Source organism: Uloborus diversus, chromosome 9 (assembly GCF_026930045.1).
Source record: "Uloborus diversus isolate 005 chromosome 9, Udiv.v.3.1, whole genome shotgun sequence".
Taxonomy (NCBI): Eukaryota; Metazoa; Arthropoda; class Arachnida; order Araneae; family Uloboridae; genus Uloborus; species Uloborus diversus.
Window position 1 is genome coordinate 139,647,864 of NC_072739.1, and position 139,329 is coordinate 139,787,192.

General features: G+C 32.9%; 3 protein-coding genes across 3 annotated transcripts in view; 2 read left to right on the plus strand and 1 right to left on the minus strand.

Moving 5' to 3' along the window:
- The window catches only part of LOC129230532 (heterogeneous nuclear ribonucleoprotein A1, A2/B1 homolog), an 8,322-nt gene extending 3,625 nt beyond the window's left edge, over positions 1-4,697 (plus strand). The window contains exons 3-4 of the mRNA XM_054864936.1: positions 1,943-2,234; positions 4,675-4,697. Of these exons, the coding sequence (XP_054720911.1) occupies positions 1,943-2,234; positions 4,675-4,697 (315 nt within the window). The remainder of the gene's footprint in view (positions 1-1,942; positions 2,235-4,674) is intronic.
- Positions 4,698-27,798: 23,101 nt separating this feature from the next.
- Positions 27,799-48,605, minus strand: LOC129229372 (prefoldin subunit 4-like). The gene is made up of 5 exons (XM_054863665.1): positions 48,540-48,605; positions 40,499-40,603; positions 32,824-32,893; positions 30,973-31,169; positions 27,799-27,931 (listed from the first exon to the last, which is right to left on the minus strand). Exons 1-4 carry the CDS (start codon positions 48,567-48,569, stop codon positions 30,976-30,978), a joined length of 399 nt encoding a protein of 132 aa, XP_054719640.1. The 5' UTR covers positions 48,570-48,605; the 3' UTR covers positions 27,799-27,931; positions 30,973-30,975.
- Positions 48,606-48,816: 211 nt separating this feature from the next.
- Positions 48,817-120,508, plus strand: LOC129229507 (uncharacterized transmembrane protein DDB_G0289901-like). Its single transcript, XM_054863825.1, has 14 exons — positions 48,817-48,868; positions 64,518-64,582; positions 67,222-67,361; positions 73,907-74,006; positions 78,010-78,122; positions 87,060-87,215; positions 88,029-88,145; positions 93,782-93,904; positions 95,702-95,830; positions 102,016-102,184; positions 109,766-109,924; positions 113,799-115,249; positions 116,829-116,967; positions 118,664-120,508. Exons 2-14 carry the CDS (start codon positions 64,531-64,533, stop codon positions 118,906-118,908), a joined length of 3,093 nt encoding a protein of 1,030 aa, XP_054719800.1. The 5' UTR covers positions 48,817-48,868; positions 64,518-64,530; the 3' UTR covers positions 118,909-120,508.
- Positions 120,509-139,329: the final 18,821 nt, after the last annotated feature.

The window sequence follows — 139,329 nt, forward strand, 5'->3', positions numbered from 1 at the left end:
GAAAATGTCCATGACCTTTCATGGAAAACTGATGTGGAAGTTCTGACAAGGCATTCTTTCCACCAACAGTGGTGATATGTGAAAGAATGGATGACAGCCTCCGCGAATGCACTAGATAAGCAAAGACGAGGAGGTTATTTCTCTTTGGCTAATATCTAATCATCACAAGTTGACGTGTGAAAACTCTAAAACTGAGAATACGTACAAAAAATGTACGTTTCCGAGATGTACTAGAAAAAATGATGATTATTTCAGTTAGTCTTGAAATGGTTTGTTTGTAGTAGTTTTCGTGTGCATGGAGTTTTAGATCGTATCAAAAGTCCAGGTGATTACGCTCGCCAGCTTCGGGACCTCTTGACTCCAGAAAAGAGCTCTTAGATGGTCTTTAAATGGCATCGTTCTCAATATCTAATTGGTTTGTTGACTTCAAGCACGGCCCCACAAGACGACGCTGACGCTTAACGGGTCTTGACAATTTATGACTTTTATGTGTCAAACCGATGCAACTATGATCCGCTCATGCATCCACCAATCAATGTTAACGTTTCAAAGTTTTTATTTTTGATTATACGTCACCCATTTTGACTGCAAGAGGCGCTGAACAGAACCCCTGCATCCATCAGTCAATAGCAACATAATGGAAACGGGGGTTCCGTGTAGCGCCCTCTTTGCTGCCATACATTTCAGCGATTGTCACGGCCTATAAGAATTAAGTGGGACCATGCTTCAAGCAATGAAATTCATAATTACTGTTATTCGTTTTTAACACGCTTTTATTAGCTTCACCTGTATGTATGTATGTATCTTGTAACGGAATCTTGCAGCTCAAATTTCGCCCACTTCCTGCGATCGGATTCTTTTGAAATTTGGCGCGCGACCTCAGACCCGATGACAATGCAATATTCTATAACCAAATTAATTAATTAACTTTTTAATTGTTAATTTCCTTCAATTTTAATCAATATTTTGGCATAAATCCAACAATGTGAAAAAGGAAAAACTTAAAAAAATACATTCAAAAATGCTCGCAAAAATTATTTAAAAATATCTACAAAAACCTTTAATTTTTCTGCATCAGACAAAATTTGTTCCAATGTTCCAAGTTAATTAGAACATGGAATATAATTGTTTTTAGCTAATTTCATGCCAAAATATAGGTGAGCCTTCAATTGGAAATTCATTGCTGATCAGACCACTGTTGAACAAAACTTTTATTCAAATGCCTCTCAAATTTTCAAATATAATTTCCGCAAACATACATCGATGACTCACAGTAGCTTCCCATCGGGGTGCCCTTGTCTTAACTTTTAGATATTCCCTTGCACGTGTTTCATAAATAATTTCGTCAAATTAAGTCCCAACTAAGACTTTTACAAAAAGAAGTAATTGCAATTTTGCCTGATAATTATCCAACATAAGAATAAAAAACAGAAAAACAAAATAATAGTTTAAAAAACTAAAAAAACACGCTTTCATAGCAAAATGAACCAAAAAGTAAAAAACAACCTTTGGATGATAGTAGTTGACCAATCACTTAATTTTAATGTAATACAAAAAAAGCGTGGGGGGGGGGGTCTTGAATTTCTTCCATTTGTTGTCCAAGCAAAAATGTAAATAGACAGCACCCCACGGTTTTTATTATTTTTCACTTTTTAGTTCATTTTGCTACGAAAGCCTGTTTTTTTTAGTTTCTTAAACTATTTTGCTTTTCACTACAGTTAAAGTGTTTTTCACCAGGCCAACTGATCAGCCAAATTGACATTAGAACGGAGTTAGTTTAATGAAAGCTTTGAAAATGTACATAATTTTGTGCGCGTACAATTTAGTTATATATGGTGTCTTCATAAAATTTATTTTCTTTAATCGAAGGTCTCTCCTTCCCCTATTAAATAGTAATGCAACTATTCTCTACAGAACTGCAAAATTCATTTATCTGCCGCAGGTGACGGTGAAGAGAGCTGTCCCTAAAGAATGCTTCCAGGAGTTCGACGGCCTCCTGACAGTGAACCGTCTCTTCGTGGGAGGACTCAAACCAGAAATGGACGAAAGGACATTGAAGGAGCATTTCTCCAGCTTCGGTCTTGTCCGCAAGGTGGAACTCATGGTGGATCGACGAACGAACACACCCCGTGGATTCGCTTTCGTCGAGTTCGAAGACTACGACCCTGTCGACAAAGTGATGCTTCATGGGACGACGCACGCCATCAAGGGACAAGACGTTACCGTCGGAAAAGGTAATCGTGACATTTTCGGGTCAAGATTCCACGGTAATCATGCGCGGAGCCACATCAATGGGGTTGTTTCCATCAGTCAAAAGCACTTCTTTTGACTGATGGCAAGAAAAAAAAAAGAAAAAGAATTAAAAAAAAAACATTTTGCGGGGAAAATTTTTAATTTTCAAAACGTTTAATTTTTAACTATTTTTTTTTAAATGTCCGATTTTTCTTTATGACGCCACACGTGATGAACTTTGGCGTGTACTCCACTAGCGCGTTGAATGCTGACGCTTGCTGTCTACCGCGTTTCCAGCTAATTATAGTTCAGAAGAGAATGAAATATTGCTCTCTGCGCTTGCTATAAACCATATCGTTGCCAGTACATGTGAGTAAAAAGGCGAATTAAATATTGCGCTCTGCGCTAATGGCATCAGTGAATAGCATTTCATCACTTGGATTTTATGTGTAGAAGTGTAAAAAATAAAATTGAATCTGCGCACCGATTAAAATATTTTTTTTTTTTTTTAATATTTGTCAAAATAATTAAAAAGTGATCAGATCCTATGTTTTTAAGCATGGTCTTTCAGAAAAAAAAAATACTTTTAAAATTTCGGAAACGACCCTATTGTTGCACAAAAAGCCTTTATAAGGACTCCCAATGAGTTAGATCTTTGTGCCGTTGCATGACTTTATAACTTGGACTCACTTCTATATAATGCAATTAAATTTTGGAGGTTTCCAGAAACAAATTACAGTATACTCTCGCTTATAAGTGGTGTTTCACTCTTTCGCAAAAAAAAAAAAAAAAAAAAAAAAAAAAAAAAAATTTTTTTTTCAACAATAATAAACTCGACGTAGGTAAAAGCACTCATTTTAAATTAACAAGTGAAAAATCTGTTTGTAGACATTCATATTTCTTTCTCACCTTCTCACCTGCCCCTTTCAATGATATCAAACCTTCCAAGGTCACCGAAACCTGGTGAAACATATTTACACTACAAACTGAATTTTAAATAAAAACTACTTACTACTTTAGATCTACACTACTTAAGCACGAAACGAGTGACCAAGCTAGTTTTATTCGAACGAAACCTCTTCCCCAATCGGTAAAACCTAACTTGCTATGTTTCAATTGATCTGTCTGCTCGTGCATGTGTATAATCCGGTTGCAATAATGAAAAACCCTTGCTTTGCTTTTACATACTTTTTTTTTTCCATGCACACTGTTATCGTTTCTATCTAGGGTCTGGTGGGGTAAAGTGGACATAAAATCCTATGTTTTCAACTTAGGTGAATAATAAATACAATAAATTCTTTAAACACTTTTACTTTTTTTGTTTTTATTTTACATTGCAATATTAAAGAACACGATACATTGAATTTTAGGAAAATGAATATAGATTAAAGTAGTTTTATAACACTTTCTTTTCCCTTTGTATTTATGACCACTTTACCCCATGTGGAGGGGAAAAGTGGTCATAGCATGGGGTAAAGTAGTCATAGTAAAAAATAGATGCAAAACTATTCTAAACATCCTTAATATTTGTATCTTTCGGTTATTTTTATAGTTACAAGCATATGCACAAGCATATGTGTGTATACACGAGTATATACGTGCAGTGTAAACATTAGTAAACACGTTCATATATGAGTAAATACGTGTATACATCAGATACATGCATGCACGTGCCTACTCATACGTGTATACACGATTATATAAGCATGTCTACGTGATTACCTACAAGAGTGTATACGTGTCTACACGAGTATATACGTGTCACGTGTATATACGAGTAAATACGCGTATAAACGAACATAATATGCGTGTATGCACTTGTATCTCGAGTATATACGTGCATACCTGAGTACATACGTGTACAGTAGGCGTATACACGCACATATAAGTGTACATACACACATATACGGGTATACACGAAGTAGTTCGTGGATACATGAAGTGCATGTTTGGTACGTGTCTACTTACAAATATATACTGTGAAGCACGAATATATACGCATATATACGTGTAAACTTGGCTCTTGGGCAAAAATCTAAGGGGTGTGGGAGGGGAGGATAAGAAGCAAAGAATTATAAGGAATTTACGTTCGTTGACGCGCTACATGCACACAAAGCCAGAAACTGATGGATGCGAAACAAATCACAAATTTGTTACAGAAAGATGATTTTACCCAACATTTTAGTTTTCAAGAAATATTTAGTGCAGTTGGTAAAAGTTACGGCCTGTAGTAGCTCTAAATACATGCATAGCAACAAAGGCGCAGCGACTGAAGAAAGTTTTTCAAAAGTCTCATTATTGCAACCGAGAGTGCTTTGTGATTGTTACACACATGTATTACAGCTACAGGCCGCAAAATTCATCAAAACTTTCCTGAGACCTAAATTGTTTGGTAAAATTGTGTTTGTGTAATAAATTTGTGACCTGTTTTGCATCCTTTAGGTTCTGGCTTTACGTGCATGTAGTGCGTCAGCATTGTGTTTGTGACCATATGTTCCTTAAGAAACTTACTTCTTATCATCTCCTCAAACACCTTTTAATAATTTGCCCAAATGTTTAAACTCTGTATACTTCTATATCATATGTTTGTGTGTATACTTGTATATCATATGTTTGTGTGTAAGTATCTACTCGAGTACGTACGCGTATATACGTGTCTACCTGAGTATATAAGTGCTTATATGTATACTAGTATAAGCGATTATAGACATTTATAGTCGAATTTATATCTGTATAGATTAAAAATACTTGCAGATACCCATATATGTATTTATTGGTTCCTTTTTTGTGAATACGTCTATATTTTTTGCCTACACGAGTATATGCGTATGCATTAGCATATACTCGTATATTTAACCCCGTTTACTGTAAAAACAATACACATTAAGTGAAATTAGTATTTAATTTATATCTGCCTTATACTTAACGATTAAGTGACATTAGAACAACTATATTTGTTAGGCCTAATATTATGACCACTTTACCCCATCTTACTTAAATTGTTCTAAAAAATTATCTAAAATAGATTCAGCTAACTGCTAATGAGTAAGAGTTCTTGAGACACGAAGGAAGCTTCCTACGCAGTCAATCTGTTCATAAAACAAAATTTCTCAAGGAAGTTAGAAGAGGTGTTTAGATTTGAAAAAAAAATCATATTCACACAAAATATATTTTTTTTACCAAATAAAATTTCGTCAGTTGTAAAATTTTCTATTTACAATGTAGTTTCTAACTGCCCTATTCTATAATAAAATTTTCATATTCATTGGAACATTTATTTCCAAGCTATAGCTATTTATTTGACGAATGACCACTTTACCCCATTGACCACTTTCCCCCACCAGACTCTATAGTTTAAATGCATGGAAGTGTAATTGATTTTTAAAGCTATTGCATACAATATTAGCTTTTTTTTTTTAAGTTTATTTGATGGATTATCTGCAGGATTCGCATATCCGCGGTTACTGTGCCACCGTATTCTGCGGATAATCGGGAGTTTAAATTTTAAATAGTTTTTTTTCGCTCATAGCACATGTTCTTAATAAATCTAGCGCAATGAAACAAAGATCTAACATATTTGGAGCCTTTGTAAGGTTTTTTGTGCAACGATTGTTACATCTTTTAAAATGGAATAGCTCAAATGAGGCAGTGAGAAGCAAAGGGATGTATGTGGCAAAACTTAAAAATTTGGAGATAACCGGTACACATGGTAGGTGAACTTCTCCTCTGTCTTGGGGCAAGAGAAGGTACTAGTAGCTCTGGTAGTTGCTGCTATACAGCATGATTCAGAAAAAAAATTCAATGAAAGCCTACGTAGGGGCTAATCTTTAAACGCGTTTTACTCAAAACTTGAAAATGCTCACTTGCATCCCTTTGCTTATCACTGCCTCAAATGTAGAATGAATACGCCCCGACACTGGATTTTGTTTTCCTTTTACTTTGGCAGTAACATAAAATTATCACTCGCGTAGTCACCATGCTTCATGCTTGCCCGTCGTTCTTTGATTTTGCATTTTAAAGACTTTTGTAATGTTGTTTAATATTACTGGCAGAATACTTTACATATCAATGGAACCATGTATGCTGTTTATTAACTTAGCAGATGACGTTACATTTTAATGAAATTTTAAATATGTTAATTACATTACCGAACACCAAAAAGGCATTCGGCACAAAAATAGTCATTTTACCTATCGAAACACGAAAATCACCATAAAAAGTTGAGATTAGTTCTCCTTTTTAAGATACAGAGCCAACTGGGGTAACGAAATCTCAATAATGTTCTTTATTTTCTCTGGCATATAAAAGGGTCCATGGACTTGGCTGCCTTTTAGACTTCGATCCCTAGATGAGATAAAAAATCTCACTACATAAAAAGCACAAATGAACTTTAAAAAAAAAATAATTTCAGGGACATTAATGCCCTAAATTAGCCTCTAGTAGATCCACCCATTTCTGCTTTCACTTATACTCATTCTGCGGGGAATAATGATTTTTTGTAAAAGCAGAGAACAAAGATGGTTTACCAATACCTTAGAGGGAAATTCCAAAGATATGTTAAAGCTTAGGTTAAGGGGAGAATTTTTAACGGCACATCAAATATGTACAATTTTGAAGATTACTGTTTTAGGTAAAATTTTTGGAGAGGAAGAGAAAAATACCTTGGAAGCCTTTAAGGTGATATTACAAGCATTTCTAAGCAGCAGAGACGCCAAAACTAAAAACAGTAGGTCAAATAACTCCTACAGAAGTTCTGTGACCATTGATGCAATTTAGGTGTCTGGAGAAACTCCATTTCCATCACTTCGTCCTGGATATTTTGCCTAATAACTGTGGAGCTGTGAGCAATGAGCATGGGAAAGGTTTCACCAAGCTATCTCTGCAATGGATTGCAGATATTAGAATCATTGAGCTGAATATATGCTCATCAAATATTGCTGGACTATTGGTCCTTTGACATACATGTACAAGACTTAAGATTAAGCAAATCATTTAGCGACATCCTCAAGTCTCTAAGTGGTCTAGCTGCTAAGATAGAAGCCAAAGTAAGCCTCCGAATTTTCTCGATATACATAGCAAGTACATGAAAAGTGATCGATAAACATTGTTTTATGAAACAGAACCTATTTAATTACATTTATAGCATAAAATTTATTATTTTACTTTTAAATTTAGCTTCACATCAACAGGTGGTTGCTATGAATATTCCTCCAGGGGGTCTCTGTGTATCTTGAAAACTAGAGCTTATAAAAATGATAAAAAAGAGATTTACATATTCGTTTTTTTCGACTCAAAATTAGTATGAATTGATTATTAAAAAATAGGATGCGGATTCCCCCCCCCCTTTTTTTGTTGCCTAGTGTTACTTGGTTGATGCTGATTATTTTATATATTAAAGTAGCGATACCCGCACTGCTTGGCCCGTTGTAAAACATCAAAAGGTCATTTGTTTCGCCTGTGTATTTACAGTTAGAGTCTACTATGTGTTAAATATTATGTCCAAATAAGGCTACCCTAAGATTCAAAACCTAGACCGAATATCACACTCTTTTATGATTGAATTGCTCGAGCTTTTGCAGTCATCAGAAGACTCATAAACACTGACAAAAAAAAAAAATAAAACAAGGAAAATTTAAGTTTCAATTATGCTTTTCAGCAGTTTTAGCAAAGAAGCAATTTGGTCTTATTTTTTATACATAGGCTCTGATAAGGGAAACTCTGGGCAAGGATAATTTCACGCAGAATTGAAGACAAAAACTTCAAAAAGTACTATCAAACTAAAACGAATTGAAAGAGTCTTTAATATCAATAAATATAAAACCACATTTGATAACCTCAAAAACATTAAGAAAAATTCTACGTTTACTTCTATGAAAAAGAGTAAGATCAATTGTGACATTCGGGGCAACTGATAATTCGTTAATTTCCTGTATAATTATTATTTTTTACTCATGTTTACAATTCGTGCATATATATGCAGCATATGCAGCACATGATCATAATCTCTGCTCGATACTTTGGTGTCATATTATAAAGACACCAGAGTGCTATTTAGGCCTACCACGGTCTAAACGGCCAATAACCTACTTTTCTAAGTTGTCAAATAACAGGAAAAAATGACGACACAAGGTGACATTTATCTATGTGAATTTGTCAACTACATAAATTAGGTTACAAGAACAATAAACAACTTTTTTTTAAATACAAGTTACCTACAATGAACCATGTAGAAGCAAATCTTACAGCAAAATAAGATCAGGTAGTTTTTAGTTATCTTCTGTAATAACTTTTGCTATTTTTTTCTAGTTATTAAAAACAACTTGTTGATAATGCTTTATCATTACCCAGTTAGGATTTATGATGATGTGACGATGAAGTCACGATCTAGCGAACTTTTACTATGCTACAGCAAAAAATGGGGCTGGGGGGGGGACAAAAAATGGGATGGCATTATTGGTCTATTTGACCTTATTTGGCAAACCTACCTACCAAACAAGTATGTTAATAACTTATTTGCTGTTTTCTCCTTTGACAGCTAAATCCCGCTTAGAAATGGAGCTAATACGTCATCGCACACAAGTTCCAAGTTTCGGTTTACCATCATCCCAAATGCGCCGCTGGAGCGAGCGGCACTTGAGTGTTCCCCCTCCCTATGGGGCCCCCTTCCTAGGACGAACTTCGCTGGACAGTCTGGACTGCCCTTTCCACACTGAAGTTCGGAGGCGTGGTCGATTCTTCTGAAGATGCTGCAGAAAGCTGACTATCAAAATTTGATGGCAAAAAAGTCCATTTCAATCAAGAAAATATAGCAATAAATTTATTTTTACACACTATTTGTATTTTTTTTTTTTTTTCAAATCTTCAAGCATGCTAACAAATCTACCAACATAGTAAGTTCTCAATCTTAGGTTGGATCATGGACCTTATAGAACTTGACACTGCAAGCGGGCAGAGTCGATAAAACACAAAAATGTCACGTGACCAGGACCGTAAGAACCAACTAAAAATTGTTGCTTTAGAAGGCCAAAATAAGAAAAATAGTCACCAGATGCAGAAAATAGCTTCTGCAATGGTCTCTCCCTTTTATAAATAGCACTTATGTTATATCAATTGACATAAATGCTATACTTCAGTAAGATAACTTAAAATGTAAGTGTTATTTACAGTAACTTGACCATTTAAAGTAGAATTACTTTAAAAGGCAAGAGATAATGTCTCAACTTTAACAGAAGTAAAGGAAATGAATATGAAAATAGAGGAATAGAGGACAAAGTAAAATGGCGACATATTAACTCTGCTTTTAATGCTACCAATCTGGTAATATTCCAATTACGTTTTTTTAGTAGCACATGTAATATACCAGACACGTATATTGCATGTAATTCTGCCTTAACCCTGGTTTAGGGGCATGTAGTCTATTCCAATCAGGAAAATGTCATACTGTCATTTTTTGTCGTAAGTCGAAAGTAATTTTTGCTATTATAAAATTCTTGTTATTAACATTTTAAATACTAATGGAGACCAAATAACATTTGGTGCAGTATTTACATATTTAATATTAAGTTCATTCTTATATTTAAATATTTTGTACAATTAATCAGGTGCACGGCAGGGCAAAGCAAAATAGTGCATTTTGTTTACTTAGTCAATCATTTATTGAATCAATTACATCCCTTCATTTAATGATTCACCTATTTTCTTATTCATTCATCATTTTATTCACTCATTTACTTTTTTATACAGTAAAACCCTTCTAAAGTGTACACTAATGGAACAAACATTCTTGTCCGTAACAGAGGAGTGTCCGCAAAAGAGGGATTTTATAACTTTGTTTATTTTAATTCATTCATTTTTTACTTTCAACTTAAATATCTTTATAATATACACCTTAATTTCTCCATAACTTGTTTATTTACTAGTTTCTATAAATATGTATATACAGGGTGTTTGGTTTTAACTCGCAAGACCTTTATTTTCGCAACCGTTACTTCTAGATATATACTTTCAATTTCAAAAAAGTGCAAAATCAGATGCAGAGTATATTGAAAGTTTGAAGTGAAAATAAACATAAGTTAAAAAGTACAAAATTTTTACACTGGCCCCAGGTCCCTTAAATTACATTTAGGGAAATTTTCTCCACTGAAAAATAATTCCAACACAAACAGTTTGAAATTAGTACGACCAATAATCCCCGAGATATGAAACGCAGCGTTTAGTGACTTACACCACCTTTCACTCGCTGTCAATAACACCCTTTGGGGTAAAATATACCGGTTAACAAGTGTTGAAAAATATGTGTGCATAGAGTGTGGTTTTTCAAATTGTTCGAGGTTTTGCAATGTGTTTTTGCGAATCACGGCATAACATTTGCATTTATTTTTGTATAGCAATGAAAAATATAAATACCTTGTTTTTCTTACTTTGACAACCTGTCATTCTTTTGAAAGTGCGATAAGTTCTAATCTCCTCTTCTGCATGGTCCCTTAAAATTTTGAACTGGAATATCTCCTTGAGTTTTAGTCACACAGTTGTCAAGTTTTTTGTGTCAGTATTAGTTTTCAATGGGGTGATTATTTCTCTAAATATTAGTTAGAGGACCTGGGGCCCGTGCAAAAAGTTAAAATTTTGTATTTTTTGACTCATTTTTATTTTTGCTTCAAACTTTCAACACCTTAACTCTGCATCTGATTTTGAACATTTTTGCAACTGAAAGACTAACGGTTGCGAAAATAAAGGTCTTGCAGGTTAAAACCGAACAGCCTGTATATATAGTAATAATAAACACTATTTTAGCAGGCTATGTTACATCAAGTTGCGTTTCTAAACCTTAACAAATGCACTAATAACTGCAAACTTTTGGATTCATTATTGCCACAAAATTTTACACTCTGTCATATCCTTTTTTTGAGTTCAACACAATGAAAATAACTTGCTATGGCTTCAGTTTTAATCCTCCTCCAAATGCACTTTACACAGCTGATCGCATCCAAAACATCAATAGCTTTGAGCAAGTTGCTACTAGTTTTAGAGTTTTTCGTCTTGTTGATTTAATACGTTAAATCTAGCATATTTTTAATGCATAAAATTTCAGCGTCCATAAGTTGACAATTCAACGTTGTGTTTGCAAACAAGAAGATAGTCACATTGATCTATTAAAAAAACAACATGCCTTCTTCTAAAGCAAACATTTTATTCAAAATCAAAAGCCGATCTGACATAATACTGGTTCACTGGTTGTCATCCCTCCAGGGTCTTCAATTTGAATGCCAGTCAACTGGTAAATGCTTTAAATCCAGACCTTTAAAGCATTGGAGTCTGAATGACAAAAGGTTTCAATTTCATGCTATTTTATGGCGCTCATAAAAGTCGTCAAACATCTTTAGAAAATTTCTACCCAGAGCAGCTTTCTGTAAGTTAAGACATATAGTTGATCCTGTCGAACTTTATAAAAAACTGTGTTTCCTCAACTTAATGAATGCAACAAACTTTCCAATGTTTAATTACTTTATTCCCGAAATTTATTTCGTTATTCCGAAATCCAGTTGTCCACAAAAAAGGAAAGATCCATGTAAATGGCTTCCAAAATATTGTCCATATTTGAGGTTGTCCGTAGTAGGGAGGTTTCTAATACGTTAGGCTCAAGGCCATACAGTTGGGAAATTAAAAACTGTGCATAAAAGGGGTGTCCAGAGCCGTGTTCAAGGGGAGGGTTTTAGGGGTTAAACCTCCCATTGAGAAAAAAACAATGAATAATGAAGTCTGTGCTAATTCTATATTAGCTACCAGTTTGTTTGGCACTCTTGGCTTCCTTAAGAGATTCTCCATCTCCAGCTCAGTCACTTTCCTATGCCCTGCTGGTGAGTGCTAAAGCACGAAACTGCAGTCCTCGGCTGGAAATGACTGAGCTGGCGGTGTATTTCATGTATACTAATATTGTTCACACTATTTAATACTTTCCCATCGCTAATATTTTTCTGAATTGCAGATTTCCCAATCCCCTCTGATGACATTTGAAAAATTTAAACGATCACGGAAAAAAAAATTAGTTCAAGGAAGTGTTAGATACTGATCCAGCAGAAAAAAAGGGAGGGGGGGGGAATCGAGAGAAACAGGGGAATGATTACTTTGTTTACTAATAGTTGTTTTTCTTTTGTCAAAAAAGTAAAATTTACTTGATTTTGGGAAAGGATATATCTTCAAATCTTTTCCCTTGGATACGTCTTTGGTGTTGGAGGAATTTGTCGTTTCACATATCAGAAGAATGTTTCTATGCGGAACAGCAATTGTTTGGTATAAATTTTATATTTTTATTAAATCCCTGTTTAATATTATTTGGTGAAAAAAAATTAAGAAAAAAAGAAACCAGCATTAGGTGGCCTAAAAAGATTATATCTGAACTTTTCCCACCTTTTACAAAATGTTGAACAGTACCAAAAAAAAAAAAAAAATCTTTTTAAAAAAACAAAATATTTTTTAAAAAGAAGTCCAGTTATCGAACTTAAATGAACTATTCAAGAAGCTTAGTTAGTTTTCCTTTGACAATGTAAGTCATAAAGGAAAAATAGTTTGAACCCCTCCCTTATGGAAATCCTGGACACTTGCCTGGGGGTGTCCATTAGGAGGGCGTTTACAATAGATCTTTAAAGATCTATGGGACTTACTGTACATTAATTTATTATTTCAATATCTATTTATTCATTCATTTTTATCGATAAAAATGTTTTTATTAATCAAATAGAACAAATTTTATTTTTCACTTTGCCCCATGAAAACAAGTGAAAATTTTCCACTTTCCTTTTTGAAAGTACTAATTTACTGAAAAAAAAAATTAAATACATTGTTCTTTCAGTATGTAACGTAGTTTTCAAATTGTTTATTTTGAAAAAAGGTAAGTAATCTCAACTATTTCATTTTGATTTACATTCTCCTACTACAAGAAAACCACTTTTTATTAATTTTTATTCATTTCTGACATTGGATAAAATAAGCAAACAAAGAGCAACGTAGAAATACCTGTATTTGAGAAATGACAGGAAAAAGGTAGCAGAGCGTATTCAAATGTTACGGCAAAAAAAAAAAAAAAAAAACACACACACACACACACACAACGATTAAAAAAATACATAAAGAAATCAAGAAGAACGAGGAATCAAAAATGAGAAGTCTTGAGATGAGAATTAATTGCAGAAAAGCTAGTCATCTGAATTTGAAAAGAGTAGTAAACCAATGCAACTTCGCCTTCCTCAGCAAGTTAATGGAAATAATCAAAAAGCATGCTCTTCCAAGTAGTGCGAGGAAAAAACATGTTTTTATATGTTATGCTAAATAATAATAATATCGGAATTACTGTGGCATTAATGAAAAAAAAATCCAGGAAGAAGCCCACTTGAAAAAACAATCCTTGCAATGGGTTTTGTTTTTGTAAAAAATATTACATTTCTTGATAGTTTTCTGGAAAAAAAAGTTCAGCTTGTGTGATTAAAAAAAAAAAGGTGTGTTGTAAAGACCCAAGAAAGAAGTAAAACTTTTATCTTTTCTTTTTTATTCTAAACTGCCATTTCACCGTTATGTTTTCTCTCATGCTAAGCTCTTGTTCTTTCTGCGCCTGACTTAGGCACATTTACAACTTGACTGTATATTTTAATGAAGAAAATAGATTATAAGTAGTGAGGAAACTAAGAATTACTCAAAATCCGCTTTTTAATTGTTGCCAAAAACAACAAAAAAATAATAGTAATAATAAAGTTAATTTTGGTGATAAAAGTGAACAAACTAAATTCAAAACTAAGTCTTAGCAATGTAGATGTACAAAGATATGCTTGCTTAAGTCTTGAAATTAAATTGTTTATTTTATTAACCAAAACTAAATTTACATACACAATCATTTTTCATTATTTTTGGCAACAGTTTAAAACAACTACGTCACTTCCGTCACACGAAAAAGGTTGGGGATCAGAAATTCAAAGCTATTGCATAAAAAGTTTCACTTCAAAACAGAGGAGAAAAAAATAAATTTTGCACAAATCCAATAAAAAAGCATTTATTTAATCTATGTTGAAAATTTGTTCATGGAGGTGTTAATTTTAATACAAATTATCAGTGCTTACTTATTTATTAATATTTAGACACATAACGGTCTAAAAAACTAAACGAGTCTTCACTGTGACGAACGTAATTTCAGAGTTACGTTAGCCACGGTTATGTTAGTCACACGTCATATTTTGAAGAAATATTCATATCTGACACATTATAACAAAAATGAGTATTATTCGGCATGAAAAATAAAGTTAAGGAATGAAACTAACGCATTGCACTATTTACAATAATATCTACGTAAACTTTAAAGAAATGGAGAGTTGAATTTCTCTCATGTTGCAAACTGAAGGTTGCAAACAAAAATGTTATGTTCGTCACACTATAGCAGCGGTTCCCAACCTTTTCCCTCTTGCGAACCCCTTCCAAACTCCAAAAGAAGTCAGTGAACTCCTTGGGTACTAGGTAATAAGTAACAAGCAAAAAAAAAAAAGTACGACACACACATAACCAATAAAATTTGAGAGATTTTTTTTAGTTCGATGCTGTTCCATGGTTTATAACAAGAACGAAAACATAATTGTAAAATATAGAATGACAACTATTGCTACGAACTAAAATAATCACTAAAAAATAAATGTAAAACAAATTCGCCAAAAAATAAACACATTGATTATTCTGTTTTGAGCTTCAATTAAATTAGAAAATTTCTTGAAAATGGAATATTTGTGGAACAAATAGGTTCAAAAAGGTTGGCTGAAATTTTTCAGACACAAGAGTACATTTATCAATAGTATCACTAAATTAGAAGTCAATTAAAGAATGATTTTTGAAATACCTATCAGGGAATGATCTCAGATTAACTAAATGATTTTTTTTACAGTAAAATGAGAAAGATCTCTAGGTTTAAGTGTTCTTGAAAAGAACTACGAGCCTAGCTGTTTGATAAATATATACTACATACATAAATCGTTTGATTATTGAAGAATTTTCTTGTAATTATGCTATAGGTGCGGAGTAAAATGCGTATATTGAAAATAATAAGATTCATCTATTTTTAATATACACATTTACTCTTATTTTTTAAACAAAAGATAATTTTTAACAAAACAACTATTTTCAGGCTCACTTACTACAAGAGAAATTTTCTACACAAATTTCAAATTCCTTTTTAATATACTACATAGCTCAAATTAAGTTGCATGGTTAAATTCCGTTGATTTTTTTCCCAACTTTCACCCATGAAAATTTTCTATAACAAATAATTTTTCATATTTCCTGTGATATTTTTGGGTTGCTAGCTATTCTTTCCCTTTTTCGACAATAAAGCTTGAAGTAAATATTGTAGTCTATGTAGTGTGAAAATTATAGCAACTTAAAACTGCGTAATCTCACTTCTATGTATTTTTTACTCAACACAAGAAAAAAGGGATAGCTCTTTGCTGGACTCAAATGGGAAAGAAACTAAACATGAAAATAATTTTAGACTCTCGCATGTGCTCCATGTAATGTTTTCATCAAGTTTAATCAAAGTTTCCGATAAAACACTTCTGAGGAAATGAACGCTTTCAAATTCCTTCATCTGCGGACATTGTATTCATACGTAGAGCTGTTTCAGCATGGCTTCAGGACTATCATTCTCAATGGAAGCGTTAAAACCGGCACTTTGCAATGACAGACTAATTTATTGAAATGTAAAATATGTCAGGACGTATGCAAATATTTCCATGCTAAGAGTATCGAATGCGCGAGAGACAAATGAATAAAAAAAAGCAAAATTTGCTTGAAACCGCTTGAACATGAAACTTCCTCAGATACAGGCATGTTAAAACACCGCTGCACAGTGGAGTATTTGACTGAAAATCCTGGCCAAAACTAGTTTGAAATTTTCACTCTTCTGAATGCGACACCCTTGTGCGCTGTACGGCTAAGCTATTCCACTTACACACACGAAACTTGATATACAAGTTGCCTGAAAGGTCTGATGTTACAATATGAAACTCGATATTTTAAATTTGAATTAGAAAATGAAATATTTAATATTTTATCCACAGTTTAGACTTTTGCATGCTTACGACCGTAAAAACGATCCTAGTAAACGTAGAAAAAAACCAATGCATCACTAGATAGGAAAAATAATTTTCTTCAAGAATATGGTTTGTTTGAAGCTCTAACCTAATTGACCGAATTTCTAGGAATTTACAAAGGGAGGTCACTTTTTCGACTTTTTTCAATTATTCAATCAATGTAAACTAAAATTCCTGCATACAATATTCTAATGATGTTATGGCTCTGAAAATTTTTAAGGAAATAATATAAACATCTTACCTACATTTACAGCGAAAACGGTGAAGTTATGTTGTGTGTTTCACTGATTTATAATGAATGTTTTCGATGAGTTGAAATAAAAATTTTCAATAATTTTCACTCGATCCGAAAGTTGGCTGCTTGCCAATAATGCTTAGACAAGTGATAAGTAAACATGTTTGAAGCGAATGGCTGTTTTACTTTGAAGATATGTAATTAAGCGCACTGTTCAAGGAAAAAAAAGCGGATAAAAAAATCCTAGTATTCTGTACAAAACACTAATTTGAAACCAAAAAAAATAATCAATTTTATTCTTTTCGTTTGGTTTCAATCATTAAAACCCTGAGTTAATCATGCACAAAAAGAATTAAAGACAAGGGTTTCGGGGTTACAAAGAACCTTTTTTCTATTGTAAAAAAAATAAAGAAATGAACTAGGATGTAATAACTGTAAAAACACTCAAAAATGGATATTCAAAAGCTCTTTGTTTTTGAATTGTATATATTGTACTCGTACCTTGAGTCGATCCTTAGTTTTACATAGTGTGATGTGTCCCGATAAAAATTGTACGAACAAAAACTTGGAACTAAAATTTTATATAACTTCAATTTCACAATGAGTAGGTAAAATGTCTTAAATGTGGATAGCTCACTAGCATTAGGAGACAATAACAATTGTCTCCTAACGCTAGCGAGGTGGGGGACGGGGTCTCTTCCCCCTTATGCTACGTATAAGAGTGGAAAGACCCCCTCCCCCGGCACATTATTTGCAGCAATGATCTAAAAAAATATAAATATTTATTTACAGGGTTCATACTCTATTTGGAGAAAAAATTCCATGACTTTTCCAAGACTTTTTCATGAAAATTTTCATGACCTCATTACACGAAGAGAATAGCACTATTTAATCTCAAACTTGGTAATATTTGGAAATGAGCATTAGCAAAACCTTTATATGAATGCCACAGCCTCATTGAAGCACTTACTCATAATGGAAAAAATATAAGTGCACACTTAAAAAACTAAACTATTCTTATTTGTCTTCATCATATAAATTTAAGTAAAGTAAAAATGCGGTGAAGGGAATATGATGATGCTTAAATGTCATATTAAGATATATATTTTTGATATTTTTTTTAAAACAGGCAGAATGATATAGAAATTGACAAAGGTTGAATGAATCATCACTAAGTTTCAATAAATTTGCTTCAAAAGTTAACTTTCAGTGCCAACAGTGCCTTTAATCATCCACGTAACTTGACAGTAGTTTGGTTCTTTAAAGTAAAGCCACATAGTTTAGTTCTTCATGTTTCTAAACCGGATCTTTTTAGAAAAAACCATTCAGTAATGAATCAATCTTCTGATTCAAAAGTATTGTTACAAATTCTGTAAATAGTAATTATTATAGGAACGTAACCTGTAAATAGTTTCCCGTAATGAATATACAACCCCTTTTTCATTCGGCTAAAGTATACGACCCCTATTTTCTTTCTTTTCATTGATAACGGTCTACTACTTTACAGAAGCGTGTGGAATATTTGAGAAATTTCTTTTCGGTGTATTTAAGCCGTTAGCGATGGATAAACAGTTAGTTTCGTTTGATATTTCGAACCGAGAGGATTTTTGCTCTGTTTATAGCGAGGCATTTCGCTGTGTTGTTTTCGTATTTGGAAGTAAATACGTGTGTAAACGTTGAGTTTACGGTGTTGTGTGATAATTGCTTAATTGCTGATGAATAATTTGGCAGTTGTTGAAGATCTTTCCTGTACATAGTGTAAATAAATTTCCTGTGTTTTTATCAAGAACTGTGTCTTCATTTCAAGAAAGTGGAAGTCGCACCGAATCCGTTACAATTTTGGCGCCCAACGTGGGGCTACTTCTGGACTTTCTTGGAGTAAGTGTGACTTTGGACATTATTTTCATAAAGACTTTTTAAATTTGGACTTTGTTTTTATGGTGATTACTCGCGCAATGGATGAACAATTAAAACAACTTCTTGACGCAATCACCTCTGTGAAAAGTGATTTGACTGCAAGTTTTACTGCAAATCAGGAACAATTGAAAAATGAATTAGCGACTAACCAAGAACTGTTAAATAGTGATTTAACTGCTAAAATCACTACAAGTCACGATGAAATGAAAAGTGACCTAACGTCGATGAAAACCATGATGGAGAATCAACTAACCGCCATGGGAGATAAAGTCGATGCCCTGGAAGAAAAATTTGATACTGTGGAAGAGCGCATCGCCAATATGGAAAATAAGTTGGAAGAAGAAGACAAGAAATTGACTTCATTTAAGGAAGAAATAATTAAGGACGTGGAAAGGAGATTGGCGACCGCGGAAAGCAGTTCTGTACAGTTTGGCGCTCCCACATCGGTTGCTCGACCGTCCATTAAACTTGCCACATTTGATGGAAAAAGTTCGTGGCAGGTGTACAAGACCCAATTCATGATAGTGGCGGAAGCGAACGGATGGGACTCTGCTACCAAGGCCTGCCATCTTGCAACATCCCTGAGAGGTGACGCAGCGGGCATTCTCCAGACCCTTCCGGACAGCCAGCGCCTGGATTTCGCCGCCCTCACAGCTGCGTTGGAGCTTCGCTTCGGTGAGAAGTGCCAGAAAGATTTCAGCCGACTCCAGTTGAAGTCCCGTTTCCAGAAAACTGGGGAAACCCTGCAAGAGCTTGCGGCGGACATCGAGAGACTGTCTCATCTTGCTTTTTACGACTGCCCTGCGGATGTTCGAGACAACCTGGCACTCAACTACTACATCGACGGGGTTCGAGATCCGGAAATCCAGAAAGCTCTACGGATGGCGGATGTCAAAGACCTGAATTCTGCCGTTGTGTATGCGATGAGATACGAGGCCGCCCAAGAAGCAACCCGTGTGGATCGCCATCTAATCCGGACTCAGGAAGCTGATGAGTCTGATTCCAGGACGTCCCACCTCGCTGAACTTGAGAGACAACTCGGTGACTTGACAAGACATCTGAGCAGCATAACAGCCCAAAAGAAACAAGAGCAGAAGTGCTGGAAATGCGGTAGTGAAGGACACCTGCGAAGGAGTTGTCCGGCTCGGCAAGCTACGCGAGGGAAGGAAATCACCACCACTAGAGCTCTGCAGATTTCCTCTTCTAGTAGTGGCAGTGATGGACTTTTCATTTACGCACATGTAAATGGGAACCCCTGCAGACTGATTGTTGACACTGGAGCCAATGTGACAATCATTAGGACAGATGTGGCTCGTGAATTTGGATTGAAACTGCTGTGGACATCGCCACGCGTAAGTCTCCAGACTGTGACAGGTGACAAGATCGAGATTGACGGTAAAGTGGACTTGGAAATAGTGTTTGGGAATGCCACCTACCATCATACGGCATTCGTTGCTAACATCACGGACCCCTTCATTCTCGGATTGGACTTTTTGAAGAAATATGACTTCACTCTCGACTTCAAGACTAATGAGCTGCACTCGATGAGAGAAGACATAGCCGTTTTCCCAGCAGAAAGTGATGTAAAATCCGCTCATCAAATAATAGCTCAAACAGATTTATCGATTCCCTCAAGGTCAGAATCATTAATACCTGGCTCCCTTGAAGAAAGCAATAGTTTTCGATTTGGACTCATTGAATACCCTAACCTAAGCAATAACCTAAAAGGAGTGCTGGTAGCATCTACGCTTGTGGACCTTTCCAAGGATGTAATTCCTGTAAGAGTCGCCAACGTGAGTGAAAGGCCAAGGAATATTCGGAAAGGTGAAGTGTTAGCAACTTGTACTCCAGTAAACTGCATCATTAGAAGAATCAATTCCCCCGAGACTGTGTCTTCTGAGTCCTTGACATCGAAGTTAATTGGGAGTGCACCCTTATCGAAGGATCAAAGAACTGCTGCGGAACAATTGGTGGACGACTTCAAGCATCTGTTTTCATCTACATCGGAGGATGTTGGCCGTACGAATTTAACGCAGCATAGGATTTACACTGGAGAACACCCCCCTATTAAACAGCATCCAAGATGACTACCGTTCGCTAAGAAGGAAGAGGTTGAAACCCTCCTGAAAGAGATGAAGGAGAATGATGTAATCGAACCCTCATCCAGTCCTTGGGCCTCTCCCATCGTCTTGGTCCGAAAGAAAGATGGCTCCACCAGATTTTGTGTCGATTACCGACGGCTGAATGAAATCACCAAGAAAGACAGTTACCCTCTTCCACGGATAGACGACACCTTGGACACTCTTTCCGGACACAAGTGGTTTTCGACCCTGGACTTGAAGAGCGGCTACTGGCAGGTTGAGATACACCCTGATGACCGAGAGAAGACAGCGTTTACAACTGGACAAGGCTTATGGCAGTTCAAAGTGATGCCCTTCGGCCTCTGCAATGCACCAGCTACGTTCGAGCGTCTTATGGAGACAGTGTTAAGAGGACTCTCTTACGAATCCTGTCTGGTCTACTTAGACGATATCATCATCGTGGGACGCAGCTTCGAAGAACATCTGGCAAATCTTAGGAAGGTGCTGCAAAAGCTTAAGGAAGCCAATCTGAAGTTAAGCCCGTCCAAATGTAATTTGTTCCGCCGGGAAGTGAACTACCTTGGTCACATCATCTCTTCTGAGGGTGTGCAAACCGATCCAGAGAAGGTATCTGCGGTCAAGAGTTGGAGTCGTCCCGAAAACATCCATCAGCTGCGAAGTTTCCTGGGGCTCTGCACGTACTACAGGAAGTTTGTGAAGGGTTTTTCCAACATTGCACGACCTTTGCATAAACTGACGGAGAGCAAGCAAAAGTTCGAATGGTCCAAAGAATGCGAAGCTGCATTTCTACGACTGAAGGAGGCTTTAACATCAACGCCTATCCTCGCCTATCCTCAGCCTGAAAAATCCTTTATCCTGGACACTGATGCGAGCAAAGAGGGCATCGGAGCTGTTTTATCCCAAGAAATTGACGGAAATGAACATGTCATCGCTTACTGGAGCAAATGCTTATCAAAGTCGGAGCGAAATTACTGCGTCACCAGAAAGGAGTTACTGGCCATAGTGAAAGCTGTAGAACACTTCCATCATTACCTCTACGGCCGAAAATTTCTGCTTCGGACAGATCATGCCTCATTAACTTGGCTTTTGAACTTCAAGAATCCAGAAGGCCAGATAGCCAGATGGATACAGCGGCTCCAGGAATATGACATGGAGATCAAGCATCGAAAAGGGTTATCTCACGGTAATGCTGACGCTTTATCAAGGAGACCCTGTCCTGAAAATCGAGAAACAGTATGGAACGACTAGCCCTACCGCCTATCAGGTGACAGTGACTCCAACATCATCAGAACCTGATCCATGGAGTGATGACCAAGTTCGAAAAGATCAACTTGAGGACCCCGACATAAAACCAATTTTAGAGTTCATGGAAAGTGACAGTCGACGCCCTAGCTGGCAGGACGTTTCCATCTTCAGTCCTGCAACAAAAAGATACTGGGCTTTATGGAACTCACTCCATTTACGGAACGGCGTGCTACACCGGAAATGGGAATCTGACGACGGCAAGACATCTAGGTGGCAGTTACTACTTCCTCGATCCAGGATTTCAGATGTTCTGAAAGAAATACATAGTAGTGCGACTGGAGGACATTTTGGTGTCTTGAAAACTCTCAATAAAGTTTGGGAGCGCTTCTTCTGGAGCAAGGCGAAGGATGACGTGGAGAAGTGGTGCCATTCTTGTGACGCCTGTGCTGCTCGTAAAGGACCGAAGAAGAGAAGCAGAGGGAAGCTACATCTGTACAACGTTGGAGCTCCTTTCGAACGAATTGGGATCGACATCCTGGGTCCTCTACCAAGAACTGCTGATGGGAACAAATACATTCTTGTTTCCATCGACTACTTCACCAAATGGCCGGAAGCATATCCCATTCCAGATCAAGAGGCTACCACCGTAGCAGAGACTCTAGTCCAACATTGGATCTCGAGATACGGAACACCTTTGCAGATTCATTCCGATCAAGGGAGGAATTTCATCTCTGCTGTGTTTAAGGGCCTATGTCAAATTTTCGGAATTGAGAAAACTAGGACAACACCACTACACCCACAATCGGACGGCATGGTGGAGAGATTTAACCGCACAATCCTGAACAATCTCTCACTTATGGTATCCAGAAATCAACAGGATTGGGACAAGAAGCTACCTTTGTTCCTACTGGCCTACCGTAGTGCTGTCCACGAGACTACCGGATTTGCCCCATCTCAGATGCTCTTCGGACGAGAGCTTCGGCTACCTTGTGATCTCGTCTTCGGTCGTCCTCCGGATGCGCCTTCATCACCTGAGGAGTACATCCAGGATCTCCAGGCCCGGTTGGAAGACGTTCATAACTTCGCACGAGAGCGAATCAACATCGCGGCGGAGAAGATGAAGACCCGATACGACACAAGGTCTACTGGACATGAATTCAACGAAGGCGACAAGGTTTGGTTATGGAATCCCATCCGACGGAAAGGTCTTTCACCCAAATTGCAGTCGCATTGGGATGGACCCTACAAAGTCGTTAACCGACTAAATGATGTCGTAGTGAGGATCCAAAAATCACCTAATGCAAAACCTAGGGTTGTACATTATGATCGGTTAGCCCCATACTATGGCCATAGTTCACGAGTATTACGTAAACAACCATGGTTGATAACATAAAAGTTGTAGATAATTTTTGCTTTTAATGTTTAGTAATATTTCTTGTTATTATTGTGTTTTCTGTATCTGTTAGTTATTAATTAATGTGTATATTTGTAAACTTGTGATAGAAGTTTGGCACCCTTTCTGGGGATTGTACTGCCCGGGACGTGCAGTCCTTAGGAAGGGGGCAATGTTACAAATTCTGTAAATAGTAATTATTATAGGAACGTAACCTGTAAATAGTTTCCCGTAATGAATATACAACCCCTTTTTCATTCGGCTAAAGTATACGACCCCTATTTTCTTTCTTTTCATTGATAACGGTCTACTACTTTACAGAAGCGTGTGGAATATTTGAGAAATTTCTTTTCGGTGTATTTAAGCCGTTAGCGATGGATAAACAGTTAGTTTCGTTTGATATTTCGAACCGAGAGGATTTTTGCTCTGTTTATAGCGAGGCATTTCGCTGTGTTGTTTTCGTATTTGGAAGTAAATACGTGTGTAAACGTTGAGTTTACGGTGTTGTGTGATAATTGCTTAATTGCTGATGAATAATTTGGCAGTTGTTGAAGATCTTTCCTGTACATAGTGTAAATAAATTTCCTGTGTTTTTATCAAGAACTGTGTCTTCATTTCAAGAAAGTGGAAGTCGCACCGAATCCGTTACAGTATGTTTGTTTTGTTTACAAATTTGCATAATTTCAAATGCATACAAATTAATAGGTTCAGAAATTCCAGAACACTTTTAATTCCCAACATTGAATGTAGCAGTGGGTCGAATGGATTAGTTTTGTGTGCCCTATGTTGGGCACTACTGTGATAAAGCATTAGAATTTCTCTTTTTCTATATTCTATTGCCTGACTTAAGATCTTTATTTTCTAAAAGATTCAACAAATTAAGATAAACTCTGATAAATTTAATAATAAAGTCCTTACGAGTGATGGAATCGAACTCACATGCAATTCAATTGCTTTTTTTTTTTTTTTTTTGAGTGGGTGTGGCAAAACTAAGAACGTGAAATTTTGTTACTACAAAATATGAAACATAAGAAGTGTTGAAAATAACAGAAAATTAAAAATAAGTGATGTCCAGGCAGTAAAATCACATTACAAAAAACGGCAAGCGGCTGCGACAGAAGTGGATGCAATGAGATTTCGAAATTCAGATTTGATTTTTGGATCATTCCATTTTCCATTTTTAATAGCTTTTATGTCCTATACTGTTAAATCACTCAATTTCAAATGCTCCTTTAACTACAGTTCCTTTCTCTTTGTCCATGACATTTTTCCATGACTTTTCCAGGTCTGAAATTCTGTTATTTTTTTTCCATGACTTTCCAGGATTTCCATGACCCGTACGAACCCTGTATTTATTTTCTCTATAATCTATCTCAATTTTAAGGAAGAGCAAATTTTCTTAGCAAGATCACAAAATAATTTAATTTATTAACTCATTAATGTACATGAGAAAATTAACATAATTGAACACAAGCACATGTTTTAGGGGTGCAATGAATCTCTTTATATTGCATAAAGGTAAGCGTTTCCAAATTAATTAGATGATTCTCATTCCATAGCTTACATCTTTTATACATTGATGAAGCGGTTTCTAGTAACCCTGAAACTCGTGTTTGAAATTTTATTGTTGTTTGTGCGCTCAAATATGTCGATCTTTTCATTCAGTAGTACTTATAACATTTTACAAACTTATTAAATATTTGTAGGTAAATTCAGTTCAAAATCATGACTTGTCACAAAATGAGATCGGACTATGCACTTTTTAAAAAAAAATCATTTAAAAAAAGGGCAGTTGTAGGAGGAAGATTTTTTTTGCTGAAATTAGCACTAGAGACTTTTGCAAAATGCGATGCAACTTTCAAAACAGCCCGACCAAACCTGACACCCATTTAAAAAGCTTTCTCTAGTTATAAATTAAGGCAAAAAGCCTTTAAAAAATCTCACATACCAAGTTTTCTTTGGGTTTTTTTCATAAAAAGAAAATGAAAAGATTTACTTTGATTTATAATTAGCACAAAGCCCTGACATTTCTTTATCCCGTAAAGGTTTGGTTCAATTCCATTCATTTATAAAGCCACAAAAAAATCTACATTGAAACGTAATAATTAAGCTGAAACGTAACAAAAAGCGAAAATTCTTATAGAGATCTCATCTTTTACCGAGGCTATGAGCAATTGTACGTGACTCAAGTTTCCAAAACAGGTGCCAATCGATGCACCAGTTAGTCAACTATCATAGAATAAATTTTCATAAAAATCGGGTAAAATTTGAATTTTGGACTTCTGGCTAGGATTTTCAGTCAAATACTCCACTGTGCGCCATTAAAATATTTTTTTCCCGAATCCCCTGAAAACTTCTTGCGAACACCCCAGGGGTTCGCAAACTACCGGTTGGGAACCGATGCACTATAGTAATTTAGTTTCAAAAACCAATGTATGTGATTTATACTGTGTTTTATTGCATGAATATTACACAGAAGTTATATCTTCCGCAAAACCACAAGTAAATGACTATTAGGCATTTAAAACTCATGTTATACAATTAAACAGAATCTCTGAATGTTACATTCGTCACTATGGAATGACCCGGAATGAATATTTAGTAGTAATTATAATATAGTGCCTTGAAAATTTGCAAAAGGAAGAACTAGTGAACTGGGAAATATTTTCAGATATTTACATCAGGGTTGGCCGAATTGGACCCAATTGGGTTGGACCCAATGGGTTTTTTTGAAAAAACCCATTTAAAAAAAACCCATTATTTAGCCCAATTTTGGGTTTTTTTAAAATTTTCTGAGAAGTTTTTTAAAAAAAATAATTAATTTAAATACTTTTACAATTTAAACTTCTTTTTTATTTGTTCTTCACCACAGACAATGAATGTAAAAAATGAATTTTGAACTTTAATAGTATTTCTTAACTCTTAACGGATTAAAAAAATACTTCAAAGATTTTAAATAAATGTATTCAACTTTTTTTCTTTAACTGGTCACAAAATAACTCAAATTATCTTGACCAAGTCCCGTCACGTCTGATTTTCTCAATATATGTAGATTGTACAGAGGAAACTAATCTAGTTAAAAGGCTTTCATTTGAATTATTTTCTGCTAACCAACACGTTACAAATCGCGAATAAACACAAGGTATATTTTTTAGAAATAAACAGATTTTTCAAATGGTTGATAGAAAACAGAACATGTACAGTATTTTCATTATCTTACGAAAAAGTTAAATATTTCTCACTCTGTACACAAAAATAGAAAAACCACCAACATAAAATTCAAAGAAATGTTTTGATTAAGCTGGAATTCAGTAAAAATTGATTTAAACTACTTGAGGTTCTACAGTAGTTTTGCATAACAAAATGAAATACAATAAAGTAAAAATGCAAAAAAAAAATGTAGTAATTAAAAACGAACAATAGATTTTATCACTCGAGAAGTAACTTTGCCCTAACTGTTGGTAATAATGAAAATTAAAAAAATCAGAAACTTCACCATTCGTGGTTTTTTTTGTCTTTTATACTTTTCTTGTGAAAACGCTGAATTTTAACTAGTTTCCCAGCTTTTTTTACCCGAAGACAATTTTTGCACTTTTGTCCATATACTTGCGCTACAATATGCTATAAGTATCCCACATTTTCCCTAAAAAAAAGACAAAAAAACCCACATTTCTTTTAAAAAACCCAACTTTAGTTGGGTTTTTTTTTTGGGTTTTATTTAAAAAACCCCAAAAAACCCTGGGTCCATGGGCTTTTTTAAAAAAAACCCGGGTTTTTGCCAACCCTGATTTACATAATTATAAGAATTTTTTTAAAGAAAACAAAAGTGAATAAAAGAAATTTACCAGATCAAATTTAGTCAAATTCATTCTGTATTTTAAACCAAAGGGCTGATAAAAATCAAACATAAAACCTATCTTGATCAAGAGGAAATTGTGGATGATCATGTAAATATTGGAAAAGAATTGTCACTCGAAGGGAAATTACATCTAGCTATAAATTAAAAAAAAAAAAAAAAAACACAATAAAAAAGAAACACACACACACAAACATTTTGCATCCAAAACCAGGATGCAAAAGATAAAATTAATTAAAGATGAACGACTAGATGACTTAAGGCAATAAAAGGAGTAGCATCGCACAATATTAACAGCACCACCAACCAGTGTGAATCCGGAAAGAGTTTCAACTGAAGGAAAATTTGTACATTAAAATGAGTTCCACGCTTATTGACAGATGCATTTATTCAACAGATGCATTGTGTTTCTTACAATTATATTATTTTTTAATTATCATACTTCTTCACAGAAAATTTCCATAACTAATGCACTTTTTGCTCAGAATTATGAAATTGGTAACAAAGCAATATGTTTTTGATCCTTTTTTAAGGAATTTCTAACACTGGTGTTTCCACTAACACCTTTATTGGAAATATGGAATACGGAATAGCATTTCTGGACCGGTATTGCAATCAGTACAATTTGAGTGCTTGAATTGTTTATGATTTCACTTTAAGAAAATGACTACAAATGAGAATACATTATCTTTCAAAATGAACCAAAACTAAGTTTAGAAGAGTTTATTTAACAAAAAATGTATATACACTCAGACAAAAGCTCCTTGTTAATAACACAAAATGTAGCAAATAAGTGTTAGCACGCATGGCAGGCATTCTTTGCTTAGCAACCTACAGAAATACAGCAACATAAGAAATATATCTATATAAATAAAACAAATATATATATATATATACAGTAGGCACCGCTTAATATGATCACTTTGGGACAAATACAATTTGATAACAATAACCGAAAAAATTCAAGGAAACACAAAACAATGATTTTTTTTTCAATTAAGGTGCATTTATTTTGGCAACCTCAAATTAAAATCACAATAACTCAACTGAACGCAGTTTTAAAATTATAAATTATTAAATTAATATAATGGAAGTATCTGAATTATAAAAAGTTAAAGCTAAATTATGCTATTTTTAATCACATAGTAATAGGTGAAGTAAAGTATGATCGTTTTCCCTGACATTCGTAAACCAGTTTCAAAGAACATTCTCTCGAGACAATTCTTTAATAGTTTACAAAGTAATGGCAACAATGGAGGTCCTATGCCTGCAACATGTCCAGCGACCTAATTATTTTAGGTGCAAAAGAAAGTTTTCTTACAGCGAGTCTGTGGCCACTGGGAGCGAATTTTCTGTAGCTTCATTTCTAGAAAAATTTTGAATCTGCTATTGAAAACCACAAAATGCTACACAGAAATTTAGTCTCGTCAGGGTTTGCCAATGTTTTTCTGTTAATTGAGGAACAAAAACGGGGAAACAATTGAATGTTTATGAAAAAGTGATAACAATAAAACGAAGACACTGATTACTATATCCGACTTCTTTAACGTGTGTTAACATACAAGTGTTCCGGGACTTCGTAATTCTGATAACATTAAGCGAATGATAACATTAACCGTGATCACATTAAGCGGCGCCTACTGTGTGTGTATATATATATATATATATATATATATATTTGTGTGCATGTTTCCTATACAAATCCACAGTTTTCCTCGGATCTGGACCAAATTTGGCAAGAGGTACTTGGGCACCTGAGAAGAAACATCCCAGGTAGCATTAACTCATCGGATTTTGCTCGGCCGATCATCGACATCCTCCTAAACTCATCGCATTATGCACGCTGATATCGTTGTGATCAGAATCCGAGAACGGTTTTTGATGAGCTGTTTTTTATCGGAAAACTATATCCTTACGATAAAATTTTCCGATGAAAATTTGCCGAGCTGCATTTCGTCGGAAAAAGAGATCGTAATGATCAAATTTTCCGATGAAAATTTGCCGAGCTGCATTTCATCGGGAAAAGAGATCGTAATGATCAAATTTTCCGATGAAATTTGCCGAGCTACATTTCATCGGAAAAAGAGATCGTAACGATCAAATTTTCCGATGAAAATTTGCCAAGCTGCATTTCATCGGAAAAAGAGATCCTAACGATCAAATTTTCCGATGAAAATTTGCCGAGCTACATTTCATCGAAAAAGAGATCGTAACGATCAAATTTTCCGATGAAAATTTGCCGAGTTACATTTCATCTTAAAAAAGTAGGTCGTTTAAATTTTCCGATAAAATTTTCACAACCTAAATTTTTGGAAATCTCCCAACTGTTAAAATAGGGATAAGTTTTATTATTCAAATATCGGACTATTGATCAAACGTAAGGCTATACGGATCAACATTCAGGGTTGAGAATCGGAGGAAAAATGACTGAGACTTTGACTCTGAACTACTGGTGTGACTATTCATTACAATATTTTGAATATCCCCATTACTGCATTTCATTTTTTTCTATTGAAAACATGCTTCGGTGGCTCCTATAAAATTATCTTGATTATTTATCTATTCATTTCTTGTATTAAGTTGAAACTTGTCATGGTATACAGGTGCTGAATACTTCCTTTCGTTAAAAAAAATGTCCGAAGCATACATTTCACTGGCCTTCAGTTAGGTAAATTATGCTGAACAACCATGGATGTTCCTAAATAATATTCAAAGGTTTAACTGCTTCATATTCAAAGGCAGCATTTTTCATTTAAAATTTTGATGAAAAAATACGTTTTGTATATAAGTCATTTTCTTTCTTTCTTTTTTCCTTCTTCACTAATTAAAATTGGCAGCTTCGGTTCGACAGCCTCCCCTGGCGACGGCCCTGGGCAAGCTGGTTCCAGTCCTGGGCAGTTATGCAACAACAAAAAAAAATATATCTTATCGGCTGATGAATTCACCAACATGCAGAAAAACATCTTATTACTCTTAACATGAGTTTGGCTGTGTGTGTGTGTGCTTTTTTTTTCTTTTTTTGTAACTGTTACTTAAGATGATAGTGGACTCAAGTAAAATTTTCCGAAGACGGTTAGAAAATTATCTGAAACTATGACGAAGCTTGCCCCAATTGAAAATTCTTCAAGTAAGCATACAAAAACGTAACATATTTTTGTATATGTTTTAAAAGGTTTTTTTTATTTAAATAATTTATAAGTTTTAGAATGTGTTGTCAGCTCACAATTTTCTGTAACGGCAGCCCAAAATTTTCGGCAATTTCAGATCAAAACCAATCTGCGACTATTTTTTTTGTAATGATTTTCTTGTAAGTCGTTGAGAAATGTACCGGATTATTATGATATTGCCAGATAATTAAGTAGTTTCTTTTCTTTTTTTTTTTTGAAAGGGAAGAAAAAGGGAAAAGAAAAATCATGTTTCTTTTTTCTTTTTGTAGTATTCAATTGTAAAATTCAATGCGGCCCAAACACAAGCAGGCAAATGCCCAGATGCCCGCCGGCCCCATCCGCCCCTGGTAAAACTGATCTAGACACAAAATCTGCTGAAAAGTACTACATGCACACAGAACAAGAATAGAACAGGTGTCAAAAGGAGTCTTCAAAGAGTTTTGGATGTCCGTTAACTTATGGCAAAAAATTAAAAAATGATGCTTACAACTAATATATTTTCAAAATACATGGAAGTAATTTAAATACTCAGATGAATAAACTAGGAATTTAAACTGTCCTAAAATAGTTTTGCCCCATTTGCAATTTTGATAAACAGAGGAAAAGCAGGATTCATAATAGAAACCTCTGAAAGTTAGATCTTGGCCCAGAACAGTTTCACCCCCCCCCCCCAAAAAAAGCGGAAACTTCATTCCTAAAACGCACCTTTCATTCTGGCTCAAGGTTGATGTTGCTTCCAAACTTGGCATAGAGTTGCACCTTGAGGTCTGACATCACTTGGCGGATGGTGTCTCTCTGCTGGCGTAAGGCCTCCATATCCTTGGAGACAGCGTCCTTCTTGGCATCTAACATCTGGTGCGCTTCCTCTGGGCTCACAAACACAAACACGTCTCCCAGCGCTGGTATGTGAGGAAGGAAGTCAAGGACAATATGGGTTCTTCCATTAAGTGAACCATGATTACTACATACAAGCAAACAGGTGCAATTTCCAAAATTAATAATTTAGAGGTAACCAGTACCCCCGTAGCAAACAAATTCTTTAGAAAGTCTGCAGACTACTACTTTGTAGGGGAAAAAAAAAAGAATTAAAATGATTTGTACCATATTTTTTGGGATCCACATATCACTGGTACTGATCCACGGGTAGCATGTACTTGTGGATTTGTACCATATTTTTTTGAGATCCACAGACTCATGGTATTAATCTATAGGAACATCTTATTTTTAATCAGGATGTGTACAGACTTCAGCATAAAAATTCTCCTGCAGGAACTTGAAAGAGTTTAAACTTTTTTTTTTTCATTCAAGTTACTGTAAAAATAAACTGTTCAGTAAATTACTGCCCATTAGCCAGGGCTAAAGCAGAAATAAATGAAACACACCACCAGCTCAGTCATTTCCAGCCAAGGACTGCAGTTTCGTGCTTATTAGCACTCATCAGCCTGGCATAGGAAAGTGACTGAACTGGAGATGGAAAACCTCTTAAGGGAGCCAAGAGTGCCAAACAAACTCGTAGCTAATATAGAATTAGCACAGACCAGACAAGTGATTGAAGCAATGGTTTGGTTCAACTCTCCGAGTTGAACCAAACCATTGCGAACCAAACCACCATAGTGAACCATCACAAAACTACAGTCCTCAGCTGGAAATGACAGAGCTGGTGGTGTATTTCATGTATACAGACTGTTGCCTGATACATACATTATATTTACTTTGACTAAGATAAGATTGTTATATACTGTTGTCATTTAGTGTTCTGGTTTTGCTAAAAAAGTTTTAAGTCTTTTTCCTTGAAAAGAAGTCAAAAATTAGCTAATTGAAATGAATTAGCAAAAGTTAGCTAGTTCATTTCAATTAACTAACTTGAGCGAAATGACTTTTCTAAGCACACATGTCCACACGTTCTTTGTTCATATTCATGACTGATCCTATCAATGAAGCGTAAATGAAAAAAAATCTCAGCATTATGAAAACTTGAACTCAAAATATCTTCTTATGCCTGATCTCCTACTCCAATATTACTCCTATGCAGATTTTAGACCTAAGAATTTTTATAAGAGCAAAAACATTCCCTTCATATAAGAAATGTAAAGAGTTGTTATAATTTTAAGAATTTAACTTTTTTCATTAGAAAAGGAGCAGTAGCTTTTTCAAAATTATGATTAAAAAATACAAGTTAAATAATTAAGTAAAATTATCCCAAATTCTCAGATTTAACTTATTATCTGATTTTTTTTTTTAATTTTTTTTTTTTTTAAATCTTTTTTTTATCTCACTCTGTTGATGATTTTTTTAAAAAAAAAAAAGATCGAAATCCATTAACAGATGGAAAACTTTCCCCACTGCTGGTCCTTTGGGAAACTAATCGAGTAGGTTCTTTTGTATAATCACTTGCTTGAAAGCCTTGCATTTGTTTGCGTCTTGTTTGCTGCATTTAATGCTTTTCTAGAAATGCATTATTGATATAAAAAGGGGCAGAAATGAAATATGCAATTTAATCACTAAGTAGTCAGTGATGTGTAGCTAATATTGTTTCCTCTGGAACGACAAAAGGATATGGTATCTTTTCTTCCTCCTCACACATAAGAAGGTCAGTTTCAGCATCTTCTAAAGCCTCCTGTTCATTCTGTAGATAAAAATTTTGTTAAATATTGAACTAATTTATAGTTGCACATAGTGATGTAAAATACCCGCGTATTTATTTTTAGGGGTAAATACCCAGGGTATATACCCGGGAAAATACCCAAAATGGGGTATTTACCCGGGTATTTATCTAAAAAATTTATATTCAACTAAAATACTTTTCGGTATGTATTCCACTATGTGTATATACAGGGTCTATTCCAAAAGTAATGCAATTTTTTTTTAAAGTAATTTATTGAACAGATTTCCACAAACACTTAAAATTTTTCAAAGTAATGTCCCTTGGGCTTCTGCACATTTCTTCCATTGTTTCTGCCATGACTGGTAAGTGCCCTGAAAGGTGTTTTTTGGGACCTATACTAAAATCTTCGTCACGGCTGATTGGATATCTTCTAGGGATGAAAAATGGATTCATTTCAGGTCTGCCTTAATCCGAGAGAACAAAAATAAGTCTGTCGGTAGCCATGTCAGGACTATAGGATGCGTGGGGACAGAGTTTTCACCTGGTGTTTAGCCAGCAACTCTCAGATTCGCAGCGCGTTATGGCAAGGTGCTTGGGCACAAACTTGCCCAGGGTTCGAAAATATGATATTTTCGAAAAATGCGATATTTTGATATATATCGGATAGTTTGATATATATACTCCGATATTTTCAATTAGCACAAACTAAAGTCTTCAGAATAGTAAATGCATCCACTTTTTTTTCTTGTATTATAATTACAATATGTAGACTTAAATTAAGATTTTTTTCATTATTTATATCTAATATTTCATTTTACATTTCTATCAATTATGATGGAGTTAATTTAGCAATAGCTATTTTACTCATTTTTCTTCTGTTAGCAACTTTTACAGTTATATGGTTCAGAAATAAATAATATGCATTAGTTGGTGCACAGTCATAAGACATTCTCCTTTTTTTCTGAGCAACGTTTAACATTTAATTAGGCACTTTTAATAATTAAAATTGTTACATTACTAATAATTTTATGAATATAAAATACAAGTAAAAAAGGAACTTTATATTACTTTGTCTTATTAATCATGCATTGTTACATCATAAAAATATTATAGTACACTGTAGTGCACAGTTAGTATATAGTACATAACTTTTTGGTTATTTTTAATAATAAATGAACAATATTTCTATGATTAATATACTTTTTAAATTGAAAATACCGTAGTTGAAAAAATAAATATAAAAAAATATCAAAATATCATGATATTTTCGAAATAAATATTGGGTATATATTGTAAATATATCATGATGTATATCGACTGATATATTTCGGCGAACCCTGAACTTGCCTCACACTTTTCTCATCGCTAAATCTTGAGTAATGCGAAATACAGCAGTAGACAACATGTTCAGTTCATTTGCAACCATCTTGATAGTCAATCGAGGGTCAAAGTCTAACAGTTGAGGAACACGAGCCACATTGTTGGTATTGCTGGTTGACGGGCCGCCCAGAGTGTTGTTCACCTTGAACCTCTTCCGGGTCCTCTTTAGAGGTCTTTAACCACCTCAAAACTTGTGAATAGGACAGAGAAGAGTCCCCGTAAGCTTAACGAATCATTTTGTTTGTCTCCTCAACAGATTTTGTTGGTTTAGCAACAAAACATAATCGCATACCATTTTTCCCCTGACCACGGTTGATGCGTAGAGGTTAACATTAACTAACGTCCAGCCACTTCCACAGCTCGGAGAACCCTGAGACAGATTTTCCAGGAAAACCTTAGGGTCCTCCTCACCTAAACCAAGTAGTTTGAATATACTCCGACCAATAAAAGCTGGCCTGGAAAAAACCATTGCATTACTTTCAGAATACACCTTGTATAAACAACCATATACAAAACAATAAATTTTTGCCCAAAAATTGTATTTTGATCACATATTTAAAGAATTATTGTGTGAAACAACTTAGCAATCTGATATGATATTCACATTAAATGTGTTGGATATGCCTAATCAATGTTGATAGCCAAATTTCAGATATAAAAAGCCATTCTACAAAAAGTGAAAAGCTTAACTGGTTATAGAAAAACGCAAACATCTTCTCCAATTATGACATTGAAAAGAAAGATTTTTTGGTTCACACGATATGTTTCTTACACAATTTCATCAAGTCTTTCAATAAAAAATATTCTAAACAGTGTAATACATATGTATGTATCAGTTTTACCAATTATTTCATATTTAGATTTAAAAAAAAAATTCCTATTCACTTTTTGCATTTTTTTTTGTAAAATACCCAGTGTTTGGGTATTTACCCAGGCCTTGGGGTAAATACTCGGGTAAATACCCGAAAAATATTTACCTACCCGCTGGGTATTTACCCTATCCACATCACTAGTTGCACACAAAACAATATACCAATATACACATACTTGCCAACCTTCAAAGGAAAAAAAACAGGAGATTTTACTAGAGGTATATAGGTGGTTCACCATTGACATATCCTCACTACAGAATTATTAAATTATGCTTTTAAATAACATGAATACTAAATTTAAAGTGAAATGGGGATTTTTTGCAGATGTAAGCAAATTGGTAGCAGCAAGAATATTGCAAAGAAAAAACTGAATAAAAGGAGTGAATTTGCTTAAAGTTTCGTACATTCTCCAGTCTCTACCAGAAAAGTAGCTACAAAAATTTAATTACTAAAATCCGAAAAAAAAAGGAAATCAGTATATAATGAAAATACAATATAAAATAAGTAGGTATTGAGTAGCACATGTTAAAATAACTTCAAACATTCAAAATAATTGATATAATTTCAAGATGCAAAAGGATTGAAATCTGCTGCTATTTTTCGGCAAAGCACGTGCTTTGTTAAACATGCAATGTGGAGTGCTTCTAAAAAATTAATCTTTACTTAAATTTTTACTTAATTTTTAATTAAATGAGTTATTAATTGGAAAAATTCTTATTCCCTGACATTGGTAGACTAGAAAAGGGTGACATCTATTGAGAAGAAAGTGAAACTTTTTGATGATTGTAAGAAAAAACTGCAAAAACGGGAGAAAATCATAAAAAACAGGAAATCTGGAGATGGAAGCAAAAAACGGGAGTACGCGTTAAAAAAAGTAGAGTTGGCAAGTATGTAAACAGTGAAATCCCATCAAAACAAACTCCAAGGGACCAATAAAATTTTTTGTTGAAACAGATTATTCATTATAATGGAATCCCCTTAAAACTTTCTTTATTTTTATAAAAGTGTTAATTTTGCAAATCTACACTCTAATATTAAATATGCAACACTTATCTTTACTAACGATCTAAATATAATTAAACACACACCATTTATTCTACAAAAAAAAAAGAGGAAAATATTGAACACTTTTATTTATTGGTCGTTTTCACAAAAATAGTCATTTTCTTTTGTAATTCCATTTTAAAGTGCAGAAGAAATAAGAGAGCAACATCTAGCACTTGTTGTTTTGGTCATTTCCCAGTATACCAGAAAAAAAATTTATAAGAAATTTATTTAATTGTAGCATAAGATACAGTAGACCTTTGTTTTATATGGGGGTTACGTTCCACAGAAATGCCCCATAGATTTAGACTTAATAGTGTAAAAATAAAGGTTAGGTTTCACAGATGTAAAAAATACTTCATTCCACAGATAGATCAATCTAATGCGAACTTTTTCCGATACATATGTACAACCTACATAAAGAAAGATGCGAATTAACTTAGTGTTTACAAAAAAGAGCTGGTTATAACATTCTTTCAGCAGTCTTTTTTTTTTCTCTGTAGTTCCTTGTGGGGCATTCCCACATCCATGATCACTTGCATTATTTCCATGGCTGGATCTTCATTCACTAACAAATTAACAAATCCAAAAGATCATATGAGGCAGTGAGAAACAAAGGGATGTAAGTAGCAAAATTTAAAAAAATAGAAATAACCAGTACAAATGGTAGGTGAACCCCTCCTCTGTCTTGGGATAAGATATAGTACCAGTAGCCCTGGTAGGTTCTGCTGTACAGCATGATTCAGAAAAAAAAAATCAATGTCAGCCTACGTAGAACATTATTTTTAAAGTTGTTTTACTCAAAACTTTAAGTGTCCACTTACATCCCTTTGCTTCTCTCTGCCTCATTTGCCTATATTAACCCATTCGATAATCAGCCCGAAACCCCTTAACGCGCATGCCGCAGATAACGAACGGAGTTGCTTTTTGCTACGTTGTAATAGCGCTTTTCTCCCCATTTTGCTCTCGGGATTTTAATGTTGTTTTTGCTGTTCAGCTTGCATTCGAAAATCGCTTTGCTTTATTAGTTTTTTGGCACTGAATTAAATAGTGCAATAAAATACAAGGTTGCTAATATGTGCTGAAATATTCATTAAATTTACACAGTACATAACGGAAAAATAATAAACAATAGAGGATAGGACGAAAAGCAATTATTTTTATAACACTAATTATTTTATTGATTTATTTTTCTTTTGGCTTTTATCTCAGTATATCATTCTTTTCTTTTTATACACTTAAGAAATCAAAACTGTTAAATGTAAGATGATCTACCTTTCAAAAGGGCTCAACAAAACATTCTTTAAACAATTGACTGATCGATCCCACCTGTGAGCAAGGGGTTTGAATTGACAAAAACGCTTTAACTGTGGGAATGATTTTCTAAGCGGATAAAAAGTATTCTTCGGTGCCTTTTGATACATTGTGACCCTTCAAAACGACCAATAAACACAGAGACATCTCTTTGCTTTCCGGTTCTTTTATCGTAATTGCGATGACTTTTAAATCTCTTCTGAGTGTCCAGATATCAGTTGCTCAAGCGTGGGAAGTATTTTAAAGATAAATGATTACAAAAGATCAAAACTTGCGGCTAATCCCCTATTTCCCTAAAGGATACTTTTGTGCATGCAACTAAAAGCCCCCAGCTGAAAGAGGAATAACAGAGACTGCCTGGGCGGATTCCCTAAGGAGATGTCCCCCTTGGTGTCTTGCGGTCAACTCTTCCACATTATTTTCTTACAACAAAACAGTTTGAATCAGAAAGGAATTTCAAAGCAAGCTTTACTGCTTGTATTTGGGAACATGTCTTCAGAAGAAAAAAAAATAAAATCTTGCTTGAAATCGAGTCGAATTGTTTTTCTTATTTTAAAACATATTTGGATAAATTTTAGTTAGTTTCATAGGATTATTTACTAATTAAGGCAACTTGATTATTGAAAGGAAACCAAATATTTATTTCTATTTTTAAAATCTCATAAATAAAGGCGCAATTAAAACATTGGAGCTATTTTAAAACAATAAATAAAATCTGAAAAAAAAAGGGAGAAAAGGAATGTTTCGTTTCGTATGAGTAAAGCGAAAATAACTCAAGATATTATAATTTCATTTGTACTGTAGTATATATTTTATGTTTTGCATGGTCAACTATTACGTATAATCAATGCGGTCGTCATAATTTTTGTTTGTGAAATTAAAAATATTCAAAACTGTAACACTAAAAAGCCATCAAAGGATGCCGCGAATATAAAAAGTTAAAATTTAAGTTTGAAAATATCACGATTTAAAAATAAATAAATAATAAAAAATAATAATAGTATACAAATAAATAAAAAGCGTAGTAAACACATTATAATTTAAAAAAAACATAATCGTACAAAATTAAGATGTGTAAGATAATTTTTAAAAAATGTTGTGTAAAACAAATTATAAAATTTGAAGATTTTGAACAATTTAGTGAAGGTTTCTTGTGTAAGAAGGTGGATTTTTGATAACAAGAATAAAAAATTCTGTTTATTTGCTTTATTCAGGCATAGAAATATTGTTAAATGTGTAAGGAAATATTTTCACACTTGTTCATCAGGAGTTCAAATGCCAGAATGCTAAGAAACAAAGCTTCCACGAAAAGATAAAAAATACAATGCCTGATTATTCAAAGCATTATACGTGTCCCATTTAGGAGTACTTGAAAGGTTAATATCTTAGTAAAATAAAATAAATTACAACAAGTTTCGTGAAATACTATAAGTTACATCCCTTTTGTCTAAGAAAAGAGCTTGATTACCGCTCCCCTAAAAGCTCCAGAACCCAACAGAGAAGCGCAACAACAGGGTTCTGCCCCTGGAAGGATCGCCGACACATATTCCGTCGAAGCAAAAACAGCTAGAAACGCCGTGACGACACAGGTTCGTCGAAGGCAGTTAGGAACCATTTTCTTGCGACGAGCCTGAATCGGCCGGGGCAGTATTAACACAAACTGCGCGGCCGATCCTGTATCGGCCGGGGCAAAGAATGGGTTAAGAAATGGCTCTAAACTTTCAATGTGAAAGCTTTTGGTTGTGTGTCATCAACAACGGTATCTTCATTGGTTTCAATCTCTTTAGTCACTTTGCATTTAAAAATCTTGCAGGGGGGAGGGCGCACAGAAGTCTATGTACGCTACTGCTAAAATATTACTCAAGCTAACAAAAGGCTGTTGAAAGACAAATAGGCAATTTTACACTCACTTGCAGTACACCAGACAGCATGGTAATCATATCCAAAGACTGCAGTATCATTCTTCTTACAACTTATCAGTCTGGATTAGTGAATAACCAAGCTGGCAGCAAATGACATCTCATTGAAGCTGAGAGTACCAAACAAACTGGTAGATACATGGTATCTGCTACATTTTGAGTTTTGAAATCCATGACATTCCCTGACTTTCCATGACTTCTGCTTCTAACTTTCCATGACACACAAAATGCAATTTTTCCAGAAAAAACATTAATTTTTCCCAAAAATATCAAAACTAGTGTTTAGTGAAAATTAAATCACAACCATCTGATCTATGCTTTGGACATATGTTTCTAAAAATTCAAACTAAAGTGAAATGTAAATAGCTCAGCTACATTTTGTACTAAAAAATAATTTATGTAACAATGACTAGTGATACACATGACACAATTACAGCATTTTAACCTAATTATTTTGCTACCAAGGATATATTTAAAAATCTAAAATTTTTGAAAATATTTTTTACATTGTAAATGAATACATTTGATAATGTGGTCTAAGTATTTTTGTAAAGTCTCATTTTTACAGATTTAATTTAAAGATAAAATAAAGTAAATTTTATGAATGAATTTCCTGAAATTTAGTTTTTAGAGATTTTTTTTCAATGTTCAAATCAAAAAGTAGAATAATAATTAAATATTAAATTTAACCAAAAAGTGTGAACGTAACTATTTAACTTATGCATAGGGCTTTGTACTTCAGAATTTTGTGAAGGGATCATTTTTTAAACTTCAAATTTAGTAAAAGAAGTTTTTAAGTTTAAAATTTTATGAATGATCTGTTCTTGAAGTTTGACATTTAGTGAAAGGCCCAAAAATAGACTCCAATTCCTTTTTAAATATCCTTAGAATCTTGTACTGTGCAACAACAGTTGTCCTTAATCTTGTCGAAAGCATCACGTCTAAGTGATGTTTTACAACATAATTAAAACATTTTACAACTTTTTAAATAAAATATAACAACTTTTTAGAATCAACTTTTTATTTGTGCAGATTCATTTTTCTTTACTCATTTTTAAAGTGTTAAATCATTCAACCTTCAATCAAAAACCCATCACCTCTTTGGCCTTGAGCTCTTCGACTACATCATCCAACCTTGCATTCTGGCAAGCGAACTTGTTAATTTTCTGCTGGTCTTCAAACGACACATGCATTTCAGAATCCTAAGATGTAATACAGAATTAATCCAATTTGAAAGAACATTCAAATATATCTCTCTCTATATATGTATAAGCATAAATGGATGGATGAGGGTGTTTGTGTTATGTTCTCTTCATACAAATCCACAGCTCATGTTGGCTTTTTGCTAAATTTGAACATGAGGTCCTTTGATGCCCAGGAATTCCCATGGGAGGTACTTAGGAATTTAATCCAAAGAGGTCAAAATTTAAATTTCGAGCTATGAATTTGCTTTTTTCTACAAGTTGGACATGATTTTTTAATTTTCTGTTTTCCTTTTAATTAAGCTTTTTAGCTAAACATGTGTCACTTGACACAACTTTTATTTTCGAGGTAGATGGTGCAACACAGATAGTTTAAAGTAAGCAATTCATACTATTAAAATCGTATTTGGTGTTGAAAGAAACAGAAGACCGTGGTGGCCTGATCGGTAAAGCATCAGACTTGTGACTGCAGGGTCCCCAGTTCGATCGAAATGCCAGAAAATTTTCATATCCTTTGCATGGGAAAATTGTTTCTATATATACCGAAAAATCTACATATATCGGAAAAAAATTTTGAAACATTTGAAGATTTTTTCCATTTCAGACTGTTTGTTTCACGAAAAATGAAAGTTAGCGGAAAAAATTAAGTTTACTAAAGGTTGCTACGAAACTTACAAGGAAGCTGAGGTTGAGGGGTGAGTAGATAGGTTGTTGTTCCATTCTGGAGTTCATAAATTCCCTCAAGTTTATTTCAAATCTTGGTTGCAACCAGTAATACAGTAAAATCAGTTTCAAAATATCACTTTTGTCTGTTGATTATCATTCCTAGTCTTTAGCTTCGGTGAAAATCATTCAAACTAAATAGATTGATTTATTACTTTTCTCTCGATTACATAGTCAAACGGAAAATCTGGTCCACCCCGAAAAAAAACTGTCCCAGACAAAATGCCCTTTTGTCCACTTTTTCATTAAACTGAAAGTTTTTAGTTAAAAATTTGAAGTTTGAAAATAATAAATCATTATACAGATTCTTCCTATTCAAGGAATATTTTAATTCAAAAATAGCATACATAAAATAGCATTGCATATATATATATAGATAAGCAATTGATTGTAAAATATTTTTAGTGAAAATGAAAAAAGTAAGATCTGTTGAAGTTTATGTAAGTGTGTATATAAATCAAATGAGTGTTAATAAGTTATAATGCATGTGTTACGTGATTGCGTATAGCAGTACTTGCGTTGTGTGTGCGAAAAGATGTTAAGATGTATTCCTGGTTACAGGAGTGTGAAATGAGTTTAGCTGCATCAATAAAAATATATATATAGTCGAAGCAAAAGATATTTCATTTATTTTAAAACCTTAAATTATATATTGTTAAGGGGTGCACCTCCGAGGACATATAAAAACATTTCACGAGCTCATGGTGAACTCAGACTTATTATCAACTCATCTAGACTAAAATAGGTAATTACGAAACATGAAAAATCAAAATCATCCCCGCAAATAAAATCCCCTGGAGCGTGGATCATCCAGAATCACTAGAAAGTCATGATGGGCGCAGAAGGAGCACTAATCAATCAGATGCGGGGCCACGGAATCGACGTCTGTCTAGTCACCTTTTTTTTTTCACTTTTTTTTCTGCCTGACAAGGCCACAAGCACTATTTCTGTAGGGGGAACTCTTCGCTAGCAGGCATGATGATGGAGCGGGAGTCTCACGTTCAGTCAACAGGGAGCAGAACAAAATGGCCAACAATAGCTAACTGATTCCACTTATTATAATAATTTTGTTGTACATATTTTTCCTAAAATTGCTTATTTAAAATGGGACACAAGGGCAGACCAATAAAAGTATGTATGGAGCAGTGAACTTTTGTAGTTACTTCTTTGTTAGACTAGTGATTTATTTCTCTCAATTTCTACTCCCAGGGCCGATCCTAGGGTCTTGGCCGCCCTCGTGCAAAGCCCTAATGTGCCGCCCCTGAAGAGCAATTTGCATGTTTTGACTAATACTTAACATCCATATAAATCTTTCTTCAAATTTCTGTATCAAGTTCTAATTTAAAAAAACAAAACAAAAGAAGGATGAATTTATGTAAAAAGGATGAAAAGTTTTATAGTAAGAGACTCCTTAGGTGCAATTTATATCTTTGACGAAAGTAATTGATACCAAAATTTACTAGTCATAAAAACCCATTTTATAGTCTGTCTTTGGTGAAGCGTATTTCAGGCATTGTTCGACAATTGGACAAAGAGCATGGTGTGCCCTCGCAAACTATTTTTTGAAACTGACGTCAATTTCAGGCTAGTTTAGGCAGGAAGGGGTTGGTGGCTCTACGGAACTGTTTAAAAACGAAATTTTGAGCTATAGGGATTACATTGGAGAAAAGAGGGATTCGGGATATTTCCCCAAAAGTTCTTCGAAACTGATGACTGAAAAACGCAATTTTAGCTTGTTTTTGAATACGTAAAGGAAAGGGTGGAATTAGGGGCCTCTCTAGAGATGCTAATTCAGACTGTCTTTGGTAGTAATGTTAGAGAATGGATTTCAGAGTTCTCTACCACCGCAAAAATTTCGAAAAAGAAATTCAAAAAATGCCACTAAGCAATTTTTGTTGACGTTAGGAAGGGCTGTCCCAAGAAAAGACATTTTGGATTTTGGAGTCATCATTTTTAGGCTATGTTTGATTAAATTAAGGTAGAAAGGGTGAATAAGAGACTTAATTGGATCCTTAAGATCGGTGGTTCAAAAAGCGAAATTTTCCGTAATTAAAATCCTTAAACGGCAGTTTGAAGCTTTCTTAAGTCTCATCAAGGAAGTCAGGGCATCCTTTTGGTTTTTGGAGCCACACTTAATTTTGTTAAGGGCCCTGTCCTCCTACCTGATCTGAAACCGGGAAGTTCATTCATGATTTTAGCTAGAAAAAATTGCTGTAAAGGGGGAAAATTAAAAATGTTAGTTTGTTGATCATATATGTTTGACTCTCAGGGGAATGGCAATTTTCCATTCCCTCCAGTCTCCATGGCTGTTGAACACAGAATTTGTTGTTTGAAATACTTGTGAGAACATCTTATCAGTACAGTCTTTAAAAAAAAAAAAAAAAAAAATATGCCTTTAATGTTTAGGGTCAATAAAAGCTTGGGGGAAGGGGCTGAGGTTAAGCATTAGTAGCCGTTAGAAGGCACATTTTGATGCTTCAGGGAGGGGGGGGGGATTTCCGTCATTGCCCCTACCCTGTATCCATGCCTGATTACCGCTTCTGCCACAAATTTTGAAACCAAATGAAGCTTGTGTATAAAGAGTTGATATTAATGGATAATGAACCAACACAATGTGCTCTAACATTCCATTTTCTTATTATGCTATGCTGTTGGAAAATCGGCACTTACTTTGATAATTGAACATTTAAAATTCAGCGTATTTATATGACCTACAGTAAGTTACCTTGTGAGAAATTCTTGAGGAATTTTGCTTGATTAAAAGAACTATATGGTGCGACCTGCGGCCGCCCAGGGTTGGCCGGATTGGACCCAACTGGGTTGGACCCAATGGGTTTTTTTGAAAAAACCCATTATTTAGCCCACTTTTGGGTTTTTTTTAAATTTTCTGAGAAGTTTTTAAAAAATTAATTAATTTAAATACTTTCACAATTTAAGCTTCTTTTTTATTTGTTCTTCACCACAGAGATTGGACATAAAAAATGAATTTTTAACTTGAATAGTATTTCTTAACTGTTAACGGCATTAAAAAAATACTGCAAAGAATTTAAATAAATATATTTTACTTTTTTCTTACAGTAAATAACTCAAATTATCTTGACTAAGTCCTGTCACGTCTGATTTTCTCATATTTGTATAATGTACAGAGGAAACTACTCTAGCTAAAAGGCTTTCTTTTGAATTATTTTCTGCAAACCAACACGTCACAAATCTTGAATAAACACAAGGTATATTTTTTAGAAATTAGCAGGTTTTACAAATGGTCGGACAGAAAACAGAATAGGATTTACATTATTTTCATTATGTTACAAAAAAGTTTAATACTTCTTACTCTGTACACAAAAATAGAAAAACAAGCAACATAAAATTCAAAGAAATGTCTTGATTGACCTGGAATTCAGTGAAAAGGGATTTAAACTACTTGAGGTTAGTAGTTTTGCATAACAAAATGAAATACAATAAAGTAAAATGAAAAAAAAAATGTAGTAATTAAAAACGAACAATAGATTTTATCACTCATGGAAACTAAAAAATCTTAAACTTCACCATTCTTAGGTTTCGTTGTCTTTCATACTTTTCTTCAGAAAACGCTGAATTTTCCAGCTTTTTTTTTTCCCCAAGACAATTTTTGTGCTTTGTCCATATACTTATGCTACAATATGCTACAAGTACCCGCATTTTACCTAAAAAAAGACAAAAAACCCACATTTCTTTTAAAAAACCCAGCTTTAGTTGGGTTTTATTTAAAAAAAAACCCAAAAAACCCTGGGTCCATGGGCTTTTTTAAAAAAAACCGGGTTTTTGCCAACCCTGGCGGCCGCCCTTGTGCGGTGCACATGCTGCACACCTGCTAGGATCGGCCCTGTCTACTTTCTATACAGTTGCGTTTTTTTTACACTACGCAGTGCTCATTTTTTAACAACTTTCATCTAATTCTATTCTTGTATAAAATACAAAGTGGATTTCATACACGAAAATTAGCTTAAAATATAATGTTTTAGGAGAAATTAATGATAAACTAAGTCATTTTTACTACAGATTCTATTTTCCGACAATTTGCTGCTTTGATTTATCAGGGGTCTGGCCAGAGCAACAGACCCTTCACAAAAATCCGATAAACCAAAACGGACCTTTCACAAAAATCCGATCAACCAAAACGGACCCTTCACAAACTTCTGGTAAACAAAAACGGATCTTTCACAAATTGTTTATTGAAAGAGCAAATCTCAAATTAAAATAATACAGCATATTTAAAGTTAAATTAGAGGAATCAACTTATACAAAATCAGCTAATTTTGCAAAAGGAAAAAAAAATCGGCACTCTTGTGATGCTCCTGCAAGCCATAAATAATTACTACTGCCAAATAAATATAATGCCTGTTGTTGGTTTCTTTGAAAGTTCTTTGAAAGTCAGTTTGGTTTATAATTTTGCTTGTTTGTTTTATGCAGCGGTGTTGTTGTAAACTTCTTTGGAAAAGCGTCAACATTCTCTGAATAGGCGTAGTAAGCACTTTTCCCCCCACTCATGATTTAATCATCAATAATATACAGCGAAATGAATTTAGAACTACAAAGGATAGTATGGGTGGGGTGGATGTGATCGCTTCAGATAGGGTTACAAAATTTAAACTTATGGCCACTTAGTGTCTGGTGGTGCGATGTTAAACTGTTATTTTGGGAGAAAGTTATATGGGTTTGGTTTTTCGATACTAAAAAGGATAATTAACTTTAAATAAACTTTTATTTACCGTTATTTTTTTCTATAGATGTCTACATTTTGAAAAACGCAATCTTTTTACATCCGATATGAGAATCATATTTTATTCTTTTTTTCAAGCCAACTTCGCTTTATTAGGATGCAAATAAATGAAAAGTCTCTTTTTTTTGTAACAAAGCTTATTTTAAGTTTTCAAAGGGGAATTCCATTTTCTTTTATGAATCAATAATTAAAATGCTGAATCGATGGTTTATTTTTTATTTTATATATTTATTTATTTATTTTTGCTTCAACTGTGTCCAGATATTAATGATATGTTTATCATAGGACTCTAAAATGCAATTCAAAAATAATTTTATCAAAAATATTTATTTTACAAGCTGTTTTTATACTTTTGATTCCTTCACTTTGAGGATTGCAATCTCTTTGCATCCGCTGTGGAAATCTGATTTTTCGAATTTTCGATGTTTAGTACGCTTAGTTAAGAGGTAAACAAATAAAGTATTTTTTTATTTTTGTGAAAGTCACGGAGTTTATAAGGTTTGAACGAAACTCTGTGCTCTTAAACAGTGTCTTGGGTTAAAAAGTTAAATGCTGAACCCCTGCCTAATTTTTTTTCTTACAGTTATTTTAAATACTATACAAAAAACATTTCTAGTATAATTTAACATGATGTAGAATGGTAGATAAATATTGATACTTGAGGAGTGCCCATCTCCCAGGGAGCGATGCCTCCCCCCTCTCTTCAAATACTAGAAAAACACTCAAGAATGATATTCTCAACAGAAAAGAGAGAAAACACTCAACTTTAAGTGTCAATGATGCAGTTTTCCACCATCTTAAGAGTCTAAACTTTCGTTTTTTACAAGAAAACAAAAATTAATTATTTGATTTTTCACAAAAATAATTGATTTTTCACAAAATTATTTTATTTTTCACAAAAAACGGACCCTGTGAAAAATCCTGGACAGACCCCTGTTTATGGAGGTTCAACTGCATTTAAATACGGAACCACATGGCCGGTAAGAAGCACAGTAGAAGTTATATGATTGAACATTATGAGTTTTTGAAAATCCTTTGTTACACATTAATTTCCCGCATTACTTGAACAATCAGCCTTTTTACTACAATTTTAGCTTTCAATTAACAGTTTCACAATATCGTCCCCTCAGAGCAACAGTAAGACATCTTTTCCCAGATATCCTACAATTTCTCTGAGGCGACAATACGCTATGGGATCCTTTGCAAAATTTTAAAAGTATTTTTTTTCTGAAAGAGCATACTTAAAAATGTAGGATTTAACCATTTTTTAAAATAATTTGACAAAGTTTAATATTTTTTAACAATTATTTTAAACAGTGCAATTTTATTTACACTTCTGCATATGACATCACAAATGATGAAATGCCATTCACTGATGCCATTAGCACAGAGCGCAATATTTAATTTGCATCTTTATTAATGTGTACTAGCAATGATATGGTTGATAGCAAGCCTAGAGAGAAATATTTAATTCACTACTGAATTATCATAACCTGGAAACGTGGCTAACAACAAGAATAAGCTTTTTCAATGTGCCAGTGGAAATGTGCCAAAGTACATCATTTGTGAGGCATAAAGACCACACCTTATTCTTAAAATCGGGCAGTTTTAAAAATTAATTACAAATAAAGCGTTTAGGAAACAAAATGTTTTTCTCGCTCCCATGTTATTATTTTTTGCTTATTCTATCGCTTTCAGTGACTAAAACATACTTTTGACAGAAGGAAACAACCCCATTAAGTCTAAATGCACCCAGTATGTTTCTTTATTGTTTCCTTAAAAGTCTAAAACAAAGACAATAAAAAAAGTTGATTGTAAGAGCTGAATCAGTAGAGATGGGGGATATTTCGATAATTGGGAATCCCCCCTAGCGCGGTAGTCTCTTTTTTGGCGTAATTTTATTTTGGTAACCCTGCTGATTTGTAGTAACCCTACGTAAATAGATGTTTCCGATCTCTTTGTTTAGATTTGCAAAGAAAAATACCTCTCGCGCAGGCGCTGGAGCCAAAAATTGACGCCAATGAAGGAAGATCGCCAGATTCCCACTTATCGAAATATCCCCGAAAGGATGCACTTCTGTAAATTTAACTTTGAAACAGGGGGGACCCCTCTTCTCCAAAAAAAAAGAAGAAAAATACCCATAAAGACACCTCCCACCCCTCCTTTCTCAAAATTTCAATGACAGTCTGCGCAATGACCCCCTGGAGGTGGGCAACCATGTTATGTTAAAATGTCACTGCGATAAAACCCTCTTACAGGACAAATGTTATTTTTTTTACATAAACGAGAGAAGAGCATCTGTTTCAAATAAAAGTGTACAAAGCCTATATAATATGAATGAACCGAACTTTGTATACATAAAATCTCATTCTGTCTTTTAAGGAATTTCGAACAATTTCAATACGTATATTTGAAGCCATATTTCTCAAATTCCCATGTAGTTTTTTTACTTACATTAACCGAATCTCTCGAAATGGACGCCATGTTGTTTTGCTGCCGATCAAAAACGATGTTGCCAGATTCTGTAACAATAAAAGATGGCGATTTAGAAACTGAAGATTTAAAAATTCGCATACTCCTCTAAAATGCTCTTTGTCAACGGATAATTTTGTAAATTTTTAGTCTTTATATTGTAAAATTTATTTTTTAGTTGTCTGTCTGTATTGAAATATTAAGTGAAGTTTGAGACTAAAAGATAGTATCAGTTGTGAGTACATTTGGCAACACTTACATGCCGAAAAGCTAAGGTGCCGCGGCAACTACAATCAGGGTACCTTTTTAATGTAAGTATCTATTATTTTGACATTAATCGTTTTTATTAGGTATTTAGACATGTATTTGACACTTTATCAAGTTTTTAAACTGTAGTTTGTCTGAAAAACTTTAAAATTTTTCTTAACTGGCAGAAGAATCTTCGTATCATGACCCTTGTTTCATCCGTCATCATTGTTACTCACTTACTAAATTTAATCGAAAAACTTCAAAAATATTGCCTCCCCACCTGCTTATTGATGCCCATTGACCCATATTTTGCTTAAATAAGGCAGATTCTATCAATTTAAGTTAATACTAATGCCTTATTTCTTCGTATATTTTCGGCGAATGACCCGGCAGTTGCAACCACCTTGTGGATTCAGAGTTCCATATCTACAGCCTTTTTTTTGAGTGTTAGTGACTCGAAAATCTCCCTTTTATCACTTTCGGAGTTTATTATAACAATAGTTATGTAGTGTTTGATATATCTCATAAATGAATCATTAGGCTTCACACCATAAACAGATTTCTTTTATTATTATTTTTTTATCATTTCCCCGCTCTTTTTCTCGATATTTGGTTTAAAAAATGCATAGTGTATTGTAATTTGCTATTATATTATAATGTGAAGTTTCTTTTAAACCTTTTTTATCTGGAGCTATATTAGGTTTTGCTTACAGTCTTTCATCGTAAATTTTTTTCGTTAGTTTATCTTTCTTCATCTAAGGAAATGAATTTGATGAAGTGGGATACTTCGCTTGAAATGTTGTTTTTTTAAAACTATATTTTATTGTAAATGTTTGGTTACTGATACAGTGTTTGCAAGAAGAGCAGCATTTCTAATCTAAGAAATCTTTCGGCTAAATTATTGACTTTGCTCAAATTTTTTGAAAAAATTGCAGACCTTTAGCCATTGAAGAAAAAAAAATTCTGCCTACATTCCCTCTTTTGTGAACGCGAAAATCAGTCCTTGCAATGGTAGCTTAATCTTAAGTTACATGCCAGTTTCTTGAAAAGAATCTTCAGTGAGTACAAATTGATTCAATCAGGGGTGCCTTAATCTGTTGATAAATTATTTTAACAAACATTTATGCCTTTTTTCCAAAAATATTCTACATCATTTGTTCTATTGATAATCTCTTAATAAAATTGTAAGTACTGTTGTGCCCTTTTTGTAGTCAAGCCTCGTAAAATAATAGTTTAAATTCCTCTTTATGTTTTCAGTGTAACATTTTATCACAAAATACAGGCTATAACAAAATTTTTGTCGACTACACCGTAAACTATTTTAGTGTAAAATAACAAGATTAATGTATGTTTTTATACTATTTACATATTTCATTACCATGCTTGCTCTTAAGCAATTCAATTGCATAGTGTCTCTTAATAATTGACATCAATAAAAATTCAGCCACTTAAACAGAGTAGTACTGAAAAAGCTCAGCCAATCAAATTTTAAGAAAACTTTGTTGGGAACTGATGTGATATACCCCACCCTTGCCGACTTTTTCCTGTTGGCGCCAAGAAACCGTCGCCAAGAAAACAATGTATGACGATATATGTCATACATCGTTCTTAGCGATGCTTTTTTAGCGCCAACAGGAAAAAATCAGATAAAAAAACATGATCAAAGCACTTCAGAACACAATATATATAAAAACAACAAAAAACATCACGAATATACGCTTCAAAATTACCAGAAACTAGAAAGTTTTTGTACACAAAGAACAGTTATTAGAAAGTATTTAAAATTAAATTGACAGATTACTATAACAGCTCACCAATGAATAAAAGCTATTTTCCAACATGCATTTCATCGAACAAAAACTTTTCTCATACTCTGCTAAAAAAGAGCAAAGCGATTCAAATTGCGATATTTAAAGCGGAAAACATCCCGGAAATCAATAACTATTTCAGCCAAAAAAGCGCTTAGTTACTAAATGTATGATGTATGAAAAGTAAAAATGTCTCAACAGAACCATCCTAAACATAAACAATACAAAAATACCATACATTTATTTGCTATCCAGACATGCTTTCAAAATACCTATTATATTTTACATTAAATAACATCTTTATATTTTTATAAAATGCTGTCTTAACTTATTTTCAAAAATTCAGTACCTAAAGGAGGCACGTTCATAGAATGTCAAAATAATTCGTGGCATCGATAAGAATTAACTTTTAGAACAAAATAACCATACTATTTTTGTACAATTAATTTACATACCGTAAAAATAAAGTTAAAAACTACAAGAACCCCTCAAGGATTTGTAAAAACAAAGAATTTCGAAAGTGAGAGTTTTTTTTTAATTCTAAAATAAAGAACTTACCTTTTTATGGTATAAATCCTCACACTCAGTCTAAAACAATTCATTATATGACAATGACATGTTACAGATACACACCATGTTGGAGGTAACTTTTAATTAACGTTCAAGTTTGAAGAAACTGGCATTTTCTAATGTTTTTACTTCAAAACACAACTACTGAATTAAAACTAACACAAAATAAGCTTTCCTGTAAGGTATATTGCACGAAACAACACCTATCACCAAGTAAACAAGTTTGAACAAGATTGCTTCGGGTTGCGAAACACAGGTTAATTTCGCCAGGGATGCCATGCTTAAAAAGTTATCGCCTCATTGGCGAGAAAAATATTTCAATTTTGTGCAAAAAATCGGATGTCGCCAAATGGGGGGGGGGGGGGGGTATATCACATCTGTACCCTTTGTTGTCTTCCAACTTCCATAAGTTACCAAAATGATTGAATGTTTTTTCTATTAGGTTTCGCCGATATTTTCTATAGTTTTTTTTTTTTCAACTACGGTATTTTCAATACAAAAAATTATATTAATCATAGTAATATCAGGGGTCTGGCCGGAGGATATTTGGTTCTGTTAACGGACCCTTCACAAAAATCCGATCAACCAAAACGGACCTTTCACAAAATCCCGATCAAACAAAACGGACCTTTCACAAAATCCTGATCAACCAAAACGGACCCTTCACAAAATTCTGATAAACAAGAATGGATCTTTCATGAGTAGTTTATTAAAAGAGCAAATCTGAAAGCAAAATAATGCATATTTCTGTGGATAAAACCGATAATTTTTGGAACCTTTTTTGAAGTCAAAAAAGGAGTTTCTTGGAAAGAAATTAACAGCTGAAAATAAGTTTAGTCTTAAATAATTTTGTTTGTTTGTTTTATCACAGCTAATTAGCAGCTGTGTTGTAAACTTTTCTGAAAATGCTTTTTCCCCCCCGCTCATGATTTAATAAACAACAATAATAATAAGATATATCTGCGAAATGAACTTAGAACTGCAAAGGGATAGTAAGGGTGGGAAAAAATATGATAGCTTCAGATAGGGTTACCAACTTCAAAATTATCGCCATTTAGCGTCTTATGTTAAACCTTTATAATGACTTGATTAGAAAATATTCTCATCATTTTACCAGCTTGTCAATATTTGTGATCTTATGTTGCTGTACAATGTTTAACTGTTTTTTTTTTTTTTTTTTAGGAGAAAATTATATGGGTTTGATTTTTTGATGCTAACAAGGATGATTAACTTTAAATTAGAGACGTACCGAGTACTCGGTAACTACTCGGTACTCGGCCTACTCGGCCAATTTGCCGAGTACTCGGTACTCGGCCAAATTCTGATCAGATACTCGGCCAATACCGAGTAGTTGCAAAAAATTGAGTATTGTCCAAGACAGATACTAAAATTTATAGAAAAAAGAGCAAGCATTATATTCTGCAATCATTTACAATTAAAATTTATAAGTCAAACTTAAATTTTGAGAAAAATGAAGTTTGTAATGCTTCAATGGAATAAATCTTTATTTTAATGTCCCCAAAGTTAATAAAACTTATTTATGAAAAATTATGCAAAAAAGGTAAGTATAGAAAATATGGAATTTTTATATTAAAAATGGATTTTTGCTACAAACAAAAATTAGTTATAAAAAATATAAAAATACCTTTGCTTAAAAAATAAAAGAAAATAAAACAACGTTAAAAGCACAGTGCAGGAACAATACAGACACATGTTTTGGTGTTACAAGGAATTTCTTTTTCAATGCACAAAATGGGAGCTTGTGGATTTAAAGGCTTCCGACAAAAGTTGGATTTTTTCGTCGTATGTCTTTACATTCTTTAGCTCACATGTTATGCACTGAAAAAGATGTTCCTTGTAACGGGGGGTCAGAAACACGTGTCTGCAGTATTCCTGCACATTTGTTTTATCTGCTTTTAAAAATTATTTATGTTTGGCAGACTAGAACTATAATTGATTGGTATACAGTGAAACCCCTCCTAACGGACACCTCTCAAAGGCGGACACCCCTGTTATGTGGACAATTTTTAATTCCCTAGTTCCAATGCAAATAACATTTGAGGACACCTCTCTATTGCAGACAAAAAAAAATTGTCTTGTTGGTGTCCGCATTAGAGGGATTTCACTGTAATTTGTTTTAATTCCAACTTGATTAATCATACCTTTTATTTATTTATTTTTTATTTTAAAAATAATTTTTTTGTAAAATTTTTGACACAAACAAAATTGTTTATATAATGCGTAATTAAATTTCAGCAGGAATTTAGTTTTAAAAACTATTATATGGACAAGGAGGTCTATACTACTATTCCAATAAGTTCAAAATTTATCACATGTGTGTCGTTGGTTCTTCTTAAAACATAATTGGTACTTGGTAACTCGGCCGAGTAGTGAAAGGCCGAGTACTCGGTACTCGGCCGAGTAGTGAAAGGCCGAGTACTCGGCTACTCGGCCAAAGTGCTACTCGGTACGTCTCTACTTTAAATAAACTGTTTTACTTGCCGTTTTTTTTTCTTTAAATGTCTACATTTTGAAAAATACAATCTTTTAACATCCGATATAAGAATCATATTTTATTCTTTTTTCAAGCGAACTTCGCTTTATTAGGATGCAAATAAATGAAAAGTCTCTATTTTTGTTGGAACACGCATTTCAAGTTTTTAAAAGCAAAATTCCATTTTATTTGAGTCAAAAATTAAAATGCTGAATTTATGGCTGAATGTTATTTTTGCTTCAACTGTGTCCACAGATATTAATGATATGTTTATCATAGGACTCTAAAATGCAATTTAAAAATAATTTGATCAAAAATATTTCTTTTAAAAGCCGTTTTTATACCTTTGATGCCTTCACTTTGAGAATTGCGATCTCTTTGCATCCGCAATGGGAATCCGATTTTTTGAATTTTTTATGTTTGATACGCTTTGTTAAGAAGTAAACAAATAAAATCCCTTTTTATTTTTGTTAAAATCACGGAATTTATAAATTTTAAACAAAATTCTGTGCTTTTTAAGAGTGTCTTGGGTCAAAAAGTTAAATGCTGAAACCCCCCCCCCCCCCTCGTCTGAATTTAATTAATTTATTTATTTTGTTACAATTATTTTAAATGCTGTACAGAAATATTATTAGTATAATTTAACATAATGTAGAATGATAGATAAATATTGCTACTTGAGGGAGCAATGCCCCCCCCCCCCCCGCCAAATACTAGAAAACACCCCAGAATGATATTCTCAACATAGAAGAGGAAAACACTCTACTTTAAGTTTAAATGTTGCAGTTTGTACCCGCTCTAAATTCTAAAATTTCGATTTAACATTTTTTTTTTTTTTTTGCGAAATTATTTGATTTTTCACAAAATTAATTCACTTTTCACAAAATTATTTTATTTTTCACAAAAAACGGACCCTGTGAAAAATCCTGAACAGACCCCTGAATATTGTTCATTTATTACTAAAAATACAGTTAACCCTCATTTATCGCAGTTAATTTGTTCCAGACTTTACCGAAATAACTGAATTTCTGCGAAGTAGGATTCTGTATTTATAAACCAAATATTTTCCTAATTAGAGCGCATGAAACTTACTTTACGACAACTTAAATAGGTTTCTAAACATAGTTAAAGCCCCTTAGACATGAAACAGCATCCTTTGCCACCATTTCATTTGTATTACTTAATATATTGCACAAAATTAGACGAAATATACATCACATTGTTAATAATATAGAAATAAACTACACACACACACACATGAAGTTCTTACAATCTATCTACTAATCTATGAAAATAGCTCAACCTGTTCGATGATGAATTAATTGCCAGTTAGTGACCATATGAACCCTCGTTCTTCCTCTTTACATTTATCCTCATTAAAGGTATTAAGTATACACTGTATACAACTTACAAAGCTAGTACATTATTGAACACCATTTATAGATGCATTTACATCCCCTAGTAGTAATACAGTGATTTATACTTTCCAGTTAGTATTTAACGGTTAAAATGAGACAGCGATTCCGATTCCCTTCACTTTCTTGGGTGTTTTTACACAACCACTCCCTCAACTAGTACAACTACACGCCTCAGAAGAGCTCAGCTTATTTAAAAAGACCTGCATTGTTATTCTTTTGTAGGAAAAAGTTTACACGAGCGCATGCAAAAGGCTAGTTACTGAATTTGAAGAAAAAACCGCGAAGTAGTGAAGCCGCGAAAGTTGAAGCGCGAAGTAGCGAGGGATGACTAATCAAAAAGATTATATACACTATATATGTTGTATTAATGCTTCATAAATATTAACAAAGTAATAAAATTATTTTATTCATAAAATTATTAATAATGTAACAATTTTGAGTTATATTAAAGTAAGAAATAACAACATCAGAAAAGCACAAATTTGCAGATTACTGCAGACACGTTTCGGTGTTACAGAACACGCCTTTTTCAATGTAAAAAGTAATGAGCTTATGGATGAAAAGACATCCGACAAAAGCCAATAGCCGAGACAAAAATAGCGGATTAGCCAAACACTAATGAGAAAATTATAAACCGATAAGGAACCAATAGGAATGCAATCAAAGGCCAAGAGCTCTCTCTGAGGTACAGAAAGCCGAAAGAATTCATGGACAAAGATTAAGCCAAAGCTTAAAAAAAAGAAAATGTCAGGGTTTCCGCTACGGTCGCATTTCTCGCAAAATGCGAAAATATTATTTAAACTGCAAAAGTGGAACAAAGCATTTTCGCTTTTTTGCTCCAATATAACAAAAAAAAGAAGGGGGGAAAAAAGTGTACAATCAGAGAGAGGAAGCGATATTGAACTTAATCGTATTTATAAATCATATCTAACATGCATAAACTGTTATTAAGTTGAACAATATTTCGTCTTAATGGGCATTTTATCCCCCCAATAAATACATTGTTGGTGGTTTTCAGAAAAAAAAGTTTGCTCTCTCCTTATCAAGAACAATTCTGAATTTTTCATTTCAAACTTTTAAAAGATATCACATAATGTGCATTTATTTCTTCAAAGAAGTCAAGCCTGAATTTTAGCATTCAGGCTTTTTTCCCCCCAATTTTAGTTTTTTTGCTAAAGGATTTTTAAACTTGACTTAAACGCTGGAAAATGTCAATAACCGTGAACCGCACGAAAGGAAAAGCTGAATGAGAAGAAAACTCCAAGGAATGAAATTAACAAAAACAAAATTTTCGGAAAAGGAAAAATAATGATAAATAGAAAAAAAGGTGGGGGGGGGTCAACCATGACAAAAAAGTTTAAAATAAACAAAGCCAGATAGATAAAAATAGATAGGGAAAGGACAGTGTTAAAGATATGAGAGCTAGACATTTGGAAAAGTACGCTACTACTTTAAGATCATTAACTAAGTTAGAACTGTGTCTCAAAATATGGAAAGTTTCCCAAAAGATCTGATGAATTGGGGCATTTTTGGATAATCTGATACGAGTTGAAATCAAAAGAGTGATTTGAATCCCAACAATGTTGAGCAATACTAGACTTATTTAATTGTTGTTTTTCACATAATTTTAATGCTCTTTGAAGCGAATTTTTAAAGCACGTTGAGTCTGTCCAATATAGGTAAGTTTACAACTACAATTAATTTTATAAATTCCACAACAATTAAGAGGGTGAATAGGATCTTTAAGAGAAAAGAATGAAAGTTTATTAGGGCAGTTCTAAAAAGATGGGAGCAAACACAGACCTCAACTTTGAAGCTTCAATACCAAATAACTTTCATTTTAATTAACTCAAAATTTTTGAGTTAAATTATACTGTATAGAGACAAGAATTGACATAAATTATGGAAAAAATGCTCTTCAAATCCCCTTAAAAAATATTTTCTAAACTAAAAGGCACAATTTTGGACATATCAAAATGTTAACTGAGCAAATGTACCATTAAAAAAAATTTTTTTTAATTATTTCCATTTGTTTCAAAAAAAAATTAAAGGTAAGAATCTTACACTGAATATTTTTTTGTTAATATGTTACACAAATAACAAAAGTAAAGAAATTATTTACTTTGTAAACAATTTTAGAAAAAAGTAAGTTTGAAATTTGATGCATGTCCAATAGTTACGATCTTTACAATGCTATTATTTGAGAACTAAGCATATGATGTTTTCGTTTTAAAGGTATTTATCGATCCTCAGAATCAATTTTTAATTGTTTAAAAGTGTTTTCATAAACTTTTATGCAGTATCTTAGAAGAAAAATTATTTTTCTTAAACATACATGTGAGATGTCCAGATGGCATTACGATCTTGACGCCGATAATTCTGTCCGTTTATTTATAATTTTTTTATAATCCACTGTCTTCTAACATCAATAAAAAAGATTATTATGATGTTATCTTCTTTAATCCATTGGTATTTTGCATAATTAATACGTTACACTTTGAACAATACATAAATTACAGTAAAAACATGGCTGGTTATGATCGAACGAAAGCCATTTTGCGCGAAAATCGCCAAGCAAACCTCCGTTGGCGACAACACAGTATACGATAAGCTAAAGGTTACCAGAGGGAGATTCCAGTTTGACAAATGTAGTTAATCGTCAGCTGCACCAGTTTTGGCGCCTTTATCACCTGCGCTAGCAATTTTTTTTTTTCCCGCCGCTTTTATTATTTTAGAATTTTTTTTTCTCTTCTTTCTTTTAAACATAATTTAACGATCTCCAAATAGAAATACGAATTTCTTTTTTCAATAATTTTTTTTAGACATCGTTTTAATTCTTATGACATTAGAAAAAATATCCATTATTAACCGTTTACCCGCCAATGTTCCAAAAATGGAACATCATATTTAAGTGAAAATTTTCCCAAGAAATAACGTTAAAATAAACAAGTTTTTTTTAACACAGTTTAGTCTTATTTCAAAGTATTTTTTGATTTCCTGCTTGATTGTTTATATGTTTTCAATTATTTATTGCGATTTTTCAAAGATGAGTGTTTTTTTAGCTTTTTGCAACTTTTTCTTATAAAATTTACCAAAAATTGACTTTTTCAGAAAATGTGATGATATTTATTATAGTTGAGAAAAATACTTCAATGTACGATTTTAAAATGCTTGTAGAAATGTACATTGATATTTCCGAAAGGTGTGCCCCTTCAAAATAGCATGTTCCAATTTTGGAACATTGGCGCTTTTAGGGAGTCAAATTTCCAAGAAGTAAATCGCTCGACTTCCAAGGGGAAATTTCATTTTTCGTAATGTATGTTTCTTCTTTTTTCTCATTTTGAATGTACTCTGATGTAGATGTTGGCAAAACCAAGTTTATATTTTGAAAGGATATGACGTTTCGTTAGCAAAGAAAATAATAACAGTCTTCTGTTTGACGGACTATATGGCTCCGAATCCACACCTGCTCGGACAGCTGCATTGTCACGTGATAATAAAAAATAATATTAGTGAGCGTTTTATTCTTCATATTTTAAATGCAGTTCAATAATTCGCTAGCTTTGTTTTCGAGCGAAACTAAATTCTGTTTGACGTATACCAACTGTTCATAAATGTTAAAAAATGTCTACAAGATTTCTTACTGTAGAACAAGCTGTGGCTTATTTAGAGACATTGTCAGATTCGGATTTGTCAGATGTAGATATATGCCAATTACCCCTGATGAACTAGGCAATATCACTGAGGAAGAATAGATGTTGACAGAGATGAAATCCTAGAATTTTTTGGTTTGTTGCTTTTGAGTGGGTACCATTCTGTTCCTTCTGAAGATATGTATTGGAGCAGTGCAGAAGATACATCTGTGCCAATTGTACCAACAGTTATGCCTCAAAATCGTTTTCGAAAAATAAAAAACAACTTTCATTTGATGGACAACCATGAATTAAAACAAAATGATAAACTAAGAAAAGTTTTCCCTATTTACGAAGAATTGTGTAAAAACCCTCAACAATTTGGTGTATTTTATGAAAAATCGAGCATAGATGAATCTATGGTTTCCTATTACGGACGGCATTCATGTAAATTGTTTATTAGATGAAAACCAATAAGATTCGGCTTCAAAATTTGGATGCTGTGCTCTTCAAGTGAATACCCATATTTCATGAGATTTATTCAGGCAAAAAAGAAGGATCCCCTGATGTGCAATTAGGATCCAGAGTTGTAAATGATCTATTATAAGTTTTGACTGACACGTCTAAGCATGAAGTATACTTGGATAACTTTTTTACATCATATGACTTAATTTCTCAGCTATCAAAAAAAAAAAAAAAAAAGTGTATTAGCAACAGGAACAATTCGTGAAAAACGAACTGGCCATGGAAATTCAAAAAAGCCCTTTCTAAAGAAGATCGAGGAAATTTTGACTATCGATCTGATGGATCAGTGTACATGTGCAGCTGGAATGATAATGCAGTGGTTACAGTAGCATCTAATTGTTATACACATGAGCCACTTGCATCTGTAAAATGTTACTCAAATGCGCAGAAATGCAAGATAGATGTGCCACAACCTCATCTTATCAAGAGATACAATGAAGGAATGTGGGGTGTGGTCGTCTAGGATAAACTTTTAGGCAGCTACAGCCGTCATTTGAGGAGTAAAAAATGGTGGTGGAATCTTTTTAGTAATGTTCTGAATGTTTCAGTTGTAGTTAGTTGGTTACTTCATTGTGAGTTACACAAAGTCAAGATGAAGCATTTCGAGTTCCGAAGAGGAATAACAACTGACCTCCTAAAAAGAGAAGTACTAGTAGAAAGTCATCCAGGGCCTCGTTGTCATATACATAAACGATCAAGAATGTCTGACGGACATTATATTGTATCTGCATCCCAAGGACGTTGCGTGGTGTGCAAAAAGATACGACTAAGAAATGTGACAAACGACTTCACCAGCAATGCTTTCTTTCATATCATGGGCATTAGATATTTCTGTATTGGATTTTGTGAATTCTGATATGTACATAAATGCAATTTAAAATATTATTTTTTCCGTAATAATGTATGCTAAGATAAAAATCGCATTCAAAACCTCTTAGTTTAAAAAAATTCTCTGAAAAAAAAAAACTTCATGCAAAGCGCCAATGTTCCAAAAATGGAACACACTGAAAAACATAGTAAAAAATTTTTTTCTGGAAATTTTATTTTATTTCTGTATTTACTAGACATAAATAGACATAATTTCAAAAAATTACTCAAATTTAATCATCCGTCAATAGTTCGGCGGTTAAACGGTTAAAACTGATGTCACTTTTTACATTCTTTCTTAAAGCATATTTTGTTTATTTTTCCTTTAAAAATATATATGTCGTATTTATTTGTCTCAATTTTTATTCCTTATTTGTCCCAATAAATCAAACTACAAGTTTGTATAATTACTTCCATGAAGCTTTTTTCTACCTTTCATCAACTTCTTTAAAATCATTCCAAAACTTTATTATATGTAAAGAGCAGTATGTATAGCCATTCAAGTACTTCATTAATATCCTCTTTATCATTAAATTACAAAATTCAAAAAGTAGTAAATAAAATTTTCATTGGAAAAGTTAAAACAGGGTGGCCACAGATCAGGGAGATCAGGGAAAAGTCAGGGAACTTTATTAATCAGGGAAATATCAGGGAATTTTGAAAAAATAACAAAAAATCAGGAAAAATTGATTTTTTGAAGAAATTTTTTTTTTTTGCTTTACAAAGTTAAGTACTCTTAATTCCCTACGCATTTTCCGCCAATTATCTGTTCAAAAAAAAAAAGTAAAATTAATGAGGTGCGATTATACTGCCGCATATTTGTGCATCTTTTTTCCTCAACGTCACAGTATTGAATCTTACTTATTAACCACAGGATGAAGTTCCTAAGATTGCTTTTGTGTCTGTTAGGTTGTTTATTTTACATAGCTTGAAATTTCCTTTTACGCTTTCAATGCTACGTAAAATAAACAACCATACAGGCAAAGAGGAAGCCTTCAATTATGCCTTTGCTCGTTTGCCTTTATTCCATTGTCTCGAAGTAATTAGTTTACTGTAATCACGATTTCAAAAAGAAATCTTTGGTTTTTGAATCAATACTGATAAAAGCTTGAAAGTTATTGCTTTTTCGCGTTTTTAATTTAATTGCTAAAATTGAACTTTCAATTAAAAAACTTTGTTTTTGCCGTTATACTATTTGTTGTCACCGCAGATTATAAAGGTTTTCTTTTCTTCAGACTTTAGTGATTCTTTAACTTTATAACCAAGTTGTATTCTTCTTTTATATATTTTGAAATTAACTAATTGCTTTTTTTTTTTTCATTTTTTCCCCCTTGCATTTCAAAGTTGTTTGTTACAAAAGCAATCGAAGATTTTTTCTCGTTACATACTGAAATCATTTGAAATAGAGTTAACTTGTGTACTTAAGTAAATATCTTTATTTTTTTTTTTTTTTTTTATTGTTAAAATGCTGTATTCATCCTTTAAAAACCTATGTTCTTGATTAGAGAAAAGCTCCCTATGAATGTTTGTCAAATGGTTTCATTTGTTTTGCATAAATATGTCAATTAGTTATATAAGAATAACTGCATTACTTCTATTCTTTCACTATTACTTGTTAATCTTGCAACAATTACTATACTGTTTGAAAACTTAGGTCAAAATAATTTCAATTACTTTTTAGTTCTATCATAAATACATATGTTTTTAAAAGTAATTTTAATAGTTTCTTAAAATTCTTATGCTAAGTGGTTTCTGGATGTAAAGTTTTTTTTTTTTTTTAATTTTCTATAATCTTTCCATTGTATAAAAATTTAATATACTGTTTTGTAGGTTATTCCCCCCCCCCCCCTTCCAAAAAAATAGTCTTGTTTTTTTTTAACCATTTTATTAAAAAAAAGTAGCATCTTTTTAAAACATATCTTTAATTCAACAACTTTACATAACTTAGAACGTTTAAAATACTGCATTTTATACAAACATACAATGGATTTCAAGTAAAGCAAAGAAAGAAAACCATTATCACTGGTAACGTAAATAAGGGAAATTTGGTAAACTTAATCAGGGAAATCAGGGAAAAGTCAGGGAACTTTTTTTCACAGTTCTTGTCGCCACCCTGTAAAAATCAGATTAACAGTTGTCAAAAATGGTGAAACTTACATTATGATGATGTCCAAAATCCGTTACCTACAGGACAACAATGTCCAAAATGTGTTACCTACAGATTGCTAATTTAATTTGCTAATTAACAAATTTTACAAATACCTGCTGTCTTTTCATGTTCATATATTGTGTTCTAGGTATGCATACTATAGAATAAAAGCAAAATTGATATCAAATTCGAAAATTTTTGAAATTGCTCAAAGTTAACTTTTTTGTTCCCACCTTTTGAGAACTGCCCAAATGAGGATAAACAATGTCAAACAATAACAGAATGAATGAGAAACATAAAGGGAAGTTTTGCAGTAAACTGCGAATTTGTGCTTTTCTGACGTTATTTCCTCACTTAACTGTTCTGTACAAAGGTATTTATCTTATTAAATGTTGGTTTAAAAAAAAAAAGTCTGACTGTGTACCGACTAAGGATATTTTTTATTTCTGAATCATAACTGCAAAAGTAGCTAACAGAAAAAAAAAGGAGTATAACACTATATTAATTTAACTCCGTAAAAATCAATAAAAATGTAAAGTGAAATATTACATGTAAACAAGGAAAGAACTTAAATTTAAGTCTACATATAATAATAATAATATTAGAAAATAAAGAGTGATTTGAAGATGGTTTTATTTTTTTGAAAACTTCAGTTTTGTGTTGATTGAAAATATTGGATATATTTTCAATATATTGGATGTTTTCTAGGATATCACGACATTTTCGAACCGTGATAGGGACAAAACAGATGTATGGCTAGCCCCAAAGCAGAATACTACTAAATTTGTGACGTACGTCGCGGAACAGATGCCTGAGCTGCAGAACAGTTCTGTTTAAATGTGAGAGGAAAACTGACAAATTTTCTGCAGAAATTCTGTAAATTTCTGCAGAAATCGCGGTGCCGAAAATCTGCAGAAACTGCGATGCAGAAGATTGCAGAAACTGCGATGCAGAAAATCGGCAGAAACTGCGGTGGAGAAAATATGTAAAAACTGCAGATTTTCTACACTTATCTTCCAACTCAAGATAGAATTTTGCAGAAATTCTGCATAATTCTTAAAATTAGAAGAAAATCTAAAATTCTTGCAAATTACGATAATTTGGCGGAAAGCTCGCGATGTTGAATTCGATAAGTCCTTTGTAGCACTTTCCCAATCGATCTTCATCCATTTTATTTTCTGCCACACACGTATGTTTTGGAAACATGCCAACATTGAAACACGTCCATCGCCAGAAATTGCGTGTCACATTTGAGGTTTCAATCCCTTTGCATCCAGAAAATATTTCAAATATTTAGAAAGTTTTGAAGTGTTTTATTATATACAACCAAAACTCTACTCATTTCATTTATTATTTCAGTAATTTTTTTTATTTAAAAGCATTATTTTAATTACTCTTTCACGCCATGCAAAATTAGCCAAAAAAATGTGGTTTGATACCTAGGTTCAGATTTTTAGAAACTTTGTATCTTTGCTCTTTCTATGCATTTTAGAAAGCATATAAATTATTTTTGGAGAATCTCAAGCGGTTTAGGTTTGACACCTTGTTAAAGTTTTTTTTGATTTTATAGTTTTCATGATCAACTAATTTTACAAATTCAGTGCTCTTTAATTAGTCATTTGGTTGAAAGCTGTGAAGTTTCCGGAAATACATCTCATTTCCACAGAAATAAATAGCAACAGTCCAGTTATATATATATATATATATAAATATATATATATATATATATATATATATATATATATATATATATATAAAAACCTCCTATATGAAACGATTTTGATTTTTGGCACTCAATTTGTGGAAAATGTCACGTTTTTTCCTGTACAATGCTTGAAGTACTTGCAGAACAATTTTGGTCAAATGATTTTACGTTGCAGAACATTGTAAAGTATTCTGCTTTGGGGATGGCTAGAAGTAGCTATGATTTAGGGTTTGTTTAAGAAAAATAAAATAGACCAAAGAATGGTTAACTTTTATATTTTAAATAGTTTTTTAAATACCTATTTTTGAGAAATAAAATGACTGCCATTATAATTTTATTTGTATTTTGTTTTTGTCATTTTGTAATCCCCAAATTATGTTTTTTTTTTTTTTGTTTTTTTTTTTTTTTTTGAATGTTTAGGAAAATTAATTGAACCTTGTCCAAGTCTGCTAGTCTCTTTTATTATTGGCTCTTATAATGTGGTTACTGTAGATAAAGTTATTTAATTTAGCAGTGACTTTAAAGTTTTTTTTTTTCCCCCAGCTACATTGCAAACATGAAAATTGAACAAGAAACCATTGATGAGACGACTGTGGCGCTTGATCGATGTAAGTTTTATTTTCAATTTTTTAAAATCTCTTTTTAATACCTATTGCATGAATATGAAAAAGCATATTAACTTATTTCTGAGTTCTTAAATAGTTAGAGAAAGGTTAACCTTAGCTGGAAAAGTTAATGAATAAATTAACCATAACTCTACACATTGTATATTAGTATTTTGTGAAAACAACCAGTAATCTAAATGTGTAATTCAGGGTGGGAACAGATCAGGGAAAAGTCAGGGAAATATCAGGAAATTTCGAAAAAATAACAAAAAATCAGGGAAAATTGATTTTATGAAGAAAAAAACTTTTTTTTTTTTTGCTTTACGAAATTAAGTATCCTTATTTCCCTACGCATTTTCTGCCAATTATGTGCTCAAAAAAAAAGTAAAATTAATGAGGTGCGATTTTACCCTGCCGCATAATTGTACAGCTTTTTTCCTCAAGGTCAAAGTATTGAGTCTTACTTTTTAACCACAGGATGAACTTTTTAAGATTGCTTCTGTGTCTGTTAGGTTGTTTATTTTACCCAACTTGAAATTTCCTTTCATGCTTTCAATGCAGCGTAAAATATACAACTATACAGGTAAACAGGAAGCCTTCATTATTGCCTTAGCTCCTTTGCCTTTATTCCATTGTCTCGAAGTGATTAGCGTACTGTAATCACGATTTCTAGAAGAAATCTTTGATTTTTGCATTAATATTGATAAAAACTTAAAAGTTATTACTTCTTCGCATTTTTAATTTAATTGCTAAAACTGAATTTTCAACCGAAAAACTTTGTTTTTTGCCATTGTACTATTTGCTGTCACCGCAGATTATAAAGGTTTTCTTTTCTTTAGACTTAAATAATTCTTTTATTTTATAACCAAGTTGTATTCTTATATATATTTTGAAATTGACTAATTGCTTTTTTTTATCATATATTTCAAAGTTGTTTCTTACAAAAGCAATCTAAGATTTTTTTTTTTTTTTTTGTTACATACTTAAGTCATTTGAAATAGAGTTAACTTGTGTACTTAAGTAAATATCTTTATTTTTTTTATTGTTAAAATGCTGTATTCATTCATTAAAACCTATGTTCTTGATTAGAGAAAAGCTCCCTATGAATGGATGTCAAAAGGTTTCATCTGTTTTGCATAAATATGTCAATTACTTATATAAGAATAACTACATTACTTCTACTCTTTCACTATTACTTGTTATTCTTGCAACAATTATTGTACTGTTTGAAAATATAGTTCAAAATAATTTCAATACTTTTAGTTCTACGGTAAATACACATATGTTTTTAAGAGTGATTTTAATAGTTTCTTAAAATTCTTATGCTAAGTGATTTCTGGAAGTAAAGAACATTTTAAAAATTTTCTATAATCTTTATATGTAGAAAAATATAATATACTGTTTTGTAGTTTTTTTTTCCCCCAAAAAAATTGACTTGATTTTTTTGGGGAAAAAAACTATAAATGTTTTTTTTTTACCATTTTGTTAAAAAAAGTAGCAACTTTTTAGAACATATCTTTAGTTCATCAACTTTACACAACTTAAAACGTTTAAAATACTGCATTTTATACAAACATACAATGGATTTCATGTGGAGCAAAGAAAGGAAACCATTATCATTGGTAACGTAAATCAGGAAATTTGGTGAACTTTGGTGAACAGGGAAAAGTCAGGGAACTTTTTTCACAGTTCCTGTTGCCACCCTGTAGTTTCTGTTCAGACATAAATAAAATGTAAAACTGTCTGCAAACTGAAATGATTTTAAAATTTTCTACCAAAAAAAAAAAACTTTGCACTTTTGAAGTCCCGTTACAGCCAAAAAAAATGTAAAGTTATGTGTAAAGTGGAGTGCTGACATGAGACCATTCTGGCATGGAAAGTAAAATACAGTACCTGCAGACATGAGGTTTTGGGATATTTTTGTATAAAAGTGTTTCATATTCCATAATAACAATCGGATAATGTTTGAATTTGATGGTTTTTTTTTTTTTTTTTTTTTTGCATTATTTTCAGTGGAAACCAAATGCACAAACTTGTACAATAAATGACAACAATACTGACGTGTGCTAAGCACAGATGTAGTATCAGCACATTTTGTGAAAATTGAGTTATTGTCACTGGGTGGTCATTAGTAATTTAGTTTATCTAAACCTCGAGTTTTTTGGCAATTTGTGAATGTGAAATAATTAAAAAAGCTATAGCAAATGTAGTGGTATATGTATTGCATAGTTTGCTAAAGCAATTTAAACGTGACAAATACTAAGCCATTAAAGAGGTAACTGAGCAGTTACCCTTTTTAGCCTGCTTTCCCAGAAGAAGCATGAAAGAAGGCTTAATGCATCTTAAAAGTATCACAAAAAAGTCAAAAATAAGTGGTTTTATTTTTATGCAAAATACTGAACTGCTCCTCAAAATCAGCACAGATGCTCCCCAAATCGTTTCTTCAAGGTTGGCAACCCTGGTTATTACATACCTAAAGAAAACTTCGTAAATAAAGAAATATCTGTAAAATAAGTCAAAATTCCCTGTTATCTAAGTCTGCTTCTGTTAACTGTTCTGTTACTGTACTAAAATTATTTTAATTGAATCTTTAAGAATTTCTTTTGTTTTGAGCTTTAGTGTTTAAAGATACTCTGTTGCAGATAATTCGGACTTGAATCTTGTGATTGATGCTAAACCCTACAGCGCACATCCCTTGACGTTTGAAGGCTTTGCCTTCATGTGGGCTGGTGTCCGAGCAACCCATGGAGTCACAAAAGGAAAAGTTTGTTTTGAAGTTAAGGTAAGAATTCTCTTCAGCTGTAATCTTTGTTTCATTCGTTCCTCGACCAGCATCAACGATTAAGAGTGAAAAGCCACCTTTTCTGTTGATATCGTGAAACTATATTCAGGGTTCGTACGGTTCATGGAAATCCTGGAAAGTCATGGGAAAAAAATTAAGTAATTTCAGACCTGGAAAAGTCATGGAAAATTGAAATTTTTCATTGAAAATCATGGAAAAATGTCCTGGACAAAGAGAAAGTAACAGTAATTAAAGGAGCGTTAGAAATCGTGAGTGATTTAACAGTACTGCACATAAAAGCTATTAAAAATGGAAAATTGAATGATCCCAAAATCAAATCTGAATTTTGATATCTCATCCATTTCTGTCGCAGCCGCTTGCCTTTTTTTGTGATGTGATTTTACTGCTTGGACATCACTTATTTTCAATTTACTGATATTTTCAACACTTCTTATGTTTCATATTTTGTAGTAGCAAAATTTCACGCTCTTAGTTTTGACACGCCCACTCAAAAAAAAAAAAAAAGGCAATTCAATTGCATCAGAGTTTGATTCCATCACTCATAAGAACTTTATTATTAAATTTATCAGAGTTTATCTTAATTTGTTGAAGGTTTTAGAAAATAAAGATCTTTAGTCAAGCAATAGAATACAGAAAAAGAGGAGTTCTAACACTCTAAAACAGTAATGCCCAACATGCATGCCGAAAAACTAATCCATGCGACCCACTTCGACGTTCAATATCAGGAATCAAACATGTTCTGGAGTTTCTAAATCTATCAATTTATATGCATTTGTAAATGTACAAGTAAGTTAACAAAACAAGTATACTTTTGAATCAGAAGATTGATTCATTACTGAATTGTTTTTTCAAAAAAGATCTTGTTTAGAAACACAAAAAAACTATGCGGCTTTTTTTTTTTTTAAGAACCAAAATACTCTCAAGTTACGTGGATGATTAAATGCACTGTTGACTCAAATTTATTGAAACTTAGTGACCACTCATTCAACCTTTGTCCCATTCAATATCATTCTGCCTGTTTATTAAAAAAAAATCAGACATTTATGCATTATCATGTTTGTTTAACTGCATTTTTACTTCACTTAAATTTGTATGATAAAGGCAAATAAGAAAAATTTAGTTTTTTAAGTGTTCACTTATATTTTTTCCATTACGAGTAAGTGCTTCAATGAGGCTGTGGCATTCATGTAGACTTTTGCTAATGCTCATTCCAAAAATTAGCAAGTTTGAGATTAAATAGTGCTGTAACGAGGTCATGGAATTTTTCATGTTGGTCATGAAAATGTCTTGGAAAAGTCATGGAATTTTTTCATCCAAATAGAGTATGAACCCTGTATATTCAGTCCCCATTTTACCAAGGTTTGCAGGGTTTCCACTGGTCTTTTAAAGTGCTTAGTTTTGAAAGTTCAAAGTTATTTCAATCGAAATTCCTATAGATCTTTCAAAATGTTTTATTTCAGTGATTTGTTACAAAGGGCCTTTCAAATGGTTCACATTTTAAATTTGAATTCTCAATTAATTTGACATCCATCTTTTTATTCTTTTTTTTTTTTTGGAACGCTCTAAGACACGAGTTATCTTTCCTTTTTTCTCAAACATCTGTTTTTTAATTGCAAAACACAATTTTTATCACCTTTCACCATTTGAAATTCTTAAAAGAAATAATTGGTCCTACAGACTAGTCAGCATGGTATGGTCGAGCTTCCTCATAGTTTCTGAAAAAGTGTTAATTTTTTTCATTTAATTTTAATGATTCATATTAATCTGCACATGTATCATTTTTTTTCAATCTGGCAAACATCTCATGCGTCAGTACTTTTCTCCACACTCTACATATAGCATCGTATTTTACGATTGAGTTATAATTTTCATAAGGAAAAAAGGCCTGCATAAATGGCTACTGATTGTAAGAAAGTTGATGCTAACCTAAAACAGGGTTCTCAAGGCCCTCAATAGGCCATATTTGGCAGTCAAAAGCCCTAAAAATAAATCAAAAGCCCTACTTTTTAGAATTTGACAAACCCTTCGACATATAATAAATAAAGACATTTCGTAAAAAGGTACAACCAAATAAAATGATAATTTGGAACTTATTAGATAAATTTTGCTATTGATAAACAAATGCAAATGAATTGGTTAAAAGGACGCCTGAAGTGTTGAAGAGTGATCTTGAGATCCAATAATATGCCTTATGTGTCTATGCATGTGTTTATAAGCAAAACTCTTTCCACTATGCAAAATTCTTTGTTACGTCACTCGTGAAGTGGTCCTTGTAGTTAAGAATGTGCCAGAAAAAGGCCCTATTTTAAATTTTATTTATTTTTCTGTTACAGAATTTTTTTTTTTTTTGCATTTCCAGTCTTAGTGCACAATTTTTTTAAAGTTTCAAACAACTTAGTAATTCAAAAAAAAAGGGTTTTTTTTATGTTTATTACAAAAGTAAAGGATGGGGGGGGGGGGGTAGCATTTCTCTCTCTCTTTTTATTTTTTAATAATAAGCAAGATTTTGCAATTTATTTTTGCTCTTCAGTTTTGAGTACATTAGCTGTCTATATGTATGATTTTAGTGTTAACTATTGTTCCATTCATTCAGTGCTGTAAATGAAGTAGGATAAAATATTAGTAATAAAGGCAACGAAATTCACTTTAAAGTTTTTAGTTAAGATTGTGTGATTAGTTGTACACTTACAAAAGACTTTGCTCATGACGCACCTTTTTTATGTAACAATACTACTACCAAATTTTGTCTTTAATATTTGTAAGTTTTGCAACAAATATCTAGGTATTTGCTTTAGATTGTATAATTATCTAAAATAACATTAAAGATTGTGTTCAAAAATCATAAATTCAAGAAAATTGAAATTTTCATTTAAAGTCATGGAAATTTGTCATGGACAAATGTCCTGGATAAGGAGAAAGCAACACTAACTAAAAGAGCATTAGAAATATTGAGTGATTTAACAGTATTGCACATTAAAGCTATTAAAACTGGAAAATTGAATGATCACAAACCTAAATCTGAATTTTGAAATCTCATTGCATCTACTTCTGTAGCAGCCGCTCGTCTTTTTTTTTTTTTTTTTTTTGCAATGTGATTTTACTGCTTGGACATCACTCATTTTGAATTTACTATTATTTTCAACGCTTCTTATATTTTCTATTTTGTAGTAGCAAGCTTGCACATTCTTGATTACGCCACACCCGCTCAAGAAACACAATTCAATTGCATCAGAGTTCGTTTCCATCACTCGTAAGAACTATATTATTAAATTTACCAGAGTTTATTTTAATTTGTTGAAGGTTTTAGAAAATAAAGATCTTTAGTCACGCGATAGAATACAGAAATAAGGAAATGCTAATACTCTAAAATAGTCAAGGGCACCCATATGCAAAATTGTAGGGGGGAGGGGGGCTCAGATATTTTCCCCATGGAAACTGATTTTAGTGCAGATTAGATATTAAAATAGAAATTAAACTTATTCGTTAACGGTTGGAGAAGAAATGTTTTTACATTTTTGCAGAGAAAACAGTATTAAAAGCAAGAAAGTTCTTATTTCTAGGGGGGGACTTCAGCCCCCACTTGCCCCCTCCATATAGGTGCTCTTGAAAACAGTAGTGCCCAACATGTGGCCTGCAAAACTAATCCATGCGACCCTATGATTTTGCAATGTCAGGAATCAAACACTATGTTCTGGAATTTCAGAACCTATTAATTTATATGCATTTGAAAATGTGCAAATAAGTAAACAAGTACTTTTAAATCAGAAGATTGAATGGTTTTTTTAATACATAAATATCTGGTTTAGAAACATGAATTTACTAAAAAATGGCTTTACCTTGAAGAACCAAAATACTGTCAAGTTGCGTGACACTAGAAGGCCACTTTTGAAGCAAATTTATCGAAACTTAGTAATGACTCATCCAACCTTTGTTCCGTTCATTATCATTCTGCCTGTTGATAAAAAAAAATTAGACATTTAAGCACCATTATACCTCATCCTCTTCATTTTTACTTTACTTAAATTTGTATGATAAAGATGAAGCTTTGATGAGGTAGTGGCTTTCGCGTAGAAGTTTTGCCATTGTTCATTTCCAGAAATTGACAATTTTTATATTAAACAGTAGTGTTCTCTTCATGTAGCAAGGTCATGAAAATTTTTATGAAGGCATGAAAAAGTCTTGAAAAAGTCTTGGAATTTTTTTCATCCAAATCGAGTATGAACCCTGGATACGAAATTGACATTTTTTTACATCCAAAAATTGATTTTCCACACTTGAAACCAGTGACATAGCCAGGATTTCATTTCGGAGAGGGTCCAATCATTGGTATGGTGTGGCGAGGATTTCATTTCTGGGGGGGGGGGGGGGGTCTAAGGAAATTAGACAAAATAATATGGAGATCTCTTAAAAGTAAGCAAAATAGATTTTAGAGATGAAAATTTTACTTAATTGTTATTAATGACAAGTAATAATTTTGAGTGCATTTGAATTTAAAACAAGCAGCAAAATCAAATGCAAAATAGAAATTTGAAAATTACGACAAAATTAAAAGACAACTGAAGGCAACACCTCCACTTCTCCCCGAATGGTAACAAGACCTTCTCAGTTTTCGTGGGAGATGTGGAGTGACTTTCCAACGCCATCCAACTAAGAAACCCAGAACAATAGCTGACTTGATTGAAATTTTGAAAAAAAAACAGTAACACCATCAAAATCAACATTTTGTGTACATAATTAAGGTTGATTGCAATTTGAAGAGAAATATATAAATGATTTTTTTAAAGTACAATTTTGAAGAGAAACTGATGTTAGTTTCAAAAACATAAATGATAGAGAATGAATTACAAAATGAACAAAAAATTACAAGAGTAATCTGACTTATTTTTGCTCATTTTATTCCTCAGATATGTTTTAATTCTTTTTAAGCACTAGAAACTTCTTTCAGCAGACCACATTGTAATAGGAAGTGTGCTTAGTAGTTTAAATTAATATTAATGAGATGGAATACTTAGTTGTTCTACTAGAAGAATGAAGCCAAAAATTGAATTCTCGATATCGTTTATTATTATCATAATACAGGAGTTGTAAAAAAAAAAAAAAAGCTGATCGGCTCAATAGCAGAATGGTTCCTTTGCTACAACGAGGGTGCCCTGAAAGTATTAACTCTGGTTCTCTGTCATGTTCCCAATTTTTTTTCTCACTTTCACAGAAAGTCCACACAGGGACAAAATTCCATGAAATTTGAAGGAAACTAGACAAAGGAGAAGTGTTTTTTGTTGAATTCTAAACAGGTATCTGTTCTCTGAATTTGTAACTACGAGTACTTGAATGATACAAGGGTAATCAATGTTTTAGATACTGGAAAGAGGAATATTTTTGCACACTAAGGAAAAATTGAGAATCGCTGCAATATAGCTCTACGCCTTACCTGGCACCCCATTTGGTGCCCCCCTCCCTTCCCTACTCATTTTACTGTTCCAATTCTCCTTCAAAAAAATATTTCGCATATTGTACGAGAGAAATGTAAAAAACATATTTTTTCTTGTTCCATTTTTTACTGAGCATAATGCTTGTTTTTATTCGAAGGCATTTTTTTTTCTCCAATCATATATTTACACTTGGGCATTTCGGAGGGTGTCCAGACCCCCCTTGGCTACGCCACTGCATGAAAAATTTTTTTCCAAACCTAAAAGTTGATTAATTTTTCTTTTTTAACTTTAAAAAAAGTAAAGTGGTAATCTCAGCATCTGGAATTTGGGTCCTACTGGATGTATTGTTTTAGGTTCTAATTTTGGCTCCTGTACATTTAAGTTTCCCAATTTTTATCATTTGATGTTGGCAGCTTTGGTCCTGTAAACCTGGGTTCATTGATTTAAATCAAATTTAAAAAAAAAAAAACCATTGACTTAAATCAATTGATTTGAATTAAATAGTATTTTTAGCAAAATCATTGATTAAAGTCAGTTGATTTTATTTTTGTAAATTAATTTTGCATTTTTAGAATGTTGTTCTAATTTATCTCACTGCATTTTATAATCTAAACTTCAACTGCCAAAACTACATAGCTATGCCTCTTTCTGTGTAATGGATTTTCAGCCTCTTGCAATGTTGCATTTTTTCCAAAATTAGTTCAGGGCAAAATAAAAATGTGCAGTGTTCTTTTTCTCCATGACTAATGTAGTTAAGAAAAGTAATAGTTCAGCATATTATTTTACACTAAAGATATGCATAATGACGGAAGCCTTATCTTAAAGCAAGCATAAAACAAAATCGCATCTTATCTAAACATTATAACGTATTTATGAATTTCAAAAAAATTTGTATATTTAGAGAATTTATCCTAATTTTAAGAGTATGATAAATATATCCATCTAATGAAATATGTTATGTTTAAAAAACGTAAAGTGATTAAAATCTACAAATTTTTGAAGATTTTAAAAAATCTTACTTTTTTTATGAATTTATTTTTTTTAATCACAAACCCTGCTTGCTGTAAACATAAATTGATCAAATTTCTTTTCCAGGTCGTGAAGCATGATGATGTATCCCACCTGCCAGCAGATGAGCCCAATCCTCATGTGGTTCGTGTGGGATTCTCCACTGACAGTACTTCCTTGCAGTTGGGTGAGGAAAACTTGCTATTATATTACGTTTTTAAAATTACGTAATATTAGTTTTGCAGTATCATTGTGTATTCTGTAATTAAGAAATGTCAAGTAACTAACAGAATTATCTAACAAGTTTTAGGCATGAGATTTTTCAGTTGATTAAGGATTTTCCACTTTCTCCTTTATTCTTTCCCGAATTGTTTTCTGTATTTCACGCTTTTCTCTCTTACTGCCGTTTACATATTAAATCAATTTTGTAGTTGTGATTGGTTTTTTTTTTTAAATCTGGTTTCAATTTGCCACCATTGGCAATATTTAGCAAGTAATCCATTGAATTGTGTTTAATTGTGTTACAAACTAAGAGTGTTTTAATTGTTTTCTTGTGCACTCTGAGATACTATTCTACTGTATTTTTGTTCTTAATACACATTCTATACAGATTTAATGCAACTTTAGATCATAGATGAGAATAAAATCATCACATTTCTTTATATTTGAAAATATAATTCTATATTAATCATACTTTTATAAAACTGTTTAAAATGCTATTCATTTAAGAAGAACTGCTTATATGCATTGTAAAATTTCAAATTCTTTTCCATTGCTGGGCTGAAATGTTGAAAGAGAATTTTCAATGTATTTGTTGAGATAATTAATTTTTTGCTTTTAGTGCTTCCCTTTTTTTTTTTTAATTTTATCTCTTTTCTCACTACAGTTGCCCCTTATTATATCGCAGATTCAGATATATTGCTCTCCCAGGGGAATATATATATATATATATATATATATATATATATATATATATATATATATATATATCAGGGTTCGTACGCCCTTGAAAAACCTTGAAAAGTGCTTGAAAAAAAAAAGTTCATTTTCAAGTGCTTGAAAACCTTGAAAAAGTTTTAAAACCTTGAAAAAGTTTCTTAGTGCTTAAATTCTCCCAAAAATCAACGAATTGTGCTTAGAAGTTTTAAAAAAGTATTTCACCAATGCAATTTTCTGAACATGTGTTCAGTATGCAACATCGCGAAAAATTGCTTCCGTGTTTGGGATTTCAATCCTTTTGCATCTTGTAAATATTTTGATGTTTTTTACAACCGAAAGATATTTTGACATATGGTACCTTAGATTAGTTTATTTTTTGTTTAATTTCATTAATTAACAAAGAAATTAATTTGGAAACCATGACAACATTGACATTACTCGGGTTTCGCGGAAAATTGCTCTTGTGTTAGAAATTTCAATCTTTTTGCATCCTGCAAATATTTAAATATTTTGGCTAATCAAATGTTAGTTTCGCATGTGCTACCTTAGATTAGTATATTTTTTGTTTAATTTTAATCAAAAACAAATAAATTTATTTCATGGGAAACATGCCACGTCGAACGAACTCAGACTTAGCGAAAAATTGCTTCTCGTGTTTGAAATTTCAATCTTTTTGCATCTTGCAAATATTTAAATATATTCACTAATCGGATGTTATTTTCATATTTGCTACCGTAGATTAGCACATTTTATGTTTAATTTCAGTAAAATATAAGTTTATTTTATGGGAAACATGACAGCATTAAACTTAATTCACGAAAATTTGCTTCCCTTGTTTGAGATTTCAATCCTTTTGCATTTTAAAAAAATATTTTTATATTTTTGGCAATTAGTAGTTATTTTGACACTGCTACATCAGATTAGCTTATTTTATTTTTTTATTTTAATAACTAAAGAGTTAAAGAGTTTATTACCTTGGTCTTGTTTAATTATTTGCTAATTTATTTTTGCAATTTTGAATGATTATCTTTACCTAATTTTTGGTCATAGCAGATTTTTTTTAAAAAAATTTAAATTTCAGCAGTTGAGCACCTAACAAATTAACTTAAAGTTTGTATTTTAAATATAAAGTTGATTTATATAATTTTATTTATAAGTACATCATTTTTTTATGTCTGCTAAAATAAATAAGGTGTATAACAGGGGTGGTTGTGTTATGATTATTCACTTGAAATCCAGTAGTGTTCGTTTTTATGCTTTTACCTCCCTATATCTCCAATTTTCCCCCTTTTCCTCAAATGTTCAAAATTACTACTTTATTAAGGTTGTGGGTACTTGGAGCTAACCGAAAGAGGCTTTAATCAGCAAAGGGGTAGATAGCTTAAGTAGGGTCATTGATCTTCATTTGGATCTAATAAATTGACCAGTACAAGCCTAGCTAGGCCCAGTGCCTGTTGCTGGTTATCAACAGGCACTGGGCATGGTATTTCTATGCAAAATATTTTGACTTAATAAACTATTTTATGAATTGTATGCATAGCAAAAGTTGTTGTTGTACATATGTATATTCAAGTAATAGGGGTCTTAGTTTTAAAAATTATTTCCCCCCCCCCCCCTCGCCCCATTTTGCTCTTTGAAACTTTCAGGTAATTTTTTATGAACTCACAAATCACCTGAATATTATTGCCTTTCTAAATTTAAATTCTAATTTCAACAATAACCCATTTTTTCCCAAAATAAAACTACTTTTGCCATAATATATGTCAACTTCTTGTGAATCTTTTCAATTTCGAAATATGGCTCTATAAATCTGCACTTGCACATTTATTGTCTATTGCAAGTTAATCAATGAAAGCTGAATAGGCTCAAGTTTGCATTCAGAGTATTTATCACTGCTTAAGCTGCTTTTGTATATTTTGAGGTGTAGAGACTGGACTGTGGACTTTCATAAACTTTTCTTACTTCCTAATTTTTAAATTTACTCTCGAGGACAGTTGAAATGCCTTATTGTCTGAACAGCTAATAAATACATACGAATAATTGATTTGCATACTTATAAATGATTTGCAAACCTAATATTTTTAGAACTTAATAGTGAAAACTGAAATAACTTTCTGGGTAGTGTTTTTGTCCTAACCGCCCTTATATTGTAATAAACCACTGTATAGATATTGGAAATAAATGTTGAAACCCAATGACTTCAAAAACTCCTCTCTGGCAATGCCATTGAACTTGGGTATTTTAGTTTCTTCCCATAAAAGTTAAAAGCACTTATGAAAGGTTTTTTTTAAAAGTATTAATTTGCTGATTCTAGAAAATATACAAACCTCTGACTACTGCAACCTTTGAAAAACTCAAAATTAAACCTCTTGGTATCTGCTTCTCTTTATGACCAAACTTTTCAAACATTTTCAGAAAAACTTTCAACGCAGTAGATCTTTCATCAAAGCGTCTCTCGTTGTAGAAAAAGCAATTTTGCTTTCCTATACTTTTTTGTATTATTGCCTTATTTCTATGTGTTTGTAGTAAATGAAATCTGCATACAATATTTTTAGTACAAATTTATGATATTGCCTTGAAAACAAAATTTTTTACCTTGAAAAGTACTTGAAAAGTGCTTGAATTTTTTTCTGCCTAAAGGGTATGAACCCTGATATATATATATATATGTATATTTGCTTCTTAACATTTGATATAACAAAATTTTTTTATGAATATTTCTCAAGAAAAATATTTTATTTGTTTAATCAATAGACAAAACTGGCCTTTTTTCAATATGCATAGTTTGTCACAGTTTAAGCTGCAACTTTCGATTCATGTGCCACCATAAAACAATAAAAATATTTATTTATTTTATTTTATTTGTTTTATTTATTTATTTATTTTTTTTGGAGAAAAAATGGTATACTAATTTTCTCTTGATTTCATTAAGAAAATCATCCTGATTTGACAATGAACTAATATTTTTGTACAGGCACATGAAATTAAATTTTTAAGTTGGCTTAATTGATCCTTTTTGTGACCTTGGTTATATCGCACTTGCGCTTTCGTATGCATTGCGCGTTTGTCTCCCGACATGCTGGTTATCCTGAGGGGTCACTGTATTTTAACGAAAGAGTGAGTTTTGTGCTTTTCTATCTTTCTGTTCTATTTGCTGCATCTGTGCACTCTTTTTACATCCTTGATGTTAGTCTTGTTTAAGGTCAACACTGTCTCTTTTAAAAATATTCAATTATCAATTAAATTTGCAGGTGAAGAGCCATTGTCTTGGGGCTATGGTGGAACGGGTAAGATATCGACAAACTGTAAATTTTTAGACTATGGACAACCTTTCATGGAGGGTGATGCCATTTTGGCTTGTGTTGTGAGTATTGTTTCATGTCTTATTTACTTTATAATTTGTTTCCTGTAAGGGGCTTCAACAGATATTTTAACTAATAATGTGTGGCAAAGGAACCTGAAAAAAGAATTAACACCTGGCTCATGGCATTTACTTCCCTTAGTTTCGTACAGGGATGATAGCATTTTGTTATCCATCAAGCAAGAGAATTTTCAGCTCAGTACAATAACTTATATGGTTGAGCGATTTAAATCATGATTTTTAATGATTAAAATTTTAAAAGTTTAAAAGAATGAATTTGATGATCATGAAGTTCAGAAGTAAATTAAACTGAAAAAAAAAATAAATCAATTATTAATAGCAATAAAGTTAAAGAGAAAAGAACTTGCAAATCTATATATATAAAAATGGAGTTTGGTAAATTTGTTCCCTAAGATCTCAGAAACTACCCGGCAGATTTGGCTGAAACTTTCACCGTTTGTTCAGTTTGGTACTGGGAAGGTTTATAGACCAGTTCGAAAAAAATCCGATTGATAGTTCCCTTTTTATTCCAATTTTAGTCCCAATATGGGGGTGGAAAAAAACGTGCACATATTAACATTATTTGTCCATCGAAAGCGCTATTTTTTCTGCTGAAGATAGCATCTGTTCGAAGTTTCTAAGTTGTATAAAAAACGAGTTATGAGCTTTTTTGTTCCCTGTTCGAAGGCTTTCATCAACCCAAGTCATTATTTAGTGTGTCATCTCAACTCCCACGAATTGTTGTATTGTTGAATATTTTTGCTTTTCGTCTGACTTTTTGAGACTTTTCTCAAGTCAAATCTTAAAGTAACTTTTTTCCACAAGATTGGCTAAAAATAAATGAATTTGGCTGATCATTTTACTTTTAAACGGAACTTATGTAATTAATGGTTTTTTATTATTATTTATGCTGATTGCACACTTGCTCACTATATCCAACCAACCAGCAGAAATATCACCAGAACTTTTTCAGAAAGATTTCAGTAGCTGATGCATTTGGCAGTTTTTTCCACTGTCGCTGTTTTTGAGCCCAAAGACTACGTAATAATGTTTCTCAGCTTTCACCATATAAACAAAATATCGCCATCAAAGATACTTAAAAATATATATATATATACTGTGTAAAAATATTTCAACAACTAAATTAGGCAAATCCATAAACCGCACAAAAACTTCCATTAATTTTTCTTTTTGCACGATTTCAAACAATCGCCAAATTTTACTACTTATTTTGGAAACATTTCGGATGAATCCGTTTAGCGCCATTTTATTTCGACCAAAAGTATCTCAGCATCTGGCAACAATATTTCCATAGTAAAAATTAGTAAGGAGGGGGAGTATTATGGAAAGTGTCCCAAAATGATTCTCGCAAGTTTGGTAAGATTTTAAACCGCACCAAGTGCCCACAAAAATTCAAATTTCCCAAAATAACTAAAGCAATTGTAAGGGGAACACGGGCGGCTACATTTTTTAAAACAGTTCGTACATCAATAGCCATACAGAGAAGGTTTTAGATTTAAAAAAAAAAAAGTACTAACAGATAAATCTTTTTAAACATGTAAAGTTTAATTTCATATTTCGGAAATTCTTCAAATTTGTATATGCTTAAATGTCGTGCTTTTGTTTCTAATTGAATACTATTTTGTTCTTTATACTTATTGCTATTTTAGTTTAATGAGTAAGGAAGAAGCTCGATTTTTAATCACGTCAAAAAGGTTTTTAAATTCTTTTGCTTAAAACAGAAAACAAGGGCAAGTAAAGATTGTTTCTCATAGTTATTACTAACCCAGGCAACGCCGGGTATTTTTGCTAGTGGATATATAAAACAAGATGTTTCTTTTCAGTGAAATTAAGCATAATAAAATAGATTGGATATTTTTTTTATTAGAGTTAAACTATTTATTTATTCATTTAAAAATGAACTTAGCATGCAATCCTTTTTCAATTTCAATTGAATCAAAACAGTAAAACAAAATATGCATCTAAAAGAGGCAAGAATTCAAAAAAAAAAAGCTGCTTTTCATTCTTTGGTGGTTTTTATTAAAGATTTATGAGCCATTGTCTGTAAGAATCAGGCAGGTTGTGATTGTTGACATTTTTAATTTTCTTTATTTTTGCAAATGTTGTTCCTTATCATGAATGTAATGTTTGTGCAAAATATGAGCTTTGTCTGCCTTACCGTTTTTGGGAAACTAAATTTTTTAATTTAGGGGGCGTGGCACATTTTTGCATGTTTTTCAAATTTGCAGATTTTAAAGTTCTTGTTGCTTTAAGCGCCCCTATAATGACATGGATTTTTAAATTCTATACTATTATATGGTCTTCTTAGATACTATTACAGTTGTCAAATCAGTGTCACTATGAGAGCGACGGCCACGAACTCCGTTTAAAAATGACCGAAAATGATTTTTTTTCTATATTCAAGGCCAATTTTCTCAAAGCGCCTTCATGATGACGCCAACATTTTTAGATCATTTTCTAGCCACACTTACATACATCAAAAATATGTATCAAAATCGGTGTCACTATAAGGGCGCCAGAAGATATTGGAACTTTTATTCGATAAATTTCACAAAAACACAAATATTTAAAATCTAACTACAACTGTCGCCCTCATAGCAGAGATCTGATACTAAATTAGGTTGATAACCAACATGTTTGTCTAACATTTGAACAAAAAAAATCGGTGTCACTCCTATTGTTTTTGGAAATATAATCGTTCGAAGTTAGTACGTTATGGCGTTTTTTTATATTTATTTATTTAATCTTTTCATCTCCCAGATAGTTTTTTTGAACATGTTTATTTTTAATTTAATACAAAAATGTGTACCTTATAACATAAACAGCTTTGGGCAGCAAGCGAGTCTTTTTCTTGAATAGAAAATGCCCGTTTTGATATAGGTACCAGGTGGATCTATTGTGCATAACATGTCTAGACTATTATACCAATACTCGTCTTGTTTTTCCGACCAAACAAATTTATTTATTCCAATTGTTCTTGACATCATTTGACCTCAACTTGCAAATGGATTTTATACGAAAGATGTAAAGAGAGAAGCTCTTACAAACATCTTATATAAATGCTTCAAATTTTCAACTAATAAATACCCCTGCATTGCCAAAAGTTCAATTTAATGAATTTGGATGGTTCCTATCTTTACGAGCTCAGTTCAAGTTCACTTCAAAGCAGAAGGAGTATTTATAAGAACAATTTACGATTGGTGAAAATACTGGGAAAAAACAACATCCCTGTCAAGTTGCACACTAGATGAGAAATGCAGTTCGTAATGGGAAAAAAACTGTTCGTTGCTTCAGAGTATTGTACTATGAAACAAATCCTATGCTTTTTTTCGATGGAAGAAACAAAAAAGCGAATGCATTCTCAATACATCAAATGAGAATATTGAAGAAAGCGAACATTCAGAATCTGAAACTGAATTTGAGGATAACGTAGACCAAAACGAAGAAAACATTAAGAATCAAGTCAAACCAATTTCAGAAAGACGGTCATCTCTTATTGAAAACTGCTAATTTTGTAGCACTAAAGCATGGGGAAACATGGTATCCCAGAAAAAGAGTAGAAGTTGATGATTTGCAAGTTTATGTCAAATGCATGTCAAGAACAATTGGAATAAATAAATTTATTTGGTCGGAAAAAACAAGACGAGTATTGGTATAATAGTCTAGATATGTTATGCACAATAGATCCACCTGGTACCTATATCAAAACGGGCATTTTCTATTCAAGAAAAAGACTCTCTTGCTGCCCAAAGCTGTTTATGTTATAAGGTACACTTCTTTGTATTAAATAAAAAATAAATATGTACAAAGAAAAATCTGGGTATAAAATATTAAATAAATAAATATTAAAAAAACGCCATAACATACTAACTTGGAACGATTATATTTCCAAAAATAATAGGAGTGACACCGATTTTTTGTGTGCAAATGTTAGACAAACATGTTGGTTATCAACCTAATGTAGTATCATATATCTGCTATGAGGGCGACAGTTGTAGTTAGATTCTAAATATTTGTGTTTTTGTGAAATTTATTGAATAAAAGTTCCAATATCTGCTGGCGCCCTTATAGTGACACCAATTTTGATACATATTTTTGATGTAAGTGTGGCCAGAAAATGATCTAAAAATGTTGGTGTCATCATGAAGGTGCTTTGAGAAAATTGGTCTTGAATATAGAAAAAAATTCATTTTCGGTCATTTTTAAACGGAGTTTGTGGGCGTCGCTCTCGTAGTGTCACCGATTTGACAGCTGTAACAGTATCTAACAAGACCATATAGTAATATGGAATTAAAAAATCCATGTCATTATAAGGGCGCTTCAAGCAACAAGCACATTAAAATCTGCAAATTTGGAAAACCAGCAAAAATGTGCCACGCCCCCTAAACAAAAAAAATTGTTTTCTCAAAAATGGTGAGTCAGACAAAGCTCAAATTTCGGATTTACATTACATTTATGATAAGGAACAACATGTGAAAATAAAAAAAAATTTAAAATGTCAACAATCACAAATGCTTTAAACTGCAGGCCGAGGAGTCAGTCACCTTTCTCACTTTTAGTCACCTTTTAAAAATTTGGTTACTTTTAGTCACCTTTTGCAACTTTTGTCACCTTTCTCACCTTTCTTGAAATGTGTCTTAGGATTTTTTTTTTAAATAATTAAATCCTTGAAAAATATCTGAATGATAGCTTTAACAGTGAAATTAATTAAAAAAGTAAGCATTAAACATGCCCCCCTCCTACCTTGTTGTTGTTTAAGAAAAATAGCTATGCTACCGGGAAATCAGGGAATTTTTTTATCGCTTGCAATTGCACCCTATGAGCAGAACCAGTCTTTCTATCCCCCCTTCGGCCGTCAGACGCGTTTTCCGCAAGTCTCGTCTAAACGCCATTTTGTTTCCTATCGTGTTTCTGGCCATAGAGCATTGTTCGACTAAAGTTCAGCTGCACAATTTGTTTCTGCACACTTTGTTGAGTGAGCGGTCATCGAATGCAAGATGTCTTCTGTGTTTATCAAGTGACGTCATCTGGAGTCTCCAAATCTCACGCTCATCTCTAGAGCCGAGCGCGTTACTTGCTTGTTTTACTTTTACTGACCTCTAAAGCCGCGACTAAGCACCCACGAGCAGTTCAATTTGAAAAAGGGGTGATGGGTTAAGAGGCATGCCTCGATGTCTTCTTTGAGCGCGGAATAAAGAAAAGTTTTGGTTTGTGTTTATAGTTTCACTTTGTGTTTGCACAGAAATGGTTCGGGTTCTATTTTTGCTGCGCAAATGCGTAGTGAACTTGGTCTGTGTAAAAATTTCTTAACATTTCCTTTTTTGGTGTGTCTCGAAGACAGTTTGGTGCATTTTCGTTAATAAAAAAGTTTTTAGGTTGTTTGGCACTATTATCCTTGAGACGCGAGAAAAAAATCTAATAAATATTGGTACTTGCAGTGTTCATACAATGCATAATGCAAATGTCAAAGCATTGCAGTATTTAGGTGAAGAAGCATCTGAACTTCTTAGTACTTATAGCTATTTTGATGGTTGGCCTTCCCGTTGGGAGGACTTCGAAGAAGTGCAAGCTCAACTAAATCCTCCTCATCACAAGTTCCTGAAACACACAAGTACCTGTTGGCTTACCCTTGGACCTGCCGCAAACAGACTACTAGAACAGTGGGATTCTCTTCAGTATTATTTTTTTAAACATGTGCTTTTAAAAAATAATTCAGCTATGTAATGCAGATCATATAAAGTTGTTGCAAATGTTTTAAAAAGACTTCTGTAAAAGTTGAACTGCATTTTATCATTTCATCTGCTGATTTGTTTATGCAGTTCACGAAACGCTTTCAATGCCAAGTGCCTGTGATACATAAATTGTACCAAGAAATAGAGACCATTGTTCAGACTTTTATGGCTCGAGTTATGAAAGCCTCTGTTATAAAAAAAGTTGATTTTTCAAACATAGACACGGATGAACTGTTTGCAGTTGGTAACAGAGTACCTCTTGAAGATCTCGTTGTTAGTGGGGAGGTGACAGATGAACTGTCAAAACTGAAAGAAAATAAAAAGGTTACGTTTTTAAAAGCTGCTTAAAAGCATTGTGTGACTGCATGCAAATATGTAATAGAAAAAGTCGCATATCATACAGGTTACTGAAAAGTTTTAAATTTTTGAATCCAAAAGAGAGAAGTAAATCTAGAAGTTGTAAGGATTTGAAAAAGGTTAGGTTGCCAAAATTATGCCCTTTAATGTTCCACTCGATAGGTTGTAAGATGAATGGAAACCTTTGCAGCTGGAAAAAGATGATGAAGCATCCGAAAACAAAACCATTGATAACTAATAACTACCGGCAGCAGCACATTTCAAAAAACGACTCAACTTCCAACGATCTAAAGTTTCCTAATGTTTCTAAGGTGATAAAAGATTCACTTGCATTATCACATGGTAATGCTGACATTGAAAGACGATTTTCCATTTCAAATCACCTTTTTGGTGAAAATAAGACAGAAAGATTTTTAAACAGCATACTTACAGTTAAAGAAAGGTTACACAGAGTTTACACTGAAAGTTTTTTGAAAATTTCTTAAAATTTTTATTTTGCTACTTCTAGCCCTATAATATTCATTTCCAAAATTGTAAAGAAATCTTTACAAAAAATATAAGGCTATTTTGGTAAAAGTCAGTAAAAAGAGATAATCTTTTGTTTTTTGAGTTCTTAACAAATTGCTTTTGTTCACGTTTTAGTTACTTTTTTGTCACCTTTTAGTCACCTTTGTTTTCAAATTTGTCACCTTTCTCACTTTTTTCAAAGGCCATCAGCAGTCCTCGGCCTGTAAACTGCCTGATTCTTACAGACAATGGCTCTTAAGTCAAGAACCAGGCATTTTTCCTTTTTTTTTTTAAATCATGTAACTTATTTTAGGGTTATTTTTTCAGAAAAAAAAAAAAAAAACATTATTTGGGGAAAATAATTCAATGCTGTATGATACTCAGGGTTCGAAAATATCTGATAATTTGGTAAGTGTTTAAATGGTAACTGCTTCTTCAAATCACTTGTTGTTTTCTTATATTATAGTTATAATGCATAAACTTTAAAATTAATGTTTCATTAATTATTTAAATTGAAGAACACATTTTTTGTGAAATTTACATATTTTGAATATAGCACTTAAATATAAATGATTTTTACAATCATTTGTGAAATATGATAATTTAATCTATATAAATAGTTCAAGCAATATACGGTTGAACATAGGCACAATTCCAACAGAAGCCTTTTCAACTGTTTTCGGGTTTCTAGTCAATACTGAATAGCATATCCAAAATCGGACAAAATTGAGTCACGAGAACACACAAAAATCAGATTTGAAAATGGGGGTCTAGTGGCAATTATCTTCAGTATAAGTAAACTATTATTTTTTTTTTTTTAAAGCATCATAAAACGTATTAAGCATTCTTAACTGTAATAATTATAGGCTAAGACCTCGATTTAGGGTTACGTGCCAAAAAAATTAGATTGAACCTCGATAACTTGACACTTGGATGGCTCGACCATACCAGTAACCCGACACATTTGCTTCCCTCTCTGGTACAGTGCTATATTTATATGAGTTGAAAAAAAATGGTTGCTCTGCACATGTTAAAAGAAATTCACTTAGTTTACTACTATTTAAACCAGAATCTACAACTTAAGACCCTCAATCTGTATTTGGCCTACATTTAAAGCTCAAAACTCGCAGTCGCCAAATTCGACCAGTTTTCAAATTTTGGCGACCATTATTTTGCTTCAGTCGCCATTGTGGCTACCATTCGCCAATGCAACCTTCCCTGACTATAATCTTGACATATGACCTTTCCCCAAATTCTTTTGTCCACTAAAAGTTCGACTATCGGATCTCCGGGGATGAGGGGGGGGGGAGTATTTTCCTTTTTCTGATGTCTCTACGTCCAGCATTATGAATTATTTTACCACGAAATGCAAGTAATTTTATTGTATATTTATATGCCATTGTGCTATGTGCTCTTGTTCTGAATAGAAACAAAAATCGCATTCACGATGGCAAATTCGTTACAAAACTTGCTATTTCAAAAACTCGGCTTTCTTTACAGGTGATTGTAAAAATAGACAAATTTCATACACCAATTTAGTAAATTATGCTTTTTTGATCTTAAATTCATTTTTCAACTTTATTTCTCCTTAACAAATGGCTATTTCTTCGTTTTGCGGTATTTTAAAACTACGCGGTTTCAAAGTTCATTTTTACCAGTTAAGACGAAAATTTCCTTTCCAAAATAAATGAAAAGAATTAATCTTGTTCATTTGGTTTACATATGAATAAACAAAAATGGCGCCTTTGAGTCAAAATGCAGAGACAAGGTAAAAAGGATATCACTAAAAAAATTTTTTTGCAAGATTTTTGATTTTTTGTTTGAATCATATTGTTTGTTTTTCCTTTTTTTTTTCTTTTTTAAAATATAAAACCTACTGCAGGAGAGGACATGTCCGTGTATTCAAGTAATATTGTTGATTGACTTACGGAATTTAGCCTTTGGGCTTTTCGTTTCAACATCGTAAGTTATCAAGCTGAACCAACTTAGAAAGATACGCGATAAACACTAGACTAGGGAAATAGCGAAAAAGGCTGCACGCCCGAAGCGCGACAGCGATTGACAGCTTACCACGCCTCCTGCAATTAGTGCACACAAGAGCTGACGAGATGCTGCCAATGGAGGTCTCAGAGTGGACGATTCCATTCCCAAAATAGCTTGGTTGAAAAAGTCGGGACTTAACTGTAGTAAAAAATTCCCCCCTTCCCATTTTTAAAGAGTTAAGTTTCTCCTATGAAGTACACCTACAAAAGAGATTGGTGAAGTGTCCATTGCAATGGTTGTTTCACCAAGGCCAACATTAATGTGTTCTCTTGTCTTTCAGAATATGGACTCTGATCGCATCCAGATGGGCTTTGCTAAAAATGGGAAGTTCCTGGGCTGGGCCTACACTTTCAACAAGAGTGAACTGAAAGGAAAGGGCTTATTCCCTCACATATTGACAAAGAATTGTTCATTTGAAGTCAACTTTGGACAAATGGTGAGTGAACATTTTCTTTTTAATAAAGTCTATATGCTTGCTTAGAGCTTTGATGAAAATAATTCACAAAATTTTGCCGCAATGGATTGTTCATTAAAAAACTTCTTGAAATCACCTTTAAAAAGCTTGAACAGAAAATGCTTACATTAACATTGTTTGTGTAAGCCCCTTTGTGGGTGTTAGATGACAATTTCAATTTCCTGTCTGCAAGACAAACCTGCAAAATTATATATTCGCCACAACTACTTAAAAATAGTCTATCATCAAAAGTACAGATCTTTTTCAGCAAGGGCAAAATGTTCAAAAACATGTGAGTTTTTGCAATTTATTTGTACCTCAGAGCCAGAACAAGGAAAGTCGCATAATCTCTTCTTTACAGGAGAGAGAAAAAAGGATTGTCTGGTGCATGCAAAAGATGCAACGCACACTTTTAACACTGCTAAATAATTACAGAGAATTCCTTTTTTAAATTACGTTCACATGGTTTGATGCAGAATGGGATTCTATATACAATGCACTAATAACCACAAAATCACAATTTTTGGACTTACGTCTCTCTGGTTTTAAGGTAGATATTAGCTTTAGGAAATGCATATAAAATTTTGATCATTAACTCGGGAAAATATCAAGTATCGGATCAAAACAGACAGTTGTTTTGAATATTCGTATGTTAAAAATTGTTTTGCTGTTTAAATTCAGACTAGGCTATTGATGAAGTTAATTCTATTTATTTATTTTCTCAATCTCATGAATTTTAACATGCTACATCTATTTTCCCTGTTTAAATACTCATGCTCCAACGTGCATTTGCAGGAAAAACCATATTTCCCTCTTCCAGACCTAGTGAAAGATTTTGTATTCATTAACTGCCTGCCTCCAGACCAATGGGAACGAGGCACACGGGCGCCAGCTCGGAGAGAGGATTGTGAGGTGAGTTAACTTTTACGAGAAGTCATACTTTTGAACTCTCAATAGAGTGAGAGCTTGTGCATTTGCAGCTTTAGTTCAGACACATTCTTTTGTTTATGTGAGTTTTTCACCAGTTAGTGTTGAGTTTTGAACTCTTCAAATTTCAGATTAATTGAATTCTTCTTTTCAGCGGTGGCAGTTCAAATGTAATATCCTGATCAAGTGTTTGCTTTAATTAAAAATATTGTAACTAAAGGAAGTTTTTTATTTTGAGGAAAGGTAGGAACATGGGAGGGGGAAAAATAGAATTAAGTGTCACCAATGTAAAGAAAAAAATCATACAGATTTTTAATGTTTGTTTTGTATGAAAGATCAGGGGTATGAAATTAATTTTATTGCTAAAGAAGTTCCAAAAGGAGAAAACATTCTTACAGGCATCGCAGCGTTCCTATATTCCTATATTTTCAGTTTCCGATTCCTTTTTTTTTTTTTTTTTTACTTTTCCCCTCGACTTTTGGCTACCGCCTTTTCCGCGATCCACGTGCAGCCGCCATTTTATCTTTCCTACTGTGCAGGGCTCCCAAATGGTTCGCTTTTCCCGCCAAAGTCCGTGTTTTATGGTAAAGTCCGCTTTAGACTTTTAACATTATGGTCTGATTAGTTCGCTTTTATATTGTTTTTACTTAAATATCAAATTTTAAAAGTTTTTCATTTCGTTAAAAGTTACTGTTCTCCCAAGCACGCCGCCGCAGCGCGTGTTAAACAAAGTTCGTACGCCCATGAAAAACCTTGAAAAGTTCTTGGGGGAAAAAAAAGGTCACACACACACATTTTCTAGTGTTTGAAAACCTTGAAAAAGTATAAAAAGTTTCTTTATTGCTTGAATTTATTTATTGTTTGGATTGTGCTTGTAATTCTTTTAAAAATATTTCATTAGTGCAATTTTCTGAACATATATATTCGATATGATTTATCGCGAAAAATTGCTTTCGTGTTTGAGGTTTCAATCCTTTTGCATCTTGTTAATATTTTGATTCTTTTTACAATCCAAAGTGATTTTGACATGTGCTTACCTTAGCTTAGCTTATTTTTCGTTTAATTTCAATAATTAATGAAGGAATTATTTTGGAAACCATGGCAACATTGAACTTACTCGGCTCGGACGCGGAAAAATGCTTCTCGCTTTTGAAATTTCAATCCTTTTGCATCTTGTAAATATGTTGATGTTTTCCACAATTAGAAGTTATTTTAGTATATGCTACTTTAGTTTAGCTTATTTTTCGTTTGATTTTAATAATTAACGAAGGAAATATTTTGGAAGCCATGGCAACATTGAACTTAATCGGATTTCGCGGAAAAATGCTTCTCGCGTTGGAAATTTCAATCCTTTTGCATCTTGTAAATATTTTGATGTTTTCCACAATTGGAAGTTATTTTGACATATGCTACCTTAGTTTAGCATATTTTTCGTTTAATTTCAATAATTAACGAAGGAAATATTTTGGAAACCATAACAATAACATTGAGCTTATTCGGACTTCGCGGAAAAATGCTTCTCGCGTTGGAAATTTCAATCCTTTTGCATCTTGTAAATATTTTGATGTTTTCCACAATTGGAAGTTATTTTGACATATGCTACCTTAGTTTAGCTTATTTTTCGTTTAATTTCAATAATTAACGAAGGAAATATTTTGAAAACCATAACAACATTGAGCTTATTCGGAATTCGCGGAAAATAGTTTCAATCCTTTTGCACCTTGTAAAAATTTTGATGTTTTTGACAATTGGAAGTTATTTTGACATATGCTACTATAGATTAGCTTATTTTTCGTTTAATTTCAATAATTAACGAAGGAATTACTTTGGAAGCCATGGCAACATTGAACTTAATCGGATTTCGCGGAAAAATGCTTCTCGCGTTGGAAATTTCAATCCTTTTGCATCTTGTAAATATTTTGATGTTTTCCACAATTGGAAGTTATTTTGACATATGCTACCTTAGTTTAGCATATTTTTCGTTTAATTTCAATAATTAACGAAGGAAATATTTTGAAAACAATAACAACATTGAGCTTATTCGGACTTCGCGGAAAATAATTTCAATCCTTTTGCATCTTGTAAACATTTAGATGTTTTTGACAATTGGAAGTTATTTTGACATATACTACTTTAGATTAGCTTATTTTTCATTTAATTTCAATAATTAACGTAGGAATTATTTTTGGAAGCCATGGTAACATTGAACTTACTCGGACTTCGCGGAAAATTGCTTTTAATGTTTGAAATTTCAAAATATTAAAATATTTTGCCCAATCGAATGTTATTTTCCCATATTCCAACTTAGATTAGCATGTTTTAGGTTTAATTTAGTAGAAAATAAATAAATTTATTTTATGGGAAGCATGCCAACATTGAACTTGGTTCGTGAAAATTAGCTTCTCTGAGCTTTCAATCGTTTTGCATCTTATAAATATTTTTATATTTATGGCAATTAGAAGTTATTTTGACATGCTACGTCAGATTAACTCGATTAAATTTTTACTTAAATAACTAAAAAATTAATATTTTTTGTGTTGTTTAATTCAAGCTTATTTAGTTTTCCAAACATAATTTTGATTATCATTAGCTTATTTTCGGTTATTACTGTTTTTTTGTGTGGGAGGGGGGGGTATTAAATTTAAACAATTGAGCACATAACATTTTAAAGTAGCGTCTGTATATGAAACAAAGTTGAATTATGTAATTATATGAAGTTGAATTTGTACATCATTTCATTGTCATGATGCCTGCCTGCTGTTGTTGTCGTGTGCCAAGTAGGCTGGGAATTTGAGGTGCACTGCTTCACTTTTCCAACTGTAGAGTAATTTGGTGTGAAGTCCGACTTCTACAGTACACACATGCCATAAGGACCCGTTTATAGGGGACAAGAGAGAGAAAGTACGTCCATAGCCCGAGCCGGGATTCGAACCCGGACCTTCCTATCGCAGTCAGACTTCTCTGACCACTAGACAAGGCAGGCGGCATGATGCCTGCTAAAGGGGAGAATTTGTTTCCCCCCCCCCCCCCCCCATAAAAGTTCAAAGCACTCATGGCCCTGCAATCATGGATTTTTTTTTTAATGTAAGCTTTATGATTCTTGAAAATATACTTTGAATATGAAAATTGCAAAACTATGCCTCATGTGATCTGCTTCTCTTTGTGATTGAGAATTTCAGACATTTTTAGGGAAACTTTCAATACAGTAGATCTGTTTGGTGTGTGATGGATTCATATCGGTGGAGAAGGGATATAAATGCTATTAAAGAAGCATTACAATACAGGAAAACACAAAAATAATTTTAAACTATAGAAAGATGAAGCACAGCTTCATCTATCCTTCAGTGAGACTACCAGCATCCCTGGTTCAATTCAAAATGTATCATTACGCCCATTTAGTTCTATGGAGGCTGCCTTAAGTGCTGCACTAAGTGAATCCCCCCCCCCCTCCCATCCAAATGTTTGTGTAAATAATATTATTCAATGGATAAAAAGATCAGTTGTGCAGAAGGTGATAAAGGAATCGTATCATTAAAAATCAGTATTATGGTTAATTAACAAATTATTTTCAGGGATTTAGCAGCAGGCAGCTAATTTGCCTTTTGATGCTTCCTTGTGTTTAAATGAATGGTCCTCTCAAGATCTTTTTTTTAATCCTAACTGGTCCTCTTTAGTCCTCTTTTTGATTGAAATTGGTCCTCTTTTACCCTTTTCTAAAACTAAAATGTGTTGGGAGCCCTGCATTAGTTTCTAGAAAAGTGAAATTTTATCTGCACAATTGCATTCGATCCTCATTGATTTGGAGGCTTTGGTATGAACTTAAAGAAACGGTTTTGATTACTAAACTGCAGTTTCCTAACGACTTCTCATTTATTTATTTTGAAGCAATTTAAAAACCTATTTTAACTTAAATTTTCCAAAATGCATATTTTTGTAAACAAGTGCAAGGTTATGAAAGTAGTAAAAACTAACCCCCCCCCCCTCACTTTTTGTACTTTAAAACTTTGGGACAGTGGTGGCCACCAAGTTTTTTAGGTCTGGATTATTTTGCTTTAATGACCAAATATTTCTAAATCAAATATATATTTTACTGGGTGTCCTTCAAAGTTATGGGAAATCGTGGATTTCAACTATGATCGAATTTGGTACTGAAAAGTCAGGATTTTCAGGGGGAAAAAATGGTCAAAAAGTATCATATCAGAGATTTTTCTGAGAAAAAAACACAGTATACATTTAAATTTTTAATTTGCATACATTTAAATTTTTACCTGAACACTTTTTTCTAGAAAAGAAAAGGAAATTCACAATCATTTCTTTTTCACAAAAATAAAGAAAATTCACAAAAAATATTTTGCTTTTTCGCATAACGGGGAATTAAAAAATGAAACCTTGATTGACCCCTGATATTACTGTGACATGTGACTTTGATTTCAGCATAGCACATGTTTCAACAACTTATAAAACTTTAAGTTTGGCTTTTACTGCATTGTCAAGTGATAACATAAATTAGAACAGAACTTCACGAATTTCATTCTACTGCACAGCTTGCCCATCGCAGTATCGGATCATGCAAAATCTTTCATTAAAAATTAGATTAGTGACACAACTATTTTAAGAAAGATTTGTGTTCATCTACAAAAAGTTTTGTCTATTTTTTTTTATTTTTAAAGAAGTATGCCTTAATATGTTTAGTACAAATTACAGTTTTACGCTCTTTTACTGTTTGTAAAATTGATTTTGTGTGTATTTTTAGACTTATTTATGCGTATGTATTGCACTTATGTCAGGTAGTGTAATTACATGTTTTTAATCGAATAGTAGTATTGCATTTTGAAAAAAAATGTCATACTGGCGAGCTTTGTTATCGAAATTCCTGTATATCCTTTTTTTTTCAAAATATTCCTATATTATTTCGAAAAATTCCTATATTGTTTGCTGAAAATTCCTATATTTTCCATCGAATTCCTATATTTTTTTCGGAAAATTCCTATATTTTCCTATATTTTTGTTGGCAAATGTCACTTCTATCCCTGTTCTTATATAACTTGAATACCCTACTTTTCTATCATAACTTTTAAACATATGGACACAAGCAATATTCTGTATTGCTAAGAGCACAAAAAAAAAATAATAATAATAATTTTTTTGTAACTTAGGCTAATGAATTATGTTTGCAAAACTGCTAATTTTAGCAGCACTATCTGATATTGATAGAAAATTCCAAAATTTTATTATTTTTATGACCGAGTGAAAGGTTTGTACTTTGTACTGGGAGTTTCTCTCATTTGTGTCCAAATTGAGTCCACTTCTACTTGTCTAAAAGTGCATAGCAGTCATATAGCCTGATTGACACTTAGATTGACTAAATATGTAAGATTATCAATTATTTTAGAATTGCAAAAAGTCAAAGGATTTTTAGCAGTAAGTTTAATATTATTGGGAGAAAGGAAAAAAAAAAAACAGAAGACATTGATTGCAAAGTTTTGCTATGTAGAAATGTGCAAATGGTTGAGATAACGAAAACCTAATTTTAGTACCAAGTATTAATTGCATGATGGTTATCTCCTCGTAATGAGAATTCAATAATGAATGATTTTTTTAAAAAAAATCTTGTATTGCAGATGATCATGATGTGTGGTCTTCCTGGTGCTGGAAAATCTGTCTGGGCTGCTGATTATTCTGCCAAGAATCCTGAAAAGAAGTATAATGTGCTAGGAACTAATAACATTATAGACAAAATGAAGGTAAGACTCTTGACTTCATTTGTTCACTGCATAATACAGTATGAGACCCCAACTTTGGAATCCCAAAGCCTGAAAGACCCTTAGTCCAAAACTTTTTTTAAATAAAAAATACTTTTGTTTCTTTATTATTTTTGTCTTTAAATTTAAAAGTTTGAAATTGTTTCTGTTCCGCAATCACTCGTTTAAGGCACAATACTTTCATTTCAGTTTTTTAAAAGTTTTTTCAATGCCATGTGTTATGCGTAAATAAGCATTTTGCCATAATTGTGCGGCTATCTTTTAACAATCACTTTTGGTTAACGATTATTCTTTTTTTCTTATAAGTATGCAATAAAAACACTGTTGAACTAAAGTACAACATTCTTTTTAGTAAAAATATGATTTATTTATAGTATGAATCGTCACATTGCATAATAATAACAAGCAGCATCCGCCGATCATGTGCTGCAGAAAATTATTTCCAACTTTTGTTTTAGTATGGTGAAGTATACTTTTATCCAGATTGATGAGGAAATTTAGCGAGAACATTAACGAAATCAGGAAAAACATGACAAATACGGCACAATAGGAGAGTTTTCAATTTTTTGAGTCTGAATCTACGATCAGAAAAATTCTGAAATACGGAGAAAAGTTGCAATCTTAAACATTCCAGATTTGAGGTCCCATACTATATACACTATTCAATAATAAAAAATAAAGAAATTTTTCTTTTTACATTCAGTTCTCAATAACTTAAAGTTCCAAGTGACCTACTAAAACCTCAGATTTATATTAGTAGCTCAAGTTATGAGAAGTTCTTACAGCTTCCTTAAGCGAATGGGAACCGATGAAAACTTTGAGACGAAAGAAAGTTCCAGTTATGAGGCTTTTAGTTATGTCGTTTACTGTAGAAGAGTGATTAACAATAACTTTTTGCAGAGTCATAATTCAATCAGTGATGTAACTATTTTTGTAATCAACATCCTTTTGCCATCTGGTGAACAAATTTTCAATCTTTGAATGTTAAAAACCAACTACTTTTGGAGCACAATTACTGCAGAGGGCACTTTGCATTTTAACCAATTTTTCAAGGTTTTGTCACTTAAAAAATGCTGTAGTGGTCAAAACAGAAGGAATCAGATAGTGCAATGTCTGGCGAGTATATTCCAGCAATTGTCTTTTAAAAAGGAGGAATTATGAGGCATTGTTGTGCAAGACCACAGTATTCTAGACAAACCCAGGAAAAAATTGATGAATTGTGGCAGGTTGCGTTACCCCCTTTACTGACTACCACATTGTACCCCTTAATTTATTTTTATTACATCATGAACACAGTTATTACTTTATAGTTAGTCCTTCCAAAAGTAAAAATAAAATAATAATTTGGTTTATCCAATTAAAAACCAAAGATTATAAGAATTAAAAATCAAAAATTTAGTCAAACTCTGCATAAATAGATATTTTCTTTTCTGAGAGATGATTTAGTAACCGATTATCAGGGTAAAACATGCTGTATCATAAATAACCTTGCGTACTTTACATACAAATAAAAATTTAAAATGCATGGTTACAATAAAATCAAATGTCTGATTAAAGATAAAGTGGGGAAAAAAGAAGAGATTGCTCTTGAATCTATTTTATTTACTTGGATAACATGAACTTAATATTTTTTGTGACACTAGTGCTGCTCCATTTGCTGCAGACTGTTGATATTCATCAGAACCATTAAAAACTTACTAATTGCACTGCCGTAAAATATTTCAAGTTTTCCAAACTATGCATAATTTTTCTTCTAATATATTTTCTCCGTTCCTGCAGGTGATGGGTCTCCCCCGTAAAAGAAACTACCATGGCAGGTGGGATGTTCTCATACAGATGGCCACCAAGTGTCTAAATAAGATGTTTGAGATTGGATCCAAACTCAGACGGAACTACATCCTAGATCAAGTAAGAAACTCTTGAACATTCAATTTAATGTTGATTTATAATGTAGTCGGGCATAAAGATTTTGTGATTTGTCAGAAAAAATTGACCTTGGGAACAGTGCTCGAAATTACCGGTCGTTAGTCGTATTTTGCAACTGTAAATTTCATTTTGACGACCGCGATTTGAAACGTAGTCGTCACTGTGACGCCTAGCTTTCCCCCCTACTAAGCTTTCACTTTCGGAAGATTTGTCTCCAAAAACATCTGCATGCGTTGCGATTACGGAAAATTTCCTGGAAGGAAATTCCCACGAGGATTCCTTTTTTTCCCCACAGGATTTCGCTCATCTTTTTTCCTTTCTTTTTTTTTAAATCATCGCTACCATCATTTTTTATTTGTTGAAAATATGAGTAAACGTAATTTAAAGTCATATTTTACGCCACTAAATACTGGCGGAAATAAACGGCCAAGGATTGCCGATGAAGTCGAAATAGAAAAAAATAATGACGAAGTAGATGCGACTTCTAAATGTACACGGAAAAGTGTCAACGCTGCAACTTTCATCAAGTGGCAAAAGCAGTTTCCGTGGTTGGAAAGAAAGGGTGAAGACCTGATGGTATGTGAAATCTGTAAAGATTTTGGAAAAAAAGAAGATACTGGATTCATCGATGGTTGTCCTACTGCAAGATTCGAAACAATAAGTAGTTTTCTTGTTGATTAGTGCAGGCGGTTCATTCGTTTTTTTTATTTCTATTATTATTTTTAAAGATATTTATTAAATTGCGCTTAATTGTTTTTCAAAACACATCATAAATGCAATTTACAATACTGAACACATTCTTCTCGGAATAATAGTTCCGGTGTTTGATATTGCAATCCTTTTGCATCTTGCCGATATTATAATACTTTTAAAATATAGAAATTATTTTTACATATGTTACGATTAGGTTAGCTTTTTTTCTTTTTTATTTTAATTTATAACATATTATTTTTTCAATACATGCGGACAATGAACACGTGCTTTGCCGGAAGTTTATTTTCGCTTTTGACCTTTCAATCCTTTTGAATCTTGTAAATATATTAATATTATTTGGCAATTGGACACATGCCACTTCAGATTAACTTGTTTTCTGCATTTGTTTTTCTTTTTGATAAATAAATTTATTTTCGAAATCATTCCAACACTAAACTTGCACTTTGTGGAAAATTGCGTATCGTGTTCGAGATTGCAATCCTTTTGCATCTTGTCAATGTTTTAATACTTTTAAAATCTAGAAGTTATTTTTACATATGCTACCTTTAGGTTAGCTTATTTTCTTTTTTATTTTAATTTATAATATATTATTTTTTTCAAAACATGCGGACAATGAGCACGTGCTTTGTGAGAAATTTATTCTCGTTTTGGACCTTTCAATCCTTTTGCATCTTGTAAGTAAATATATTAATATTTTGACAATTAGTCGCATGACACTCAGATTAACTTATTTTCTGCGTTTGTTTTTCTTTTTAATGAATAAATTTATTTTCGAAATCATTCCAACACTAAACTTGCACTTTGTGGAAAATTGCGTATCGTGTTCAAGATTGCAATCCTTTTGCATCTTGTCAATATTTTTAATACTTTTAAAATCTAGAATTTGTTTTTTTTTTTAGTTTTATGTCACTAAATTAAGTTAATAGTAATTATGGTACTTGTATAAACTTAGCAGGTGATTCCAAAATGCATTATTTTAATGCATTGTACATATATATCAGCTTGTTTTCATACATATTATAGTTTAGTATAAATTTCAGCATGTTATTGAACGCATTTGCAAATTGCAACCAAGTAAAGCATAACGGCACCTAAGAAAAAAATATTGGTTGCCAATGGCACCTAAGTAGCTGATGCTAATTTCGACCTCTGCTTGGGAAATAGTTTAAAAATATTATCAGGACTGAAGATTTTCACCCACTCAAGGTTTGTTGAAGCACACACTGAGTACATGGCATCAGTTATATGGTGCTGCAAACACATCTTTAACCAGCAATCTAATATCTAATGAAATTTCTTCTGATATTATGATATGTTTCCAAATATGTATATTTTGAAATGTATAAATCTTTGTATTATAACACAAAGATTATAAATGTATAATCTTTGTGTTATATATATATATATATATTGTATCAAAGATTACAATATATATATATATATAACAATATATATATATATATATTGTAATCTTTGTATTATTTGTACATACTCCCATCTACCTCAAAAATAAAAGTTTTGTCAAGTGATGCATGTTCAACAATTAGGCTTAAATAATAGAAGAAAAGAAGAGCTATTTAATGCTATTTTCGGGTCCTAAAATTGAAATCCAAATTATGGGTACTTTTTTGCCGTTTGCCCCCCCCCCCCCCTCCTCTTTAACAGCTTAAACCATTTTAAACACTGCATTTCATTTAATATGCAATGCTTTTCGGGTAGGGCAAAGAAAGGAAACCGTTATCATTGGTAGCATAAATCAGGGAAAAGTCGGGGAACTTTATTCCCAGTTCCTGTCGCCACCTGAGTGGATTCCAACCCTCGGGTTCATCGCTCCTGAAGAGATGATTTTTCATTTCCAAGAGGTGATAAATTTGAGGGACAGTTAGTATTTAAAAGACGGGATAAAGGGAGGGGAGCGATTGACAACTGCCCTCTACATGATGGGTGGGGGGGGGGGGGTGACTTATGGTTTTCAACCGCCTCCTCCTTGAATAGACTGTGAATCCACCCCTGATCCATTATCCATTGAATCAATAGGATAGGTAGCTAGTAAATGTGACGTTTTATCTGTTAACTCATTTTTTTCTTCTGCGTGTCATGACATCATTGTCAACTTAAGTTGTAAGCAAGTACAGTAAAACCTCGCTACAACAATATTTTTTGGACCAACAAAATACATTGTTGTAGAGGGATACATTGTTATATCTAGGGCCTACATATTTTATTAATACAATAGGTTTTTTTTTTTTTTAATTTTAATGTTATAGTATATATGCGCTACCTAGATGTAAATATATTTGGCTGATTCTCCAAAATCCTAACAATATTATGTCCCAGGAGCCTAACATTAGGATTGTTTAGCCTAGACTAAAAAAAAAATATTCCTTATTTATACTTGTTTCTCATACTTAAATTATTTTTTAATTATATAAACATTCTACAAATTTAACTCCTAGAACTAAATTTAATTATCAGGGTTCGTATGGGTCATGGAAATCCTGGAAAGTCATGGAAAGAAAATAAACGAATTTCAGACCTAATACTTTCATTAAAAGTCATGGAAATTTATTTTAAGTCATGGAAAAATGTCTTGGGTAATAAAAAGGTAACAATAGCTAAAAGAGCTCTATAAATATTGAGTGATTTAGTAACATTGCATATAAATTGAACCATCTCAAAAACAAATCTGAGTTTTGGAATCCAATTTCATCTGCTTCTGTAAAAACCGCTCGCCTTTTTTTGTAACGTGATTTTACTACTGGGACGTCACTAATTTTGAATTAACCGTTATTTTCAGCACTTCTTATATTTTATATTCTGTAGTAGTAGACTTGCATATTCTTGATTTTGTCACGCCCCCTCAAAAAGTGTGATTGAATTGCATCAGAGTTCATTTCAACTATTTGTAAAAGATTCATTATTAAATTTACCCGAGTTTATCTCAATAAGTTGAAGGCTTTAGAAAATGAAGACTTTAGTCAGGCAATAGAACATAGGAATAGCGGAATTCTAATACTCTAAGACAGTGGTGCCCAATATACAGCTCGCAAAACTGATCCTTGTGGCCAGCTGAAAAATCTGGTTTAGAAAAATGAGTTTACTGAAAAACGTGGCTTTACTGCATGAACACTTATACTGTCAAATTACATGGGTGATTATAAGCGCTTATGACACCAAAGGACAATGTTTTTGTCAAGTAAATTTATTATTGGAAACTTAGTAATGACTCATTCAATTTTTGTCCCATTCATTACTATTTGGCCCTATTTATTTAATATTTAATAGACATTTAAACATCAGTGTATTGCATTCACTATATTTTTATTTTGCTTGAATTTATATGATAAAGACAAATAAGAATAATTTATTAGTTTCTGCAGTGTGCACTGATATTTTTTCAGTCACTAGTAAGTGCTTCAATGAGGTAGTGGTACTTATGTAAGTTTTTCCATTGCGCATTTCCAGAAATTGTCTAGTTTTACATCAAATAGTACTATTCTCTTCGTGTAACAAGGTCATGAAAAATTTTATGAAGTCCTGAAAAAGTCTTGAAAAGTCATGGAATTTTTTTATCCGAATTGAGTATGAACCCTGAATTATCTAAATATTGAAGGTACTTCATTTTAAAGTTTTTCCCCACGTTTCATGTCATTTTCCTGTGCTAAGATTGAGTTCAATTATTATAGATTTAGAAAAGGAATTTTAATTTGTTGTACTACAACCCTGTTTATTATCACCATTTTGTTAATATGATTTTTCTGCTGTTATTACTAAAACTTTCAAGTTCAAAATCATTTTTAATAATTCTTACAGTGGTGAAAAGGAATAAGTACACAATTTGCAGTAAGTTTTCTCTTGTCAGAAAAAAGGGGCAAAAGTTGATAAAGTAGGATATTTTTCATTATTTGAAAACCAAATTATTGTAACAAAGGAGTTTTAAATTTTGAAAAATATTGTTTTAGAGGAGTTTATTGCTGTAGAGAGTATTGCAATATTGAGAGGAGGATAATATTAATTCCTATGCGATTTCACCGGGACCACGAAATATTATCGTTGTATCGGATAGCGTTGTCGCGAGGTTTTATTCTATAGCCAACCGTATTGCCTCTTTTTTTTTTTTTAAATTTTACATTCTTTTTTATTTAAATCTTTTGAACTTATTCGGATAGCTCAAGTAAAAACCCAAAGTTTGGAGAACTAAAAACAGGTTATAAGCTAGCAAGCCCAACTAAAAAAAATGTGGAATGATCTGCTCAGGAAGAAAGGTTTTACAGACACATATTTAACGATCAAATAAACATTTTATTGAACGATAAATATATCAAAAACATGGAAATATTAACAAGTGTAAGTAAAAACTCACATTCCCCAACAGTTGACTAAAAATCCCCCCAAAAATATGAGTAGGAAACATTTCTCAAAATAGTATCGTTAAAGTTCCAGTAAAATCCACGTGACTAGTTTAATACAAGTACCACCTTGAGTCCTATGCCAGAAACAGAATAGTTCAGATGAATAACGTGAAAGTTCCTACCGTACAAGCTATTCCTTCCTTAAAAGCTGGCACTAAAATGTGAAGGTGTGATCCAACAATTTGGATCCCATATCAAAATTGTCCGCAGTCATTCCACTCAAATACAGCCACCATGCTGAATCATTCAAAATACCTGTCCTCCCGGACAACAGGAACCATCCATCGGACAAGGAAATCTAACAGACATCCAATCCAGCTCTCGAACCTGAATCTTCAATGGCCCTGTTTTCTAGCCTTTTATCAGCAAAAACGACTTGATTTTAACTCTGTTATAGAAAGAAAATCCTCCATTTAAAAAGACATTTCAAGGCAACCACTGGAACACACCCTCATTTCTAGCTGGCTAAACGAATACTTCCTACTTCTTTAAAAAATAATCCACTATACAACATGGAACATTCAATCTGAAGCTCTCAGCTCCCAGGCACAATCTCAGCACCTTAGCAAAACATCGAACTGCAGTTACAACATCGTAAATAATAAAGAGATTGAGAGTTCACACCTAAATACTGTTCCCACACGCGATGCTATGAGGCATATCTAAAAGCATGCACATATTATATTGATGAAACAACTCAACACAGTTTCCAATTTAAAACTCAAATCTTTAGAATTGTTTCCTACATGCAGACAGCAAAAAGTTACTCAAAATCTTAACTATGATGTCACATCGCTGGTAAAATAACAGAATGACATTCTAAGTTCGAAAAAAGAAGGAAATAAGTTTTGGAAGCTTTTATAAACCTTCTAAAACTTAAGGAATTTTTTTCCAAGAACCAAAAATAATGGCTCTAGGTCAACAAAATCATGGCTTTTAAAGTGTTTACCAATGTTATATTTTGTACATGAATATTTAATATTGAAAAAAGTGTACATTTGTATACAGAAAGTATAATTAATCCTTGCTTCCATTTTTTAGACAAATGTGTATCCGACTGCACAGCGTAGGAAAATGCGCAATTTTGAGTGTTTCAAACGTATTGCCGTTGTAGTGGTGCCCTCAGAGCAAGAATACAAGAGGCGCTGTGATAAGAGGGACAGAGAAGAGGGCAAGGAAATCCCGGACAGTGCAGTCCTAGAAATGAAAGGTGAGTTGTTATATTTCTTAGAGCAGGAGAACTAATTTGGAAATGGATAAAAAATTTCTTTTGAGGGAGGAGGGGAAGGATTTTGCAGTTTCAAAAAAGTGATTTTTTCTTTTTTGTTTTATCTTGTAGTTAAACATTTCAAAAATATGTTCCGAAATTTTAAAAACGTTTCAAACAATATTCTCAAAGTTATTAAGTGCTCAGTCTCCACTCCTTCAAACTGTAGCTCCCACAGCTGCCGAAGAAAGCAGCAGCTCTGACATCTGCATGTGCTCAGAATGTCAGTGCTGCTTGCTTGGGGTTAGTTAAGTATACTATAAATAAAAAATGAAAAAAAAGGCTGAGGACGTCGAAGCTACTACAAGGACTGTACTCTCTGGAGCTGGAATTGATGCTTTTTAGTTTCTAAAACTTTAAACGTGTTTTTCTGAAATCTCCCCCCCCCCCCATCCAAAGTCTGTGTTCACTTCCATTTTACAGGATTCGTACAAGACCTGGAAAGTCATGGAAAAAATTTAAGCCAATTTAAGACCGGGAAAAGTCATGAAAAATTAAAATTTTCAATCAAAGTCTTGAAAATTTATTTTAAAGTCATGGAAAAATGTCCTGGGCGAAGAGAAAACAACAGTAGCTCAAAGAGCATTAGATATTTTGAGTGGTTTAATGCACATAAAGCTATTAAAACTGGAAAATTGAACAAACTGAATTTTGAAATCTCATTGCATCCACTTATGTAGCAGCTGCTCGTCTTTTTTTGCAATATGTTTTATTGCTTAGACATCACTCATTTTTAATTTACCATTATTTTCGGCACTTTTTATATTTTATATTCTGTAGTAGCAGCAAGCTTGCACGTTCTTGATTTTGCCACACCCAGTCAAAATAACGCAATTTATATTGCATCCTAGTTTATTTCCATAAAAACTTCATTATTAAATTTATAAGAGTTAATCTTAATTTGCTGAAGGTTTTGGAAAATAAAGATCTTTAGTCAGTTGATAGAATATAAAAATAGGGAATTCTAATACCGTCGCTCAAGATTCAGAAAGTGGCCAATGACCACTAGACTTAAAAAACTTGGTGGCCACCAGTTTTACCGGGTTTTGAAAACGGCGCTCTAGTACAAGAATGGGGAAGGGGATTTCAATTTGTATTTTTTGAAACAAATATTATGAAAGTGATGCTAAAGGAATGCTAACAAGAAATATAAATTATATTAATGATGGAAATATAAGAGGCATTGGGTGAAAGTTGGGAGCTCCTGAAGCAAATGATTCATTCCACCCATTTTGAAATTTCATAAGAAAATAAAATCATTAAACTAAATATAAAGTAGTGTACACAGTACCATGGTCCCACAGTGAAAAAAAAATACTTCCGATAAAAATAACAACAAATTCCTTTAAAATCTTTTTGTAAATCATTGCAAACGCCATGGTAGTAAAAATCAACATGCACTTTTCAGGTAACTAGTTTAATGAAATGAATTAACTGTAAGAAAATTAGCACGAAGGGAATTGAAAAAATATTAGATAAACATATTATTTGAATTTTTTCAATAATTAGGATTATTGTTTTTTTTTTTTTTTTTTTTTTTTTTTTTTTTTTTTTTGGCATAAAAATAATTAACTACAAACCTCCTCCAGTAATATACAATTTGGCATTTACCAAGAATATATTTCCAAAAAAAAAAAAACATTCTTTTTGGATTATTTGAACTAAGGGTAAGACCAAACATGGTGACTACGTTCCATATGCAGCAACTCTATGTTAGGATGACTATGAAGGGAAAACGATCAAAGGACTGGCTATTGGACTTATATTTTAATCTGATGCGATTGAAGATTAAAAAATTACAACAGTTATTCGAATAAATAGAAACTACCCCGGTTGTTTAAACGATTTTCAATGGAACATATTCCTAATTGATTGCGAGTATTAGCGTCCACATCACAACAGAAATATAGGATATAGTTTATCGAAATATAGTAATATAGTTTTTTTCTTTTATTTTTAATGATGTATGGGATTTTTAATGAAATACAGGATTTATGGGACAACATGAAACATTGTTTATTGCAAAGGAAGGATAAAACGAGGCGCACGGGGGGGGGGGGGGCTTTCTGCAGTCAAAAACAAGTTGCCTTTTCAAGTTTTAAATTAAATAATTTGTCTTCCTATTTTGACGATTTTTTCAGAATAAAGGCTGTTTCAGTTAATTAGGAATCAAATAGGATCGGAACGACCTTCGAGGGTTTAGGTAAAGAAACATACACTATGTTTTTTTTTTTTTCACTTTTAAAGAGCCAAAATTTGCAAAATATTTTCATACTTTCAGAACAAGATTTAAAGCAAAACATGAAACTGTTTTAGAAAAAGAGATCAATAATTAATCCTTAAAAAACTACAATTGAGACAAAATAGTCAGTTTTTAGCACATAAGCGTCTAAATCAATTAGAATTTAAAAAAAATGTTCTGAAGATAAAATTTCGCATTTTTCCAGAAAATAATTATGAATTACCAAGGGAAAAAGGGCACATTTTGCGTTGTTATTGATAGTTTGCACTGCAATAAACATCCAATGCCATTTTCAGAAACTTAGGCTCTTAAAAAGTCTTGTGTACTGCCATCTTGGGAATGATCAAATATGGCGGCTTCGACAAAAATTAAGAAATAATTTTTTGAATTTGTAGCGTGAAAACAATTTAAAAATAATCTTCGTGAAACTACAATTCAGTTGAAAAGTTTTTAGCACATTTGCGTCCAAGGCAGTGAGGATAAGATTAAGTTTTAAGAACAAAATTTTTTATTTCTCAAGAAAATTACATATTTAAAATAAATTTTAAAAAAAATTAATTTGAATTTTGACATCTTGAATTCAAATTATGTTTTTCGCAATCACAAGTGTGTGTATGTAGGCGTGTGTGTTTCTGTGTAGGGGTATGTGTATGTGTGTGTAGACATGTGTGTTTGTCTGTGTGCTGGCATAAGTGTGTGGGTAGTTGTGTTTATGAATGTGTGTATGTGTGTGGGAGGAGGCATGTGTATGTGTGTAGGCATATGTGTTTGTGTCAGTGTGCAGGCATGAATGTGTGAGTAGTTGTGTGTATGTGTGTGTGCGTGTGTGTGTTTAGTTGTGTATGTATGCGCGTGTGTGTAGGACATGGATGCAACCTGGAGACGGCTTTCGCTATAGGAGCAGCATCGTGAGGAGCCGGTCGACGGTGACAGGATGCAGAGGGTGGCGGTGGGAAAATAAAAAGATAGGACGTCAAAACAGTCAAATGAGAACAATAAGCAATCGTGATTGCTCAAAAAAAAAATTTGAATTTTGACATCTTGAATTCAAATTATGTTTTTCGCCATCACGAGTGTGTATATGTAGGCATGTGTGTTTGTGTGTGTGAGGGGGGGGGTGTTTGTGTGTACGGGTTATGTGTGTTTGTGTCTGTGTGCTGGCATAAGTGTGTGGGTAGTTGTATGTATGAATGTGTGTGGGGGGGGTATGTGTATGTGTGTGGGGGTATGTGTATGTGTATGTAAGTATATGTGTTTGTGTCTGTGTGCAGGCATGAATGTGTGGGTAGTTGTGTGTAGGTGTTTTTGTGTGTGTGTATGTGCGCGTGTGTGTGTGTAGTTGTGTATGTATGCGCATGTGTGTAAGACATGGATGCAACCTGGAGACGGCTTTCGCTATAGGAGCAGCATCGTGTGGAGCCAGCCGGTCCACGGTGATGGTGCGGAGGGTGGCGGTGGGAAAATAAAATGATAGGACATCAAAAACAGTCAAATGAAAGCAATAAGCAATCGTGATTGCTCAAAAAAACAAGTTGCTGCACATTTTGCGTTGTTTTCATTAGTTTGCAGTTAAAGAAAACATCCAATTCTGCTTTGTTTTTGGAAACTTAGGCATTTAAGCATCGTGTCTACTTCCATCTTATAAATGACCAAAAATGGCGACTACGTTTCATTCATAGCTGAAAAGACTTTTCGATTAAAAACGATTTTCCCAATTGGCCCTACCATCCGCAGGCTTGTGCTTTAGATGCAGGAAAATGTTCTTCTCCCGTTAAATTTGTGCATAATTCCTGTTCACCCTAGAAATTTTTTTCTTTGGAATTATTGAGCGGCAAAAATGGCATCCGCGGTCCTTTTTTATTTTATTGCCAGCGTCATTTTACTTCAAAACTTTTATACATTTTTTTTCAGGAAACATCGATAAAAACGAAGATTAGAACTCAAGGTACAAAATTCCCTGGGAAAAAATTGGAAAAAAAAATTTTTATCTATGTCGTTTTCCATGAAACGATTTTTTTTTTATATGATGTAATTATTTTAATGAACTTATTATTATTTTTTCGTTTTGAAAGCTGTTAAAAAAAATTTGGGGGGGGGGCAAAATTTGAAATTTCCCTGACATTTTTATCTATGTCGTTTTCCATGACAATTCCAGGTTTTCTAGAGCGTACGAACCCCGTTTAATAACAATATTTTCCCGTGTATTATCCGCGGGCGGTCTATAATCTGCAGGTTCTAAAATGAGCCTGAAGAAAAAAAAAGTTTCGTATAATCGGAGGTGGTGTATAATACGATGTAAAAAAATAAAGTTTGAATTTAATATACCATTTGAGCAACTAAACTAAAAACGTGAAAAGGTAATAACTTTGAAGAAATAATCAAAATTAATCTGAAATATAATCTAAAATACAATGATTTCTTCTTGAAATCATGATTATAGTACGTTAATTACTTGAAAAACAAAGAGTTAAGACAAAGGAGCAAATGCTCTAATCTTGTGCAAATGGCTTCCTAATTCACTGTATTTTTGCTTTTTTTACATGGCCTAAATCGCGTAAGAGGAGCATTCAAGCATCGTAAAATAACCAACATACAGGCAGGCAGTGAGAAAGAACATGCAAGCTTTGTAAAAAAAACAACATTCAGTCCGAGTACGGTCTCTATCGTTGAATCCTTATAGTACTGATGCACTGAAATTCTTTTCTTGGGATCTAAATTAAAAATAACCCCCCAAAAAAGTTGGCGACTGTAAAAAATTTTGGGGGTCGCCAATTTTGAAAACTGAGTCGCCACGTGGCGACCGTAAATCTTGACCTTTATCGCTAAAACAGTAGTGCCCAACGTATGGCCAGCAAAACAAATCCATGTGACCCACTGCTACGTTCAATGTCAGGAATCAAAAACTAAGTTCTGGAATTTTTAAACCTATTAATTTATATGTATTTGAAAAGGTGGATTTGAATCAAAACTTATTAAATGCAAAATGTTTTTTTTTTAATAAATATCTGGTTTAGAAATATGAATTATGAATTTACTAAAGAATGGCTTTACTTTAAGGAACCAAAATACTGTCAAGTTATGTGAATGATTAAATGCACAGTTGATACTAAAAGGCAACTTTTGAAGCAAATATTATGGAAACTTACTAGTTAGTAATTACTCATTCAAACTTTGTCTTATTCATTATCATTCTGCCTGTATTATAAAAAAAAATTATTCGACATTTAAGCATCATTATATTACATTCACTGAATTTTTACTTTACTTAAATTTATATGAAGAAGACAATACTTTAGATTTTTAGATTTACTGATATTTTTCCAATGACAAATAAGTGCTTCGATGAAGAAGTGGCATTCATGTTGAACTTTTGCTAATGCAGGGGTGCCCACCGTGGGGGGAGGGGGATCATGGCACAGACTGTGCCATTAAAACTTTTAGGGGGGGTGTTTTAAGGGGTATTTTTCTCCTTTTTGGGAGGGCTCTGACTTTAGGTTGGGCAGGGGGTTCCCGCACTATAGTGAGGGGGTGCACCCATGGCTAGTGCTCATTTTCGAAAATTGACAAGTTTTATATTGTGTAGTACTATTCTCTTCATGTAACAAGGTCATGAAAATGTTTATGAAGTCATGAAAAAGTCATGGAATTTTGTTATCCAAATAGATTATGAACCCTGATTTTAAAACCAATTGACTGATTCATTAAAAATTTTGTGCACACATTCTGCATATAGAAACCTCCCCCCTCCCCCCCCCCCATGTTGAGTTAGTTTTTTTTTTATAGGTTTTTTTATATCAACAAAATAGCAGAATTTTTCGTAAAAAAAAGCACTTGTAACTTCAAATGGTCGCCAAAAATTTTGAAGTCAAGCAAAAAATTATCTGAGAACCAGGGGGGGGGATTAATTAATACTTGGACTGAATTGAAGTAGAATTTGTTTTCAGATAACTGTCAGCAGAGATACAGTGTTGAACACCGCAAATCTTCTTTATCCAAAGGTTGTCTGGGAGAAGTCTGTCACCGGCTTATCTGTGGATATTTTTTGATCAAAAATTTATAGAATATTCTTAGAACCATACACAATAATGCACAAAAGGTTTTAATAAATTTAATCAAACTTTTTTTTATCGTAAAAAAAGTGAATTTTTTGACATTGAAAGCCTTAACCCCCTCCCCCCCCCCCCCCAAGTTGAGAATATTTTGTTCCATATTGTTTTTATGGGTCTTAAGTTTAAATTTTTTTCCTTTAAATGTTGGAACATCCCTTTAGCAGACTTGACTGCTTTAACAAAGTGCTCCCATCAGCAGTGGCGTTTCTCCAGTTTTAAGTTTTTCGATTTTATCCTCCCATCCAATACCTTGGATTCTTAGATCTTTTTAATGTCAATCTTTGGGAATTTTTTGGATCGTCAAGCAGCCCCCTAAATCTTAGTATGGATGTGTAATTTTACTTATGCCTTTTTATATAGCTTGCATACTTCAAAGTTACTTTGCTCTCTAACATCCTCCCTCCTTCACTAGACTGAAGATTACTCTGAGGATATTTATCTCAATCATATGCAGTGAGTTGGGTGTCTTTGTTTAAGGGGGGTTTGTTACATTTCATAAAATAAAACAGGTTGTATGGAATATGTGTGAATAATTTAATTTCACTACTACCTAGATTAGATCTTAAGTTCTACTGGGGAATCTTAAGATTTAGGAGGAAAGTAATACAAAATCTAATTTGTTGATATAAGTTTATATTGAAAGTTCAAGACATTAAAAATTTACTAGAAAGAAATTATTTTCTGGTTTATTAATCTTCTCTTATTTTCTAATGACAAGGTCATGAGAAGACTACCACAACAAATAAATAGAACCATCTATAGTTGAGGCAAAGCAAACTTGGCAGCATTGAAGACTATGAAGAACCTAATCAGACATTATACTTCGGCTGTCATGTTATATTTGCTCCAATTGTACAGAACAAACAATAAAAATATAAAGAACTGGAAAAGCAGCTGTAGTAATAATCTGCACAGTTTGGGGTCCCAATTTTGGAATCCCAAAACTCTAAACTTATTTTTCTTGAATTTTTTTTTTTTTTTTTGCTAAAAGTTCCCTGTTGTTGAGCCATTACAAATAATATACTAGGAAACTGGGGCTACCATCACTTGGCTACTAAATCTTATTTAATTTTAAGGAAGAGAATATGTCAAGTGTAGTGAATTGCAGGCCTTTGGCAATTTAAAATTCTTGTAAAAGTCTTTGTTTAGACAATTATCTCACTTTTTTTGTAGCCAATTTCAAGCTACCCGAAAAGTGTGACATATTTGATGATGTTATCTACACTGAGTTGGGCCCAGAAGAATCTGAGAAACTAGTTAAAAAATATAACGAAGAAGGACGTGCAGCCGTTGGGCCACCCCGCAAACAGTTCAAGTCTAACGATCAAGGAGGTGAGTGAGCTGAAGATGATTAAAATCTTTTTTTAAACTGTCAATGTATATAACTTTTCTTTCTCAATAATCAGTTATCCTGTATTCTCTGCAACTGCAGTGAAACACCATTTATATGTTCTTGAAGGGACTGTATGAAAAAACGTGTATGTGAAAAAATCTATCACGGGTATACTTTAATGGACCTGCTGGGAAAGGCCGATGGAAGGCCATGTCATCCTAGTCAGAGACCAGAGGCCCAGTGACTCTCGGCAACCCGGTACAGATTTAAAACGTATAAACGTTGCTTCACTATATTTCTAAAATTTTTCATTTTAAGAGCTTAGTGGAAGAACAGTTTTGACTTTCATGATCCTAAATCTAAAACTTACAAAAAGCATGTTATGCTCATAGGTATTTACAGTTGGGTCTATCCTAGCCTAGCATCGTTGTAGTGCTGTTATTAGAATCAGCGTAGCCTTTGCAATGCTGCCATCTTAGGTTTTTCCCAAATATAGGAGTTTTTTTCTGTATTCTTTGAAGTACAGTTGAACTCTCTTAATACGATCACGTTTAATACAAAATCACGGCTAAAACGAATATTTTGTGCGTTTAGTTTGGTCTGCTCTTCAATTGGATTAAAAATTTCATGCATAATGCATACATTAAATTAAAAGAAAAATAAAATAAAAAATGTGAGGCCAAAAAAATATGCTATGGAATTATACCTAATATTTTATCTACATAAAAAAAATTTCTCAGTTTTAATTCCATTTACCAAATATAAACTGATCCAAAATGATTAAATTTATTTACAAGATACTTGTTACATCCTGGTGAATAAAAAATCATGTTAGTTTTTCAAAATAGATCCCTAATGTATAAAAAAAATTTAAAGAGTTGGTGTTGGACGTAAACACGCAAATAGTAAAATTGGTCGTTCACTTAAAAATTATTAAAGGCCTGTGAATTTACTTACATTTTAATTTTAAAAACAGCTAAATTCTTAAGTATACTTATGATTGAAGCATATTTCCGTTTTCAAATGATATTATAAAGAATAAAATTATTTAAAAAATATTTTTGACTTGGTGTTAGACATCAACTTTAGGTGTTGGACGTAAATTGTTCATATTGGACGTAAGCTTTTGCTCTTAAATGTAAATATATGACAATGATTACAGTTATAAATATGTAAATTATAGGTTACAAATACTGAAAACAAAATTTACCAAGTAAATACAGAAGAAGGGTTGCTTGGGGGAAGTGGTTGCTGGGGTAAGTGCGTCACCCTCCTAAATCTGAAATATGTACATGGTTTTTGTACTTTTTTTATATTGATTAAGTTAAATTTCATCAGTGATTAGTTTTGCATAGATTTGGGTTTTGTGGAACTTTTTTCTAGGTCAAAAAACTTTGTCAAAAAAAAAAATCTGAAAAATATTTTTGGATGAGTTCAAGAAACATTTTTCAAGGAAGTGTTACCCCGTTAGTTTTTATTATTTTTTTATGATCGTAAACACTTTAAGTACAGTTTAATTTAAAGTGCTTACTGTAACCAGAATTTTTGAAAAAGTATTATTAATATAATTGTTTTAGAGGAAGGGGTCGCACTTACCCCGTAAAATTTCGCTATAAGAGGTCCCGCACTATGGAGTAAGTGTTTCCCCCCACAACAGTGAGGGTTTAAAAATCAAAAGCAACTCTGATGAAATATTTGTATTAGTGAAATATAAGACAACTATGATGACTTAAGTAGGAATTGATAGCTAGCTACAAAAACTGCTAAAGCTGGTGATTAGTTATTTGAAACTTACGTGAAAGAAAACCATTGAGATTTATAGGTCTAATGTTGATAATGATTCTTCCTTAGCCAACTTTACATAGAGCAGTCATTTAGTGTTTCCAATATCTTTTTCAACTTATAGTTTTGGCTAATTAGCCAAAATTGATCTTAATTACCTGTATTACATTCATTCAACACACCTTTATATGTAAAAGTAAAATATATACCTAAAGACTTTCAATAAATTTCATAAATGAAATTTTTTTGTTTTAAAATTTTCCATGATACAGATTTAAAAGACAGTAAGTATCTCATAAATGGATGCATTTTCAAAAAAGTAATTCAAACTAAAAATTTAAATACTTCATGTATGACCCCATATCCCTTATTTAGATATGCTTCATTTAAATTCAATTAAAAGTGGGGTGACAAGCTTACCCCTTACTTTGGGTTAAGTTTGACACCCATTCAATTTTTTAAAAAATACAATCCTTAAGAATAATTAAAGCATTATTTTAGAAATTAATGATAGACTTTTGTTCATTAATAATGTCCAAGATAAAATAAGACAATAACTTGGATTTTTTTTTTGTTTTGAAACTTTTGTATAAGTTTTCAAATACAAACTGTTCTCAAAAGGGATCCTACTTACCCCAATCAACCCTATATGTATGTACAGTAAATTCCCTAAGTTGTTTTTTATGCATGTTCCACTTTAACTTTGAAATTAAAGACAAAAAAAGGAGAAACACAGCTGAAAACATATGTTTAACAGTGTCGGACGTAAAAAAAATTTTGCATCTGAGACCTAGATTTCAATAAAAAATATTCACTTGTTGCAAAATGAAAATAGGTTATATCAATTAGATTGAAAATCTTACTTTGTACCCAAAAATACATGCATATAGCTTTAAAATGATTCGCTCAGCATAATTATTGCACATTTTGGTGTCGGACGTAAAATACTTAATGTACCCCAGAGGAATTCTTTTACAAATCAAAATGATTTATATTTTTACACATTTTTACAACATCACCAGCAATACATTGTATATTTAAATGGTTATTCATCTTAATTCGTAATATTAGTATGTATTTTTTGGAAGAAACTGAATTTCTTTAAGAGTCACCAAATATGGTTTGAAAAGACTCAAGATGTTGACCTTAGTTTAACCTCCTGTAACTAATTTATAACTGAAGTCATCAAATTTTTGACAGGCATTTCAAAATATACAACTCTTTACTTTTAAAATGATACCTTATTTGTTTAGAAATTTTAACTTTGAAAAATTGATCATCTGGTTGACCTTATCATGGAATTTTCACTTCCTATCTTTTTTAAAACTAAGATTAAATTAATTTTTAAAATTAATATTTAAATTTCAAGTATTTGAGGTCTGGCAGAGGGTTCTAATTGGTACACTTTCACATCTTGGCTTCTAAAAATGAAATTGAATTAAACGGCGACAAACAACAAAATACTTTGAAAGACACAAAATACGTCAAGAAAATTTACAATATCATGTTTGTGTCCACGTGCACTGGTTGTGAGAAGCAAGGTGATAGATTCTAACGCCCTAATAATAATAATACCTGTATAAAAAATAATAAAAAAAAAGTTTTCAAAATAAATTAAGAACTTGCAAAAAAAAAAAATTGATTTTCATGCGGGTGATTCTGCCGGTACCCATAATGTATGTATATAGGAGAATCCGTGCACAGTTTTGAAATTATTTTCTAATTTTGAAACTGAAAACTGTTAAAACTCTCAAGAGCAAAATGTTAGCAGTATGGTTTCCAGAATGGAAAATGTCATTTTCAACATTACATATTTTTGAAATTCCAAAGAATATTAATAAACTGCATGCGTACTATCAAACTCTATAAGAATAACACTTGAAATCACAATCCGCAGTTTGTTTATGGAACTATCACATGATGGTGTACTTGACTGCCATCTGGCAACGAATTGAGCACATTGCAGAGACTCAATATAGAGTAGTCTCAGAATTTAACAAATACAATTACTTGCTAGCATTATCATTCAGTGGACTTGATATTTATTATCCTTGTACTTTTTCTTTTATTAAAATTATTTTCTTTTTCTAGGAAGCCGATTTGATTCTGTGAAAAGTCCGCCTTTCTCCAATAGGGGTGGTGGCAGCAGCCCTGGTGGCAGAGGTGGATTTAACAATCGTGGTGGATTTGATGGTAATCGTGGTGGATTTGATGGTAATCGTGGTGGATTTGATGGCAATCGTGGTGGATTTGATGGTGATCGTGGTGGCCGAGATTTTAATCGTGGTGGAAGAGGGGGCTTCCCGGGTCGTGGTGGCTTTGAAGGAGGACGAGGTGGCGGTAGGGACACAAATCAAGGACGTGGTTTCTCTTCACGAGGAGGATTTGGTGGTGGCCGAGGTGGCTTTGAGATGAATCGTGGCGGTGGCAGAGGAGGTAGGGGTGGCATGGGAGGTGGGGGATATTTTGATGGTGGCCACGGTGGCTTTGAAAACGAGAGTTATGGTGGAGGACGTGGTGGCTTTGGAGGAGGTGGAGGAGGATATGATGCTGGTTCTGGTGGATTTGAAGGCTCACGTGGAGGGTATAATGGTGGTCGCCGAGGTGGTGGATATGGAAATCAGAGTGATAATTTTGATGGAGGTTATGGTGGCGGACGAGGAGGATTTGATGGTGGACAAGATGGAGGATATGATGGCGGTTCCGGGTATGGAGGTAGAGGCAGAGGTCGTGGAGGTTACGATAGAAATAGGGGTGGGTTCGATGGTGGTCGTGGTGGTATGGATAGGAAGCGAGGATTTGACGGTGAACCACGACGCTTCGACCAAGGACAGGATAACAGAAGTTTTGGTCAGAACTCTGGCTATGGTGGTATGCAAGACAGTTATGATTCAGAATATGGATCGGGTTACAATGAAGGATCCAGTGGAGGAGGTTATGGTGGTCGAGGAGGCTCTAGAGGAGGAGGAGGTTTCTCCAGAGGAGATTCAAATCGTGGTGGTCGAGGAGCTTCCCAATCCAATTTTGGAAGCAGGGATTACAGTTATGGTCAAGACTCTGCTGCAACCGGCGGCCAATACTCCGACAGTGGTTACGGAAACGAATCTGGCAGTAGGAACCAACGTGGTGGTCGAGGTGGTGCATCTCGTGGTGCAGGAGGTGCCAGAGGCGGGAACTTCAGCAACAGAGGCAATGGCCTTTCCTCCAGAGGGAGCTATGGCAACATGGGTAGCTCCGACTATAGCCAGGACTCGTCCGGCGGTTACGGCAGCAGCGGATACCAGTCCAGTTATGGTGATAAATCTCAAGGGAGCTTCAGGAGTGGAATGGACAACTACCCGAGGAGAGATTCGTCAACTTCGTATGGTACCAGCGCTTCACAAAGTGGCTTCAAGAAAGAACCTGACAGTGGTTATGGAAGTACTGCAGTAGGCACTGGAGCTCGTGGCGGTGGACGTGCCGGTGGAAAAGCGTCTCGATGGTCTGCTGACACTTCGACGACATCATACTCTCCGAAGGCTTCCACTGGTGGTATAGACTCAGTAAGTATTTTTATTGGAACTTTCCTGAATGCTAGTTGTTTTATTTAGTGCTCAGATTTATATGTAGTACTGTAACACCTCATGCACTGATAAGTAAAGCTTCATGTTTGAATTTAAGCGAGATTGTGGGTTATAAAACTCAAATTGTGAACTACAGCAAACTCTCACTGCAGCATTATACAATAAGATAACTGTTCAAATGCTGAAGTCTGTATGCATTCCTATTTAATTTAAACGTTGCCCAATAAGTTAACCAGTTAACTTGTAATCAGAGGATCACAAGCCAGATGCCCACCAGTCAAAGACTTATGTACTTTTAATGCTGGCTGATGCATGTTACATTTCATGATCACAAGTCCTCCATGTTCCCATTACAAATCAATACCTGTGAGAGTATTAAATTGTAAGAGATGAGAAACCTGACTAGAAGAGCTATTTAACCATATTTGTTTGAAGTCAAGGGTGCCCATATGCAGAATTTTAAGGGGGGGGGGGTGAGGCTCAGATATATTCCCCATGGTTTAGCAGGATATTTTCCCCATAGAAACCAATTTCAGTTCAGATTAGAGTTATTAAAAGGAGATGACATTTCCGGGCTTATTGGCCGTGGTCTAATTGGAGTATCCAGGAATCATTCTCACCAAACTCAAACCACTGATGATGACTGCAGCAAAGCAAGCCAAAACGTCTGGAATTTCTACTCCAATTAGACCACGGTCAATAAGCCCGAAAATGTTATCTCCTCATATTGACGCAGGCCTTGAAAGCCTTAAACAGTATTTAGAGTTATTCAAGTTTGACATTTTTAATAACTTATTCATTAATTGCTGGAAAAGAAATGTTTCTACATTTTTGCAAAGAAAAATGTACTAAAAGCAAGGAAGTTCTAATTTCAGGGTCTAATAATCTAATTCCCACTTGCCCCCCCCCCCCCCCCATATGGACGCCCTTGTTTGAGTTTTCAGTATTTGTACTACTATGTTTTTCTGGAACAATTATTTATCCCTTTGCAATAATGATAGTTAAGATATAAATATTCTGCTTCAATTCTGGTAAACTTTAGACTTAACACTGCTACCATTTTCTGCTTGCTTAAATCACAAATTTAACTACTGTCAAGTGAATTTGGTGTGATTTGATCCACCTTAAAAGAATATCGCTTCAATATTTTGGGTACTAAAGTATTGTTATATTAAGGTTTTACTGAGTACTTTTGTAAGAGCCACAGTGATCATTTATTTAAAAATGAACAAACTAACTTATTATTTGAAGTTAAAACAGCATGGGGGGGAGGTCCGTATAAGTCGTTTGCAATGGGCCCAAAATTTTTGTCCACTCCCCTGGTGAGAATGAGGAACTGAAAATATATCCTATATGTTCTGTAAGCTTGTACCCAAGCTTTTACTTAACTACGTATAACTTTCATCAGTTGCCTTTGAATAGTTTTTGGTGGGTAGAAAACTTTTATTTACAAATCATTAGTAATCTTACATTTCTCCCCAATCTGTCTTTCTCTCTGTCTCTTTTGCATATTTTCTTTATTTTTTTAATTATTTATGTATTCATTCGTTTTTGGCAGAGTTATTCATCATATGGAACAACAGCAGTGAAAACAGAGCCTGTCTCGACAGCCCCTGTTGCCAGATATGATTATTCTTCGAGCCAGACGCCTGGCTACACATCCACTTACGGACAGAGCACCCAACCTGCTGCTCCAGGTGACCTACAAATCTATTAAAATAACTGTTATAATTTGTATAAATGTATGATTTAATAAAAACATAAATTATTTTTTACTATAAATTTTACACGTATGCATTTTTCAGTCTTTAGGAAATTTGCTTTTTTTTGAGGATTATTTCTAAACTTACTTTCTCTTTCATAATATCTATGGTTAAGTTCCGCTTTTTAATTGTTGCCCAAAAATATGGAATAATAATAGTAATATCAGGGTTTTAGGTGTTTTTAATGTTTATAACTAATTTTAAGGCTGGTTAAAATAAAATTGTTCTGTCACATTTTATTTAAATTAAGCCATTAATATGTAAAACATAACTTCCTATTTGTTCAGGAGACTCCCGAATTTTAATGCCTTTTCCCAAACTCTAAAAATTGCTTCCTCAATCTTTTTGCAGTTTTTGCATCAATCCTAATCCTGAAGCAAATCAAAAAACGAAATGTATGAGTATGAAATTTGCTAATTTATTTTTGCGTTTATACATCCAATCATTTTTTAAAATGTGTATGTCATTTCTCTTTTTTTTTGTGTTAAACTTCATTTCTCACCTCCCTATATCTCCAATTTTCCCCTTTTCCTCAAATGCCTTTTTGACCAGTACCTAGGCCCAGTGCCTGTTGCTGGTTATCATGCAATTTTATGAATTGTATGCTCTACAATAATTTTTAAAAATTATTTCCCCCCCCCCCTCGCCCCATTTTGCTCTTTGAAACCAGGTAATTTTTTTATGAACAAAGTTCTTGTGAATCTTTTCAATTTCGATTTTGCATCAATCCTAATCCTGAAGCAAATCAAAAAACGAAATGTATGAGTATGAAACGTTTATACATCCAATCATTTTTTAAAATGTGTATGTCATTTCTCTTTTTTTTAAACTTCATTTCTCAAAAAATGATGTACAATGTTCCAGGTTTTTTCTCTATACTTCATGCAGTTTTATCTGCTACACAGTATGATTGTTACCATACATAAGAAAAAGCAAACTTATGTCTTTTGTAAAATGTTTTTTAACATAGAAGCATAGATTTTTTCTTATTTTCAAAAATAAATCAATAATGAATAAATAAAATAGTAATGACAATCTCAATTTTTGGTTTTGATGGTTTTTCGAATGCCGAATTGCGGGTTTTATGCATGCTTAATTTAAGAAGTTCTTACTTATGTTTAAAAAATCCCTTTTGCACTTATGCTTTTGTAAATAAATTAGTTCGTGCAAAATTCCTTAATTTTCATCTTCTAGTGTTAGCAGCTACAGTTGGCTCTCTGTTTAACGATGCTCTATTTAACGACTTTCTCTATTTAAAGACAGCCTTTCACAGTACCAGATGTTCCACTATAGTTTTAAAAGCATTCTATTTAAGGACGATTTTTTGTGGTCACTTGAAAGTCGTTAAACAGAGAGCCAACTGTATGTAAAGAATTACCCTAAAGAGCAAAATTCAAGTATGAGAGAAAAACAGCAACATTTAACCTCACTATGGGAAGTAAGGGAAGAAATAACAACGTCAAAAAAACACAAATTGCAAAAAGTAAAACTATGGGAGTTTTTTTCCTCAATTTTGCATGATCCAGGTTTTGATAATCCTAAGTAGTTTCAACATACGAAAAGAATTTGTTTTAACTATGATAAATTTCGACTCAATGTCAGTTTTTTTAAAAATATATATTCCCTGCAGCTTACCAGAGTGGTGCAACACAAGCATATGGCTACCAACAGGCTGCTGCCCCTGCTCCCGCAACCCAAACCTGGGCTCCCGCCCAGCCGGCAGCAGCGGCGGCGGCTGCCACGACAACAGACCAACCACAGCAACAGCAGTGGGCAGCATACTACCAGCAACAGGCACAAGCCTCGCAGTACTACAGTCAGTACTATGGACAGCAGGCGGCGTCCGCCTACGGTTCGACCTATGCCGCCAAGTAGTCGAATGACTCTCAGGACGACCGAACAGTCGAGAGACCGACTGCATTGTTGCAGGACGACTCCATTTTTAAATCATCATGAGGGTTTTAGTCGGAGGTCGTCGATCAGGAAATCGTCCTCCGAGCCCGCTCTCGTCTCTACACATAGTTTATCATTTATTACCTTACATTTGTCCCCATTGTCATGTACGTTTTTTGGACAATTATAAATAATTTTTTTAAATATGTTGTCTGTTTGGAGATGCGTCAGTGGACATGTATATGTGTAAGAATTATGGAACTGGGATGGATTTTTTTTATAGAAGCAAATTTGTAAAAATATGACCACTGCACTTCAATATTTTTTAAACTGTCATCGATTTTTTTTTTCTTCTGTTGATTAGCTTCACGTGTTCAACTATTCTGTTCATTGTTATTTTATAACGGATTTGCAACATTATCATTAGATTTGGTGGGCTTGTGAATCATAATTTGAATTAATAAAATGTATGATAAAATTTCTATGGAAGTGGACAAATCAAATGTATATTGAAGATATCATTCATTTATTTTATTTTTTTTTTTTTTTTTTTACTTTTCAGTTTTAATTTCTGAACTATAATGAGCTAGAGCAACAATTTTTTCAGCTCCTACACTAATTTTAATGCTTTTATAATTTTGACATGGTATAAAGTGGAGAGAGCTCTCCCCTTCTGGCGTTTTATATGAAGGGAGTATATTTTTGGTAAGGGGAGAAAAAATAGCAATATTATTATCATTTCAGCCTTTTGTGTATTTTCACATTGTAAAAATTGGAGCAATGATAACATCAGTAGTTTTTTACACAATAGTTTAAAAAATTGGAACCCACATTTTCATGATTTAAAACTTTTTTTTAATATGCTGGCAGCTGGAATTTCTTGCCGGATTTATTTTCAAAGTGTGGATGTGAGGATGAGTTGTTTATTATTATTTATTACTTCTATTATTTACCTTTACTTTTTTTTTTCATATATTATCCCATGCAGTAATCAATGTTGAAATTCTAGGCCAAAAAAAAAGTGAAAATAAAATGAAGTTTTGATTCCATATAGATCTGCTTTAGCAACACAAGAAAATTTTGCACGATTCTAAAAAGGGGGGGGGAAGAATAACCTGTAAATGAATTTTCAGCTGATTATTGTTCAACATTTTAACTTAATTGCTTTAATGCTTAAGCTTAAGCTTTCATTTTTATAATTTGGAGCATAAGTACTTATTATGAGATAATCTGCTGTATCATTCCACTTATTTTCATCGGTTTTAGTAATTTTTACATATTACAGGGCTTAACTTAAAAATATTGGTGGGTAAATAAGGATATTGTTCTTACAATACAATAAAGATATGTTTTATGCATTTACAAAATTGCTGTCATTTCTTGCATTTAATTTAGATTTTTATTGCTCTCAGGCCTGGTGCCTTGCTGTTGTAAAACTAAAAACTCTATATTTTGTAATGGATTTTATTATCTCATAAATTACATTTTGTTCATTACCTCTTCAAAATTATTTTTTTTAAATAAGAGGTAGATCACCTAAATACTTCCAAGCTCTCGTGTTAACTCTTTGATGCATAGGGCAAGGTAAAATTGCCCCATATTCCACAAAAAAATTGTTTTCAAATTAGTTTATCACATAATAAACCTGCACTGATGTATTACATGTCTTGGAGTGAACAAGAAAACCCTATTACACCCCTAGTTTGTCGCAAACTGATTGAAAAATATTTATTTTCTAAAAATTGACAATTTTAACTTACTTGAATAAAAAATATCTAGCAAGTTGTGACTAATTGAAACTGGATTTGAAAAATCTTTTACCAAAGTGGTCCCCAATTTATAATATCACTTAAGTGTGATTTCACTAATTTAGATAATATTCAGCGCTCTGAACGAAAAAAGCTGCTCTTCTTTTAAAAAACAGTCTTAAGTTTTATGCAAATTTATGTTTAAAAGAACAAAATAATATAGATTGCATGTATTTTTTAAAGTTTTGTAATTTTTCTATGTTTTCTAAGAAAATATAGCATTTCAATACATTTTAATGGATTTTTCCCAAGGGGGACAAAAAATTCCGCTGCCGCAAAATTTTTGCAAATTTTTCATCTTTAATTATGTGTGATACATTCATACACACACACATCACATTAAAACTCATGATAATTAATTTGGGGGTTGTCAAAAATGGATATTTTTTTCTGTCTATAGATCCTATGCACGTGTGTATAAGCTGAAAAAACTACTCAGGGAAGACTAATGGTTATTCATTTAAATTTTAGGGTGGAATTTTTCGCGATTACAATACTCCCCTCTAGTCCAGTCATATTAAACATTGAAGTACGATGTAATTCTGATTTTTTAATATGTTGTTTGGGTCAGTTAGGGTAGTGTAAATCTAAGTTTGCAGTTTTCAAAAGCCTGTGCTCGCTGCGTAAGTCACGAAAAACAGCGAAAATTTCGGAATTTTTTTAGTTTTTCCTTTATAACTCCTAAACTATCCAACTTATGATTTTAAACGTGAATACCCGTTTTAAAGTACATTAAATTTTGAACAATTTAAGCTCAAGTGGTGCTTTGTTTGACCAATAGTTTAAGAGATATCGTACTTCAAAAATTGGCCATTTTTGGCAAAAAAAATTTAAAAAATATGCCTTAATCACATTTCAGGCCAAGTATTGACATAAATCCCTACTCTGCAAGAAAAAAACTGGACAATCAGTTACAGTAAATTTTACTGGCTTTCATTTAAGTCAAAAATGAAGCCTGTAGCTTTATTAGTTGTTTTGCAATCGCAAAACAAACAAATAATCAGAAAATTTGATTTTTGAAGAAATGAGACAAAACACTTTTCAAGACAATATGGAGGATCCTATTCTAAACAAAGAGGCAAAGAATAATGTAATAATGTTTATGTAAGTTAACTGTGTTGGGAAAACATGCCGGCTATTGAGAAAAAAGGCCAATAGTTGGCAGCCCTGTGCAGATAATGCCAGGGGCGTAGCTAAGGGGGGGGGGGGTTTGGGGACAACCCCCCCCCCCCCGAAACGTTAGTCTCAAAAAAGAAGAGAGAAGAGAAAGAAAAAAAAAAAGAAGAAAAAGGAAAAATTCCAAGCGATTTTTTTCTGACTAACAAAGGTCAAAAAACCACTTCGCTCCCCCCCCCCACCCCAATGCCATTGAAAATCTGCTCCATGTTGATCCTCAAGCATAAAGACGGCTCCCTCTGCTGCGGCAATTTTTTGATAATTGAGTGAAACTTGACACTTCGCTTTAGAAATGAGATTGATTTTTTAAATCCACGTATATGCAGCCTTTCTTTGTCATACATTCTGCAAATTGTTAAATATGTTTAATTTTATGAGCCGCGCAGTGGGAATATTGCATACAGTCGAATCTGTATATTTCGAATTTCACATTAAAGAAAAAAATCGAGATAAAGAGGTTTTGAGATACGGGGGCAAGAAATTTTTTATGGAAATTTGAAATTTGATGGTGAAAATTTGAAATCGATAAAGACAATATTGAGCTCTTGATTAAAATTCCTCTTTATTAGTTTTGTTAGGTATTCATTCTATTATTACATTATTAAGTGCTTTATTGCAAGTTTAAAAAATCATTTTGACAGTAAAAGAAACTTTAAGCATATCTTTTTCAAGAAAGTCTTTTATTGCTTTTTAGTCCCTAATTTTTTTTTTTTTTTTTTTTTTTTTTTTTTGATTCATTATTTATCCTCTTCAGGTTAGCAATTGCTGCAAATGTAACTTGGCCAGTATTCTACGGTTTTCCTTTTTTCATCTCTTGAAAAAAAAACTTATACTTTCTTTTCACTCCTATCATTTCGGGTTTCTAAGGAGTCACAATTTTAAGAAAGAGAGCAACCAAAGAACAGTATTAATCCAGATAACAGAGCGAAATGACTTTTAACTGGAATGACCTTTAACCATAAACTTGAAATGTTCATATTGCATGTCAAACCTGAGAATTTCACCCCTTTACTCTTCTTTCCAAGAAAGTGCGCGAAACGACTGTCCTTTGGTTAATCTTCCTGGAAAGCCTATTCGTGGAACGCATTTCTCCCTCTTTTCCACTGCCTCCTCAGCTCTTGAAGACAATTGCTCTGTTTCTGAGTTGAAGAAAATGTTTTTGTTTGCTGCTTTAAGATCATTGGGCTTCGAATCCGAAAATGATAGCATAACCGGAAATTCGAGACGATAGAGTTTTTTGTTGGTCTGGTATCGTGTGGTGTCATAGGTCATAGTCAAAACGACCTTTGCTAACCAGAGTATCCATTGCAATCACATTGATTTTTCAGCCAGTATTTACAGCGTATTCTTTTGTAAACGTGCAGTCTGTTTAAAATAGTACATTCTAAGTGAAAGTTGTTGCATAATGAAGCGAGCAAAACCGATAACAAGCGTTTTTAAACTCAAAGAAAAAAAATAAAATGACGAAAAGGATTGCTCTAAAAAGAGAAAGTTAACGTCATCTGAAGAAAACGAAGTACAGTCTGCAAAGCAGCATTAGTCCCATCGGACCCTTCTGAAGGCAATTTTATTTTAATTCAAAAGAAAAACTGCATAGCATTACATGAATAAAATGTTTAAAAACAAAATGAATCTGTATTATTTCTGTTAGCTTGGTTCGCATTAAAAAGTAGAAAATAAAAAAGACTTCTGTTTATAATACTCGAAAATTGCTGTTGCTCTCTCAAATAGATATTTTTGTAAATTCTAAAGCAGCTAATAAAATTAAAAATAAAGACTTGTGAGGAGAACAGATGGTATGCATTTGAGCAAATAACTTTCTACCGCCTATATTTCTTCCCTAACTTTTTTTATTCAAATTTTCTTAACTGCTTTAGAATTAGCATAAATGTAAATACATAAAAAGCAACATATAAATATAACGATATGAAAAGCATTTTCACTTTTTGCGGGTTATAATCCAAGAAGTCTTTTTTTATTTTATTTCCTACTTTTAGTGCAAACCAAGTTGGTAAAAAATAGTCTTTATAGTCTGACCACCGATGATATTGAAAGTCAAACATCCAGTTTACAGGCGGAAATGGAAGTACCTATTAGCTTTCAGGGATGCCAGATTTTGTAGATGTGTGTTAGCCTCTAAATTAAGCAGTCACACTGAAATGAACGGAACACGCTCATCAGATATGTGATTTCCCACTGATTTGGATAGACTGCTTTTGACAAGACGTTGCTAGAAAATTTCACTATAAATTAAATGGAGGGAAAAGAAAAAAAAGTTGAATTTTCCATAACATTTAAAAAAAAAATTCTTTGCTTTTGTTTTGTTTGACACAAGTATCTGAATTGGGGCACCCCATTCCAAAGTATGTAAGATTCCCCCCCCCCTCTTATTTTTTTAATACTAAAAAAAATATATATATATATATATAAAAGAAGTAACCCCCCCCGAAAGTCGGATCTAGCTACGCCACTGGGTAATGCAAACATTCCTTCCCCTACATAAATATATCTATCACATTGATGTTGAAAAAACCATCTTAACTGAAATATCTTTGAAATTTTGGCTTGCCTAGCCTCCAAAAATTTGCAGTGTTGAGTGGAAAAGGTTTAACACCCCTGCGTTATGCAATATTTATTAACGAATAAGAAAATAAAATTTGGGAGAATTTTTTCCCACCATGTTACACAATATTTTTCAAAGGAAATTAATACAAAGTTATTTCATTTCAGTAGGGATAGTTGCAGGAAAAACAAATTTTCAAGTCTAGCTAAATGTCCAACAGTTACAATCTGACTACATTTATTCTGCTTCTGTCCCTATATTGCATGTAATAAAAGGCTTTTTAGACACAAAAACATTTAGTAAAAAGAAAACATTTTTAAAAAAATTCTGTGTCACAAGAAAATTAATTTCCAATATGGAAGTCAGTTAGAAAGTGATCTTCAAAAACAACTCTTAGAGCCCCTTGATATAAAACGAAAGGCCGACATAAGACTTTTACGGAGAAAAGAAAATCCCCCATGCTGGATGTAAAACGGATCATTGCAGGTAGAATTTTCGACCTGCTCCTTCCAGGTGGAAAGCAGATAAGCTGAAAATCGGCAAACGGCCAACTAAAAGTTATAATGTAAAAGAGTCACTCCCAGCATAACGTACTCGTGACCATCCCTTCTGATCGCGTATTTCGATCCGTTCAGCTACCTCAATGCTCGATGAAGTAAATCGATAAGACTTCTCCTAATAAATATGTTTTCTTTTTATATTTTTCTAAGGTATATTTTTACGTTTAGTGATTTCAAATTGGAAGTTTTCTGTTGCAATTTTTAAAGTGATTACACAAAACTCCATTTTTTTTAATTAAAAATGCATTAAATTGAGCCCCTTTTATTGTGTAACAAACTGTTGGACATCCAATCGCGGGCTTTCAATTTTTTTAGGGTTATAACTGAAGACAAAAACACTGGAATATTTATTATCTCGGTTAATTGCAATTGTAACTACTGGTGTTATTTTCTTTTAAATGCTATATTAATGATGTGAAATATCCTGCGTTATCTGAAATGGATCTATATACCTATAAAAGCAGGAGTTTTTTTTACAGTGTAAAATTATTATTAAATGTAACATGAAAAATATAAAAAAAAATTGAAGCCGATGTATGTATTCTTTATATAAAGTTAAATAGGTGTGACGAGTTCAAAAAAAAAGTAAATGATTCAAAGAAACAGAGAAAAACTTCGAATGAAGAGAAAGCAAATTTTAAACAACAACGTCAACATTGATAGTACATTATAATAAAAATGAAACAAAAAAAAAAAAAAAAAAACATTTTTACAAAATGGACAATTTTTTTGACACAGTGGAAACAAACACAAAATTGTTGTAGAAGAAAATAAACAATAATAGATAAAATAATTATATTACTTGTCCTAATGTGCAGGGAGATCCGAAAGTCAGGACCAACTTTGTAAATGAATAATTCGAAAACAAATGAAGATAAAGATGCGGTTTGTACTGAAGCAATCTAAAAGAAGTCTTTTTGTGTGGCAACAAAACATGAATAGTTCTGTTTTCGGCCAACAGATGGAGCTAAAGTTTTTATTTTTTAATAGTTCCTATAATAGTTTTCTAAACGTGCTTTCTCCGCTATGGACAGCATTTAAATGCGTAAAAGCTTCGACTACCATTACCTGCTGCCTTTGCTCCTTTTTATATCCTTTATTGCTTTTGCATGACCCTAGATCAAAAATCCGACAGCTCCATCTGTTGATCGTCAACAGAATCATTTTTGTTTCGTTGCCAGACAAAGCCCGCCTTCTTTTCCATTCGTCTAATGCAAACCGCCTCTTTTTATCTTTATTCGTTTTTGAATTATTCATTTTTAAATTTGGTCCTGACTTTTGGATCACCCGGTATAGTAATATTAACAAGCAATGATAAAATTAGAAATTTTAAAAGCCCCCTACTGAGTTGCAACTGTAGAATAGGGAAAATTGAAAATCCTTTTAAAAGCCTTATATTATTAAAAATCAATGTCAAGTATTTTATTTGCTATTAAATAGAAACTTGCGACAGATAAAAATTTTAAATCATTGCTTTTAATTTCCTTGATGGCCAACAATGAACTAGGATAACACGTGAATAAAGACTTAGCCGTTATTAAAATCTGCTTTAAAGAAACGTTATAATTCGAATTCCATGAAACATGGAAGTTCCAAACACATTCTATCAGACTAGGAAAAAAAATTCTCTTTATTTTGGTATTAAATTTTAAAATTTAACTGTTCTCACTGCAAAAATCACGAAAAACATTTTAGATGTTTTTAATTAACATCTTCGTTAATTAATGTCACCCAAAGATGCAACCTAGCTAAGAACACTCTTTATCAACTTTCCTTTCGAAAAAAAATTTTTTTTTTTTTCAAAATCGGTCCATCTGTTTATGCGCTAGAGTGACAGACACGTCAAACTTATAACCCCCTTCCTCATTGGCGTCGTCGGATAACATTTATTGGGGGGACCAACTTAAACACTGCCAATTTCAAGCTGCTTCAAAAAAAAAAAAAAAAAAAAGTATAAAAAAATGTATACATATTAAAAATGGATTAGCGTTGTCATTTAATACATAATATTAAAAACTGAAACATCTTTATCAGCATAAACACACAGAATAAAGTAATTTTTCCTAGCCAGTATATGTGATAAAAATAACTGTGTTTATTTTCCTCTGTGCGATTTTTTTCTAATGAAGTGTTAACACAAGAGAACAGGATTTAATCACTTTTTGTGTATTTTGAGCTTAGTTAACCTACTGAAGCACAATTTTGACTCAGAAATGGGGGGTCCGGAGAAATTTTCGAAATTATTGTTTTATAAACTCAGTTTTAGACGATTTTTGGTGATGGCTGAGAAGAGAGACCGGGCCGTCTCCGGAATTTTTTCGTAATCGAAGTTTTAAAAACATAATTGTAGGCCATGTTCGGGAACAAACAGTTTTTTGAAGTTGAAGATCCAAAAAAGTTGAATTTATATAGATGACTTTCGATGGTGCAGGGAAAAGGAATTTCAAGGCTTTTTTCGAAAGTTTAGGTATAAACGAGAAGTTTTAGACGCTCTTTGGTTAGGAAGAAAGGTTTAGGGATCTTAGAAATATTTTCACAGTTGAAGCTCTGAAGACGAAAGTCAAGACGATCTCTGATAGTGGGGATGGCGTTTTTCCAATATTACGGTGAGGGCCCTCTCCTGGTAGTTTTTCGACATTGAAATTGTAAATATGCAATTGTAAGCTATCGTTGCTGACGTTAGGGGAAGAAATGATATTTGGATACTCTCCCTTGCTTTCAAAATAAAAGTTTCAAAAACACAATTTTAGGCGACCTCTTATGAAGTCCTGCTTACTTAGGGATAAGGCTTGAGGATAGTCTTTTTCAAAACCATTTCACTGCTATGGTTTTCTATACAGAAATTTTTAATTTCCAGCCGGATATTTTTTGAAATACGTCTGCAACTTCAGTAAAAGCACTTTTAACATTTTGGACTAGTATAATGTACTTAACACCAGTGACGTCGTCATTGAGGACAGGACGAGGCGGTACCCTTCAGGTGTCACCCGTATGTAGGGTGAAACCCAAAGTAAAATGTAAAATTTCAAGTTTTTGAAAAATATGAAGCCAAAGTGCATTCTTAAGACTACAAATTTAAAAATTTTCTGGGGGGGGGGGACTCTCGGACCGCCCCTCCCCCTTTTCCTACTCCTCATCATGGAGTGAATACTATACTCAGGATTAGGTACCCATGCTAGGTACGCCATTGTTAACACTTATACATTAGGTCTAATTTTTCACTTTATCATAAATATCATGCCTCCTAAACACCTTAATAAATTTTTTTTAAACTTTTTTTTTCGAACATTCAAGCATTGGTGTGATTATTTCATTACAATATTTTAAATCTTTCTCGCAATATTTCAGCTTTTTTTTCTATTTAAAACATGCTTGGGTCGCCCAGGTGAGGTAATTTAATAAGACAGAATCTCGATGTTCCTAAATTATATTTTAAGATTGCATTTAGAAAAAAAAAAAAATTCTTTGCACTTTAATTGTATTTGATCGTTTATCATCTACTTGTTCATTTTTAAACCTGTCTTCTAGACTCGACATAGTTTTTTTTTTTTTTTTTTTGAAAAAAATTACATTGAGTATCTACCTTTTGCTCCCCGCTCCTCCGTGAAAATTAGAAATGACGGACCTGTTGCGAGGTAGTTTAGACTCCTTATAATTAGCAACGCTTATTCTTTGCTTCTAAGCTTTCATTGCAGCCAGTTGCTTTCCTTTATGTAAGCAAAGTTCATTTTTACTCAATTATATAATAATTTAACATTTCACAACTGTATTTCACAGAATAAATTATGTGTTATGTAACTGTGCATTATCGTCCTTTTTTGGAACTAAAACAGTAATAAGTTCCCCCCAAATAATGGATTTTATTTTAACTAATTCAAATTTTTATGGGGGTCCGACTCTCAATTATTTAGGGGGTCCGGACCCCTCAGACCTCCCCCGCCACGACGCCCATGCCCTTCCTTTGTGTGTCCGGGGTTGAACCGCCGAAGTTTTGTCTCGGACGGAAAGCGTTTTCGCCATCCATAACAGCCATAACTAGAGTCCCTTCTAGCCATAACGAGGGAGGACTTTCCGACCGAAGCGGGAGGAGCGAGTTTCATGTGGGCAAGACGCGGTTGGGAAGTTCCCTAGGCATTCCGCCGGAACTTGAGTTGGTGATTTAGGCAGAGAACCGGATGTTTCATCGACTGATTGTTTAAACCAATCACGCTGCTACCTATCCTTTCAGCTGCTCGAAAGACGGGGGGAGGAGATCCTTATTTTCCAGTGTAAAAATATAAAAAAAATCGGATAGTTTGTCAGATTCTTTTAAGTTTAACTTAGTTTTTTTAGAATTTTTAAAGAGACTTCAGAAAGTTTAGTTACTGGTTTACTTTAAAAAATATAACTAAATTTAAAGAGTAATACTTTTGTAATTTGTAAACTAGCTATTAATTTCCTTCTATCTCAGCTAATCCTTTTGTGAAAAAAGTGTTTTGTTTTAACATTAGGAAATCAGGCGTAAATTAGTGACGAGTTGTAAATCCTGATAACAGGTGAGCAAATAATATAGCAGTTTCTTTCTTTTTTTTTTTTTTTTTTGGAGTAGACAAGACTTGAAAATTATGTTTTTAATGATGTCACTTTTCCAAGATACCTCCTACTAGGGATATTGAAGGTGGTCTTCAAGCTAAACCAGATGAAAAATCAATGAAAATGATGTTCATAACGATGAATATGAAGACTTTTAACCCAAACCACTTCAAACTATTTTCAAAGTCACGGTTGCAATTGACAATTCTTTTTCAGGTTATGAGTGTATTATCCTAAGAAACACAACCACATGTAAGAAACATTTAGACACTTCCCAGGGAGCTATTTTTTATTGACATGGAAACACATTCTCAATCTACAAATTATTTGCCCTCTTGTCCCCTTTATCGAGATACAGTAAAACCTGAAAAATTGACCACATGTCTAAATTGACCGCTATTTTCAGGCACAGAATTAGATCTTATCATATAATTCAACCTCTATAAGTTGACCACTAAAGTAGTGCACCACAAGTGTTCAACTTACACAGGTTTCACTGTAGCTACTTTTTTGTTATTAATAAGTACTTAATCAAAGACTTTTTACTTCTTACTGGAGGATCCGACAGATGTTGTTCTGTTCAAACTGTATATTGAAAAGTTAAAAAAAATTCCATAAACTATCAAGTGTTTGAACCGTTCTCTTGAAAAAAACAAGTAAAAAGAAAATGATTTAAGCTGTTTGGTGTCAGAATGCGTATAAAAAAGCGTCCTCAGATATTAAGTGCAAAAAACTAACTACCCATCTGGAACAAACGGGAAATCCTGCTGCAACATCCCCCCCCCCCCATATGAAAACATAAATAAAACAATCGAAAGGATATCGTTTAAAGAAATGATAAAGGTAGAAACAGTTTTCTGAATAAGCGAAAATTACTCATCTCCCCCTCCCCTGCAGACGTAAAATAAAAAAATAAACAAATTCTTCAACTAAAATGTCTAAACACTCTTTAAAAACGAAAAACAATTATTTGTAATTTGAAATATTTCGCCAAATAAACAAAAAATACAATAAATTGCTTTCACAGTAGCTTTAAAATGTAAACAAATGATCACGCAACTCTATATGGTTTATAGCCGAAGTCGCCATGCCACCACGTTACTGTAATCTAACCGATCAGTGAGCGAAGCTAACTCCGACCGATTAGCGGTATGCTTTTTGAAGGAAAACTTTTAAAACTTCATTTATTGCCTAATGTGTTCTTTCCACCAAGGATAAAGATCTTCCAGGTGTACTCCAATTTCTTCCACACTTCCGGTAGACCCGAGGGACTAGGGGGAGCAAACAATAGCGCTTATCGCAGCCGAAGAGCTCCAGTCATACCTCCTGTTGAGTTTGAGGGGCGAAAGGAGTTAGAAAATACCAAGCTGTTTTTCCTGTTCTTTTCCCATTTAAGTCTCACTCTTTTAAAAGTTACTACTATTGAAAATGAAGTTGGCGAATTCTTGGCGTCTTAAAGAGTTGCCCACTCTTAAGCAGGGGTGTGTGAAAAGAAAAGAGAGAAAAAAAAAAGCACGTGTATCCAGTTTCTACGATTTCATAATGACGGACGTATCATTCATTCAGTCTAACCTATTTAAGACGAAACTGTTTGAAATTTAAAACATATTTACTTGTTACCTAACCTATTTTTGTTTGAATAAAAAATTTTCGCTTAAAGAGAGGATTGTGTACCATTATCTGCTCTAAAAGTTTTTGTGTTCGAATTTCAAATAATAGTGAAAAAGAAAAAAGCTTGCAAAAGTGCTTATAAACTAAATCACAGAATGCTCGAAAACCTGCATTATTTAAAAATTTTAAAATGGCCTATCAGTCATGAAATGTTTTTGACAAAACTTTAACTTTATAACATTTAGGAGCTTTAGGGTGGGGCACAGGGTTCCGAACCTCCCCCTCCCGGGAATAATACAACAATACCATTAACTATTTTTCAATATACTAGGGAGCTCTGCCCCCCGCTCGCTAACGCTGACCAAGCCCCGAAAGTTGCTTAGCAATCGTATTTGATTCTCAACGATTTAAAACGTCAATTATAAAGAAACAGGTTAAAAATGCGTTATGAGCTCTCTTTGGAACAAAAAGCATCCCTTCCCCGGGTTTCAAAATAATTTGTACTAATTTGCAGAGCGATAAAGATTAGGAGTAGTGATGTTCCGGATATCCGTATCCGCGGATATCCAAGGGAAAGTAAAGATCCGTATCCGCTACTTTTGACGGATCTTAAACGGAACTTTTCTATTCTAAAAATTCCTAAATATTTGAATAAAAAACTCTCCGTTTAAATTAGGTTTTATTCCCTTTTTAAATTATAAGGTATCATTTCAGAAGCAAATTTGTACCATCCGTTGCAAAACCGGAGATATTAATAAAAACCAACTTCACGTTTTTCAGAATTATATTAGTAAAAACTTACCCGCACGTTAAAAATATTGGCCTCAAATTGAAAGAACTAAGTTTTTCTTCATTTGATATTTGTTTGGAACTTCCAAGTTATATGCAGTAAAAGCTATAATCTTGTCAAGGAAATTTTAAATGCAATTCAAAGCCTTTATTCGCGTGATAGGTAGCTATTTCATAGTTGGTAAGGAGAAAAAGTTCAATGATTTAAAATTTCTATCCGCTGTCAGTTCATATTTGTTAACAATGTGTGTTTTGACCCGCAAAATCCATCTCAATATTGGGTCGGCCCTCTAGGACATGTTTTATTTTTTTAATTTTTAGTTTAACATTAGTTTCTGTTATTGATTTGGGGTTTCTGTTGTTCTTCATTTTGGTTTTTCTCGGCATTCTTCAAAAAAAAAGTGAAACTAAATTCTCTATTAACTGTTTATAAAGGTTTTCTCGGCTCTGTTATTCTGTCGGTCGGAGTAAGTTGGGTGGAATAGGTCAGTGCTGCATTTATGCTGAAATAAAATGCGAAAAATTATTTCTAGCTTGCCCAGTAGCAGCTTTACACTCTTGCTCCTGTATCCTACATTTACCAAGGAAGCTAGAAATAATTCTTCACATTCTATTTAGGCATTAATGCAGCGTTGACCCGTTCCTTCCAATTCTCCCTCACTTTTAACGAAGATTTCTTTAAAGAGTAAATCATAGTCTTGACTATATTTTCGCCGTAGATGACATTTTTTGAAGAAGCAGTGTTATTATTCTAACGGGAATACCTTCCGTAACAAATTAAACACTTGGATAGTTTAATTGGGTAAAACAAATTGAGATCCGTATCCGTGGATCTTGACGCTAATGATCCGGATCCGTGGATCTACTTTTTTGACGATCCGGCACTTCATTAGTTACGAGGCTCCTGCGCATTGCAAAATTGCAGTTGTATACGTTTGAAAAATCGCGTTCATAATCATGATCTCTAGTAATATATTTTGCTCCTTAGCTTGGGGCTTGAATTGAGTTGATCCTAAGATTTTCCGTTAAAATCACAACCTTAAAATTTGGGAATGGGAATCCGAAATGAGTTAGTACGTTATTTTATGTACTTAAAAATAGTTTAATTGGCTCTAAGAGATCTTTAAAAAAACATTTTAAACGGACCTCGCGGGAATAGACCGGGATCCCGCGCCCTTTTTCGTTTATTCGTTACTAACAAGCTAATTTTCCGTTTGTAGCTTCATTTTGTCGAGACGCCCAACATTAGCCAGTACAAAAATTTTGTAAGTGGTAGCTAACAGGGGTATTAAGGACATAGTTTGTTCATTTGGCGGTTATCAAATATTTATATCTAACTGTGTTATTTTTTATAATTCTCATATTAATTATTTAAATTAGCCGAAAAAAAAATTGTCCTACAAAAAGCACGATTTGATCAAAGATGTCCCACTTTTGCAACATGTACTATTTACGAAGACATGAAATATAATTACTAACCAGCTGAATTTTTTTGGGTCGGTTAGTTAATATTTATATAATTTAAGACACACATTTTCCCACAAATTGCGTGGTATGCTTTCCTGGTCCGACACTCCAAAGTTGAAGTACAAATCTCAAATATAAAAATAATTACTATCAAGCTGAATCTTCGTGAGTAGTTTCGTTTTAATGAGACGCCCAACAGTTTCCTTTGCAAAAATGCTCGATTGTGGCAGGTATATAATATGTTGATTTAATGATAATAAAAAATTTATTGCTAACTGGGTTTTATTTTTTAAATTCTCAAAATGATTATTGATATTAGCCGAAAAAATATTTGTCCTACAAAATTCAAGATTTTATCAACGAGGTCCCCCCCTTTCTAACATGTATCATTAACGAGGTCATGAAATATAATTACTAACCAGCTAAATTTTATTTGATCAGTTAGTTAATATTTATGTGATTTAACACCCACATTGTCCTACAAATTGCGTGGTACGTTTTGCCGATCCTCCAATGTAATTTGAAATTCATACAATTGAAAATAGATTCATTCACTACATTTTGCTCTTGGTGTTCAGTTATATTAGTACGCATGCGCACATAATTGTTTACTGTGTATTAGGTATTTCAAGTTGGAGCCGACCATAACCGTGCTAAGTTATTTTATGTTGACCACGTGTTTATCGCTCTGAAATAATTTCAATTACTTTGTGAATTGCTACAAAATAATGGAGTGTTTTTTTATGCAATATATTGTGCGACAACCCTCGCTTTTAAGAGAAACGCGAAGAAATCAAGAAATTTTCTCAAGATATTTTGCTTTCTTGTCGAAATTTTCCATCAGCTCGAAAGAATCATAATCACAAATATTGTAATGTCGTACTACCGGAAAATTGGAATGACGGCATAATCGGGTATCATTTTTCTTGCTATAAAGAATTTCGAGTGAAATCAAAATATTTATATTATAAAAGATAAATCGATTGACTATTTTTTTCATTTTATTTTTAAAATATATGAAAAATAATTTATTAAGAAGAATTTTTCACGCAATTATGTAAAAAAAAAAAAAAAAAAAAAAAAAAAAAAAAAAAAAAACTGGAGTATTTTCATGATAAAATTATTGCTATTTTTTTAAAACAATCATTTTAGTAAGTACATTATGCTTTACTTATTTTTCTAAAAAATTTGGAGTGTAATGCATATAGTACAGTAAAATTAGGCTAAAAAATGGCCAAACCCAAACATCCATAAAAAAAAAAAACAAAGTTGAAACCTGTTGCAAATTATTTCTTACCCTTCCAGCAAAAAGGGGGTAAAAAGTCCCAGCACTTAGCGCGTCGGGTTTTGGGGGAAAGAGGGGGGCGAAAATCCTCTTTTTGAATAAAAATAATTTCTATTACTTAAAAAAAAAAAACTTAAAATTCGCAGAAACCATACTCTATAATAGTAAAATAATAAACTCTCACAGAAAAACATTCTAGTTAACTGGAGTGCACAGACAGACGTGGGGGGGGGGGGGGGGGGATCAATGGCGCAAATTGCGTCATTGGAAATTTTAAGGCAGTTTTTTTCAAGGGGTATTTCTTTCTTTTTTGAGGGCTTTTATTTTGGATGGATTCACACAGGAAAACGAAAATAACAATTATTGTAGGACTAGGGATATATACCTGTTTTCTCATTGGACATTGTTTTATTTGGGCACGAAACACCATTAGTCTATCACGTGATATTTGTGTCCTACGGTTAATAAAAAAAAAGGTCCTGTAGTATTGACAACTTTGGAGTGTCGGACCAGAAAAGCATACCACGCAATTTGTAGGACAATGTGTGTTTTAAATTATATAAACATTAACTAACTGACTAAAAAAAAAAAATTAGCTGGTTAGTAATTATATTTCATGTCTTCGTAAATAGTACATGTTGCAAAAGTGGGACATCTTTGATCAAATCGTGCATTTTGTAGGACAATTTTTTTTCGGATAATTTAGATAATTAATATGATAATTATAAAAAAAAAACACACAGTTAGTTATAAATATTTGATAACCGCCAAATGAACAAACTATGTCCTTAATACCCCTGTTAACTACCACTTACAAAATTTTTGGACTGGCTAATGTTGGGCGTCACGACAAAATGAAGCTACTAACGGAAAATTAGCTTGTTAGTAATGAATAACGAAAAAGGGCGAGGTATCCCGGTCTAGAACTTTTTTTAATAAAAAAAGTTCTTATGAAGGGGGGCACTTTTTACTTTTCGGGGCCTCTCCCAAAAACTGTCTGTATCCGCCCCTGCCTTTTAATTACTGTTTTATTTTATTGTTACTGCTAATAATTAAAAAGCGGAAGTGCAGTTATAACCGAAGCGCCAAACATCGAAGCATCGGATAAAGGGTGACCGAAGCTTCGACTGCTTCTTTTCTTGGATTTTTAGTCATGAATACTTGAATTCATAATAAATGCATGCAATATGATACTGTACTACAGATATTTTAATATGTATAGTGCAGTGGTTGGAAAAACTACATTTCTTTTGTAGCGAACTACAACTACTTTGTTACAAATGTAGTTAATTACAGCTACAACTACTTTTTTTCAAAATGTAGTAACTACAAACTACTTTTGAAATGTAGTCGCTACTTCGCTACTTTCCAAAAAATAAGCAAATAAAAAGCATACACAATAGGCTGTCCCTCAAAAAATGAAAGTCAATTTTTCAAGTCGCATACACTCTTGTATTTTTCCTCTTGTGTCAAAACAATCGTGAAAAAAAGTTTCATATAATTTGCACAAGGGCAACCAGGTGCCGACTTGCACCTGAAACTGTAAAACAGTACCTGTATGCTAGGCCAAATCGCAAAAAAAAAAAAAAAAAAGTTTTTTAGAAACTCGAAATTTTTGTTGGGAAACGTTGACCCTGTACCCAACACCCCACATGTACCACAAGAACATTTTTTCAAATTAAAAAACATTTAGATATGCCACACTTGACCTAAAATTTATAATTTTACTTAAAAAAATTGATTTTTTTTTCAGTTATCTTTTAAAAAATTACATATAAATTTAAATAGAATATCAAGTTTAAAAATTAATAACGAACACATTTACAGATCAAATTACAAACGAATAATAAAAAAATAATATATTTTAAATGAAAAATTTAACTCAGTCTGGAAGCAAACCAGATCTTTGAGTACTATGTGGGAGACTTAAAAATTGCAGGAAAACAAAAATTTCTATTTAACGCTAATTACCTACTTTTCCACTTTACTGTTTATATTTTCCAGCTTAATAATTTCGTAAAATCTTACATTTCTGAAAATATGTATATCAAAAACTTAATTTTTTGAAGAAAAATTATAAATGTTAGGCACGTGTGGGATTTCTAAATGGTTTTTAATTTGAATAAATGTTTTTGTGGTGCATATGTGGGTATAGGAGGAACGTTTTATTAACAGAAATTTTGAGTTTCTAAAAAAAACATTTTATTTCAATTTGGCCTAGCATTACACAAATGCTGATTCACACTTTCAGACATAATCGGCACTTGCTGCCGTTGTTCAAATTATATGATTTTTTACTTTCTTCTATATCTAATATATAGAAGAAAGTATTGGATTCGTGCAAATTTTCGAATTTCGAATTTTGACGGATTCGAACGTTTTGAGGTGTACTGAGTCCATTTCGACTATTTTTGGAAAATGTCTGTCTGTCTGTGTGTATGTGTGTGTGTGTGTGTGTCACGTCTGTGTGTGACCAGTTTTTTGTGGCCGCTCTACAGCAAAAACTACAATCACCCGTTCTTTTTTTCCATTGTGAGTGCCCTATCTCAAGAAGTAATGCTACGTTCTGGTTGAAATTTGGAATATATGTGAATACATATGTAAACCGGCTTTGGTTCAATTTTGACGCCAATCGCTCCAAGAGGTGTTGATTTTTTTTTTTTTTTTTGCGAATAAAAATAGCTTTATTAATGCAACAATAAGAAAGATAAATCGTAATAGATTGTCGTCTGCGTATTTCTCGTGATTTTAATTGTATGGAAATGATCGGAAATATTATCTCAATGATTTAAAAATTTTAACTGTTGCCATCTTATGTTTGTTAACAAATAAAATATTTGTAATTAATTCAAGCAAGGCTTTTAAAATAACTTTCAATTTTCGCTCTTTGCTTTGCTTTTGCAATAATTCAGACATTGGGATGGTCGTCAAGTTTTTGCATGTGTAATTTTGTTTTTGTTGGGAATATTGCTTCCTCATCAGGCATGGGGAGGGATCAGAAAAAAAATAAAATATATATATAGAAGAAAGTTTCGTAATGGCCACAACATACTAGTTTTTTTTTTGTAATGACAAAGACAAAAGAAATTTTTAAATTTCTTTCAATGTTCTTTTAAAAACATTGAAAACGTTTTCATGGACTATGGATGTTGATTTTCACGCCTTCAACGACAATCAATGTTCTTGCTTAATTTCTTTCTAATTTATTCAAAATTTTTCCCAACAAAATTATTTGCTAAAGCTGATTAATATTATTCGATTGTCCGGGGAAATTGTTGCATTAAGCGAGGAAATTTAACATTGCGTCTACGTGGAAATATTCAGTTCCAGGAGATTTTGTACGTAAACGCGGGGTATTTGCATATCCGTTACCCGATTAAGCGGAGCTGACGTATTTATTTCGAAATAAAAAATAAAAAAAATCACAAATAACTATTTTCTTTAAAGTGATAAAACGTCGATGTGCAAAGAATAGTCTATTTCTTCATATTTTGCTTTATAAAATATAAATAATAAAATTCATTTTCAATTAACTATTTTTTTGCTTAATTCGTAGGATGTTTTATAATCCAGGACTATTTTTAATAATCTTGAACAATCTCTACGGGAAAATATTTTATGGAAGAAGCCGAAAAAAGGTCCCCCCCCCCCCATTTTTTTACTTAAAAGAAAAAAGTTCTCTTGAGACTCTTTTTAAAAATGTTTTAAAAGATTATCCTTACCTCCCCTTATCCTTACAGTCAAATAATCTATTTTAAAATAAGCAAATGCTACGTACTTATTTACTTCGAATATAGAGGTTAAACTTTATCTTTCTCCAAAAACGTTCAAGTTAAAAGAATATGCAATTAATTTCTGGACAATTTCTGGTTCCAAGTGTTCAATACTTACAATCAATTTAACTAAATGTACTTATCTACTTTATTTCATTGTATGGCATAATTGCGTAAACTAAAAAGACACTATTTTATATAATTACAATTGTAAAATGAAACTCACAACATAAATCTTTATTTATTTCAACATAATATATCTGCTGAAGCGGCAGAAATCACTTCTCATGATTCGGCCAGGACGATGCTGTGGTGAAATAGCCGAAATTTCGTACCATGTCTATTTATAGTAATAATTATTTTTCATTGTTTTTGCCAACCGGAATTAGTATGCGAGCATTATGACATAGAAATTACGCTAAGAAATCGTCTTAAAGTTCTGTATCGGAAAATAATTTTAGCGAGAAAGACTATTGAAAGTTGAGAAAATGATCGCATGAAAGCACCCTATTATTTACGGCTAGCTTCACACTTATAAGACACCTCCCAAGAATTTTCCGGAGAACCGGACGCTCTTTCGAAAGGAGTGCAACAATTTGGGCGTGTTATCTTTCCCTTGGCGAATGCTTTCCGCGGGGATTTACAATTGTTTTCGTGACCAGTAATGGCGGACATACGGATTTGTACTGAACCTGCTTTTTAAGTTTCTTTCCCTACACAAAGGAAGTTCCATACAATAGTTGCTCTGACAGCTCACCTGTCATCCTTATCAGCAAGGGGAAGAGTTTGGATGTAGCCG

Excerpts from the sequence above, each read along its gene's own strand:
- LOC129229372 (XM_054863665.1), bottom strand. The coding sequence starts at position 48,569 with ATGGCGTCCATTTCGAGAGATTCGGTTAAT. Across the intron at positions 32,894-40,498 it reads AAGAGCTCAAGGCCAAAGAG|AATGAACAGGAGGCTTTAGA; the intron begins GTGATGGGTTTT and ends TTTTATCTACAG. Across the intron at positions 31,170-32,823 it reads GGAGGAAGAAAAGATACCAT|CAGCGCTGGGAGACGTGTTT; the intron begins ATCCTTTTGTCG and ends TTCCTCACATAC.
- LOC129229507 (XM_054863825.1), top strand. The coding sequence starts at position 64,531 with ATGAAAATTGAACAAGAAACCATTGATGAGACGACTGTGGCGCTTGAT. Across the intron at positions 74,007-78,009 it reads CAGTACTTCCTTGCAGTTGG|GTGAAGAGCCATTGTCTTGG; the intron begins GTGAGGAAAACT and ends TTAAATTTGCAG. Across the intron at positions 102,185-109,765 it reads TGCAGTCCTAGAAATGAAAG|CCAATTTCAAGCTACCCGAA; the intron begins GTGAGTTGTTAT and ends CTTTTTTTGTAG.